General features: G+C 37.3%; 2 protein-coding genes and 1 long non-coding RNA gene across 7 annotated transcripts; 2 read left to right on the plus strand and 1 right to left on the minus strand.

Annotated features, from left to right (window-relative positions):
• The first annotated feature begins 15,742 nt into the window (after nt 1–15,742).
• On the plus strand, nt 15,743–33,276 carry LOC120314115. Its single transcript, XR_005558343.1, has 3 exons — nt 15,743–16,620; nt 31,525–31,569; nt 32,532–33,276. It is a non-coding gene; the product is annotated as an uncharacterized LOC120314115 (long non-coding RNA).
• Nucleotides 33,277–35,409: 2,133 nt separating this feature from the next.
• Nucleotides 35,410–57,933, minus strand: LOC120314114 (APAF1 interacting protein). 4 transcript variants are annotated; one of them, XM_039356873.1, is made up of 8 exons: nt 57,783–57,933; nt 49,492–49,592; nt 45,950–45,998; nt 42,824–42,941; nt 41,047–41,182; nt 38,339–38,380; nt 37,313–37,480; nt 35,410–36,626 (listed from the first exon to the last, which is right to left on the minus strand). In XM_039356873.1, exons 1-8 carry the CDS (start codon nt 57,840–57,842, stop codon nt 36,527–36,529), a joined length of 774 nt encoding a protein of 257 aa, XP_039212807.1. In that variant the 5' UTR covers nt 57,843–57,933; the 3' UTR covers nt 35,410–36,526. The 4 variants fall into 4 exon arrangements, with proteins under 4 accessions (XP_039212807.1, XP_039212806.1, XP_039212809.1 ...); XM_039356872.1 differs by having other exon boundaries at nt 45,950–46,022; XM_039356875.1 differs by lacking the exon at nt 38,339–38,380 and having other exon boundaries at nt 45,950–46,022.
• Nucleotides 57,934–58,981: 1,048 nt separating this feature from the next.
• PDHX (pyruvate dehydrogenase complex component X) lies at nt 58,982–103,637 on the plus strand. Of its 2 annotated transcripts, none has more exons than XM_039356877.1 (11): nt 58,982–59,161; nt 64,539–64,622; nt 67,612–67,712; nt 71,752–71,954; nt 73,477–73,575; nt 79,800–79,983; nt 80,401–80,548; nt 85,736–85,794; nt 87,681–87,839; nt 98,940–99,004; nt 102,339–103,637. In XM_039356877.1, the coding sequence occupies exons 1-11, from the start codon at nt 59,020–59,022 to the stop codon at nt 102,601–102,603; spliced, it is 1,509 nt and encodes a 502-aa protein (XP_039212811.1). In that variant the 5' UTR covers nt 58,982–59,019; the 3' UTR covers nt 102,604–103,637. The 2 variants fall into 2 exon arrangements, with proteins under 2 accessions (XP_039212811.1, XP_039212812.1); XM_039356878.1 differs by having other exon boundaries at nt 102,372–103,637.
• The last annotated feature ends 39,015 nt before the right edge of the window (nt 103,638–142,652 follow it).

Here is a 142,652-nt window from a genome sequence, read left to right on the forward strand (position 1 = left end):
CTGCTATTGCTATTAATTTTGATTTTCCCATCTTTTAATGTGGGAAACCCAAACCCCCAACTCATGTATAAAAGAAGAAAGGTCAAATTTATGAAAGCCTTTAGGGCAGTGGTTCTCAACCTTTTTAATGCCGTGACCCCCAACCAGTCGTAAGTCGAGGACTACTCAACCGGTCGTAAGTCGAGGACTATTCAACTGGTGCAGCACCGTTTGCAGAATGGGACTTTTGATGGGCTCAGCAGGGCAGAGACAGCCTGGACAATTCCTATTGGCTTTTGAAAGCCAATAGAATTAGACTCTATTCAAGAGAGTCTATTCTATTGGCTTTCAAAAGCCAATAGAATAAAAGGGAGTGGCACAGCTAAGGAAAAGGGGAAAAAAATGGCGGACTGCGTTGTTTGGCGACCCCCGTGAAATGGTCGTTCGACCCCAAATGGGGTCCCGACCCACAGGTTGAGAACCACTGCTTTAGGGACAAGAAAAAAATAAAAGAAGAACCCATAGGTTTTGTTTCTGTATATTCCTATTCCTAAAATTTTAGGAGTTTTAAGGTTAAGCTTCAGATAGTTTTGGTTTTGTCACATTTTTAGATTCTTAAGAACTTTGATTTTCAGTGTAGAAAAATATAAAATGCATAGACAGTGCAGAAATAGTTTTCATTTTAATTAAAAAAATAATATTTTGGGGTAACAGATTCTGATTTAGATAAGAGTTGATTTTGATTTAGAATGATATTGGCATGTTATTGTCTGTTATTTGGTGAGCTCCATTCATTATTTGTGAGGGTTGAATTTAAATCTTTAACCTTCCTTATCCAAGTTGTTCCATCTCTCTGCTACTTCTCTTTAGTCTCCAATATGTTTAAAGTTTGCAATTCACATTGAAAATCATTGCATGCATTTTGAATATGCAGTTCTAACAACAGTAAGAATAATGAATAAATGGGAGCTGCACATTTTTCGTTTCAGTACTAAGCCTTTTCCCTTTACAGCTGAAGCATAATTACATTGATATGAAGATTGATTTGTCTAAGCCTCTCTAAAGTTCTTTGTAGAAAGACAAAGAATGAGAAATGGGAAAACAAGACCAAGAAATACCCTCCTTGAAAAAAAGCTGAAGTTGCAGTTTATGCATTAATAGGATTAGGTTATTCTCTGCCAAAATCTTCAACTGATCTGTAAATTGGGGCACAACTCTGGGAAGAATAACTGGGACTACAGTATCCCCTTCTCTGTTCCCTCCCTAAGTTCTTGTTTTCATTTCATATAACTATTATGATGAAATCCACAGAGAAAGGCTCTGTTAATATAAGGCTGTCAAAAAGAGACATTTCTAACAAACAGTGAAGGTGGGGACAAGCCATTCTAGAAAAAGTGTGTGTGTGGAGGGAAAACAGTGGAAAGCTAAATAGGATTAAGAGGCAAACAAGAGAAGAAGAAAACACCCTCTAGTCATTATTTTACCCTTTCACAGTTAATTTGATTTTTTTTCCCTAAGCCAATTTTATAGAAGAACCAAGATAGAATACAAAAGAAAATAAATATGGGTGGTACACACCAAAGTTCTGGAATTCACACAAAAACATTCTGTTCAAGAACATTTAACTTAAAATTTGATAAATTTATTTTAGGGCTTAATTAGAAACCCAATAATGTATGTGATATTTATTTTTGAGATGTATTTTAGTTTTTCGGTGCCCATTTGAGAAATCATAAGAAATAGGAATTAAATGCATACTCCCACACATTGATCGCTAATGGCAAACTTCCATTCTGGTACTTTTTCTGAAAAGTACACATGGCATTAATGTTTTGGGTAAGACAGAATGCTCCTATAGTTTGCTATTTTGGATCAGATATCACTGCTCGTTCATTATCATAGAGAGGAACAGCCTAACTTGTAAACTTGACATTCTCAAGGCCTTCAAAGCAGGCCGGCAATGAGATCTGGGTATACAAATATTGCATTAGGGAAACCCGGAATAAAAGAAGCAAAACTGGAAACAGAGGGACATGCCATAAACCATAGTGTTGCAGTTTCAAGGTAGCTATCAACAATGTCTACATTTAGTTACTTCAGCTAACTGTAGTATTTTTCACCAAAAGCACAAGTGTGTTCACCTTATTTGGTCCTGTCTGGAAATTTGTCCAATGTTAATGACATTTAAATTTCTAGTCTGTGATCCCAACACCTGCTACAAAAGAAGTAACAACAGAAATGGATCGGTGGTACAATGTCAAAGAACCATTGGCTATTGGAACTTTATTATTACCTGTAACTCGGCTTCTACCGCACTGGTACCTTGCTCTCCCAGGAGCTAAAGCTATAGATAGCGTATCGATGGGCTTTCAAATCTCTTTTTAACTTTTTACCAAAGGCTTCCTCTGCCACAGCGCAATTTTTATTTGCAGGGACTCTTCCATGTTGAAAAATCAGCAGTCAAATGACATAACTTTTACCTTCATGCTGCAATGCAGCTTATTCAAAGAAGAAGAGGTAAGACCAACAACTGTTTGATCAGGCCATGTCATATGACTGATTCAAAATTCTGATGTGATGAATGAAAAGAAAGATGTATAGGTGATACCAAATTCTTGGAATCCATGCATATTTATGTGAGATAATCCTCAAATCTAATCAGTCTTTGTTCTCCATTTAATGGTATCTTACAAAACAAAGCCCATGGTCCCTTCACTTAATGACAATACAGTTTGTCCTCCCAAACTAAGGGGTATCCATTTAATGATAAGCTTAATGGGGAAAATGTCTAGAATCTGAAATGATAGTGCAAATAAACTTTTCCTGCATATATGTGATCAGGGTTTGAGACTGATTAACTAAGAATTAATAGAAAGGATAAGTATAATTGTTAGGTCTATTTATTGGGAAAAGACACATTATACCCTCACTTTCTGATACGCATTGGCCTTATCAGCTCAAAATCTGAAGAAACTGATATATTTGCAAGGGTCCTGTGCGCATTGTTATGGTGCTTGGTTTAGATAAAGTGTAGCATTGTACTTGGTGTTCTTTAGCTACGTCAAACCTTGCTTCACAGCTAATATGTGGCAACGGTCCATACCACAAGTTGTGCAAGTTTCTCCTGCAAAAATATTGCTGCTTCTTAGGGATTAAGATCATTATTTCAATATGAACCCTGTGGACATAAAAGGCCAGAGGTAAAGACAATCTATTCATGACACCCTGGAGATTTAGAAATGAACACAACTATTAGTCCAATTCTCTACTGTTTTCGTTCTACTTTTTGTACTTAAAATTAAATGTCCTCCCTAAACTTGATGTAGAGAAGCAAAGAAAGGTGAATAAAAGGTTATCTTTCACCTGAGCAAAACATATCCACTATGAACACTTTCAACAAAAACAGCAAAGTTACTGAGCAACAGAAACACCTAATTCCTAATTCCTGCTAACATACACCTGAGGCAGAAGAGCTGGTAGCAGGAGAATACTTCCTGCTGGTTTGACAAAAAGGGCTCAGTACAGTGACAACATCTAGCCAACCTTGACCTCACAGTTGACCTCAAGGAATCAAACAGGGTGTATATCTGCTTAATATCTGGATGAAGGAAATTCTAGTGCTGTATCTGAATAAGACAAGTTGCAAAACATTTCAGAAGGCAGTGGGCAACTTTCCATATTGCTGCCAAGAAAATTATGGACATGTCCATGAAAGTACTAGAAGACAAACTCAGCTTAGAGGAGATTTTGACTTCATGAAAAATGTGCAGTTAATTAAATTGATACACCCAGTTAATTTTATGATCTGCATTCATCTATGTATATACATATAGCCTACTTTATTTTGCTGAGTTTATATTGAAACTGCTGCCTCCTCCCCCTCCCCCTCCTCCTCCGTCCACTCCACGCCAAATACTCTTAGTCTGGACTAAAGCCATAATATGCTGATGAAGATACCAAAAACTTTATCCCTGATCTGTACTTTTCCAAATGTTCCCCATCCAATAAAGTTCAAGGAAGAAATGGAATCAGTGCAGGTTTTTATTTCTTTTGACACTCCTGTTCAATGGAGGAAAGAATATATAATAGAAAGACAGGAAAGAGTCAAGTCTGTTTTGTGTATCATGCTTTATACATGAGCAGTTACTTTACAGAATGATATGAAAATGCCAGATGTGCACAGAATTGATCTATATTAATCTTTCCTTTGAGATCATTTATCTCTCAGCATCTATCATCCATGCCATCTATATCATTTGTTTATTATCTCTCTCTCTCTTGTCTGTCTGTCTCTATCTATCTATCTATCTATCTATCTATCTATCTATCTATCTATCTATCTATCATCTATCATCTACTTCTTGGCAATTCCAATATTTTGACTTGAAGGCAACTCCACCAAAATCACTGTAAAGCAGCGGTTTTCAACCTGTGGGTCGCGACCCCATTTGGGGCCAACGACCATTTCACGGGGGTTGCCAAACAACGCAGTCCACCATTTTTCACCCTTTTCCTTAGCTGTGCTACTCCCTCTTATTCTATTGGCTTTTGAAAGCCAATAGAATAGACTCTATTCAAGAGACTCTATTCTATTGGCATTTGAAAGCCAATAGAATCTATTGGCTTTCGAAAGCCAATAGAATAGACTCTCTTGAATAGAGTCTAATTCTATTGGCTTTCAAAAGCCAACAGGAATTGTCCAGGCTGTCTCTGCCCTGCTGAGCCCGCCAAAAGTTCCAGTCTGCAAACGGTGCTGCAAGCTGTCTGCAGCTAAGGAGAGCTTTCTGGACGTTTCCACCCCTCCCTGCTGAGCAACTACTAAATGTAAATAAAAGAGGGCCAGGGGTGGGAGGTGGCAGGCTGGCGGGTGCAGGGAGGGTTGCTGGCATGCGTGGGGCCCAGCGAGTGGCTTACCTCCCTTGGGCTGGGCCAGCTGATGGCCCAGCTGGTGGTCAGCCTGCGCCGTCGCTGCCACTTGCCAGCAACGCCTCAACCGGTGCAGGAGGCAGCACCACGCATGCGTGGCACTCTTGGGCTGAGGCGGTTGCTGGGTGACGGCCTGTGTGCATCCTCGGCCTGCCCAGCATGTGCTCCAGCCGCAGGAGAGGAGGCAGACTGTGCACGCCTCCTCCTGCCCCGCCTGCAGGGAAATATAGGTAGTCCTTGACTTACGACCACATGGTTGGGGGTCGTGGCATTAGGAACGTTGAGAACCACGGCTGTAAAGTTTACTTCAGAGTAAATAGAGATAACCTTTCATTTTCAGTCTTAATTTGCAAAAAGGGGATGCTTGCCAAAGAATTCTTTGCGGGGAATGTCAATTTTTCTTTTAAACTATCTTTATAAAGCAAAACATTTATACGGGTAACCTCTTTTGTTTCAGAAAAAAGCAGTGCAGGATGGCAGAAGAGAAAAGATTTTTTATAGAAGTTACAAAAATATTTTTTAAGAAAAACAACCTTCCCCAGTAGCACAAAGGTATGCACATGTACATGCATTCAGCCCATTGTCACATTTATTTATTTACTTATTTATTTATACATACATATATACATACATACATGATCTGTTTCAAGTTAATGACTCTGAGCAGCTAACATTGTTTAAAAATATATAATATAAAAGACATTAAAAAAAATCCAAAAGTGAAATACATAAAACAGCAGTTGGGATAAAAACAGATGCCAAAATTCTTTATTAGAGATTTGGAAAATCAGTTTTTTAAACATTTGCTTTGGTTTCCTTACACTAAGTCTATTTCTACTTTATAAATAGAAAAGTATTTACATAGAAGTCCTTACAAGAAACAGCAACTTAACAATTTTAATACCTCTTTCATTGGATCTAGTAAGTTCAAAATTATATTAATTCTATGGCTTAGAGCGGATCTCTCTGTCTTTTTCTCTGTTTTTAACCATAGAAAACCAGATGTAGTTGTAAATCTGCCTTAAATTGACTATTAAATTATGATTTTATTTATCTGGGAGTATTTTTAGAATAAAAACACTTCATGCAATTGAAAATCAAACAAGCAAATAATCATTCATCTTGTCATAAAGCAGGTTTGTAATAATCACCCATTATAATTTCTTTTAAAAAAAACATTTTGTATTCAGTTTCCTATTTCCTAACTTTTGACAACCTGGGAAACCTCTGAATAGTTATTGATCTAAGCTAATTTACGTCATACATATTCATAGTCCAACATAGAAGAGACCATCCTGAACAGCACTGGAAGATTTTTTACAACAGAATCTTTCTCAGGAGAAAACATTCACCTCATCAGAACTTGATTCGCAGAGAGATGAGGAGTGATTTGTCTGCCTGTGTGAACCAATTCCTAGCAACTCTACTTGAAGAAGCAATTTGACACCATGACTGTCTTTCCTGCCATATCCTCAGGCACTTTGGCTTTATTCCATTTTCTCATCATGAAAATCTACCTGACAAAAAAAACAACAATTATTGTCAAAAGTTTCATTTAGGAAGATCTGACAAGGGCAACACTTGGATGTTTATTTTACCAGTATGAATAGGGATAGCTGGCATTTCTACAAAAATGTAGAAAAATTATCACTTTATCTTAGAGGAACACACACACACACACACACACACACACACACACACACACACACACACGTAAATTCTTGGCTTGCTAAGGAGTTGGTGTGTGTGTTCCTTCTCCAGTTTTTTTTTTCTACTTATTTTCAGCCTGAAAACTCCCAAAGCAGTGCTGAAAAATGAAAATAAATCAACATTTTCATTTAATCCAATTAAAATGGAGCAATGAAACCTATGCAGTTGAAAATGCAGACTAAACGTTCAAAAACTCAAAAACAAACAGATAAAAAAAATTGAACTGGAATTGTCAAATGACCACCTGAATGCATGGATGAACTTTAGAGAACAGGAGTCTGGTTAATGTAAACTATATCACAATGTCTGCAACATAAATTTATTCCCAGGCAAGCTCAGTGACCCTTTGTGGTTACCCTTTCACTTATTTGATTATTATTTATCTCTCTCCCAAATCAAAGTGATTGAAGCAAGACTTTCTGTTCTATGTACTTCATCAGCACCAAGTGTACCAATGTGTGTTACCCCAAAACAATTGGTACTTTTGTTAAATGTCATTTTCCTGGCATTTGGAGAAGATTGCTTTATGCCCCTTTTTGGGGCTAGAATGAGTTCCTGCATGAATTAATCAGCTGCTTGAGGACATTGAATTATATGTGTGCATATTGAGGTTGTATACTTATAAATGATTGTATATTACACATACACATACAGAGAGAGAGGGAAAAAGAGGGAGAAAGAGAGAGAGGGAAAGTGGAAACTTCTATACAATGGTCTTTTTAGGTATGGTACAGTGAGATAACTCATAATTTCATAGGTACCACCAATTAATGAATGACTGGAGCGGTACCGTGCAAAGCATCCCTTGTCTCCCGTCAAACTCCATGTCCCACCAGATTTTATTTCATTATTTTGGGATGATGCTGATGAAGCATCTAACATAGAGCAAAGCAAAGTGCCAGTCCTCTAGCATAATTTGTATTCCTAGAGCATCTACCCACAGTGGGAACTTCTTTAATGCCGGATGGAATGGAGAGAGGCACAAATCGCTGTCTGTACCATTGCATGCTTGTCACAAGTAGGAGTGTTGAGCACAAGGTCTGAAAAGATGAAGCCGCATTTCCTCAGAACTCAGTCATGCTGGGAGAGCAGGGAGATTATGTGTGATGCCAGATTTCAAATCTTCCAACCTTTTTCCCAACCCAAGGACAATGGAAAGAGAGGACATGGCTCTCTTTTAATTTTAAAATCTTATTTAAAATGTAAACATCCAGTATTTAGCTTTATTTTAAAATTTATAGAGCTAAATACAATTTACTCACATTTCTAGAACTTTTCTCTCACAAATATTCTTAGAAAAGAATGGAAAATAGAAGCAAATTCAAATGGCAGGATGTGGCATTTAGTGGTCTTTTGGAGTGTATGAAATATGCGCTCTCTCTCTCTCTCTCTCTCTCTCTCTCTCTGTGTGTGTGTGTGTGTGTGTGTATGTGTGTGCATGTGTGCATGCCTTTGACTCCTGGCAATGGCCTAGACATGTCCCTGCAGTTTTCTTGATTAGATTTTAAAAGATTTTAAAAACCATCCAGTTAGAGCTGAAGTAGCTTCTTGGATGAGAAACGTTTTCAAAGAAAAACAAGAAAGTTCAGTTGCTGCTTAAAAAAGCACCTTTGGGACAACCATGACCTGATAATCTCCATAGACATTTAGCTATGTACTTTGGGATGAACACCCTTCGAATGGTACAGGAATATGAATAGACCTCCAGAAAAATTGCAGACTACAGAAATCATTTGCACTTCTGTTTGAGATGCAAACAATGCAGACTCATCCCCAACAGCCTATGCCTGTGTTCAACAGCGAAGGGACCCAGGGCAACCCTTCAGGAAGCACAGCTCCACAACAGAATCTTTTCAGCAGTTCCAAGAAGGCTCCACATCCGATTACACTACCCTGGGACCTTGAGGACAGAGACAACCCAACCCCCCCAAGTCACCTCAACAACTCTCTTGCCTCTTGAAAAAGCACATTTGGGACATTTTAAAAGTGGTTTGCCCTTGCCTTCTTCTTTAGCCTAGGTGAGAATGACTTGCCCAAAGTCACCCAGCTGGCTGGGGTGCCTTGGTTGGGATTAGAACTCATGATTTCCAATACCTTTACCACTACATCAACCTGTCTGTCATACCTGTCTGCAACTCTGTAAATCAAATATGCCTTTCCCCAGCTGCAGCTGCAGAGAGTAGCCATGCAACTATGGGGAAGTACACAGTTGCTTTAAGGAACTGTAAGTGTTATGTGACTGTTTAAGGGACTACACAGCCCTTGTAAAGTGTGTCCAGGAAGTTTAGCTTGAGTGGTGGGGAGTGACTTCACCAGTCTGCTTGTGAATAAACACATATTTTGTGACTATCCATGCCATAGCATGCTTCAGAGTTCCAAGTGCACCTAGTGCCCCTGAAAGATGAAATACTATTTGTCTGAAGCTTTTACTTACCTTGTCTTTCTCATTATGATGATGACTTAATTTGTAACTGTCCACTTTTGCATTAATTGATTTGCTAAGTTGCTGAATGAACCTTACAATACCTTTAAGTAGAACATAATGGATGGACCTTTAGCCAGCCTTCAAAAGCTAAAGCATAATGTGACAATTGCTTCACTAGCTCACTTTTGCCAATGTAATTCTAAGACAAAGCAAATGAGAGAGTAATTTGCCATTAATTCATCTTTTGGTCTTCAACAAAGCAGTGGGCTTTTGCTTTCCCATAATCAGTGAAATAAAGGAGACAAACAAAGGAGGATGGCAACCAGTCTTCGCTGCTTATAATCAGGCAGGAAAAAAGAATTTTCTGATCTTATCCAGTAGGGTGTGAGTTTTGGTAAGAAAGTTCCCTACCAAAATTAACTAGGTGCTTCATTCTTAATTCTGATGTTAGCCAACCAGTTACATTTGCAATTTATGCAGGCAGTTATATAAATAGAATAAATAATAAATTAATAAGTTAGCTGGCTAATGATTTAGCATGGTGCTGCGTTTCACTTATTGTATTAGTCTATTGAATGAACTAAAGTTTTGTGGTAAGTTATAATGTGGTTCATTTATTGGGGCATATCATACTGCTGCAGTTACATCTTAATAGCCTGCGTGCATTATGTTGTGTAAACAGTGTGTATATTGGCTTTCTGTCTAGTGTTCAGAAACTTTAGCTGGTATAGAATGCCACAGATTCCTGTGGCAATAAGTTGCAAGGGAGTTCCTAAGCTCTAATTGCAATGGAGCTGCTTACAAGTAATTATGAAATTGTAGTAGTTTTACTTTAATCTGAGATTCACTTCTAATGGCTAGTCTTTCTCTGATGAACACTGAGACTTTGAGGAACTGTAAGGACCCACCCCACTTTGCATCTTAAGAAGACAGAACTCTTGGAATAATTCTTCCAACAGGAATCCTTTATTAAGAAGAAGTGGTTGCAGGCGTGCTAGACAGGACTTGGGGTCCAAGCCCTCCCATTCAAGGTTTTAAGGGGTTCCCCAGTAGTCCCACCCAATCAACCCCCCTTCCAGTGATAGTTTCAGGTATCACAATTCCACCCCCTTTTTTCTTTCTTCCGTCTGGATGGAGACTTCAGATAAACTACATGAAAGGCAAATAACCTTCTTTGTTATGGTAAGGTTCTTTGGTGCTAACGCTTTGAGGTTACAATAAACACACATTCAGCATTCAGCTCCTTAGAAGTATACTGAAGGAAGTGAGGGCCATAAAGCCCCTTTGTTCTCCCCCTTCTCTCCCTCTTATGGCAGAATCCAGAGAAGGCAGAATTGGGAGTTTCTATATTTGATAATTAAAGATGAAATATAATTGGATTCTGACAGGAACATACTTTCCCAGCATAACTAATATAGATCCTACAATATGGCCACATCTCCTTATTCTGTTTTGCTTATTGCAACTTGTCAGCCACACTCATTGCTATCATTAAGAAACACAACAATTGGTTTTGAACCAGGAAGAATACTGGATGATTACATACCTATATGCATGGCCAAATATGTTACTTTCAGAGAAGTAAGGGTTTTGTTATATTATCAGAATGACTAGAAGGTCTGACTATCATAATTCATAAAACATTTTAAGACCTATAAAGATGCTAAAGTGGAAAGCTCTACTTAGTATAAAAGTTTCTCTATATATTCTACATCACAATAGATACGAAATCAACCTAAACGATCAATTTGCTCCTTAACACAAGAAAAATAGAAAATTGTACAGATTGTGAACAACCTCTAACACCAACTCTAGCTTGCTAAGGCCCCATCCTCCTGTTTAGAACAGAAAGTCTGAAGACACTTTATGTTTGTTTGAGCATGCTACTGAGGAAAGTAGGGTCTATGACAATTCGCCATGGCCAACTCGCCATGGCCAACCTGCCATGGCTAACTTGCCATGGCCAACTCACCATGGCCAACTTGCCATGGCCAACTCACCATGGCCAACTTGCCATGGCCAACCTGCCATGGCCAACTCACCATGGTCAACTCACCATGGTCAACCTCGCCATGGCTAACTTGCCATGGCCAACTCACCATGGCCAACTTGCCATAGCTAACTTGCCACAGGACAACTCACTGAGGGACAAGAGTTACACTAATATCAAAGAAACGGTGGAATAGAATTATTAAAGAAAGGATGCAAAAGGAGGGACAGAATGAAATGTGAATGGCAAAAAAATACTTTTTTTATTTAGTTTAAAATAATTCAATAGAATTGTTAAATCGTCCTGCAGCGAGTTGACATTCACATGTCATTCTGTCCTTTCTTGTCCTGTGGTGAGCTGACTGTGCTGAATTGTCCAGCAGCAAGTTGGCTGTGATGAGTTGGCTGCAGTGAGTTAGCTGTGGCAAGTTGGCCACGGTGAGTTGGCCATAGCGAATTGGTTATGGCAAGTTGTCCCATTCTGGGAAAGGTAAGATGGTTTTCTAAAACATCATTTGGCCCTGGATAACTTCACTATTCCACATAGTATTTTGTTGATGCTGGTGATGTTTTAAAACAAGATAATTTTCAATAGTATAGAGAGTTTTAAGGAGGCAGCTAGGATTGGGGTGAAAGCTGCTGAAAGCAACCAGATGCACTACAAGAGGCATGAGGAAGAGAAAGTTCTCCTGCTATAGTATTTGTGGGATGATAGAAGGCTGGGGATATCTTTGGGGGAATAAAGAGCAACTGGAAAATTGAATCTTGCAAGTAGGAATTTTAATAAGGATGAGAAAGTCTGAAAGTTACTTCTAATTGAAGGAAAAAGATTTATGTTGTTTTCACATTCAAGCCCTAGATTCATTCATTTCTCCTCTTCATGCTGGTTCTTAGTCCAATTACTTATTTCATAATGTTTCCTCATTGCTTGAAAATTTCTAAAAGGCTAACTACACTATGCTTACATAAGACTGTTGTTCACACTTGAAACTATCATAAGGGGTTCAAAAGGTTGTAGTTAAGCTAATACAAAGTTTACAATTAACAAGGATGGTGTGCAAAAAGTCAGTCCTGGAATCTCCTGGTAGACCCAAAAAGAGCTACTGAGATAAATGGTAGTAGGATATAGGTCAATAATCTGATTCTGCTATGAAAACTTCTTAGGTCACAGAGTCACAGAAGTAGGAAAGATTTTGGTGAAAAACTAGATTTTTTATGAGACAGAATATGAAGCAGGAACAAGGGATAAGGGAAATGGAAAAAATGTCAGTGGCCAAGCAAGTAGATATAAACACTCATAAAAGTATTGTTAAATCAACAAAAACACTGTAGTGAGGAAGGCCAGAATAATCATCATCAAAAGACAGAGAGAAATAAATTAAAGTTTGGTGCTTTGGGGCACATTATTATTTTTGACTCTTGGAAAGGATTGTACCAGATGGGTGGAGAATTTAATATATTTGTCAATTACATTTGACAGGCAATTATATAATCTTCCTAATCTTATGCTTGTTTGTCAGCATGTCTGGCCTATTTATTTCAAGGAACTTCATTTGCAAATACGTTTGGTAGATGGGAGTAAGGCTTGACTGACAAGCATGGTGGGAAAAGAAAAAAAGAATAACTAACTTCAATTATCTCAAATAAAAAGGCAATAGTATTTATCCTCTTAAAGTATTTTGCATTTCTGTTGAAGTAGCATCCAGGAACCAAAATCAGATATAAGGTTTATTGCACAAAGCAGCCTTTATTAATCTTCAGGCTTCCAGAAATAGACATACATTCTGGAGTTACTTTCACTCCCTCAGTTGACAAGGAAGATCAGTAGAGTGGAAGATTCTACATTCTGGTCTAAGAAGCCTTAGTTTGTATATTAAGAAGGAAGAAATTCTAGAAATATAACTGGCAGTGAGGAAACATGATCACATATCAATCAATGTAGAATAGTGTGGAGGAAGCCCATGGAAAGCCATGATTCATGATTATAAAAGGAATGTCTTGTTTGTGATGAAGATCAAAAGGGTAAGCTAAACATTTAAAAGTGTTTAATATCACGTTCAAAATAAGACTCACTATTTTTAAAATGCCATTTACTAAATATATTGAGAATATATGTCTTCAGCTGATTTTGCTTTCCAGTTAAGAAAATAATGAGCATGGGAGAAAACAAAACAAACACTGGAATAAAGTGCTTGGAATAAAGAAAGGCACAGATCCACAAATTCCTATTTGCGCTGTTCCTTGCTTGTCAAATCAGAATCGAGCTGGAAGGGACCTTGGAGGTCTTCTAGTCCATCCCCGTTAAGCAGATCCTATAGCATTTTAGACAAGTGGCTGTCCAGTCTCTTCTTAAAAACCTTGAGTCATGATGCACCCACAATGTCTGAAGGCAAGCTATTCCACTGGTTGATTGTCCTCACTGTTAGGAAGTTTCTCCTTAATTCCAGGTTGCTTCTCTCCTTGATTAGTCTCCATACATTTATACAAGTGTTTGGGGGGAAAGCGTGAAAAATTGAATATGCTATTTCTTCTGTCAATCATGCTGGAAGCAAGGAAACTACTTATGATAAACAGATCTCTCCTTTTCCAATATATGAACAATGGAAACAGGATATGGCATGCATTTGACTGTCTGTTTAGCATCTGATTTAAAATCCAATATGTAGTTCTATTTTAAAATTCATAGAGCTAATCATAGATTTAGTAATATCTAGAATAATTATTTAAATTAATGGCACTGCATTTGATTATCTCTAGATAGTAATGGGAGGCCAGCTGGTGTAGTGGTTAAAGTCACTGGAACAGAAGCTGGAAAACTACAGGTTCTAGCCCTGCCTTAGACTTAAAAGTTTAATGTCTTTGGGCTGCCAGTCATGCTTTTTCAGCTCTAAGAAGAAAGCAGTGGCAAATGACTTTTGAAAATGTTGCCAAGAAAATTGTATGGACTTGTTCATATAGTTGCCAGAAGACTTGAAAACACACACACATGCATCCGTGTAAATATTAATGAGCTGTCAGTCCTTGGAGGTAGTTCACACAAGAATCCCATAGCATGAGTACTAATGTTACTGTTATTATAGCAGAATCTAGCAAGTCTGAAATCACATCTTTCCCCGTACGCCTTTAATTTCCAGGGAACTAAGGGCAGTCCCTTCTGAGATGCTTTCTGTGCTTTCTATGGGCTGAGATCTCTGTTATCTGACCATTATTCTGGCTGTGCCTCCTCCGCCTCCTGTCTCCAAAGGTTATTGGGAGACCATTATATGAACTTACTGAGCCATCCATCTATACGTGCTCTTCTATTCATTGATTGTATGCTTCAGTTCCTAGCAGAAATCATTAGATTTTCACTCTTGCCATAGTAGGTCATTCAAGAAAGAGTTTCTTTTCTGGAAAATTATCCATGTAGCTGAGCTATATAAGTAGATAGAGTCTTCCAGGTAATGTTCAGGTAGGATGGGCATATGCCCTGTTTTCAGTTTGGGAAAGGTTTCCCTAAACCAAGGGTAGGCAACCTTGGCTCTTTTATGACTTGTGGACTTCAACTCCAGAATTCCTGAGCCAGCATGGCTTAGCTTGGAAACCTCTCCCTTTCCCCTCAGCATTGCTGGTTCAGGAATTCTGGGAATTGAAGTCCACAAGTCATAAAAGAACCAAGGTTGCCTACTCCTGCCCTAAACAATTATCAGAAGGATATTTCTAGTGCAAAAATTCATAGAAGTAGTTTATTGTTTTCTATGTACGTAAAAAGAACATTTTGTCTTGAGTAAGTGGCTTTTAAACTAATAAGCGTTTGCAATGTAGATGTTTTGTCTTTTTGTAGCTATATTATGCTAGTGATTTTTTTTAACTGCTCCCCCCAGCATCCAGAATAAAAGTTTTGCTGTTTGATTCATGAGTCCGAACAATCAAGCAATTAGATGTCAATGAACTGTACAGTTTTGATACTAAAACAGTTCCGTTTTGAATCACAATTCAAAAATTAGTACTTGATCACAGTGAAGGTCAAACTGACTTCCTGAAATTTACATAGTATGAGTCACTGTTCCCACAGTTGTGATTTCAAAGTAAGTCTGGTTTAATATATCAGGCCAAAAATGTTTCCTATTGTATATTATTTCTATTTATATTGAAATGTCAGCATCCTAGCTAATGAAACAACTTCGTTCACATTTTTTTCCTGTTAGGAAAAAAAAAATCATGAATGAAGTGATTTCTTTCTTCATTCTTTTCTTTCTTTTTTTTCTTTTAGGAAGAAAAGCTATGTGATATCAGTTCTATAAAGCTACTAAATTATCTATAATGTGTTTTGAAAAAGAACTTTGATAAATCAGTAAAGATAATGTCTTCTGAAGTGGCCAACTAGATGAAGATAAGGAAGAGGATGTATATCTTGCCTTAATTATCTGTTATTTCCTTTCATAGTCTTGGTTGTAGGATCCCCTGAGGTGAGTAGTAGCAATAATGATCAGTAATGGTGCTGAAAAAGTTATGATCTGGATGTCATAAATGCAGCAGGGTTGAAACCTAATTTCAATCTTTCTTTTGCTAGGAATGTAGGAAACCACCAACATAGACTACAAATCCTCCATAGACATAGATTACAGAAGACTACAGAAGTGGAATAAAGAGATCATTGATACTACCTGGTAGAAAGAGGGTGAATTTTGAGCAGGCTGTCCCCATTGGGTTCATTTTTCCCAGGCAGTAGAATTTGATTTACAGTCTGTGGTACAGACTTCCTTGAATTTGAAATTGCAAATGGGGGATGATATCTTGATTTTGATTGTATCTCCAGTACATTTTATATCGTAAAAGGGTGAAATCTGAGTATCCTTTTCAGCAGGGGCATAATCTAAATTTAATATGCAATGCCTGTTTATTTGTTAACAAATCAGATGAACTTTCTACGCAGAAAGTTGGCAAGTCAGAGAAACAGCTGTTCTCCTTATCACTGATTTGCTAGCTTTTTGTGCTCATGAGGATTTTCCCATGTAGGGAGTGGAAGCAATCACTTATTCCATCAGTTCAACATGATGGATAGATTCACAGACTGTTATGATTGGATACTAGACAAACCTTTTATTCTGAAAATTTCTCACTATGTCAATCACATCCTACCATGGAACTTTAGAGCAACATGGGACAATATATACAGGACTTTTTTAAAAAAAAAATCTTCATTTTAACTTGAAACTCATTTTATTCAATCTCGGATGAGATTAGACAGTAAAAGATAGTTCAGCTACAGCTTCTATGGTTTATCTTTTTTTCAAAAAGTTCCTTTGCCAAAATTAGATATAGTAAACAAAGACATACAGGATGATGAGAACAGGCTACCTCTGGGGACCTGTGTGCAATTCACCAACTGGTTGTGCCAGTTTTGAACTGAGTACATTCTGTTAGAAGCACAGCAAGAGATAGGCCACACTCCACTATCTCGTCATAATAAATGACACTTGGAGTTAATTATTACTTTGTAATTCTTTATTTAAACTTTGTACCAAAATTCATTTGCAATCTATCCTTTCATGCAGAACATGAAAAGATTTTATTGTGTGCAGTCTGGGTGTGGCAGGATCCCAGGTCAAGTAAGGAATAATTTTGTTTACATGCTTGAGTTGTTCTGTGAATATTGTACACGTTGCATGAATATTCTCTTGATTTATACAACTGATTATTTACATTAGCTTGCTTGCACAAAGATGTTTTTTTTAATGTAGCTGGATTCTCTGGGTTAGTTCTGTCCTCAAAGGATTATTTGCCCAATGCTTAAGTAATTGCACTCACTCTACCAGAGAAAGAAAATATATTTTGAAGCCCTTGTGCTTGTTCCTCACTGAATTGCAGAATACTCTCCCCAACACAAAAGAAGTCTAGGTTAAGGATGCATTATAAACTCTACATCTTTGAGTTTCCATTTTTTTCTCCTAAGTAACTCTACTTTATCAAATTTCTGCAATGGGGGAGAGAGGGACCTCATGTTGAAACAAAATAAAAGGTGAATTAGAGCATTGAAAAATGCCCAGTATCCTACTTCTGTAAATCTGCCCAATATCCTGAAGATAAGGGGTGTCAAACTGCTGGCCTGCGGGCCAGATGCCTTATGCCAAAACCGCGCCCACGCCATTGCCGGCAATAGAAAAAAAGTCATGTTATGTCACGACATGTCATGTGACATTGCGAGTTTGACACCACTGCTGAAGATGCAATCATTTCCAGCAATGGGTAGTCTTGCCACCAGGAAGCATCTGATTCTAAAGACATAGAAATTGACTTATCAATTCTAATTATTGTTGACTTTTATGAATTTAACTGATTGCCCTTCAAAGATACCAAGGTTAATGCCCTCAATACATACAGCTGCAGTAAATTTGCAAGTTGGCAGTAATGTACAGTTAAGTTTAACCTTTTGTCAACAGTACATCTTCTCCCAATGGAGTTTCTATTGTTTAGCTCAGTGATGGAGAGATAAAAATATATCTGTATTATCTGTACTTTTTCACCAGGATCCTGTCCAAGTTTTAGGGAACTTTGTACAAAGGTTCTCTTGTGGGACTTCTCTCATCTATTGGTTAACCTGGGTGATCTACTATGTAGTAACCAAGTATATTAATAAGACTTCAAGCATTGTTGGATGTCTAGGTCCTTCACATTTAAATATTCTGCAGTGCCTAGTTGTAACATCATTTTGAGGCATTAGCAAGAATTAAAATGCTAAATGGATCCAATATGGTCTAGCATTGCTTGGGTATACAGCAATAATAATAGTAGTAGTAGTAATAATAATAATAATAATAATAATAATAATAATAATATAATAGTAAAGTTGGAAGGGACCTTGGAGATCATCTAGTCCAACCCCTAATAATAATAATAATAATAATAATAATAATAATAATAATAATGGCATTGACAAATTCGCTATTAGTCAATTGCAAAAGGTGGCCTTACGAGGAACTGCTTCCATCCTGCGACGATACCTGTAATACCATCAAACTTCCATATCTGCCTATCCCAGGTCCTGGGTTAGGACTTGATAGGTAGACAAAATGCCAAATCCAGTCTGAACATCTGGCTGACTGTGCGATGATCCATAATAATAATAATAATATAAAGTTGGAAGGGACCTTGGAGGTCTTCTAGTCCAACCCCCTGCTCAGGCAACAAACCCCATATACCATTTCAGACAAATGGTTGTCCAGTCTCTTGTTAAAAACTTCCAGTGTTGACTTCCGGTTTCGGATCACAGCGCTTGCAGCTGTGCGAAGAGACTGCTCTCTTCGCCAGCTGATTCTCCGCTGCTGGTAAACCCTTAATCGAGTCGAAAAGCCGCCCTGGAGGGGCGGCTCTCATTGAGGAGGTCCTCATCATCCGAGGGAGAGTGGCAGCTTCTTCCACGGCCTGAGATTGCTCCTTTGGGCCTACAGTGGAAAGATTGGCCAGTAAAATGGCCGTTCACTTTGCCGCTGTAACCAGAAGTCAGAAGAACATCTAAGCGCAGGAACCACCGTGGCTGAGCCAGGTGAGACTTTTTTACCCTCTCTTGGCTCTCCTTTTTCTTTTGTGCCTGTAAAAAGCACTTTTGAAATTATTTCCCTGCTCTAAGAAAGCGGCGTTTGTAGTGTGGGAAAAGAAGCTTAAATGGACTGAATTAATTTAAAGTGACTTTTTTTCTATTTTTATTTTTTTCTATTCACTTTGGGGTCTTGGAAAATTTTTTTAATATTGAATCTACTATTGGACTTAGTCTACATCTGAAGAATTCTCCTTTTTTGTGTTTTTTGATTTTGTTAACGTTATTCCTGGTGTCTGGGAGGAGATCTTATATTTTACTGAGGACACCTTGTGGAAAAAGTTAAAACTGCAACTGTTTCTTTTTCTGATGGTGAGACTGACTTTGACCTTCAGATTACCATAAAAGGGAAAAGACAAAGAAACTTAACAGCTGTATTTGTGGGGGTGAATACTGATTAAATGTTCCTTGAACACAGCCTCTACTAAAAGATGCAGACTGTTTCTAATTATTTTTGAAATGGAGAAACCCTATGTTCAACTTGACTATAAACTCATACTGGAAAAACTTTATGAAGCTACTGACCAAATACGTTTGCAAATAAAAGAGTGTACTATAGCAATAAAAAACAGAAATTTTGCTTTGAATTGACAAATTGACCCCCAGACTCTATCTGAGCATTCTATAGACCAAAAAACAACAGAAGTGAAACCAACTAAGATTAAAGAAGATTCCACTTTACTTCATACGCATTCTGATGAGATCTCCAAGGAACTAAAAAGGACTGTAATTAAACCATTTACAACTCCAAAACCAACAGAAATGGATAGACAAGCTCAACTAACTGAGAACTATGGTAGCTTGGATAAGCAACTATTAACTACAAAGTTGGACATAACTGTTATTCAACAGTTTCAAAGGTGGGGACTTGACTCTTTAAAACAACAAGGTATTATTTACAAAGGAGCTAGGTCTCTAAAAAAAGAAAAGGGGATGCTTTTGTTTGACCCAAAGGATATTACAAGGCACAAAAAGTGACTTGTTCATTGATATAGAGGCGTTGCTATGGAAACCTGTCTGGCATAAAAAGAAAGACAGAATAAGATTTAAGAGTGTAACTCAAGGCTCTATATAACGGGTTTAAAAAGCTTATTAGATATGGATTGATTTATGGTTTAAGACAGTTAAATAAGATGTTAGGTTGAATAAAAATTAATTAAAGATTTGAATTTAATAAGAAGATGTTTGTCTATGTATTAACATGTTTGTTCTGGATATAGTAATTTTGGGAGGGGGTTAAAGGAGTTTGATACAGATATTGAGGGATTGATAGATTATAAAGTATAATAGAGTAGAAAGGTTTTTTTCTTTTTCTTTTTTGTTTTTGTTTTTTGTTTTCTTTCTTTTTTCTTTTTTGAACTAATATTTTTGCTATTAGAAATGATAGTTATTTTGTAATGGAAGAAAAATAAGAAAAAAGAAGAAATTATATTAATAAATGATTATTGATTATGTTAAGGAAAAAGGGAATGGAGAGACACCTGAAGTGTTAATTATGTATTTATATTAGCAATGTGGAATATAGCAACTGAAATAGTAAAGCTTAATACAGGATTTGGACTTATTTAAATGAAATGTTATTGATGATTGTTTTGATTGACTTAGTCGTATTGAAATACATTAACTTGAATATAATATAGTACTAGAGGGAATAGAGAAGGGGTTTCTAATGATTTAATCTGAACTATATGAGTATGACTTTGTTTTTAGACAATTGACTACCCTGCCACCACGTTGATTCTTAAGCACTTGTTTGTAAAATGAAAAAAACTAATAAAACTTGTCTTTAAAAAAAAGAAAAAACTTCCAGTGTTGGAGCATTCACAACTTCTGGAGGCAGGTTGTTCCACTGATTAATTGTTTTAGCTGTCAGGAAATTTCTCCTTAGTTCTAGGTTGATTGTCTCTTTGGTTAGATTTTTCTAGTTCCTTCAGGAATCTTTGGCACAATGCTGGAAATCTTGCATCTGCATAAGGATACCAAATGTTAGTGATTGCTTTACATTGGAAAAAATACATTCTCGGTATAATTTTATCATCTATTCCTCATCCCTTTCTTGATATAAATTGATCTTTCTTTTCCTAACTCAGAAGTTGCAAATATCTCTAAACCAGATAGTTAACTGTAACAGTCACTGTAGCCCTCCAGATTATCATAAAATCATAAATTTGGAAGCGATCTAAGATGTTTTACAGCCATTCCTTTGTTCAGTGAAGGATTTGCTAAAGCATTTAAACAGATTTTATCCAGCTTCTGCTTAAAGATCTTTAATGACCATACCAGAATATTGCTGGTTGATAACTCTTGATTTACTGATTAATAAAATCAGTGTTGATTGTTAGCAGCCACACAGGTACATGTTTTCCAAAATAATCTGCCTCAATCTGACTGTTTAAGATTTTTAATGGTGCAGTGATTGATATTGTAACTGAGTCTTCCAACTTTTGACTTTTTTCTATTTCCTTCCACTTTTTCCAGCGTTACGGACTAGTTGATTGTCTTTGCATCATGTGTCCAGAATATGATAGTTAGAGCCTGGTCATTTTTACCTCAAGTTAGAATTCTGTACAGACAGACAGACAGACAGATAGATGTCTTGAAGTTGATGTCCCTGGTGTACAAAAATTCACTATATTCCACCATGTCTGATCTAGGTACAATCTGTCCATTGACATCCTTTAGTATACCAATTTGAAGTTGGAACTTTCTTCAGAATATGGAACTCTTCTGAAAAAAATTCTTTGTTTTTCTGTGCCTTCAGTTCATCATAGTTGTGGTTGTAACATTACTCTCTCTTCTTTAACAAATCTCTGAAATTCTTATGTTCCTTCCTGAGATTTTTGTCTTTTTTGACTTTGGCATGCCCATATCAAGTATATTTTTTTGTATACCCCTGTGTGTTTTAGCCATGCCTCCCACTCTCACCCCCACATTGAGGTAATATTGTTCATTTTTCTATTATGTAATCCTTCTTAATATCTAACCTGAATCTGAAACCTGTAGTTTCAATCCATTGGTTATGGTCCTGCCCTCAAGGTTGTTCTCTTGTTTGTATGACAATCCTTTAGATAGCTGAAGGCTACTATCACATTTCTCTCCACTCTTCTATTTTGCAGGACAAATATACCATTCCTTTAACCATTTCTTATAGGATTTTGTTTCCAATCCTCTTACAATCCTCTAAACTCACTCCAGTTTTTGAACTACAATTTCTGGAATTCTCAGCAGCTTCAATAGTGTTCCAGTGATTGCAGATTCATAAGATTTGTAATATATTGAGGGGATGGCACAATTTTCTTTTTCTTTTTTTCATTCAATGCTACAAAAGCAGAGCCTTACTTACACTATAGATTTTCCCTGTCCAATCTTCTTGGGGATTTTTTTACTCCCTGCTCAACCAGATTTTGGAATAATGTAGAGAGAAGAAGGTAGAAAACTGATGGATGCCATTCAATTAGCAGATAACTGAATACAATTATATTCCAAGTGTTTTCTAAGAATTCAAGGCAGTATGCTTGGAATTCTGATCTCCAATTTTTCTCCACAACATCTCTCAAGGTAGTTGGGGCCTAAAGTCATCCAGTATGCTCTCATGGCTGAAGCAAAACAAGTCTAAATCTTGATTCTAATTCAGCACTTAACTCTGAAATGACTCTCCAATATATAGAGAGAAGGTGATTTAACTTGTCTGATGAGAGAAATCTTCAAAACATGTATTGATGCTGCAGGTCTAGCAACCAAGTTTTATCATCCAAGTTTGCATCACAGCTCATAAATTACAATCTGTTCATCAAGATGTTTAGATATAAAGATATAATGAAATGTATTGTTTAATTGATTTGCAATACTATAATTGCCATCCTGTCAAAGATGCTGTCAGGTATGAAAGGCCAGGCTTACACATGAAGGTTCAATTAAACTAGATTTATTGCTAAAAGCCTATGCACAGGAATCTTCTCAACTAATGATTGGAATCTGCTTAGAGTTAGATAAGGGTCAATGGTACTCCAAGGGTGTTGCATTTAGTTCTTTTGTGGCTACGTAGGGATTCTAGGCTGATTCCCCTTTTCACTCTGCCCTCAGGTTCTGCCATCTCTTCTCCTACAGATGCAGATTTCATGAACACTAAAAAAAACCCTAAATAATATACAAATCATGAATACTTTCTTAGTTGCTTTGATAAGTTAGTCATCTTGTCTGTATGTTCTATATGGCAAAACACATTATCTCCTACCTAGTTTTGCCATTCCCAATTGGAATTTCTGACAAAAACCCAGATTCACCAGGTTTCTAGAAAGTGCAAAGCTTTAATACTTTTGTCAGATGATTACTGTTCTGTTATCCCATTGATTTTAGTGAAACTAATGTACAGATATATCAATATTACATATTTAATGCCTGTACTATCTATCCACAGCAAATATTTGGCTCATCACATCTATATTGGCAGGACTAAAACAATGTTGGAAATGGAACATATGGTACAAAGGAGTGACATAATAGTATTCCACTAGGGTTAGCTGTTTTGCCTGATTTATTATTTTACTGTATGTAACAATTTAATGTCACATACCAGTTGGCAATGATTTGCAAACCAGATATTAATTAAATGTTTTAAATAAATATCCTTCCCAAAGATCAATGAAAAAATAACAGCTTTATTATCACTTCTCAAAATATTGAATGACTTTCTTTTCATCAGTTTTACTTTCCTATAGAACTCTGATAGAAACCTTATACAGTGGTGCCTTTTACTCATCATTAATTGGTTCTGGGAAGCATGATGAGTACCAAAAACAATGAGTGCTAAACAATTTTTCTCCATAAGAAATAATGTAGTGAGTCATAGGGCAACCCACACTGATAAGTTCCAGCTTGTGTGTTGAGTACCAAACAAGCAATAAGTAGTGGTACAAATTTTTTGTATCAAAATGTGTTGAGTACCAAATTTGATGAGTTTCAAAGCAATTGAGTACCAAGGAACCACTGTAGTTTATCTCACAAAAAGTACTGGGCATTTTTAAATGCAAAAAGAACAATGTGGTGTTAAAACAAAAATGCAGTTACCAAATTCACATCATAGAAAAAAGTAAAATTTCTATCAATGGAATAAAATTATGCCTTTACTTTCAGAATTATAATATTTCCCATATCCTTATGATCCTGATCATTTATTGCTGTATATGTTATCTTCTAGGAATAAAAATGATGGTTAAACTATATTAATTGACTGTACAAAATTATCTATTGTTTACACCCTCACTAGAAGGTATCGTACTTTTAGTGATCAACACCAGCTTATTCGTGCAGGTAAAACATGCATACATGCAGACTTTATGTCTTCCATATTATAGATATCATTATGTATTAAAGGGGTTGGGGTTTTTTTTGCAATCTTACACAAAACAATAACCAACTGAGATGCTCTTCAGTCATCCTATTTCTCTTCTCATTATCCAATTTGTACTGATTTAATTCTAAAGATGCACAGCCAATCTTATAATCTAACAGCACAATTGTAGGCCTGTTGACCTGACAATAAGCCTGATTGAATTCAATGGAGCTTATTTTCTGTGCATAGGAATGCAATCTAAAAGCCATTCCTTCATCATGTACATATCCTTGTATAATTTCTGGTCTCCTGAATTAGATACAGCCTATATATGCCATCTGTTTTGGTTTGACGGCTTTTTGATTGCCTTTGCAATCGTTAAGCAGGCAGTTAAATCAGGAAGAGTGTCTTACAGATTACAAATGGATTGCATTTATTTTACAGATGGATTCCCTTAACTTTAGCACAGGCTTGCAGCAGTTTTAATGTATCAGTTCCCATTTTACAAACCTCTTAGAATTTTAATATTCTAGTTCTTCTGAAAACTATATTATCTAATCTTGTAATCCTCAAATTTCATGTTCCAGCGGTGTTTCTTTCACGAGGCAACTGTACTTTCTTGTTATTCTTTGAAGAAGTTTTGCTTCTCATCCAAGAAGCTTCAACTCTGACTGGATGGTGAGGAATGGAAGGATTTATATTCTTTGTAGACAGCTGGTCATTTGCATTCTTTTAGAGAGTAATTGAGGGCGTTTGGAGGTTTATCTGTGTCCTCAAGATAAAGATAAACCTCCAAGTGGCCTCAATGCAAATGACCAGCTGTCTATAAGGACTATAAATCCTTTCATTCCCCCACCATCCAGTCAGAGCTGAAGAAGCTTCTTGGATGAGAAGTGAAATGTCTTCAAAGAATAACAAGAAAGTCCAGTTGCCTCTTGAAAAAGCACCTTTGGGACAACCTGGATCACTGACAATCTCCATAGACCTCAGATTTCATATCACCCATATTGATTGTTTCAGATAGGAGCCTTTTTTTCATTGTTTAAATTGTATACTTGCAAAATTTAAAGTTGTTGAATATATGTTTTTTTATTTGAATTCTTATTGCTGTCTTGTGCCACATGGTTCTTGTGGAGAGATCTTCTCAATCTTCTCAAGAATGTCATTACTTAGACAATTATTCCTTAGCTTCTAATTATTCATGCATAATTATAGCTATATTCCTCATGCATATATATTAGATTTTTCATCTGCCATTATTTATTATTAGTGTAAACACCCCACCTGTTTTCATTCCCACAAATGCATTTTGAATGTTTTGGTTTCTTTGTCTTTTACATCATCTGTAGAAATTGCAAAATGTAAATTCTGATTCCCCCCCTCACACACACATCAAAATGGCAAAGGTTAACTTATACTAAGCTTTGCTTGTTCTGGATTCAGTTCCCCTTTTAAGGCAATGTTTTATTTGCTGTGTGTTTTATTTTGTGAAGGCACCTTTACTTCGGTTACCTTATGGCATTTCCTGTTCCATTGCCAACAACTCCTGGGCCATTATTTCTCCACAACCTGTATCATGCTACATTCTAAAGCAGTGGTTCTCAACCTGTGGGTCGGGACCCCATTTGGGGTCGAATGACCATTTCACGCCAAACCATGCTGTCTGCCATTTTTTTCCCTTTTCCCTAGCTGTCCTACTCCCTCTTATTGGTGGCCACACCCACTTGGGGGTCACCACAACATGGGGAACTGTATTATGGGGTCATGGCATTAGAAAGGTTGAGAATCACTGTTCTAAAGGAATTGGTATTTTATTTCTCCACAACCTTTATCATGCTACATTGTAAAAGGAATGGGTATCTTACTAAGGACTCTACAGAAATAATTATAGAGGCTATTTTTTCCTACTGCTTCCTCTAGTGATCAGAATCTGCATATATTTTTATTAATGAACAGCTTCTACAAGATACTTCTATTCCAAAATCACATTTAAGTTTTGTTCTATTTCCTTGCTTTGCTATTTCTTCACTGCCCTTATCCCTCCTTTCATACACCTTTAATTTATTCTGTGTGCCAAATATTCATCATTGCTGAGATGGCTAATAAAAGCGCCTTTCTGTCTACCTTCAGTTTTGCAATCCTTCTGAAATGCACGTTAGCACCAGGTGTTACGTAACCCAGCATGGCATACCACGCATGGCCTTTTAAAAATAATGCTGGATTATGAATTAATTGTATAGCTATTGAGAAATAATACAACTTATGACTTCAGTGATCAGTAATAGCGTTTGGAATTGTATTCATTAGAAATCTGCTTATGTTGTATTATTTATGTTTTTAAAGAAGCATCACTTACAATCTGTCTGTGTACGTGCTTTCAAGTCAGTGTTGATTCCTGGCGACTGACTGGATTAGTCCGTGCAGTTTTCTTGACATGGTTTTTGAGAAGTGGTTTACCATTGTTTTCTTCCCAGAGATGAGAAAGTGTGAATGGTTCAAGGACACCCAGTTGTCTTTATGCCTAAGGCAGGACTAAAACTCATGGCCTACCAGTTTCTAGGCTGATACTTTGCCCTCTACATCAAACTGATTTTCCTATTTATCCATTTATTACATGACCTTAAAATGAAGACAATAATCTTTGGATATATTGAATAGATATACAACTTGTGCAATAGATTCTATATTCAGCTAGAGGAAAATATGTCTGAAAACTTTGGACAAATATATGAATAAGTCTACGAATACTTATATTTGAGGATTAGTTACTTCTGAGTAAAAGAACTTGGCTATATAAGATAAAATTTTAAAAAATAATTCTATAGCTGGTTGATGGAGGAAACAGATTAAATGAGTCAAAAACTAAGATGTTAAGGAACATTGTTCTCCTTTAGAAATTCTCAGTTTAAAATTAAATCCTCATATAAGATTGAAGGTGAAACATGTAGTTTGAGTAGTAAGTAGTGAGATAATTCTTAGGCCATATCAGTTCTCTTTATAGATACGAGCACAGCTATCACATTGCTACTGGGGAGCACACAACATATATGTTTATATTAAGCCTTTGCATATGATTGAGGCAAATTTTGGATTCTTGAGGCCAAATTGTACATTCATTCACACTGCTAGATCAGTTACACTTCAGAGGAAATGATACCATAGAAATGACTCCCTTGAGAAAAAAAAAACCCGTTTCTGAAATGCCACAGGTTGTTAGCCTTGTGATGGCTCATCTATGGCTAAAAATCATTTATTTCTATTGCATTTATTGAAAAATACACTTGCATGAGATTAGTTAGTTTTAAAATATGCCTAAAGCAGACAAGAGGCAGATTTGTAGATAGTAAAAATGTTTCCCAGAAGCCATGAGTAATAACTAATTTTCAATCAAATTCTGTTGAAGTAAAACTCATTCCAAGGTAAAAAAACAAAAAGGGAGTTTTTATATCCTTTGGGGGAGGGAGAAGGAGAAATCCTGCATTTGCCTTTACAGCCCTGCCTCTAAGCAATCAAAAAGCCATTGTTGATGATTAATAATATAATTAAAACCATGCATCAGGAAATGTATAATAGGAATTTAGTATTGAAATTTCATTCATTGCAATAGCACTTTTATTATAAATTCTACTCAGAGGAGAAACACTCTATAATAGGGGTATCCAACCCCCGGTCCTGGACTGGTACCAGGCTACGGCATGCTAACAACTTGGCCACACAAACAAGCAAAGGCCCATCCATGGCATGCAGGCAGCACACAAAACCACGCCCCCTCCGGTCTGCAGAAAAACCTCTCTCCACATAACCGGTCCCTGGTGCCCAAAAGGTTGGAGACCTCTGCTCTATAAGACAGTGATCTTCAACCTTTGCGGCTGGGGGGGGGGGAGGGGAACACACAGACTGGTTTCTAGGCCAGCACCTTAACTATTAGACAAAATTGATTCTCTTATATATGAAATGTAATTATCTCTTTGAGACAAATACAGATATAGCTATTCTTCAGAAATTTTCCAGGTTTGGGGTAGAGGGTTCCCCCAAGATTACAAACAGCGAACTGCAGAAAGCTACCAAGTTGAGTAGCACACTGCTTACCCCTTCCATGTCCTAATGCATCAGGCATTAGGAACAAAGAAAGGAACAATGAAATATGTCTAGTACTGGGTCAAATTGTCAGCCTGTCCAATATGCTACTATCTTTTGGAGTTGGTTACTTCAAAATCAAAGCTCAGTGTGACAGTATCATATTCAGTTTCTAAATGAGTCTATAAGGATTTATGCGAAGTCGTTAATTACTAATGTACTTTCTTCTGAGTTGTTCTTTGTTACACTCCTACTCTGGCACTCCTGTCTTTATAGACAAACTGAATAAAACACACCTAGTCATATTGTGAAATTTTATTGTTTGGTTTTTGGCTAGATCTCTCCTAGGTGTAGACTGGAATTCTTTATTTTTGTAACATGATAGGCATATCAAAAGTCAAGGTAACCTGGTGACTGATACACATAATAGAGCTTTGACCCAAGAAAATATGTCAGCGCAAATTATGGCATTTGAGATAAGTAACACCCCAAAGGATTGAATTTATACTACGTTGGCTTAATTAAAACATATCCATTGTGAAAGCAAAGTCATAATCTTCCAAGTTGTCTTTGTGGACAGTGACCTACCTGAGAATGTGATCCTATGTTATTACAATAGGTGAAAATTCTGAGAAACTGAGTAATAAAAAGCTTCCACAGAAATACATTATATGTGGGGTTTGGCAATGAAATCATTTTTCAGGTTTTCCCTTGCTCTTCCCTGATACGCTTATGCAAATCTTTAACTGGGAATTACACTTGAGTTGTTGCAATAAAATATGTGTGAGTAGCAAAAGTCTCATGATTTGTTGGAAACATGTCTTTGGCTAATAAAATAGCAATACAGTCTTGTGGCATTAGGCAGTCCTTTGCCTTCAGTGAGTTATAATAATCACTTTTTTTCATAACAATCACTCTGTTGACTTGGCTACTAAATTAGCAACAGCTAGTCATTTTGATGTGGTGGTTAAAGGTGGTTGACTAGAAGTAGGAAAATCTGAGTTCTAGTTCTCCAATAGACACAGAAACCAGGTGACTGTTTTGGGGCCAGTTTTCACCTAGTAAAGAGGTAATTGGCAGACAACTGAAAATGTTGCTAATACAACTATATTAACCTGTCAATGTGGTCACCAGGAATCCGATTGACTCAAAGGACCATAACAGCTCTTCCTTAGACAATCAAATTGCCTTCAAGAGTCCACTTGTTGATCCCTCTTCTAAAGTGTAAATTGCAGAATTGTTTTTCTGGATTCCTCTTGCAATATTGTGCAAGAGACAGATTATAGAAACTATCCTAGACAGCTTAGCTCATGATTCACCGCCATGGCACCTGCAGGCACCAACATCCATACAGAAAACAACCCTTGGTGTTTACCAGTTCTTAGAATCCCTTATTTTTTAATTGATTCTTTTAATTAAAATCAAATAGGACCCCCAACATGCAATAAAACAAAATGATCGTCCCAGACATGATTTTAAATATATATATGAAAAGGAAGGGAAGGGAAGGGAAGGGAAGGGAAGAAGGAAGATTCCCAATGCATTCCAGATTCCAAGGAAATTCATGAGGGAAGCCAGAAGGAAGTCGGAAGTTGCTCCTGCTCCTACTATTTTTTTTGCCCACCTTTGGCAATTCTGTTTCTTCTTTTGATAAAGAAATACTTCAATACCAAAACAGAAACAGAATCACCAAAGGTGGGAAAAATTGTTGGAATGAATGGAGATCAGTTAGCCTTTGAGTTCTATCAGCAATCTGGTTTGCCCAAAATTCTGCAGTTAGAGATCCTGGAATTATCATTAAAATTTCCTCTTCCTTCTCCTCTGCTCAAAGGACATAAGTTCATCATAAACGACTTTACAGTGAATCAGAATGCTCAGCATATCTAGCTCAGTATCATCCTGATTAACACCAAGATTTCAGATAGAGGCTTTATGTAGATCTAAGGATTACACTTGACTGGGACTTTAGCTGCACAAATCATGCTATCTCTGAACCTGGGTAGCCTTTTTTTTTTTTTTTTTTGTATAGTAGAATGCAAATTGCTGGCACTTTCTATCTTTCCTTTCTATATTTTCACAACATCACCATCTTAGAGCTGCTAGCAAATGATTCATTGAAATCTGAGCTTACCAGAAAACCCACATTGACAATGTGTGTACAGTACATGCTGATGCAACATATGACTTAGCCCAGCCCTATTTACTGTACAGTATTGACATGCTGATTACAAGGAAGTTAATTGAAAATATTAACTATAAAAGTTCAAAATAGAGGTTACCTCTGATAGTTTATTATTTGACATCATGTTATAAATGCTGAAAAACAAACAGTTGTCTCCAAAAAGCCATCTACCCCAACCCTTGAAATAAGGGGTAACTCTAGTTTCTGATCAAGGAACTAATGGTAGCCTGGATGAATTGTGAATTGTACTGGGTTTACATATTGTATTGTACTATGTAACATGGTTTAATTGGTTTGGTATTAAATTTATGTTTATTTTGATCACAAACTTCACTCTTCACTGAAATAGGCTTTATTTTTAATTAACTGAGTACCTTGCTGTATTCTAAAAAGCCTACATATTCAATAGAAGTAATTCATTTTATGGATTGCATTCTTGTTGAGCAGGTTTCTGAAGATTAAAAGCTTTACCCTTATATTTCAATGTCTGCTCATAAAAATTTCTCAGAAGAGAAAAACAATGAGATTATCTATAGTTCTTCCTAGTTTTCAAAGGTGCCATTCACTTACCATCTCTGTAATGGACAGAGACATAAAGACTTAATAGGGATAAATACATCTTCCTCTTATACAATGCCTCTATGTAAGATTCATCATGGCAATTAAGGTCTACCATGTTTGACTAAGTTAATTCTGATATAACTCACTACCTATTGCGTCCCACCAATAGGAAATTTTGTGTATATTCTTATAAATGTTAAATACAGTATTTTTCACAAGTAAGATCATTGTCCTAACTATAACCGTTTCTGTACTGTGGATAAGTTGTAAAATATTTATTAAAAAATAGTTTGCAGGATGAAATACTAGTTTAAAAATGGGAATATTCTCTAAATGTTTAAGGCAACACGGTGTACAAACCAGAAGATTTTGAGTTCTAGTCTTTCTTAGCCATGAAAGCCAGCTGGGTGACTTTGAGCCAGTCACTGTCTCTCAGTCCAATTCAACTCATAGGCTTGTTGTTCTGTGGAAAATAGGAGAATGAAGGAGTGGTAGATATGTTTGCTGCCTTGAGTTATTTATAAAAAATAATAAAGGTGGGATAAAAAAAGACTTTAAAAAGACTAAGGCAGTTTTTAGATTTCATAAAGAATCATGAAACAAAGAAAACATTTTATAATTTTCTCCTAACTACATGAGAATATTTTGGATTATACTGTTGTTCCCAGGGTTTCACAACTAATAAAGAAATTTAGTGTTACAAGAAATATAGGTTATATCCAAAGCTATGGGAGTTTTCCAGCTATAATTTGTGATGCTTCTTCCAGATACTTTGCTCTGGAGACCTCCTCCAGCTTATGAAGCAGATTTGGGTAAGTACTGTATGTTCTCATTCATACAATAGTTGAATGCCAAATGGAACATGGATGGGAAACATGTTAGTAGGAAGTGGAAAGAAGCCAAGGGTGTCAAAAGCTGGAATAGTATAGAATAGTAGTGGCGAACTTTTTAGAGATCGAGTGCCCAAACTGCAACCCAAAACCCACTTATATATTTCCAGGTGCCAGGTGGGCGTGGCCCACTGGGTGGGCATGGCTGTGGTGGTCATGGCAAACTGGGTGGGTGTGACCAAGGTGGTGTGGTCACCTTGATGTTGCTCATGGGGAGGGACGCCTGTGGAGGCTGGGCAGGGTTGGGGAAGATCCAGGGGATCTCTGGCAGGTGGGGCAGTGGGCAGGAGGCTCGTCCTGCGGGGTGAGGCAAGGCGAGGCAGGGCGGGGACAGCTGCTGCCTGACACCATCGGCCCCCATACACAGAAGCCAGCGAGCACATGGGGGCCAACAGTGTCCGTCAGCAGCCACAGCCTGCTAGTCCCTCGACTGGCACACTCTGGGGCTCCGCAGGCCGCCATCAGCAGTTGAGAGAAGCCGCCTCTGAGCTGGACGGCCGGCTGACAGCTGAGGAAGTGATGCAGTGGGTTGTGCCTGGGAAAAGGAGAGCATGCGAGGCCAGGAGGGATGGGACGGAGGGAGGGAAACCAGCCATTCTGGGACGCATCTGGCCACGTGCAACATCAGTTAGCAGGCGGCTGGTTGATGAGGGATGGTTGCCATCTCTGGGGCATGGTGCATGTGCCCACAGAGAGGGCTCTGAATGCCGCCTCTGGCACGCGTGCCATAGGTTTGCCACCACTGGTATAGAACAAAAATCATTTTGATCAACTGTAAATTTTCTACAACTTGTTACATTAGTTCATTACATTAACTATATCAAAGGTTTGGCTTTAGCTGTGAATGACTAAAAATTTCTTGTGCTTTTTCTTTCCAACTGCAGTTACATAACACTTGAGAAATGATCCTAAAGGAGCTATACATTCAAGGAAAATGAAAATATTTAGATTATTACATATTATGTGACATTACTTTTTCCCCAATTGGGATATTCTATTTCACTGACTGGCCATGCACCATCAAGATGGTGTTGACTCTTAGCAATATAGATTTTCTCCCAGATGACCTGTCCTTAACCTGGTTTTCCAAGTCTTTCACTGCTGTTAAGTGAACCCATGCACCAGATTTGCGCTATTATGGAGCAATCTGAAATCAAACTATTGACAATAGACTTGTATTCTACAATTGGAAGGTAACCTATACCTTTAATACATCAGCAGCTTCAGTGTGGAAAGATTCATGGAAGATGCCACCAGAAGCCATCACTTTAGAGAAATGTCAGTATGGAATATAGCTGTTTTGGCTGCTGTAGCATTTTCCACTATTAAAACTAGGTTGCCATAAATATCAGCATTAGGATTCATAATGGAAAAGAACAGTCATGTTCCTCCAGCTTCTCAAGTATATTTACTTGAACATTATGTAACAGAACACTGGACCTGATAGACCTTTGCCTTGATAAAGTACTGTAGTTCTATTATGACCAGAAGCTATAATGTTCCAATTTGATCTTTCAAAAGGAGCTTAAAGAGCTAGAACAGTGGTGGCGAACCTATGGCACGGGTGCCAGAGGCGGCACTCAGAGCCCTCTCTGTGGACACGTGTGCCGTCACCCCAGTCCTTGGCCTTCAGCTGGGTTTTATAAAACCTTTTCACTTTAGACCTCTGATGCTGTGTGCAAAAAAAAAAAAAAAAAAAAAAAAGTTCAATCAGTCAATTTCAACTATTCGCGGGAAAAAAAGATCTTGCAAAGTTGGGATTGATTGAACTTTTTAGTCCCACCCAGTCTGCCGTTACCACTACAGCCACGCTCACCCAATGGGCCACACTCTTCCAATTGGCCACACCCAGCCAATGGGCCACACCCACCCAGCACCCGATGATGCATAAGTGGGTTTTGGTTACAGTTTGGGCACTCGGTCTCTAAAAGGTTCACCATCACTGAGCTAGAACATTTTGTGATTCCCTTCTGTTCCAAAGTTAAAATCAAATGTTAAGTTTTGAAGTGGAAATCGTCTTTCAGTGGAGGGAAGCCTTTGTGTTGGAGTCATATTTCATGTAGAATATAAAAAGGAGATATTTTCATATTTCTGCTATCACTTTGCCTTTGGAAACCAAGAGCCAGTTTAGAGACTAAGTTTGTGCCACACATCTGGAAGATCCTCAAAGAGATGCCTCTCATAGCTCATGTTAGGAATGCTTCACAAAGATATTTCAGCCTCAATTCTACCGACTCCTTTAACTATCAAAAATTTCAAAGCAAATTTCTAGTTTCCAAAGAATCAGGATATCCTGTCCTTCCATTAAACTTATGAAATTGTTTTGTTCTAGAGGAAACCTTTTCCCTCCCTACTTTAGGTGAACTAAACTTCATCTCACCATGGCTTATATCACCTTTCATGCTGTTCACCAAAAAAATTATTTCTATGGCTCACTGTGGCTGCAGCAGAAAAGGGGAATAACTGGAAATTGTCTGCCTTTTGATATTAGCAGCAATGCCTACTTGATAAAAAAAAAAACATTGTGCAAGCAAATTGGCAGCACTTGATTTCCATTCATAGATTGCCATTGTGATCTACAGTATTGCTATGGTATACAAATACAATACTATTGTAGAAAACACTAGGATTTCAGCTAGATATACTAAAAGCTTTATTATTCTTACCAAAATATTTTTTATGTGCAGTAAATATGTGCACATATGCATATTCTGTCTGCGTGTATACGTGTCATAAAATAAAATCTGACACTGGAATTCGAAGAGGCCAGAGAATTCAACCTCTTCCTTAATGCAGGAATCCAAGTTAAATAACTTCAAGAGAATATATCAAAGAAAGGGAGCCTACCACATCTCTAGATAATTGGTCGCCTTGTTGATCTGCTTTTCCTAACAGAAATATCCCCCCCCAACAGTCAGTCAGAATCTGCCTTTCTGTAACTTAAATCCATTAGTCCATATTGTGCGCTGTGGAATGTGAAAAAACAGGACCTGACTTTCTACTCTAACATCCTTTCAGGTATTTGGAGAGTGTGAAGATATTTCCCTGTAGCACTTTTTGTAGGCTAAACATACTCAGCTCTTTTAAATCCTCTTCATGGAATTTAATTTCTAGTCCCCTGATCACTTTTAAATTTTCCTAAATCCACTTTCTCTGACTCTTTCAAATTCAGTGTCGAGAGCTGGACAACACTACTTGGGGTGGGGTCTGCTCAAAGCAGAATTAAGATGGCATGATTACTCCCTTGAAGTGTCATTAACTTCCATTCATGTATCCTGAAATGACATATGCCTATTTTGTAGACAATCCACCCTGTTAACTCATAGTAGTTTCCAATCAATTACTTTTCCAAACTGCCATTACGAAACCAGCGATAACCCTATTCTGTATCTGTGCACATGATCTTTATTTTTCACGGTATGGTAAAATCTGAACATTGCTCTATTGGAGGCTTCATGCAGCTTTCCCTGTACTTCCTTTTTAGTGATTATGGAACTGTGTTGAAGTTAATGTCAGTAACTAAAGTCAACATAAAATCATCTCTGTGTATCAAATGTTCCTACAATTGGAACGTACAGTTCTCTTTTCAGCATTACTTGTTTTTATTTCTGTAAGAGATTGTGTATGTAATTGACAAATAAATATTTAGTTAATACTAGGCTGCGTTTGCATAAAGTGTCATCAGGGCCAAAGAAGTCTTCTGTTCTTTCTATTGCACATAGTGTTATGTATTTTAATGGCAGGGATAAGTGGCTCGTATCATTTTGCATTTAAATAGTATTTTAATATTTGTCTGGAGGTCATTTTAATAAATAATTTTGATATCATTTCATCTATGGCAAAATTCAACTCTTTTGTTACTAGTCATCTTCACAAACGTCTGCCTTTCAAACTTTGTGCCTGGCATCCATCTCATCCCCACAGAGCAAGTAACGTTGAAGTGCAAATTACAGCAATATATTCCCATTTTACTTCTTGTTATGACATATGTAACTTTTATAATGTTATTAAATAGATTGGCACCTTCTAAAACAGTGGTTCTCAACCTTTTTAATGCCGCAACCCCCAATCGGTCGTAAGTCGAGGACTACTCAACTGGTGCATTACTGTTTGCAGAATGGGACTTTTGGCGGGCTCAGCAGGGCAGAGACAGCCTGGACAATTCCTATTGGCTTTTGAAAGCCAATAGAATTAGACTCTATTTGGCGACCCCCATGAAATGGTCGTTCGACCCCAAATAGGGTCCCGACCCACAGGTTAAGGACCACTGTTCTAAAACATTTTGATAAAATAAACACACCATTCATTTCTGCATATTATTTTTTTTCCAGGCAGCTTTCATTATTTTTCAAATACCTAAAATTTTGGACTGATTTCTGCGTTGACATGTATTTTGAATTATCCAAAGAAAACAGCACGTAGGAGAAATCTGCTCACTTTCTTAAAGTGTCATTTTTCAAAAGTAAAAGCTAATGTATTATTTTGGCATACTTCTATTCAGGGTAGTCTTTCAAAACATATATGAAATAGTTTTGAATATTTCGCCTGCTGGATATCATGATGTGTTTCTTCTGTAAAAAAAGAAAAAGAAAAAAAGAAATCCTGAATTTAAAAGTTATAAGGCCACCATGTTTTAATGATATATTGTTAAACGCTAGAATATGAATTACAGAGAAGATCCTAAAACAAAAAATTATTACATAACTTGAGAGGTAAAGGAGAATTGTATAATTCAATATTTACAACGAGGAATAGAAATTAAGGTGGGTATTCTTCACACTCTTAATAAACAATGTTGGATGGTTAGTGTTTAATAATCAGACACGTCCTAGAAATCCAATAATACTGTACTGAAAGGTAGTTTTTAGGGAAAAAGTTACTAAACAATTCCATTTTCTCCGCTGGGAATTACAGAAGGATCAATTCCATGTTGTTTCATTTGTACTGCAATGTCAAAAAGGTAGTCGTAACATTCACACCTGAAGAATATATAAAGGGAAAAATAAATAAAGGTGGTGTGTAAATATAAATCAACTAATTTACTATTACAGCAGAAATAAAACTAAATGAAAGTTTTCACAATGTACAATACTACATTCACAGAAAATGAAAACAATTCTGAATTTAAGATTGATACAGACCGGGGGGAAAAAAACCACCATGTCTATCTCAAATACCCTACTCTCAACTAAACTAAGACAACCTTTCCCCTGTAAAATAACGTACCTGAGGGGGGAAAAAAACCCCTAACATTTTGTTAAGGTGAATATAATATTATCTTGGTAATAATAACAATTTAAAAATATTTCTCACTATGGAGGAATTCTGAGGTACCAGAATATTATGTAAATATGTTTACATAATTGGTAAACATATATACTATATATCACCATTCAAAAATCTTTTTAAAACTTTGCTGTTGTTATACTAATAGAAGCGCTGCAAGTATTTATAAAACAACTGTAAACATAGAATGGTATAGTAGAGAATATTTTTACACTTGGTAATTGGAATAATTCCCAATTTTCAAACAGAAAAACAGAAAAATCAGGTGAAATAGAAGCAAACACAATCTAGCTATACTTAAATCTTAAGAAACTGTATTAACAAGTTCTGGAAGAGATAGGCCCACCAATATATTCGTTTATTTCCTCGTTCTACTCACATTGTCTTGGCTTTTTCCCAAGTTTCACCCCAAACATAAACACCATGACGCCTGACCAGCACGGCACAAGTGTCCGGATATGTGTTCATTGCATGTGCCATTCTCTCCTTCAAGTCCTTCTCTTCAGGTGTATTCTCAACAATAGGGACTACTAACATGTCATCATATCTGAAAAAAATGAGGTTGCATTGACATGAATAACATGGTCCTATATCACTTTAGCCTCTCAAGCCTAGTTATCATTGCATTGCTTGTTCAATTTGTTTAAAACATTTATGTCCATGTTTTCTCTTTAAAGAAGAGGGAGTCAAGCTATTCTCTAAAGCACCTGAGGGCAGGACAAGAAGCAACAGATGGAAACTAATCAAGGAGAGAAGCAACCTAGAAGTAAGAAGAAATGTCCTGACAGTAAAACAATTAATCTGTGGAACAACCTGCCTCCAGAAGTTGTGAATGCTCCAACACTGGAAGTTTTTAAAAAGTTATTGGACAACCATTTGTCTGAAATGGTATAGGGTTTCTTGCCTGAGCAAGGGATTGGACTAGGACCTCCAAGGTCCCTTCTAACTCTCCTATTCTATTCTATTCTATTCTATTCTATTCTATTCTATTCTATTCTGTTCTGTTCTGTTCTGTTCTGTTCTGTTCTGTTCTGTTCTGCTCTGCTCTGTTCTGTTCTATATCCAATGTGGCCAACAATTAAAGCAAGCAATAACATCCCCTCCATTTTAAAACTAAGAATCTATGAAAGCATTACAACAAAGATAACTGCTGTACCATGCTATCATAAAAAAAACATAATCAAATATACAACTGCCTATTTAATTCTGACAAAGGAAGTAAATGAGCAAAAATGTAATAAGCATTACAGCTTGTTCACAATGAGAATCTTTAAAGACTTATTTTAAAACATTGTTTTCTCACCTATTTCAAGATGTTGATCACCGCATAGGGGAAAAGTAATTGGGAACATACATTCAGTGGGCACAATCCAAACAAGGGTTAAGATAACAGTGACAAAATTACCTAGAAAGAAATCTGATTGAACTCAGCGGTGTTTGCTTGGATCTTGATTGAAAAAAAAAACCAGATTATACCATCAGTGGTTTCAAAGATATTGACAGTCTAATTTTGACTGGATAATGCCAACTATAAGATGATGTGTAATTTATCTTAGATATAACAATGAAAGATATTACACTTTTCTTACCAACAGTTGATTGTATTCTTGTTTTCAAAAAGTAGCAAAATGTACTGAATCACTTGTTACTATTTGTTACTACTTATATTTACCCAAAACGAAGATGAGCTTAAATGTAAAAAGTAAAAGTCTTCTTTTACATTGTACAAGATACAACATACACAGCTCTACCAATTCAGGAAAAATATCAGGCAGAGATGGGATATAGGAAGGAAATTAAAGTAAATATATAAGAGCAGGCTGTTTTCGGGAAGTGGTAGAAAGCAATTTGTGCTAGTTTCAGCAAACCCATCCATGTTTACACTGCATTCAACTCTTCAACTTCAGACTGAATAGCTCTTATTCTTAGAAACGTATTTGCAGACCATGGCTTTACTGGGAATAGATCTCTTTAATATGGTTTATTCCATGTGATAGTTGGAGGATATCCTTGGGGCCTGGAGAAAACTAGTTTGGGGATGGCTTCTTTCTTTGCGAAATAAAGAAACATATCAACAGAAATTTGTCCTGGGTTGCAAAGCAAATGAAGGTTAGTACATGTTTACTTGGTAGTAAGCTGTACTGAGTTCAGTGGCTCTTCCTAGGTAGATACGCTTAGTCCTATTCAACTGTTATGAAATCTGGCAATAGCTTAATTATGTTTAAGGAATGCAAATAAATATTCTAGCCCTGATCTCTTCTTATTACCTTCCCTGTGGAAAGGCTGAACATCAGTAATGGCATATTTATCTGGTTGCTATCTGAATGACTGTGGATTATGATCTTTAAACATCTTAACCCAAGCCTGGTATTCTGCTAAACAGAAATAACAGTAGCAACTGTTTCATACTTCTGCCTCTGTTCCAGTCTTCTGCTTTATTTGTGCCATCTCCTTGCCTTCAACAGTGTTGACCAGTATCCAGAATAATTTAGTCACTTTATCTATACCTGGGGCTCTAAAAGCCTAGTATTATTATCCATTAGGCAAGCAGCAGAGAGAACATTGATCAAAAGTCAGATTCCTATTATAAAATTACATATCTATCTGCATATTGCTAAAAAACAATTCCATATTTTCCTACTAACTTTGGAGTCCTGAATTAAGAGCACCCTCTGTAAACTTGGTAGCTAGTTTTTAAGTAGAAATAATAATGATGATACATGTTTACAGCATTACCCAATTGGTAGTTGTTACAACACATCTCCAGTTTCATGGAGGACATGTGGAAACATCTCCTCTCATACTGCTGTATTCTTCAGGGTGTCTACAATTCTATGTTCCAAACTTAAGCTTTCTAGATAAAACGTTAGCATATCTCAGTATAAGAGAAGCTGCAGCATTTTTTATTTATTGTCATGATATATTATCGTACAATCAAATAAGTATGGTGTATATAGGTAGTAGTCTGCCAATTTGAATTAAATTGGGGTGAACAGTGCCAGGATAATCTCACCTTATTATTCATTGTGCAAATTCCAGTGAGTAATTTGCTGAATCTTGTTCATAGCTGAGATTTTTAGAATATTATGTTGATAATATCAATCCACTAAAATGTCTAAGCCATTTTTACTTAGGGACTTGAGATAAGTTTCACTGAAGTCAGACACTTGTTTTCTCTCTCAAATTCATCATGCAAAAATGCAGATTCATTACTGGAATTGTTAGGTGGCATAATCTTCACAAAATTAAAACTTGCTTTATAATGAATAGTTAAAGCATAACAGTGACTGTTAGACTAAATAATATTTTATAATGGGTGACATTGCTAGGTAGTTTAACCTTCCTGCTGATAAAATATTTTCCCCTTCTCATTTTATTCTTCATACCTTCTCCAATTTTCCAAAGAACTAAGTGATTACCCATTTTTTTTATGAAACACAAAATAAAGGAGATTTGTTGTCATCTTAAAAGTTATTTCTTTTGTTGACTGGCTATTCCAACAGAGGGGGGGGGATGGGATTTTGAGCCTAAAGTATTGTAAATATAAACAGTTCTTCTATCTATCAAGATAAATTTACAAAGAACAGGAGAACAAGCTTGTCTTAACGTTTCTGGAAAAGGTTTCTGGGTATTCACATAATTGGGAGTACATGATTGCAATGGATTTATTTTAGATCAGAGGTCCCCAAACTTTTGGGCACCAGGGACCAGTTCTGTGGAGAGAGATTTTTCTAGGGATCAGAGGGTGCGTGATTTTGTGTGTTGCCTACATTTCACAGATGGAGCTTTGCTTGTTTGTGCGGACCAGTTGTTGGCATGCTGCAGCCCGGTATTGGTCGACAGACCGGAGATTGGGGACCTGTTTTAGATTCTGGGGGTTTGGAATAAAAGTTGAACACAAAAATTATAGAAGTTTTTCTAGCACATCAAAGACTAGCAATTATCGCAGAAGCTTTGGTGGGTCATAGATCCCTTTATCCAATGCATAATGTGATAATGTCTTTAAGGATTCTATTGTTTTATTTCAAAAGACAAAAACTGACTTGAAAAAAAAACTGCATGTATGAGGGAGTACTCAATATCACTCCAATGTTATTTATTAATGTAAATTACCTGAAATATCCCCCTGTAGTACATTTCTTGATTCCTTTTATCATCTCCTGATGAGTGATTTTAAACTCTTTTCCTGGATACAAAAGTGTGGCCATTACAGCAGCTTTGGAATGAGTATGAATCACTGCTCCGGCTCCTAAAACAATATTTTTTAAAGACGATATGATTCAAAAATTCAGTATTTGTTCTCAAATTTGGCACATTTTATGTACTTTGATTCACAAATGGCTTATATATAAACCCACCTCAACTTGAGACCTACCAAAACATCTGTAATACAGTAAGGACTGTAATACTGACTGCACATTATGGAAGTTACTGATCTCAATGCATCTTTACAGAATGCAAGACAGTACTTATTGTCAGATCTATTCAAATCATGATTATTCAAGGAAAGTATGTCTGCATCACTAGTGCCTATCGTAATAGTCTTAAACAAATTTCTTCCCAAACACTTTTAACACTGGGTTGCTGCCACCAACAGACTAGACGTAGAATTGTTTCAATATTCATAATTTCCTGTCTTTATAACTTGGATGTCTGAGAATATAGGGATGGATGTAATTTTCTCTTATTATAATTCTCTATAATTTATCTCGGTGTGGGAAAATTGGAAGACTCACTGACTTCTCACAGATGACATCTTTAAAAAATCCAAATCTCCTTCTATTTGGATTTTTTAATTTAGCCTCATGCTCTATTTCAGGAAGGGTATTTTATTCAAGCCCATCCTCTATTCCAGGGTAAACATTTAAAACCTACCTATTCTGAATATAAGGCATGAATTACAAGAAGCATAGGAAGACTTTTCTTTGCACATCTTTCCAACTTTCATTTTCCTCCTGTTTCTTTTTTACTCCAATTAACAGGGAGACTTATAGATCAGCTGCTAACTTACAAAGCATACACATTAATTGGTTATTTTTAAAATTTATTACATCAGACAAAAGTAATGACTACAATAAAAATTCCATTGGAACTGTAAACATGCTACTCATAAAATAGAGCTATTGTCAATGAATTTGCTGTAGTTTTGCAATCTGTTCCAATTACTGGGATCTGTCAAGGATGCTCAGGCCTATAGGCTAGACTGGGAGGTTAAAATAAAACCCTCAGGAACGAACTGCATCCTTCAATTATATAAACTGGCTTAAGGCTCTTTCTCTACATCAGCTCAATAATTCTAAAAAAAATGAATAGAAGGGGACCAAATTTGGTCTGGAGTGAGAAAGTGGTAGAAGAAAATAGAGTTAAAAAATGGGGTGAATCAACCTGGAGGTTGTAGAGGGAAACAAAAATCCAGAAAAAAAACAAAACACCTGCTGTGGGAGAGGCCAATGACTCAGAGTATTGCCAATTTCTGGGGTCCCCTCCCTCCTGGCCATGTTTGCTATTATTAAAGGATTGCAAATAATTCCAGAAGCCACACTTCATGCCTTTTCCTACTTTTTCTTTTTTGGAAAAAAGAAGAAGAAGAAGAAAGGATTGTACTGTAATATATCTCCACCCAGGACTTGGCTGAGGATGAATGAAAGATCCTTTTAACCTAGGTTGTTTTGTTTCTACCCAATTTGTTATTCCTGTCATCGTTATCCTTCTTTTGTTTCCCAGTTTTCATTGTCTTGTTTTTCAGGTTTGCAATCATTTGTAATCATCCAGAATTGCTGGGAGTCGGGTGGCTTCTAAATCATCATAATCATCCACCTTCCAGTCACATTGCAGACAAAAATCACTATATTATCAATGGCAGTGACCTCCAAGGATATTTAGGCCCTACCTCTCATGATATAAGCATTCATGAACAGAGGTGTACATTGGCTCTTCTTGAGTTTCTTGTAGGACGGAGGGCCACTGATGTCTTTTTCTTCGATATCACACACAAACATGTCTTCAGGCTATAATGAAAGAACAGCCAGCTGGGATAATCGTCCCTTTTCAATAACAACAACAAAAATACTTCAGAAAAAATTGACAAATCGTGGAAATCTAATTTGGGGCAATGTTATTTCAAACTGAGAAACTACTAGAACAAAGGCATGTTGATACAATCGATTCAATTTACTGGGATTCTGAGTACATGTACCTTAGTGAGGCAGCCAAGCACCTATGCAAGAACACACTATATTACAGACAGTCCAAAAATATCCTCTGCAGGATCAAGCTCAATAGAAACTGGTTTTTCTACTGTGCAGGAGAAGCTGGCTATAAGCAGCACTCACTGGCTAATGCTTGTGCTGTCAGAACCTCTGCTCTTCCTATATCTGCAGTGTTTTACAGGTCTTTAAAAATGTATTTTCCCTTCAAAGGCAAAATGAAGTGAAACCCTTCTGAACAGAGAACCTAGCAAGACATCTAATCATGTTATTTTTGTACACTGTATGACGTTTTATGGTTTTAAAACTATTCTTGCACATAGTATAATGTTTTATGGTTTTAGAAGCTTTGATAACACTTGGAAGATTGCTTCTCCCCACTTCAATGCAATACAGATGCAACACTGATACACCTCACAGTATAACGGGAAGTGGCACTGACGTCACTAAGATTACATTTAAGTAAGAGAGCTGATTGTAAATTTAATTATTCTACTTTATACCCAACGCACTTGCTTGATTTTAATGGGCTGACGTTATTAAGCACTAGTATTTGCAACCATCACAGCCTTGGTGATCAGTTTTCAAACATTTCTCCTTGAAAAGATTAAACAAACAAATGAAAACTGAGACTGCAATTATCCACAATCCATCTTCTAAATCTGGCACATTCAAATGAATAAACAAACACAGCTCTATTTAAACATGCACAATGTAATCAAATCCATTTAATTCAGTGGAACTTACACCCAAATAAATTGGGATAATATTCTAGTCTTAAATCAGAAAATGTGCATTAATATTGATGAAGATTAATGCAATCTTAGAGGCCGTAAGTTAGTTCTAACTATTAATGCTGCTTTTTATAATAGTATCATAAAATGTGTGAAATATAACTTTTCAAATTTGCAAAGCATTTAATTTAAATTCCAGTGATTCATTGCAGTATAATGCTTTAAAGCAGGGGTGTCAAACTGCCAGCCCGTGGGCTGGACGCATCATCCGGAAGCCGCACCCACCCCATTGCCGGCAATGGCAAAACCGTCCCGATACGTTGCGCGACGTCACGTGACATCGCAAGTTTGACATGTCTGCTTTAAAGTGTTTCTCATTCAGGACTAGTATTTTTCATTGTTTAAAAAATGCTGGCAGCATTAATCTAGAATTATAAAAGGGAAACCTTTTTTCACTTACCTTCTGAATTGAGAGGAAGCGTTTGTCGATAGTAAACACTTTGATTTTCCTCAAAGCCAAAAACTAAAATAAATAATCTATATTTGCTCTTGCCCACATATGGAGGGAAGTTGGAAACTGCTACCCTGGATGTGATCCTTTTGTCATACCTTGAAAACAAGTTCCCTATGAAGAAGTCACTTTAGTGGAGGAGCAAGGAGTAGGAGAGAAAGCTCTTCCCCCTTTGTGTTGCCTGCTACTCTCCCCTGCCCAGATACTACTTGGCGGAAGGAGAAGCAGAGGAATGGTAGAATATGTTCTTCACTCTTATTGACTAGCTGAGTTGTTGCCCCAATAAGGACTAGCAGTGGTCCTCTCCAGCAACCCAGAGGTCATGGCAGAAGTCATGGACAGAAGAAGCCAGGGATCTCCACTTGGGGTGGATGGGCAGGAGAGAGGTAGACATACATCCCTATGGATGAATGGAGCAGGAGGGTATGAGAATGGGCCAGCTGGAGTTGTGCAGGTACCCAACCTGCCTTAGATTTCTCCCCATGCAAATGTTTACACAGAGGAGCTCTTATAGCATTGCTACTGGAAAACACTCCTTCCTTACTAGATCCTTTTGATTCATCTTCAACCAGTCCTAATGGAAGGCTGATGCAGAGATGGAGGTTCTTGTGTTATTGTTACCCCCGATAACCTAAGAGCAGGGCATCTGTAGAGAGCCAAGAGAATCCTTTGAAGGACAGGAGGAAGAGCCGTTATCAAGGCAATTGTTAGATAAAAGGGGCCTGAGCCCAGGTCAAGAAAAGAAAGAAAGTAAATGTCTCAAGTGAGCCCCTCCCTAGTTTACTGGAAGATAAAGGGAAGGAGAAGGAAGCACATTCAGACTTGCAAGATTATGTTTCTATTGATCTACAGTACAAATAGAAGTGACCTTCGGTATACGGCATTGGTTTTTCTAGTCTGGTCTACCTCGAAAAAATGACATCATCTAAGCCAGGGGTAGTCAACCTTGGCTCTTTTATGACTCGTGGACTTCAACTCCCAGAATTCCTGAGCCAGCTAATTCTGGGAATTGAAGTCCACGAGTCATAAAAGAGCCAAGATTGACTACCCCTGATCTAAGCCAATCCATACATTTCTTCACTGGTAATTCCTAAATAATTATAATTATAAAGGCACACTTAACTAGTCTCTGATTTTTTCATATAGGAATATAAAATAATAGAGATATAAGAATGCGACTTCCTTTTATGACTTCTAAAAAGCTTCCTGCCATATCCTGTCAAAGTGATTGTCTTTTGACCATCTTATAGGAAGGGACTTCCTTCTACTTATTAATAAAATGTCCAAATTAGATGGTATGCAAAAAGAAAAGATTACTATAGCATACTTCACTTTTGCTGCCCCTCTCATTCATAATGCCTCCTAGAATTTGACCATAAAATCTCACACAGTCCAGAGGAAACAAATAACAAAAATGAAAATTATTTTTTAAAACACATGCGGTAACAATCCCATATGTGTTCCTCTAGAAAAAACTCAGGAAGACTTTCTCATGAATAAGTATGGATGGGTTGTGGATTTATTTTCAAGGCTACAATCCAGATAAAAATACTACTCATATTTACCTGTATTCTTTCTTTTTGGACACCAGACGGAGCAATATATATTCCATTGCTGGCCGGGAAAGAAAAATCAGAACTGTAATTGTAGGCAAAAGGCAACAGGAAAACAAAACTTCATTTACAGACATAACAGAATATACCACAGTTCATTTAGTGACTGTTCAAAGTTACAGCGGCATTGGAGAAAGTGACTCGTGACCATATTTCACACAACCATTTCAGCATCCCCATGTCACATGATCAAAATTCAGATGCTTGGAAACTGACTCATATTTATGACAGTTGTGGTGTCCCAGAATCATGACAAGCAAAGTCAATGGGGAAGCCGGATTCACTTAATAACTGTGTCACTAATGTAATACCTGCAGTGATTCAGTTAACAACTGTGGCAAGAAAGGTCGTAAAATGGGGCAACAATCATTTAACAAATGCCTCACCTAACAACAGAAATTTTGGGCTCAATTGTGGTCATAAGTTGAGAACTACCTATACAATACTTGCTTCTGCTACTACATTTTGGCAACTGTACTTAACAAACTATCACAGGTTTGGCTAATTCGAGAACAGTCAGCATTAATGCAATGAAGCTACATGTATAATTCCTGACATTTTGTCTCACCAGTACAATCAATGCGATTATATAGAACAAGCTTCATAAATATTTGTCACTTTAAACTGCATCAATGAAAAATACATGCGGTTATTGTAGAGGCACAAATCAACTTAATTAAAAGAAGCTACACGGTCCTGCAAACAAAGCTTCCTGGCTAGTAATTACGGCTAAAAGGAAAAAATATTTCACACATCTCTATATAAAATCTGTGGGACAGGATAAAATGAACTCGTTTAAGAACTACTATTTTAATCATCATTACTTCTGGAACCATGCAGAACAGGGACACCTAGTGGTTAATTAGTCAGGTAAAACCAGATTTTCTACTATTTGAAGGCAAAGTTAGCATTATTTTTACATCAGAAAGAAGTGGCAGAGATTCTATCTTCATGAGCCAGATCTCATTGGATCACTAATCTGTAAAATATTTGCAGACAGCAAAAGAAGCCTGCAGGACAGCTATTGGGAATGTTAAGAAATTAACCATTTGTTTGTTAATGCTAACACATTCTCCAAGTGACTCATGGCAATATGCTTGTTCTAACACAGGCATGTCAAACTGCCGGCCCACGGGCTGGACGCGTCATCCTAAAATCGCGCCCACCCCATTGCCGGCAATGGAGAAAAAGCTCCGAGACGTCGTGTGACGTCACGTGACGGCATGAGTTTGACATGCCTGTTCTAACCCATTACATTTTTTGGGCTTTGGTATGTATAACATCTGGATGTAATGGCAGATCACAGTTGATGGAAAAATGAAAAAGTATTTCTCTTCCTTGGACAAAAAATGATTTTATAATTTTCCTACCAGACAGTTTATAAAAACAGTTTCATCAGATATATATGAGCAACCGATACAAACAGAACTATAATAATACTGAACACCTTTTAAAACCCCTTATAACTAGAAAGGACAATATGTGGTATTCTAAGATATAAACCTGCATATGCACAAAAATATTACTTTCCATCTACTGTTTGAAATTATTGAGAAAAATAAATCCATGAATATATTATGTAACTAAATTTTTTTTACTCTGAAGTGGAACATGTAAATAGCTATTTTTGCTCAGCAAAAAACATCTTGAAAATAGTAAAAACATTTCTATTAGGAATACTTTTAAGAGCTGTGGTGGCGCTGAGGTTAGAATGTAGTATTGCAGGCTAATTCTGCCAATTGCCAGCAGTTCAATTCTCACCGGCTCAAAGTTGACTTAGCCTTTATTCCTTCTGAGGTCGATAAAATGAGGACCCAAATTGTTGGGGGGCAATATGCTGACTCTGTAAACCACTTAGGGCTGTAAGGCACTAAGAAGCGGTATATAAATCTAAATGCTATCGCTAACACCCAAAATCTAACAATTAAGTTATCTGAAAAGTTTTTTTGTACAAAATTGATAATGATAGCCAGTAAGGCTTTCCCTAAGTCTTGTGCTTCTACATTTTCAACCTTAGTGGTCTGGACCCACTATTAGATTTAAAGAGTGCTTGATAAAATCCTGATTGGAATCTGGGGATACAGGAACATCAGTAGCGGAAAACTGTGGGTTCTTCCCTGCTTTTTCTGATACATTCTAGCTCCTAGCCCTCAAAAGTCGGCAAGGCCACTCCTCAGAGAGGATCATGACATCAAAGGGACAGAAGATCTTTACTATCATTTGAAGCAGAGTTCAGTATTCACTTAATTAACAAAACATTATTTTTCTATGACTTTTTCATTAAAAAAAATCCATGATGAGGTTAGGTTTGAGTATGTGAATCAAAGATCTGGGGTAAAAAGAGACACGACAGGGTTTATATCCCCTGTGTTTTTACCTAAGGATTCTCTTTCAGTATATGAATAAACATTTCTTTTATCATGAACCAATAAATCTTTCTTGTTCCTAAGATTGAGATTGAAAACATGTTGGAATAAACAGGTTAGAACAATTTCATCTGAAGGAACAGAACTTGCAATTAGGAAGTTATTTTATATAGACAGACTACATGATTTTCCTTTCATTACCACTACGTGGAGCTAATAACCCACAAATTAAAGTACTGAAACGGTTTCTTTCAACTAGAAATGATTTCCTGGAAATTTCCAAGCTACCAGTAAAGCAGTTTCAGATTGATAACATTTGGGAGAGTATACCTGTATACAGATTAAACAAAATGTGTATACAATCATACAGTTTAATCAGCAAGAATGGAATTTGAATTTTTAAAAGACGTTATGGCATTATGCCTGAGATTTTTTTTCCCCATTTTGGGAGAGATTTCCAAACTTCCATTATGTTGGGGAAAAAGGGGATCTCCTATTTCATCAGATTGAATGACTGGGCTTATCTAATTAGACAATCCACGCGCTGTTGGATCAAAATTTCAGAAATATTTTCTCACCTAAACAGAGAAAAAAGAATGAGAATAGGTGGGCAAAAAAGCAGTAGGAATAGGAATGACTTCCAACTTCTTGCCAACTTCCCTATTGAATATTTTATTTTATGTTATGTTATTATTTATAAAAATTTATCACAGAGAAACTTCTTCTCAGAATTTCCTTCTGGGAATCTGGCAAGGGGTATTTAGTATTTTAGTATTTAGTATTTTAGTATTTAGTATTTTAAAAAATACTAAAGAGATGTCCCTACTCAGAATTGTCTATTCTGTGTTCTATGGTCAATCAATAGATTTGTGAGTTATGCTAAAAGAATTTGAATTATTTAAACATCACAAGTACTGTAAAATCTTTATCATATTCCACAACATTTTTGAGTTATTAAACTGTATGTAGTTTTCTCCTACATCAGGAGATAAATAATATCTACTTAGTTTTGAGTTGCCTGAAGAGAGTCATGCACCTTAATATGTGTCATGTTTTATTTTTCAAAAACTATCATTTGTCAAAATTGGCATGAGTTAAAACAATTTTAAAACTTCTCATATTATTTACCCATGTTTCATGCTGATTCCACCACCAGTTCCTGTAACCCATCCTAAATGATAAAATTGCCGACAAAGCTCTGGAATCAAATTCCTTGGGTGCACATTTTCCTACAGGAGAAACAAAAAATATCTGGTCATTTAATATATTTTTTTAAAATACGTCTGCAGTGGTTAGTTGATTATTTGGATTAAAGATATGCATTACAGTATTTATATATCCTGTAGAAAATCTACGAGCACCCCCAGAATCATGTAATTGAAATGAGCAGCTATATAAATAAAATAAATTAACAAATGGTTATTGGGAGACAACACTGACTCTACAAAGTATATTTGCCCTGTAAAGTAGATCATATTAAGAATCCACTGTTATAATATAGATCAATTACTACTTTTATTATAAATCTATAGTAACAGAAACTTGCAAATTTGAATGTCCCTCTTCTCTCCCTCCCTTTATCTTTGGGAGAACTAGGTCTTCTCCGGGAAGTTTACTCAAATTACATTCCTATAACTCTTTCACGTGTCTCTCAGCATCATCTCTTTTTCTCTTTACAGATAGCGATAATGGCATGAATTACTCTAGCTAGATCCTCCTACACGCTAAGTTTGCAACTTAATGCACCAACTAAAACTGGTTATAGGTCTCTCTGATTTGGTTTCTACCTGCTATTCCAGGCGATGCCAGGAATCCAGGAGGACCTCCAAATTGTGAGCCTGTTCTCTGATGGCTACTGCTTACTCCGCAAACAACAACTCTACTGATGACTGAGAACCTTAACGAATCTACAATAGCTCATACTTACTAGGATGCAATTTCAGAGTATTCTCTTGTATCCAGACCCTGACAGCTTCCAAGGCTCCAGGAAAAGACATTGACAATATCTTCCTCATAACTCACATAGCAATTTACAATTGGGTATCATCCACGTATTGGTGACATGGCAACTGAAACTGTGGGATGACCTCTCCCAGCAGCTTTATCTAGATCAGTGTTTCTCAACCTTGACAATTTTAAGGCATGTGGACTTCAACTCCCAGAATTCCACAGCCAGCAATGCTGGCTGTGGAATTCTGGGAGTTGAAGTCCACATGCCTTAAAATTGTCAAGGTTGAGAAACACTGATCTAGATGCTAATGGTATTAAAAGCCGCTGAGAGGTCCAGTAAGACCAGGGTGCACTGTCTCCTTCGGGTCTTGACAAGTTATTTGGGAGAGGTTTTGAATATACTTTCTTAAGATGCAAACAGATGTCTCGCTTTAAATATTTCATTATGATTGGATAGCCATAAATTTTCTTAGAAAAGAAACACTTCCTTTTTCAGATTAAAAAAACAAATTACGTTTCTCAAACTCATTTCATTTGTTTGAGTAAAACTGTCAGCATATACCTTAAAATGGCTTTTAAATGGAGTTTTCCCTAAAATTATCACTAACATCTGCAGTTTGACACCTTTCACTTACAACATTTCAACAGATAAAAAATTAACAATCCCAGAACAATTAATGCGAAAGGACATTGACAGAATGTAGCTTTGTACAAGCTCTTCATCACTAATATGGATCTTTTATTTCTATAGTTATAGAAATAAATGTGCTTTGTAATTGTTCATATTGCTATATATAATCTAGCCTTTATACATGTACTGTTGCAAAATATTAAACCTACTTCCATAAGCTGAAAGGTTTTTCTCATTCAGTATCTTTCAAGATAAGCTGCAGCTTATGTTACATTTGGAAGTAATGCCAGACATTTGTGAAAGGATTCACCAAGGATTTATAAAATTTCTATTAAGCCATGGGGCTAAAACACATTGCGAAAAAACATTCCCAACTTTCTTTAACTGCATTTCTAAGAAAGGTTAGATATTTATTGTGTTTCCTATTAAATTAAAATAAAGGGCTGCGAACTATATCTTTTTTAAAAAGAATGCAGGTAAATCTGAGTTGTAGTTCATGAACTTCTCTTGTAGACTCTTTTTTTCCCCCATTCAATTCTGATTAATTATTGGAAACTGCTTGGAAAAGACCCTATACTTTTCTTGGCAAGGGTTTGTCATTGCCACTTTCTTAAGCCTGAAAGTGATTGGTCCAAGATTACTCAAATGGTTTTGCGATTAAGGTGGGACTTCAGCTCACAATCTTCCAGTTTCTAGTCTGATGCCTTAATCACTATACCAAATTGACTCACATATTCTTTCTAATCTCACACTAAATAGTGGGTGTCTTGTGTATGAAAGATAGCTTTCTCGAGATAAGTTGAATTCTCTCCTAAATTATAAAAGAATCTTGGATCAAACATGTTATCAATACATAATTCCCTGAGATAGATTTATGTAAGTAATACAATGCTTTCTGGAATATTTATGCAATATCTTTTTTTTAATTATGTTGCTTTCCATAGTCTCACTAATATTCAAACAATTTATGTCTCTGACAAGATACATTTTACGGTCTTTCCTGTGTGTACATTTCTCTAATATAGTATCACCAGATTTCCCAGATTCAAAGTTAAGAGTGAAGAATGCAAGCTGTTTTCTATTAAATTGTTTATTAATTTTTCCCCAGAATTCTCTCCCCCCCCGACTAGTAATCAAATGTTTTTTCTTGGAGATTTTTAATAGCTCATTCACAAAAATTAAACTGTACAAGTGGAGTTACTCCTCTGGGAACACCAACAAATGTTATCCCAAGTAGCAAGTAGCCAATACTTATTCCACTTTAAATATATATATTAGATGTTTTCTTATCTTTAAAGCTGCACTTGTGTGATAGTGAGTTCATATAAAAATCTTCCCAAAAGTGTTAAGCACAGCTAACAGCCACTAAACTTGGCCATCTTTAATTTAGTGTTCCATGAATATTGAGCATATGTTCTCATTTTTCCTCTACACTGGCTATTACTTTTTCATTCACGTGAAACTAATAATTTGCTAACATAGTTGGATTGACCTTTGCTACAACAGTTTTCTCCTTGTGCAGCAAATTATAGAAAGTCCTAACCAGGTCAATCTGATCAAAGCTTGCAATTCTAGTTTAGATGTAAATTGACAGATTATACTTCAGACCAATAGCAAACTATGTTTTCGCACAAAAAGGAGGGAACTGAGAGTTATATTCTCCTGATTTCCATGTCACATAATTTAAATTAAATTTATATGCCACCAATCTCACTCTATAAAGTGACTGTATATGAGGATTGTGAAGAATTCTTTTTTACAAATTGATAATTCCTGCTAAGCAAGTCTTGTAAAACAAGAAAAACCAAATTGAGAAAGGTTTTTCTATACCTTGTTTAGTGCAAAGGGCAAACCAAGGACTCTCCATTGGAGTAATTTATAGACTTGAAAATCAGGAATAAAACAAGTTTTCCTTCTCCGGCCTCAGACTTGCTTCATTATAATGCCACAAAGTTGAGATTTGTTTTGATTTCTTGGTTTTATTGAATAAACTTCAAACCAGAAGTTTTAAAACAAAATGGCTATGTTTACAGGTATTTCTGCCATTATTTTATAAACCAGAGTTTGTTGAGTAAAGCAACATTGACTAGTTTCATACAAATCAAACAAGAGAAGCACAGAATGGTTTAGTATGACACACATATACCAGTCAAACCTGGGCACTATTAAGATTGTTGAATTCCATGTCACAGGACTCTTCTCCTTCTCCACAAGCATAGATGTGAAATTTGGGAGTAAAAATGGTCAAACTGGAAAAGATTGAGTGGGCCTCATGTAAGAACCTAGACAATTATTGAATTTGGCATGGGGATGGCTACAGTGGGTCAGAGAGAAGATATGAAATTAATATAGGCAGAGTTGAGATTTTCTGTTGTCAACCCCTTCCCCCATTGCTTTGGTAGGTCCTTTTTTAAAAAAAAACCTGTGTTAATTTTATTTTAGAACTTATACTGCAGTTTGGTGTACTCCCTATCTTAACATGTGGCATCATCTGGACAATCTTATCTGGCTTGGAAACTAAACGGAGTTAGACATGATTAGTACTTTAATAGGAGACAAGGAATATCTGGGCTATAAGTTAGAGTGGAAACTTGAAAAATATCCTGAAGAAGGCAATGGCTACCAAGAAAACTGCATGGCTGGGTCTTTGAAATGATCAGAAGTGATCAGAAGTTGACCTCATATATATATATATATATATATATATATATATATATATATATTGTCAACTACATGCTAGTTTTTGGTCATAGATTTATATCCGGCTTTTCATTAACGACCTCAAGGTAGCAGACAAGGTGCTCTTTCTTCTTATTTTTCCCCCGATTACTACAGTCCTACAAGGTAGTTGGAAGATGAGCCCCTCAGGTCGAAAGGTGTCCAATATGCTACTGGGGAAGAGCAGAGGGCCAGTACTAGTAGCGCCAGAAAGAATGAAGCGACTGGGCCAAAGCCGAAAGGACGCTCAGCTGTGGATATATCTGGTGGTGAAAGAAAAGTCCGATGCTGTAAAGATTTTTTCTCCATAGGAACCTGGAATGTAAGATCCATGAATCAAGGCAAGCTCGACGTAGTCAAAAAAGAGATGACAAGACTGAACATCGACATCTTAGGAATCAGCGAACTAAAATGGACAGGAATGGGTGAATTTAACTCAGATGACCATCAGGTATACTACTGGGGCAAGAATCCCTCAGAAGAAATGGAGTAGCCTTCATAGTCAATAAAAGAATAGGAAAAGCAATACTGGGATACAATCCCCAAAATGACAGAATGATCTCAATTCGAATCCAAGGCAAACCATTCAATATCACAGTAGTCCAAATCTATGCCCCAACCACTGGTGCTGAAGAGGATGAAATTGACCGGTTCTATGAAGGCCTACAGCACCTTATAGAATTAACACCAAAAAATGATGTCCTTATCATCATGGGGGATTGGAATGCTAAGGTAGGAAGCCAGAAGATAACCGGAATAACAGGCAAGTTTGGCCTTGGAGTACAAAATGAATCAGGGCACAGGTTGATAGAATTTTGTCAAGAGAATACGATGGTTATAACAAACACTCTTTTCCAACATCCCAAGAGACGACTCTACACATAGACATCACCAGACGGTCAACATAGAAATCAGATTGACTATGTGTTCTGCAGCCAAAGATGGAGAAGCTCTATATAGTCAGTAAAAACAAGACCAGGAGCTGACTGTGGCTAAGATCATGAGCTTCTCGTTGCAAAATTAAGGCTTAAATTAAAAAAAAGTAGGGAAAAGCACTAGGCCACTCAGGTATGAACTAAATCATATTCCTAATGAATATACAGTAGAGGTGACAAATAGATTTAAGGAATTAGATCTGATAGACAGAGTGCATGAAGAACTATGGATGGAAGTTCGCAACATTGTACAAGAGGTAGCAACTAAAACCATCCCAAAGAAAAAGAAATGCAAGAAAGCAAAATGGCTGTCTGAGGAAGCTTTGCAAATAGCTGAGGAAAGAAGGGAAGCGAAAGGCAAAGGAGAAAGAGAAAGATACACCCAATTGAATGCAGAATTCCAGAGAATAGCTAGAAGAGATAACAATGCCTTCATAAATGAACAGTGCAAAGAAATAGAAGAAAACAACAGAATAGGGAGGACCAGAGATCTCTTCAAGAAAATTGGAGATATGAAAGGAATGTTTCATGCAAAGATGGGCATGATAAAGGACCAAAATGGCAGGGACCTAACAGAGGCAGAAGAGATTAAGAAGAGATGGCAAAACTACACAGAAGAACTATACAACAATGAGCTTAACGTCCCAGATAACCACAATGAGATGGTCACTGACCTCGAACCAGACATCCTAGAATGTGACGTGAAATGGGCCTTAGAAAATCTGAGCAACAACAAAGCTAGTGGAGGTGACAGTATTCCAGCTGAGCTATTCAAAATCTTAAAAGACGATGCAGTAAAAGTGCTACACTCAATTTGCCAGCAAATTTGGAAAACTCAACAGTGGCCACAGGATTGGAAAAGGTCAGTTTACATTCCAATTCCAAAGAAAGGCAATGCCAAAGAATGTTCAAACTATCACACCATTGCACTCATTTCACATGCTAGTAAAGTTATGCTTAAAATCCTACAAGGCTAGACTCCAGCAGTATGTGGATCGAGAACTACCAGAAGTACAGGCAGGATTTCGAAGAGGCAGAGGAACTAGAGATCAAATTGCCAACATACGCTGGATCATGGAGAAAGCTAGGGAGTTCCAGAAAAACATCTACTTCTGCTTCATTGACTATGCAAAAGCCTTTGATTGTGTGGATCACAACAAATTGTGGCAAGTTCTTAAAGAGATGGGAGTACCAGACCATCTCATTTGTTTCTTGAGAAACTTATATGCGGGTCAAGAAGCAACAGTGAGAACTGGACACGGAACCACTGATTGGTTAAAAATTGGAAAAGGAGTCCGGCAAGGCTGTATACTGTCGCCCTGCCTATTTAACTTATATGCAGAGCACATCATGAGAAAGGCCGGGCTAGATGAATCAAAAATTGGAATTAAGATTGCCGGGAGAAATATCAACAACCTAAGATATGCAGATGATACCACTCTAATGGCAGAAAGTGAAGAGGAACTAAAGAGCCTCTTGATGCGGGTGAAGAAGGAGAGTGCAAAAGTTGGCTTGAAACTCAACATTAAGAAAACCAAAATCATGGCATCCGGCCCTCTCAATTCCTGGCAAATAGATGGGGAAGAAATGGAGGTAGTGACAGATTTTATTTTTCTGGGCTCCAAGATCACCTCAGATGGGGACTGCAGCCAAGAAATTAAAAGACGCTTGCTCCTGGGGAGGAAAGCTATGGCAAATCTAGACAGCATACTAAAAAGCAGAGACATCACCCTGCCAACAAAAGTGCGTATAGTCCAGGCCATGGTTTTCCCAGTTGCAATGTATGGCTGTGAAAGTTGGACCATAAGAAAGGCTGAGCGCAAAGAATTGAGGCCTTTGAACTATGGTGCTGGAGAAGACTCCTGCGAGTCCCTTGGACTGCAAGGCGTTCAAACCGGTCAGTCCTAGAAGAGATCAACCCCGACTGCTCTTTAGAAGGCCAGATCCTGAAGTTGAAACTCAAATACTTTGGCCACCTAATGAGAAGGAAGGACTCACTGGAGAAGGGCCTAATGCTGGGAAAGATTGAGGGCAATAGAAGAAGGGGACGACAGAGAATGAGATGGCTGGATGGAGTCACTGAAGCAGTAGGTGAGAACTTAAATGGACTCCAGAAGATGGTGGTGGACAGGAGGACCTGGAGGAGCGTTGTCCATGGGGTCGCGGTGGGTCGGATGCGACTTCGCAGTTAACAACAACAACAAGGTAGTTTGGTCTGAAAAACAATGATTGGGAAAGTATCATCTACAGTACATGCTCAAAAGTGGAATGGTTTGACACTAAGCACAATGGAGTAATGGTTGATGAAAAAGTTTGTAGGGTTGGTAAAATTAATTTCTTTCCTTGGAGAAAAAACAACATTTACATTTATGATTGACTGGAAACCAATTATAGACTTTTTGCAAGAAACTAGAAAAAAAGTGTACTTTGATTTGTGGACGTGATTAGGAAAAAACTGGATAATAGAAAAAGTGAGCTTTTTTCCCTTTGTAATTATACAATAAGAGTTAATTTTGTAAATGTAATCTTGCTGCAGAAGAAATTGAAAGATTTTTCTCAGGCTCAACCTCTGATCTTTTATACTTTTTTAGTTTGTGTTAATTTTTATGTGCTTTGTAAATATTTTTAATAAAATTTATTTTTTTAAAAAGGAAAATGGTGAGATCAAACTTTGCACTTGGTGGAATACTATTGGGCTCATGATTAACATCAGAGATCCCATGACTCTACTCTATCTGCTGCATTAATCTTACCTAATAGTAAATCCAAAAATTGGATGTCACATCAGAAAAGTCAACTCTATAGTCCATTCTCACTTCAGTACGGTATCCAAGCACCAATGTGGCATCTTCCTATAGTTACTAACAAAGTGCATTAATTCTTCCTGACACATTAAATTTAAATAAATGTATCTAGAGGCAGAAACTCAACCAGCAAAAAATGCTTCCCTGTTAGGTTTTTGGCTTTTAACTGATACTATTTCTACTATAAATAAAGGGAAGCTTTTTTGTAGCAATGTCGAATTTTTATTATGTGCCATAAAGTCAATTCTCAAACTCGACCTGGACACCCAAGCGAGCAATGACACATGCTCACAACCTTAGGTTACAAGCGCGTTCTTTCTCTCACTCGCCTTTTGTGGGTGACAACTGAATCGGGTGATTCTGCTGAGCGCACCCCGTTACCTTTGCTTCCTCGAAGCCGTTCTTGTACGGAGAAGCGCAGTCCCCAAAGGGCTCCGTCATAGCGCTACAACCACTAGAATCTTCTTAGGGCCGGAACTGCTCCTTTCGGAGAAAGACACGGGCCCTTCCGACTCCGGCGCGGGGAGGAGCCTCCTCGCGTATCTCGAAAAGTCGCGGCGCAAAGAGCAATGCAGGTTCGGGAGTACGAGCCTTTGGTTGAGGGTTCATGGATTTGATGCGTTGCACCGTTACCTACTGTGTCAATGAAAAAGGGCGCACGGCCAAGAAGAGACGCACAGTTGCAAACATGACTCCAAATGCTGTGATGCAAAGATAACTTTTTTTAGCACCCATGCCTAGCCCATGACTGTGCCTTAATTTTCCAGGTCCCTCTTTGATTTGGTTAGATTGTGAGGGGATGGATGAGGTTTTTACAACCGGATTACATGCTAGGTAACGAGCTATTCTAGTCAGAGAGCTATCCAGCTATCTGACTAGAATAATAATAGTCTATTTTATAAGTGGCTGGGTCGCTTGTGTTTTCCTCCTGAACATATCAAGTGATCTTTCCTTTTATTTATTTCAAAACTGTTTTTCTTCCTTTCCTCCGACCAAAGCCATGTTAAAACTAAGATTACTGGTGTCAGACTCTGCATTAAACACGGGTAAATTACCATTCTCTTTATCTAGTAGTGTGTTCTGAATAACCAAATGGACTTTTAAAGGAAATTTTATTCTGCAACAAGTGTTTAGATCGAACCTATCAGACAAGTAACATTTGAAGTTCTTCATGATTTCCTTCAGTGTTTGCTATTCTGTTGATATGCAATATAGAAATCAATATAAGAGATGCTATTATATACAGTTTTATTTTACTGGGAGGAGGTGAACTGTGGCCCGATGCACATACAAAAGAAATTGGTTGAGGTTGTGCTCATATCTCATATTTTAAAAAACTCTTGAAATATAAAAGATGTACTGAAAGAAATCGACTAAAGCCAGAATGTTTCTTCCTCATTTTTTCATAGCAATCACCGTAAACAAATGGAATCGGCTTTCTGTTTAAGGCAAATTGCGCTTTAAAAGTACAAATTACTTCGGAGAGCGGGAGGCTGGTGTACGGCTATCGAGTTGGTGAGCGAATTCAGGCAGAAAAGACACCTTGCTGTGGTGGGAATACTTTTTTCAGGCAATGCCATAGACAGCCTGGCCTCGGAAGGGGAGGGAAAGGGGGAAGATGGCAGCCTCCTTGTGGCTGATCCACCGCTGCAGAGGGACGATCAATCGCTTGCTGGGCAGGAATTTAATACGAGCCCCCCTCGGTACCTTGTCCCAGGCGGTGGGCTGCAAATTCCTACACACGACCCCGGAAACCTTGGGTGAGTGCCTGACTGTTCCCAGGGAAATTGCTCTTTTAATCATTTGTTGTTAAACCTGGGGTTCGGCTTGGTAAACCGGTGAAAACAGCAGGGATGGGGCTGTGCTTCTATGGGGTAGCGGTTTCAAGAAAATAGCAAGAATAGGACGCTGGGCCAAATAGCCAGGATGTGGAGCTGAAAGCTGAATTAGTATTGATTTGGTTCTGTGGTATAGAGAAGGATCTTGCGAGTGGCTGAGGCGGCTGAATGACCTTTAGGCTTTCTGTTAATGTAGATCTATTTCTTTCCGTCTCTGGAAGGTTTCTTTTCAGAATTAACGAAGTAATTTCAGAAATTGGCTTCCTAATATAATATAGGCCAGAGAGAGGGGAGGAGAACTACTTATATTAGAGTTAAATCAGGGATCCCAAAAGTGGGCCGACTGTCTTTTGTGAAATGAAATGTCTAAGTGTATTTTACATTTTCATCTATTCTAGAATATATTTTCAAAGAGTTAATTGTGTAGGTTGTATGTGACTTACGACTATTTTTCACACTTACAACCATTGCAGCTTCCCCAGTCACATGATCGAAATTCAGACACTTGGTAACTGATTCACATTTATGATGGTTGCAGTGTCCTGCGGGTTGTATAATCACTTTTTGCAACCTTCTGACAAACAAATTTAATTTAACAACTGCAGTGATTAAGTTAACAAATGTGGCAAGAGAGATCGTAAAATGGGGAAAAAATCACTTAACAAATGTCTCACTTAACAGAAATTTTGGGGTCCATTGTAGTGGTAAGTCAAGGACAACCTGTATTTATAGTAGTCATATTTCATACTTTCAGTACTCTTCATGCATATATCTTAGATTTAATAAGAACACAATATTGTATATTGTTGATTCATATTTAGAATATTTGTATTCCTCAGTCTAAAAAGATAAAGTGGCAGATAATTAACAGGAAGTATATCTGATTATGATTCAGGTTTATTTCCAGATACATTCTAAAGTGAGGATTTAATAGTCTTACATATGTGAGCCAATCTCTCTGTGTATGCAAATATATTTAATTAGTATATCACTTTTTAATAAATTCACATACAGATTTTGTTTTAAAGTGAACCATAGGTAATCTTCAACATACAATCACGTATTTAACAACCATTCAGTTACAACAACTTTGAAAATGACTTGCAGCCATTATAAAACATCATCCTCCATCACTATGGTCATATGATGGCTTTTGGGGTAGTTGGCAGCTGGCTCACATTATAAAACATCATCCTCCATCACTGTGGTCATATGATGGCTTTTGGGGTAATTGGCAGCTGGCTCACATTTGGGGTAGTTGGCAGCTGGCTCACAGTTACCAAGTGCCTTGGTAAATGTGATTGCCATTTATAATCTTTGCCACTTTCCCCAGAAAGTCAGTGAGGAAGCTTGCAGGGAAAGTTGAAGCAGAGGAAATGGGGAGCTACAGATTTTAATCAGTATTGAGTCTTTCATTGATGATAGTCTAAGCCAGTGTTTCCCAAACTTGACAATTTTAAGACATGAGGACTTCAACTCCCAGAATTCCACAGCCAGCAACGCTGGCTGTGGAATTCTGGGAGTTGAAGTCCTCATGCCTTAAAATTGTCAAGTTTGGGAAACACTGGTCTAAGCCATGGGTCTTCAAACTTGGCCCTTTTATGACTTGTGGACTTCAACTCCCAGAATTCCTCAGCCAGGCATGCTGGCTGAGGAATTCTGGGAGTTGAAGTCCAAAATCATAAAAGGGCCAAGTTTGAAGACCTCTAGTCTAAGCAGTTAAGCATTAAATAAAGGATCAATATAAACATCTAAATTACCTGCCCTAATTTGGTTCCAAGGAAAAATGTGTTGTTTTGCAATTATCAGATTTTGCTCCTTAAAATTCCTGGAATGATAGTGTATAGTGTGCATAAAGGCTAAAATAGATGTATCCAACCAACGGTCCAGGACAACTAATAATGCAGTCCCACAAGATTATAAACTTTTAACATTGTTATATTATGTATATTAATATATATTATATTAACGTGTGTACACACACAGACACACACACACACACACACATATGATAAAGTAGATCACAACCTACTACTTGATAAGATAGAAAAATGTGGGGTAGACAGAATCACCACCAGATGGATCCATAGCTGGCTGATCGGCCGTACTCAGCGAGTGGTCCTCAATGGAATTGCATCTATATGGAGGGAAGTGTATAGTGGGGTGCCCCAGGGCTCTGTTCTGGGCCCAGTACTCTTCAACATCTTCATCAACGATTTGGATGAAGGGATAGATGGGGAACTCATCAAATTTGCAGACGACACCAAGCTGGCAGGAATAGCCAACACTCCAGAAGACAGGCTTAAGATACAGAAGGATCTGGACAGACTTGAACACTGGGCACTAACTAACAAAATGAAATTCAATGGTGAAAAAAGCAAGGATCTACATTTAGGCAAGAAAAACCAAATGCACAAGTACAGCATAGGTGGCACCATGCTCAATAGTAGTAACTGTGAGAGGGACCTCGGAGTCCTAGTAGACAATCACCTAAATATGAGCCAGCAGTGTGCTGCAGCTGCCAAAAAGGCCAACACAGTGCTAGGCTGCATTAACAGAGGGATAGAATCAAGATCACGTGAAGTATTAATACCACTCTTCAATGCCTTGGTAAGGCCACACTTGGAATACTGCATCCAGTTTTGGTCACCACGATGTAAAGAAGATGTTGAGACTCTAGAACAGCGGTTCTCAACCTATGGGTCGCGACCCCATTTGGGGTCGATCGACCATTTCTCGGGGGTCGCCAAACAAGGCGATCCGCCATTTCTCCCCCTCAGGGGACGCCGCCGCGCATGCGCGCCGCGCACGGGGGGGTGGCGCCACGCATGCACGCCACGCCGCGCATGCACAGCACGTTTGTGTGACGGGGTCGCCGTCACACAAACGTTGAGAAGCACTGCTCTAGAAAGAGTACAGAGAAGAGCAACAAAGATGATTAGGGGACTGGAGGCTAAAACATATAAGGAACGGTTGCTAGAATTGGGTATGTCTAGTTTAACGAAGAAAAGGACAAGGGGGGACATGATAGCAGTATTCCAATATCTCAGGGGCTGCCATAAAGAAGAGGGAATTAAGCTATTTTCCAAAGCACCTGAAGGCAGGACAAGAAGCAACGGGTGGAAACTAATCAAGGAGAGAAGCAACCTAGAACTAAGGAGAAAGTTCCTGACAGTGAGAACAATTAATCAGTGGAACAGCCTGCCTCCAGAATCAGTAAATGCTCTAACACTGGAAGTTTTTAAGAAGAGACTGGACAGCCATTTGTCCGAAATGGTGTAGGATTTCCTGCCTGAGCAGGGGGTTGGACTAGATGACCTCCAAGGTCCCTTCCAACTTTACTACTATTACTATATATATATATATGTATGTATGTATGTATGTATGTATGTATGTGTATGTATATGTATGTATATGCATATGTATATGTATATATGTCTGTCTGTCTGTCTTTGGTTATTTGGGTTTTCTCCCGCGTATATATACACACACTCACACATACATTACATGTATATATTATATATTTTATTCCCTCTTCAATCAGTGGGGCCGAGGCAAGCCAAAAGGTTGAACACCCCAGGGCTAAAGTGTCATTGAATTGCTGAATCTAGCTTGTCAATCATGCAGCATTCTTGGCAGCATTGCATTTTTCTGAAATGTTTTTAGTGTTCTTTAGTCTGCTGTTATGGAGTTCCTCAATGGTCTCTTTTTTCAAGCTTTAACAAGTCTGACTCTGACAGCTATATCTCTGTTATGATAGATTAAGGGAAGGTGAACTGTAATGTACCGTTCTGATATCACTTCAAGTAAAAGATTGCCTTTAAATCAAAGCCCATGCCTCAAAAATGTAAGGAACTCTTTTAAAGAATAAAGTATTCAGATTGCAGTAGGCTGTGAAAAATTCCATGCAGGTCGATGAATATATTTGAGAACAATGATTTACATGGTTGCAAAAGAAGAGATATTTCTTCTTCAAACCTGCCCTTTCCCTGTCAATCTATGAGGCAGAAGTGGGCTTTTTGTGGTGGGCATTCTAGGTGAGGAGGAGTTGTTTTCTGATCCTCTTCTGCTGGCATAGAATTGCAAGCTAATAATTTGGGAATTTCGGGGGAGGGATGTAGGTAAATCATTTAAATCTCTTATAATATCTGTAAATAAAACCCTTGGCAGGTAAGTAACTCTCTGTAGATGCTGTCCACTTACAGTCTGATTATCCATCTAAAATGAGATCACATGTCACAATATGGTCTGCTTTTGCAACATCGTGTCAAACTACCTTTCTTGCTTAATCCACACCTATAATTTCTTTGCTATTTGTAACACTACTAAATAATGTCACCGGTCAGTTATAAGTAGTCCTTGACGTATGATTGATTGCTTAGTGACCATTTGAAATTTTGAGGCTCTCCCTGGGTACTTATGACCCAGATTCAAGTTTTGATGGCCATTCCCCTGCCCCAGCGAGAACATTACCGCACTTTGGGTGCCCAGCAACTGGTCCACATTTATGGTCATTTGCAGCATCCCATGATTAAATGATTGCATTTTACGATGCAGAAAAGATCGTAATATTGAGTCGGTCACTTGGGTCACCTAATTTACAATCATCGTGACTTAACAATGGTGATGGCCAGGCTCCATTACAGTCGTAACACAAGGACTACTAACTTTTTCTTTGTAGATTGGTATAATTTGGATTTGTTATGCATTGCGTAAGCCTAATGTGGGCTCAATATACAGATAGTGTAATACAAGATTACACTAAAAACTAATGTCCTCCAAACTCCCCAGTTAGACCATCAACAGGGTTCTTGGAAACACCAAAGACAGACTTTCCTTTTTCATGTCAGATATGATGTCGTTAAAAGTAGTTTTTGAACACTGTTGGGATAGATTTTGTTTTTTCAGAATTTAGCTTTGTATTTCTGTACTCCACTTTTTAATTCATTCCACCTAATCTGCCTTTTCTATTGTCAATGAGTAGCTACTAAGTTAAGGATATGATATGATATGCTTATGGCACAACTTTTTTCACAGCCCATAGTTACCATTCCTTTACTTAAGATTGTCCTCATAGGAGCTCTTTGTAGAACCACTACACCATGAATTACATTTAGCACACATGGTTCTGGAATTTGGTACAGCTTGTGGAAGCATCGCTTCTCTAGTTGTTTTTAATAGTGGCTGATAAAAGTTGTTTGCATAAATTTACAGATTAGGATTTACTGTGTTGGCTCTTCTCATGAAACTGAAACAAGATGATGATGATGATGGTGATACTTTTTTCCCATCCTCCCAGGTATCCCTGCTATTAAAATAATTATGCCTGCTTTATCACCTACAATGGAAGAAGGAAATATAGTGAAATGGCTGAAAAAAGAAGGTGAGTATGAGCTATTAAAATACTGTCTTGAATATTGAAATATTTTATCTTTTACAATATAATCTTCTCCTGATTCTTTTTTCCATAAAAATATATTATTATAATGCTGCTACATTAGGCTTGATATTTGTTGTGGATTTAGCATGCATAATTTTATCAGTTTTACAGAGTATTGAAGATGTCATTAATCCATATATTTCATAAATTTGCTCTGTCCATTATAGTTTTGCTTGGATGTATGGATTAAACAATGTATGATTATTGTATAAATGATGGTAATTAAATTATGTAAGAGAAACTTATTAATCAATTTTCTATTTATATATACACAGTTTTCTAAGTAAAATTTGAAAAGTATTTATGGTTGCTGATGTAACTAAAATCTCATGGTGTAAGGCAGTGGTTCTCAACCTTTTTAATACCGCGACCCCCAACCGGTCGTAAGTCAAGGACTACTCAACCGGTCATAAGTCGAGGACTACTCAGCTGGTGCAGCACCGTTTGCAGAATGGGACTTTTGGCAGGCTCAGCAGGGCAGAGACAGCCTGGACAATTCTTATTGGCTTTTGAAAGCCAATAGAATTAGACTCTATTCAAGAGAGTCTATTCTATTGGCTTTCAAAAGCCAATAGAATGAAAGGGAGTAGTACAGCTAAGGACAAGGGGAAAAAAAATGGCGGACTGCGTTGTTTGGCGACCCCCGTGAAATGGTCGTTCGACCCCAAATGGGGTCCCGACCCACAGGTTGAGAACCACTGCTGTAAGGGTTTGATTATAGCAAATAGAACAAATTGCATTTGAATTTATTGAATAGATAAGTAGCTCACTTCTTTGTCCTCCTTTTCCTTTTTTTCCCCTTCAGATTTATTAAAGACACTTTTAAATGAAATATCTGCGGAGGTCTAATAATGATTTTGAAACATTGCCAGTGGCTGTTGTTTACAATTGCCATTTCAAAGGAACATGATCTACCTACATCATTATTCTTTCCATATTCCCTGTATTTTGTTTTTACATAAATATAGCAGAGGGAGTAGAAGTCAGAATTGTACATGTCATTTCAATGACTTGGCTGTTAAAATTCTTAACATAATTGTGCAATCTTTAAGCTTTGATGTGGAAAATTATGAGAAATTAAATTTAGGGCTTAGGCAGGTCAGTTTGCTTTCTTTCAGTATGACAATTAAATGACCTTTTCCTTTTTTAATAAAATCATCATTGTACACAATGTCAGTCAAATGACAAAGAATCAAACCTTTGTTACTTCAGTTTTCTAGAGAGGAAGTACTGAATATATTACAGAACCATTCAGGAACCTATCCAGTTTAATTCATTTTAAATGGAAGGTGTCTAGCCAACTTTCAGTTGACCAAGAATTCTGGATCGATTAACTCATTAATATATAGAAATCCAAAGGTGTATGTTATTGAATTTAGGAGAAAATGCATTTTAAAGATATTTTATATAGAAATTCATCTTTTTTAACTTCAGAAATTAAATACATATTTCTAATAGGATTTTTCTTCCCTTTAGGAGCTTCCAAAGCAATGTCAAATTACTGCTTCAATTTGTTTTGTGTGAGTGTATGAAAAAAAAGGGAGAAGTGGGACAGTACTGTACTACTTATTTAGAGAGATTTTTAATACTAAAATATCAGATTGCATGAAATTTCTGTTTGCAAGTTCATTGTAATTTATTACTTAGAATAATTTTGCTTATTCTTAACTACCTGGCATCCTTTATTGACACAAGGCAGTAATCCCTGTCTTAAAATTTCAGTCCTTTTTTTCTCTTGGATAAATTTGGTTTCCTTCTCTTCTTGGGAACATTGCTTTATAGTTGCCCAGTTAGTACTTTTTCCTTTTAATCCTGGGTATTGCTATGTAAACTTTCTTTGACTCAGGCTCTCATCCTTCATTTCTGTTGCTGATTTATATAATTCCCATAATTCCTAGTTAGTCTTTTATGAGCCCTGGTGGCTCAGTGGTTAGAATGCTACTTCTGCTGATTGCCAGCTGCCAGCAGTTCAGCAGTTCAATTCTTACCAGCTCAAGGTTGACTCAGCCTTCCATTCTTCCGAGGTTGGTAAAATGAGGACCCAGATTGTTGGGGGCAATAGGCTGACTCTGTAAACCACTTAGAGAAAGCTGTAAAATACTGTGAAGTAGTATATAAATCTTAAGTGCTATTGCTATTGCTATTGCAGTCTTAACATGTGTGGAAAGAAATACATTGAAGAAGGGCTTGTGCAAATCAATTAATCTCTTGTTATTCTTTCTATACTGAATTAGATTTGAAAACAATTCTAATACAGCTGGTTGTATATCAGCCAGTGGCTAATATCACTTTTCCTTCTCTCACTATGTTTTACATATGGGCACAAACAATAAAAGTAAGGACGCCATATTAATTTCATTCTTAATTTACCTTATTGATACAGTTCTAACTTGACCAGACATTAATTTTAGCTTTTGAACCTATTCTTTGTCCTTGTTCCTCATATGGCAACTTGGTATTTGACTTTCTTCTCTTCTAGGACAAGCTACGTGGTGAACTTGTTCATGAATAAAGCTGTAACTGGCAATTACCAATGTTGGAGATATCTAGATTTTGAACATTTAGTACACAAAGATGTTGTACATTCTTGCTAGAATCAGGAAGTTATAGTAATAGAATTGTATTTAGTTTAAAAATAATAATAAGTACCGGTAATAGGGATATGATAATACTTACAATGCTCACTATACGATCATATCCTTTGTAAATGTCCAATTATTATGTATTTGTACTGAAATGCACTTTCTTTATCTAAAAACAAATTATTTTGTATCTGTTCACTACAGTTTTTAACAAAACTCATTGTTTTTTTAAATTAATTGATTTTACTTTTAAATTAAAAACTATAATTTAGTTTATAAACTTAATATAAACTATGAATTAAAACTTATGAAATTTGTTGAAAAGATTGAATTTTATTTTCATTTTATAGGAGAAGTGGTGAACGTTGGAGATGCCCTATGTGAAATTGAAACAGATAAAGCAGTGGTTACCTTGGAATCAAGTGATGATGGCATATTAGCTAAAATAATGGTAGGAGTAATTTAAATATTATAAATTATGGCCCTTAGAATATTATGACCTTTAGAATATAAATTAGGTTTCACTAGATTTATTTATTTATTAGATTATTTATTAGATTTATTAGATTTATTTTTCCTGTTTTTTAGTATTTTATTAGAATTCCTTGACCTGGTACTCCAGGTTAGGATACAACTCCCAGAATTTTAAATCACAATGACTGAAAATTATTTTTATTGCAATTTCTACAAATAGGAACGATGCTAAATTGATGGGGCACATAAATAAATGTGTTTGGTTGGTGTTACGTTACCTTTTGTGAAACTACTGAATTATTAGTATTCACTTGAATGAATGTTTCAGTCTTTCATGACTTTTATTTGTTTGTTTGTTTATTAAAATTGATATGGGTACCAACTCACTCTCAGTGACTCCAGGTGGCTTACAAAAATAAAAGCTCAATAATTTTTCTTACTATCTTCTTTTATATGACATCAAAAATTGCTTTATGAATATTTGCTATTTTAAAACCATAATTGGCAGAATTAAAAAAAAATACTATATTGAAATACCGTATATGCCGGCGTATTAGGCAACCCGGCGTATAAGACGACCCCCGTCTTTATAGCCGGGCCGCATTCCTAGAACATCGTCTTATACGCTGGAAACTACCAGTATTTCCGGCGTATAAGATGACTCGGCGTATAAGACGATCCCCGTCTTTGGCGCTGATTTCAGCGCTCGCGGAAGTCGTCTTATACGCCGGCATTTACGGTAGGTTTACAGATTTCTGCAACAGTGATGCAACTACAGTCCCACAAATCTGCTCAGCTGGACTCCTAGAACACTAGAAAGCATCTTTCTTTGCTTTCAAGTTATGTTTATTAAATTTTTATTGATGATCAATTCATTTTAGGATGACTTATTCTAAAATGTGGATATAAGGAATCATAAAAAGCATAAATCACACGGTTAGAAATCTAAACTAGGAACTGGGTAAGCTGTGAAGAAATCAAAAACATTATCCTAAGAATGGGAATGTGAATAAAGCCATTTTGAATTGAAAATATTGTCCGTGGAAAATTGTCAAATCAATAAGGAAATAAACTTTTAATGTGGACGAACATGATTGCAGTTAGCAGGCATATATTATTTGGCTAGTATATATTATTTAGTCTGTGGGAGTACTACCAAATCAGTACGGATGTATAGCAATTTACAAAACAACTAGTTTAGTCCTTCTCTTCTACAATACATTGAAAAATATTGTTTGCTGTTGACTTGCTAACAATAGATTTTCATTGAAATGTAACATTTTTGAAATGTTAACTTTTTTATTAGCTTAAACATAAAATATATGTTGGTAAAACCGTTTATTATTATTCATATGACTATATAGGCTTGTTTTGGTTTCAGAAAATGATTGCTAGGTGAATCTGACAAATACCTGCTTTTGAAATCATGTGATGATACAATATTGCCTAACACCATGTTTTGGTTTGAGAGAATATGTTGCACGTTACATAACTCTTAGGTTGAGTAAATATCTTTTTGCAATGCCAATATGATGAGTAGTTGTAAATAGTAGAAACTCAAATATTTGTAAATTAAAAATACTGCCAATGAAGGAGATAATGACAGAAAAGATCACTAACCATTGAAAGCCTTGTGCAAAAGCACTTTTGTCAGCATATCTTGTACAAAGTTTTTATTGTATACACTATTTATGTCCATGTTAAAATCCTATTATAGCAATATCATACTGTTCATGATATGAAACATGCAGTAGAAACTTTCTGTTGAACTATGCTTTGCAAATGAGTATCAAAGACAGCTTGATATATGAATGGATTATAAAATACCTTTCTGGGCAGTTAAGAAGAAATCAAGCAAGAAAATTCCTGTCTGGAGTTTAAGATAATGGGGCTGCATCTAAGATGATGGGACCTATCTTTCACAATATAAGATTCACAGTGTTGGCAATTTCTTGTGGAACCATAATGATTGGATTCTGTCAGTCCTCCAGAGATGCACCATCAGTGCAGTCAAGACCTTCATCTTCTGTAGAACATCAATGAACCCATTTCCTGCATAAATCTTATTAGAACAATTGAGACACTTAAGAAGCCAAAATCAGTAAATATTTCTTAATAAATGAAAAAAGTATAGATCATATGGAAAATAAGGTCTTTTGTTGGCATTCATTTGATTTTAATGGATTAGTTAATGTAGCTTCATCACAATTAATTTTAGACCTTTTTCTTGAAAGATCTTTTATTCTACTTTTTTGTAACTTCATTTTTTTTTTAGAAACAGCATATGTTTAATATAGTAGTGAGCTTGCAACTTCCCCAATTTTAATAGCGTGCAGCAGAGTCTACAGAAAGAGTACAAGATGGGGCAAGTGATAAAATATGGGTTGTTTGGGGTATTGTACTGGTAGGTGGCAACATAATGAAACTAAAAGGGTGAAGCTTGTACTGTGACATCATAGCAGAGGCCTCACCACTTTGGGTAGCTGTAGACTCCTATCACACCCTTCATCCAATAGTTAAACATTTTAATGTGGTTAGTTTCTCAAATCCATTTATTCTACCTTAATGGCATATGGTAAGTCCCAATATTTTTAGTTGATTTGAGCACACATTTCATTGAAACAATAATATGTTAACGATTTTTAGAATGGGCCAGTGATTTTTTCCCCCTGGAAATCAAGGAAAAATCGGTATATTTAATTTTAACTATCTTATCTGTTGTATCTTCCTGTTTAGTTTCAGATAGCCAAATGTAAACATTTCTTACTATATTTACAAATTCTTTCTAGTGAAGATCATTAACAGTATTTGAAAAATGAAGTATACCATCCATTTCACTTAAAATCAAAGGAACCTCTCAAAACTTTTATTAATGACTCAGCTTTGAAATTCTTTATGTTTCAAATGAAACATAGAAAAGAAGAAACAAAACTGAATGGTAATGAGAGGAACTGATAACTGGACAAGGAGGAAAAGGAGCAAAAGGAAGTCACCCAGGTGCCAACAAGGACTAAATTTACTAGGCAATCTCTCTGAAGCAGTAACTAATATTGAAGCTAGTCTTGAAAGACATTTACAGAGGTCTGCAACTAGTTGTAGTTCCTGTTCCTTAGCTGTCAATTTTCTATTTAATAGCAGATGTAAGGATCCCCCAAAACCTCAATCACATACAGTTACTATGAAGGACTCTTTTTTTTAATCAAGTAAATATAATATAAGGTATACTGTGTGACTAGCATAAAATTGTTAGTATCTGACAAATGAAGGCAAATATACATGTCCCAGGATAATACTGCGGTCAGTCACTGGGACCAGAGGTTTTATCTTCTGAGCTTGTGCTGGAGCCCTTCTTCAGGGAACTTCTCTCTAACAGAGTGTGTGCTGTTCTGTGTATGGTATTTATACCGCCTGTTGTAAGTGGCTTTTTAGATGTTCATTGGGGTGTGTTGATGGGTGGCTTTTAAGTCATTAGCTGTCATTTGTGCTGCCCAGCCCTTGCCTTCTAAGTACTTGATAGGCTGGTGATAAATCAGCACTCCTGTTGACTGACAAGAGGCCTATTTCCCAGACTTCAATCACTTCCCTGGCTGTTTTTGTGCCTGCTCGTCCAACAATCTTAGTCATTGCAAAGTTGAATGTGTGTCCTTGTTCATTGCAGCGTGAAGCTACCAATGAGTTCGGGTCTCTTCATCTGATTGCTCGCTTGTGTTCTTGCAATCTAGTGGTTAATTAATCCAATGACTTAAAAGCCACCCTTCAATACACCCCAATCTAACATCTAAAAAGCCACTTACAACAGGCACTATAAAATGGGCTCCAGCAAGAGTCCCACAGCTTAGAAGGCAAAATCCCTGGTCTCAATGACCGACCCAGATTGGATCCTGTTAGTATATTAGTTTATTTGTATGTTTGCAGACTGGGATTGATTTAATTTTTAAAATTGGTTGTTCACTAAATAATGCAAAAAGCATATTAACTTCATAAGTCTGCAGTATTATTCTGTGTTTCTATTTCAGAAAGAAGAGGGGAGTAAAAATGTGCGCTTAGGTGTACTAATTGGTTTGCTAGTAGAAGAAGGACAAGACTGGAAACAAGTTGATATACCAAGTGATGCACCTTCCGAGTCTGTGACATCATCAGCATCAACAGCCTCTTCCCCAACTCTTTCTGCTACCCTCCCATTAGTGCATAAAATAGAAGAGCACCCTGGAAAAGTACAGTAAGTCTTTGCGTACCTCATGGACTGATCTATTTCAGTACATATTTCTATTGAGTCCTCTATAGAATTTTGTATTTTTCGTGTGAGAAACTAGATTGTTGCTGATTCATAAAAAATTATATCTTAATATCCTATTCTAAAAGTTGCAGAATAATCAGAAAATAAGCAGAGTTTATATTTTAGCTTATCTTCTCACAACAATTTGTACTTTGTACTCTATTAATAGAGTTTACTGAATTCCCAACAATTCTAATTTCAGTCCATTTATTCTTAGTAATACTACTGGTAGCAGTGCTATAGTAGTTACTAGAGCTCTAAAAATGATACTTCTCTGTGCACTATCAATGGTATAGAAATAGGAAATGAAATAAGTAGAAGGACAAGCCTTTACATCAGTACATTTTTGGATGGAAAACCTTATTTATTTACAGTGTTTATAGAAGAAACTAACCGCCAAAACAACCAATACATCAGTAATCAATTTGATGTATCCATACAAATCCATACAATCAACAAAACAACAATAAAATATTCCAGCAGTTCAAGTCCAACCCCTAATGTCAGTATTATTATTGTGTGTTAGTTATCAAAGGACTCATAAAATGTTTAGTCATGACTGCCATACAAAATTCAGCAAAATTTATCATTTTCATCTCCAGAGGTGAGGTGTTCCATATCAGGGACATAGATGCAATAAATCTTTTCTTATAAAATTTACTGTTGATGTATTGGTTGTCTTAACATTTCAATGAATATAAGAATAGAAATTTTTAAAAAAAAAACTAAATAGACCAGGCTGTGGACAAGGTATCTTAAAACATGACTAAAAGAAGTACCTGATATTTTATCTTGCACACTTCTGATCCACATTGCTTAATTCTTTCTTAATTTTAACTCATAGGATGTCTCTAATATATCCCAATATGATATTTTTCATTTGATTAAAACTGTTAATAGGTTTCAGCTTTTGGCTATAGTCGTATCTTTTTTTTTAAGTTGTCATATAACATTATAATTTATTAAAAGGCAAAATGGATGGAGTATTTTTTTTTTCATTTATAGGTAATTCCTTTTGTATCTGTAAAGAAGGGAAGCCATTAATATTTGGGGCAAACTGTTATCAGTTCAGGAATCACCACTTTAAAAGCAAATATAACATACTTGCAACAAAGCAGTATTTCTTTCAAGATGGGTTAAACTGTGTCCTATTGTTCTGGGAATTATCATGTTCACTAGAGTTAATTGAATTATATACCAACACATCTGGAAAGTTTGTGTCTGCAAAGTATTCTTAAATATGGTTGTTGTTGGCTGTTGCTTCCATAGATAAATTATTTTTAATTTTTAGAGATTATTGTGTAGGATTTCAGTATCATTTTAATAATCAGATAGAATTGTTTTGACATTTAAATTTTAGAATAAACTATCAAAATATGAACTGTATGGTATATATATTTATTTAATAAATGATGTGTTACTTTTTTATATGTCCTCTTGATACAGTTGAACCATTGCCTTTTAGGTTTCGCTTAAGTCCCGCTGCCCGTAATATTTTGGAGACACATGGAGTTGATGCAAGTCATTGCACACCCTCAGGACCTCGAGGAATTTTCACAAAAGAGTATGCGAAATGTGAACGTTTTCTTTACGTATCAAATTCTATAAATTATGTTCCTTCTATTTTTGTAAGAATCAACAATATCAGTTGGCATCTTACTTTCCTAGCAAATGGAACTTTGTATCAGTTGTAGTAAGTCAAAAACAGAAAGGGGTATGGGGATGAAGGAATTAGTTTGTCAGTTAAAACTGTGACGGTGGTGGTGTAGAAGTGCCATGAGAGTATTTTAAGTTACATACTGAGTAAAAACATATGGTGAATCACACAGGTACAGAAATAATAGAATTTAGGTGGAAAAGTAAGGGGGAGAAAGAGAAAGGATGAACCAGCGTTTTTCAAACTTGACAGCTTTAAGGTGTAAGACTTAAACAGTTTACAGAGCAAATACTGCACCATGCCAAAATTAAGTTTAATATTGGCTTGGCAGCATTGAGGGAAATTAGAAGATCATTAAAGAGATGCATGAATGAGTTCAAGTGGACTGTTGCGATGTATTTGGAAGAGGAACAGTTATCACCAGGGACAAGCAGGCATCTTCCCATACAGTCGCCAAAGGTTAGGCCTGAGTCACTGATACCAGACTAAAGTCATATAGAATAAAGAAATTACGCAAACATTTAAAGCAGCTGATTTTTGTTAGAAAATGGATACTTCAAGATTGAGCCATACAGACAACTCTTTCACAAGCACCATAAGGTTTTCTTCCATCCAGCTCTTCACTGGCTGTCACAATTGTGAAAATGCTATGCTCTGAAAGGAATTAAATCAGTTACAGCAGTGGTTTCTGATTCTATTTATAGAATGGCGGGGCCATTTACACAATCAAGCAATCCTATCAGGGTTGCATTGCCTCTATTTGCACTGAAATTAATGATGGAGCTTGTATGGAGCTGTGTATCATACAGACTCCTTGGTAATAAAAGATTTTAGAGCTTACGCAAGAATCCTTATTCAGCATTTTCTAAATCAGTTATAGTAGTTGAAATTATTATGCTTAGATTTATGAGTGATAGTTTCATAACTATGGGCTTTTTATTTCTTTTAATAAATGATCTGTCTTTCATAACAGGGCACTTAAATATTGCTAACTTCTCAGAGATAATGGGAAGCTATCTGCTAAGACAGTGCCGATACTAAAATGGCATAGTAGATTTTTGAATTATAATGAATAAATACAACCTCTATTTTGTTCCTGTTGTGACCCAATTTAGACAGAAGAGTAAGCTGAATACGTAATACCTCACATGTAACAGTAACTAATTATCAGGAATCTTAGTAATTGTAAAAATGTAAATGTAATTTATAATACATAATTAGTTCATGGCAGATGGGAACTCTTGGTCACTGAAATACAGTAATTAATTTTCCCTAATAGCCATGGACTTGTAACACCGGTTTTGTACAAGAACAAAAGTTAATGGTTTTCACCCTTAGACATGCCTTTAACATTCATTCACCTTATGAGCAGAAGGCTGGCTGGAACCTATGTATTTTCTAGTTAAGATAAGAGCAAGTTATATTTTCATTACATTACCTGATAATGGAGGTATCGTATGGCAAATAATTCTCCCCTTCACCCTCAATTGTTTATTATAGCCAATAATGCTAATTAAAATAAAACAATAAGCAATGGACTAGTTGATGTTGTAGATTCCCCCCCCTCCCAGTCTGAGAACTGCAGGTGGCAGCAAAGCACAATTTTTAGCAAAACTTTTATTACAGTAAAAGGCATACTACAGTGAATGGCTAGATACTTGTGCTGAATCTCACAAATTACAATTTTTCATAGAAATATTTATATTTCCTATAGAGCACATATTTCAAGAAATCTGTGATATTTGATTATATACATTTGTCAGTTCTAGTGTTTTGTTTTGGGGGAGATATCTCTGCTGTAAAATAGTGTTTTAAAAAGCCCCCTAGAAGCAAAATTGGTAATAGGTTTGCATTTATTTTGTTCATCATAGTGAACCTTACCTATCCCACCAATGCCCTGAGAGCACAAATTCATACTTAATTGAAGTCATTGGCAAAACTCTCAATGATTTTTAATAGTCCAATTGTGTTACAGTAATTGCTAGCTAAAGTCCTAGACATCACAAAAAGACTCATTCATAATAGATAGATTAGCTATGTGCTACCAAATCAATGTTGACTCTTAGTTACTACATAGAGCTTTTCCTAGATGATCTGTCACCAACCTGATCCTTCAGGTCTTCCAGTGGTTCATCCTTCAGCTCTGTAATTGAATCTGTCTATCTATCTTGCAGCTAGTTGTCCTGTTTCTCTCCACCTTTCCCATCATAATAAAAAAATGTGTATTATACTTTGTATAATGTGCCCAAAGTTTGATTCAAGCTTGTTATTTATACTTAAGTGAGAACTCTGGATTGATTTGTTCTATAATCCATTTTTTGTTTGTTGACTATCCATGGTATTCTGAGGAACCATCTTTTAAAATCATGAATATTCCTTCTAGCCTTCTCCTTCAAAGTACAACTCTCAGTTCCATAGAGTATCAAAGGAGAAAGTATTGCCCACAATATTGGTATTTGTAGGTATCTTGACATTTAAATATCTTTCCTAAGGCTTTCAGTGCTGTCCTACCAAATGCCAGTCTGAGGTCTATTTCTTGATTGCTGGTTCCTTACCATTGAAAGTTAATCCTACAAGGCAGAAACTATCCACTAGTTAAATTTATTTATTTATATTTCCTATTTCCAAATATATTTTTGATTAAAGGGTTGTCATTAGCTTGGTTCTCTTTATATCTAATCCTTCTTCCATTTTTTTCCCTGTGATCTTTGACTTTCCATTACTAAAGCTTACAAATAATTTGTATTTTCTGCTGACAGAGTAGATTCATAAAATAGCACAAGTTAATGTTTCTTCCTCCAATTTAAAACCACACTCATCTCCTTGCAATTATCCACTCTAAATATGCATTCTACAAGTAGTTTGAATAAATAAGAAAATAACATAAAGCCTTAAGCTTCCTCTTTGCTGATCTGGAGCCAGACTCTTTTTTTTTTTTTATGTTCTGTCCAGATTGGAGCTTCCTGACCTATATATAGGCTTTGCTGAAGTTGTTCATAAAAAGCAGTTGTATATAATCTACAAAAATCATAAATGAAGCAATTGCATTTTATGGGGGACTGGGTTTTACAAGAAGATATATGTGTAATATTTGATAATTTAAAGATCTCTGTAAGTAATAAATTACTTTTTAAAACTATTCTTACTACTTTTTCATCTTTTTTGAATGTATTAAGTATTCTGCAGTACTATGAAAAAATAATAGTGTTTTGCAGATTAAAAATTTGGATGAAAATGTCAACTTTCAAATCTTGTATAAATTAAAACAAATAACAAAGAAGTTGATGGTATAAACTTTCTAAAAGATACTTAAATTGCTCATTATTTCTGATTATCTCTGAACATAATAGTAATTACTTTTTCAGTTAAGAAAATTGTTTTCCATGAAATGTTACTGCTTTATTAAATGAGCAATTAAAATAGCAATTATTCCATAATATGGATGTTCTTTGAGTTCTTTTTCTTTTATATATAGTTTAAAACAAATATATCAGGCACACATGCTTGCATTACCAGTGATGTCTAAGTGTAGTGTAATTTAAAAAAGCTTTATTTACCATTTTTTGTTAAACATATTTCAAAATAATGCATGTAGTTAGAAGAACATAATTAAACAAATAGGGTAGACATGACAAAATAGTGGAGTTGTTTATCACTGTTTTGGAGTCAGTGCGACAGATGTATTTAGGGTGGCTGGACTGAGAGCTCAAATCTACACTCAGCAGTGGAATTTTAAAAGGATGACTTCACACCAATATTTTTTTTCAGCCAATTTCAGGCTGAGAAACATAGGACGGCTTGGTGGATATACAGAGCTGAGTTCCTACAGCAGGAGTCTTCAAACTTGGCTCTTTTACGACTTGTAGACTTCAACTCCCAGAATTCCTCAGCCAGCATGACCATTGATATCTCATTTAATTGGCTTTTCCAATGGCTGCTAAAAGGCATATTTTCCATGAAACTGTGATGTCATTAAAGCTAGCAGTCATCACCACATCTGTGGATGAATGTCTTCTGCATATTCATTAGTAGTCACAAGTTCAAAATAAGGGTTAACTAAGAAAACAATGTAATTTCTTAATTATTATTATCACAGTTAAGAAAACAGAATCCAAAGTCAGGAAGGGGGTGGGGGGGCGAGATTGTTTCTTCTCCTGCTATGAGTGAAAGTGCCATGGCTGAATACTTAACTAGCATTAGTCATTGTTAGGTAGATTCTGATGTTTGCTTAAAGCAGGGGTTCTCAACCTTGGCAACTTTAAGACTTGTGGACTTCAACTCCCAGAATTCCTCAGCCAGCAAAGCTGGCTGAGGAATTCTGGGAGTTGAAGTCCACAAGTCTTAAAGTTGCCAAGGTTGAGAACCCCTGGCTTAAAGCATACAGTAGCTGATAAGGCACTTCACTCTAAGAGAGGATGGGAGAACCTGATTTCTGAAGAAATCAGCAAAGCATCTCCAAAGCATTTTCAACACTGGAAAGCAGTAAATTGCTTTTATTGTTTCCAATGTGCTTAAATAAATTGGTGTAATGGTATGAAAAGATATAATCCATTAGATCAAAGAGAGGGAGAAGAAATGAAGACACATATCTTGGCAGACTAGATGTGAATGAATGAACCTTTAACAAAGAAAAGCTCATTTCTGCATAGAGCAGCTTTCTGTTTTTTATATAGCTGTGTTGAAAATGCAAGACAGCGAATGCAGAAGAATAAATTAACGATAATCTCCAAAGTGAAACAAAAATTAAAGTGACTGGAAAAAAAATATTCCTCATCTCTTTTCTTTCCTTCTTTCTTAGCAGAAATGTTGTTGTAAACTGAGATTTTGCTCAGTGGGTTCCACATTTGAAGTGTTTGTAGAGGAATTGACTATTATGCCAGAGTATTAGATTGGTTATAGATAGATGGTTATAGATAACCTTTATTGTCATTTTTTTTTCCTGTGGGCACAATGGCACACATTAAAAATGAAATTTAGTTGCTTCCTCTCAACTTACTTTGATCTCTTCTTTTTCCTCCTCATGATTAGCTGAGTGGCAGAAGGGAGATTACAATACTGTCAGTGCTGCCTTTCCCCAAATTATTGATGGCCGTTGTTGCACTCAAACCAAATACTTAAACATTAAGAGTTTGACCTGTGTCCATTACCAAAGTCAGAATTTGGAAGCAAGTGGGAAGCATACAACAGCTCCCTTTTTCAGTAGTTTTAGGAATTTCACCAACCCCATCCCACACATTTCTGTGGCAGAAGTAGATAGAGAAATGATAAGACTTCCTGCCAGCATTCCTGCCTTACTTTGTGGCAATACAGACTTCCAAATGCATCAATCAAATTATTGAATATCCAGTTCTAGAAACTAGAACAGGATTTTCATATCAATGCTAATAAATACAAAGTTCACCCTCATTATACCTTAGTGTAGAGTTCTGGCTTTGCAAACTAACAGGAGGGGAAGAAAGGATGGTTCCATGCAAGTGACCAACAAGGGCATGCAGCTCCATTTGCGCCAGCAGCAGACACACGCACCCATCGCTCATGCAAATGAAGCGCACGTGCTCACTCGCTGCTCGTGCAAGTGGGGATGAATGTGCTCACCGCTGCTTCCACGGCCTGGTTCCAAATGCTTGCTTCTGGGACTGCCTGTCTTCCATAGTATCTGCCTAACCAATTTGATACGCAAGAATTGGCACAATCCAGGTTCACTCAATTATTACAATTTGTTATTAATACAATTTGTCCGGGACCCCAGAAGAATGCCTGTTCTAGTAGTGCCTGCTGTCTCTGGAACAGACAGGAACAAAGATCCTTTTGAGATGGCCCACACTCTGCTGCTGTTTTAGAAGAGCTACGAAGACCTGGGTCTTCACCTCAGTGAGGGAGAATGAGACCCTTGTTTTGTTCCCTCCAGTCTGTCAGTCTTGCCCTCTTTTATTGTGTTATTTAATTTCTTTGATTTTTGTGCTTTGTTATTGTTGTTCAATCGCTAAGTTGTGTCTGACTTCTCATGACCCCATGGACCATAACACTGTAGGCCTTTGTGCTTTGCAGCGAATTATTTTATAGATCTAATTGTACTTCATTAGAATTGAAATGGGTCTTAAACCTTTCCACGTGTGTCCTTGAATTGACAGGGATGCCCTCAAGCTTATAGAACAGAAGCTGAAGCAAAAGCCTGCAGAAGCAAAATCCGTCGTTTCTTCACTTCCCCTACACCAAGCTGGAATGCCTTTATCTGCACCATCAGCGAGCATGCCCATTAGTGCTTCACGTCCTCCAGTTGCCCCTGTCTCTGTTCCTGGCCGGCTAGCATCCATGGTATTAACTTTCTCAGATTTATAGATAGGCTAACATCACCGCATCACATTATATAAAAATAAATGATAAGAGTTATACCAGTAGGGTTTTAGAATTCAATTTAAGAGTTTTATTTAGTCATGCAACTTAAGGACACACCAATCTGTTATGATTCTGGGTGGACTTCAGTGAGAATTGTAATGAATATTTATACATGCCTTGTAGTTTATATGCCCATGTAGATTAGAATATTCATTTTGATTTAAGAAAGCTATAATTGGCAACATAGTTATTTAGAAAACATTATATATTAAAACTCAGCTTTTCCACCACTAAATGTTATGGTTTAAAGGATGTCTTTTATTGTCATGGATCCTGTTTCATTGAAATCATCTTTCTTCCTTTAATTCAATATGTAAAATGTGTTTGTATTGCAAGTGCCCGTTCACTGAAATCCCTGCTAGCGACACAAGAAGAGTTATTGCTAAGAAACTAACAGAATCAAAGACCACTGTACCTCATGCATATGCATCGGCTAATTGTGACCTTGGTGCTATACTAAATCTAAGGCAAGAGCTGGCAAAAGGTAAAACTCTTTCCTATTTTTTAAAACCATCTATTAAATTCTGATCTGTCTACTCAGCTATGTTGCATTTACCGCAGGGGCTACTTGAGCTTTTCTGAAAAGAAACAAAACGCCTGTCAAAATTCTGCCTTTGATCTTATATGGAGATGAGTATTTTTGTTTGCATGAGTGACATCTCTTGCAATTCAACATTTAGCATGGATATTTGTTAATTAGTTTTGATGACAACTGTCCTGTTGTCACATGCAGAGGATTTCTATTTATTATTATTATTTTTTTTGCTTAAGAGTTAAGCAATTGTACACCTACCCACAAAAAGAATCTGCAAATTCCACTATAAACCTATTCACTTGAATGGTTTTATATTTTGAATGAAGCATTTCAAGGTTACCACTTAATTAGCAGCCTTAGGAAGTGCAGAGGGCAAATTCTTTCATTAGTATTCTAAACAGGTACGATTATTTAAATGATGATGTTTTTCACTTCAGCCAGCCCTGGTGAGTTTTATGTTTGTTTTTTTGAATACTTTTTTTACTCAGTAACACTGTAAGTGATACTGGGGGTGGGGAAGACAGAATTCCAGCTTTTAATTTGCCAACAAGATATTTCTGTTGCTGCTTATTGCTTTGCATAGAGTTTGAATACTGTATGTGTGCCATATTTTTTTCTTAATTCTGGTAAGCTATACTCATTACAGCAGTTAGAAAGGGAAGGAAGGAAGGAAGGAAGGAAGGAAGGAAGGAAGGAAGGAAGGAAGGAAGGAAGGAAGGAAGGAAAAGATTCAGTATTAATTGTTGGCTATATTTTTCTAGAATTTAGCTTTTTTCTTAAACTTGTATGGAAAGGTTCATGTATAATGAACAGTCACTGTTCTAGGTCAGAGGTCCCCAATCTTTTGGACACCAGGGACTGGTTCCGTGGAAACAGGTTTTTCCGCGGACTGGAGAGTGTGGTTTTGTGTGCTGCCTGCATCCCACGGATGGGGCTTTGCTTATTTATGCGGACCGGTCTTTGGCATGCCACGTATATTTATTTTTTAAAATATATTTTTCTTTGTATTAGTGATATGATATTGTGTTCTAAAATAAAAAAATTCCCTTAGTTTCAAAAGTATTTTACCATAATAATGTGACATTTTAAAAAGAGTGTTTATTTAAACCTACTTTCTTATATTGGATTAATTAACAACAAAAGCAGAATAAAAACAGTATTAACAATGTAATATAATAATGCAAAAGAAAAATAGAAGGCTAAGCAATTAAGTTGCAAAGAGAACATTCAGAATGTTTTGCTATATTGCTCAAAAATTCCCTTGCCTCTTTCAACCAATCTAAATAAACATTTCAAATGTTAATATTATAGTGTTGTATAATTCTTTTATCCAGCCTCTATGGCCCAAATATTAACTGCACATCTTTGATACTTTTCAAGCACTGGGGAAAAGCCAAGGAGAATATATGCCTCTTTAATGCACAGATGTCGTCCAAAGTTATATTCACAACTGAATTGATTTTAATCCAAAATATGACAGTCATGGGATAGTCCAAACCCTACTAGTTAATATTCCAACTCATGAGTTTCATCGTAGCAAGGCAGTTACTATGTTATTTATTATTCTCTGAGGTTTGAAGAATATTTTTATTGTTGTAATGACCTTATTTAAGATCGCAGTGAATTGAATATCATATTATTTAAAGCAACCTTCCACTTGTTTCAGTGGAAAGGAAATTCACCTCATTTTATGAAATGAACTGTGGCTCACAAAAGTGCCTTTTAATAAAAAATTTCTTTGTTGTACTGCCAGACTCCCCCTTATAGGTTTGCACTGGTAACTAGTAAATTGCTTAGGGTCAGTTTGGAGTCAAGTGGGACTGAAATCAAATCAAATAATTCATTCATCAATTTCCTATTAAAAGAAAGGCTGTTGGCTTAGGAGCCGTGATTGATTCTTCCATAACTTCCATCCATTATGGAATTTCCAGAAGCAGCAATAACAACTGGACCTCATAGACTGTATAACAAAGGCTTGAGCTGAATATTGTGCCAAGAAGCACTCAAAAGGAAAACTGTTTTATTTTTTTCATTCTGCAAAAGTTGTTTAAAGACCCAGCTAATCTAATAATCTAAAATAATAGTACTATGAAAGGCCCAGTTTACCCAAAAGATGGATTTGCCTGCATTTTCAAAACTGGGAAAATCCCATAATATAATATTTTAGTGGTTATTAAGGCTAGGCTGTTTCTTAGGATTTCACTATCGTCAAATAATTATTTTGCTAAGCTCGAAGAATAGGTGAAGACCTACGGTAAGTTCTTGATTCCATTTAGTGACCAAAGCTGGAGTGTAACTGCCTGCTGATAAGCCTGAAAGTGTGAGAAGTTAAAGCTACTTTCTATACTTGTCCATAAAGCGTAACATATTATCTGCATGTGGTAGAATATAATTCTTCGATTCTTTTATAGTTTCTCTTTTCAGTTTTTCAAACAGTAACAAGCAAAAGAGAAAACAAAAAAAAAATCTGAACAAAACTAAGCATATCAACTATTTATCAAGTATTAATATATGAAACTTTCAAATTAAAAAAAAAGCTAGTGTTAAGATAAGATCAACTTTATTGTCATTAATTGGGTGTCAGTTCCACTTTGGTTGGTGTGCCTTATCTGTTTGTTGTATATAGTTTGGATCATGTGCTTGACGGGGTGGTAGATTATATCCAGATCCATTGATCTGTTAAAGAGACCGTTAATGTTTGAAATCACTAAAAAGTTGATTGGTCATCGGAGACCTTCAGTCACCACCCAACTCCTGCGTTCAAAACTTACGCAGACTACAAATACAGTCAGGCAGTTCCTCTTCTGAATTTTGCACCGAAGAAGGCTCAATGGGACATGGGGTCAAATATCTGCAAAAAAAAAAAAACCCTGATCAATATATTGCCATTGATCTCCCAAAGCCCAAAGAATCCAACCAACAAGATATGTACTGTTTTAATTGAATGGACGAATTTCTGGTATTTAAAACAGAAATAACATTCACCCAGTCCTGTAAAGTACTGATTTATTTGAACCCAACCGTTATACTGAATTGTTGACTTTGTTCATTCAGATTCAGACCCCTTATATTTGTGGTTGCAGCATCATTTTAGATCAGTGGTTCTCAACCTTTCTAATGCCGCGACCCCATAATACAGTTCCCCATGTTGTGGTGACCCCCAACCACATACATCACCGGGTGCCAGGGGTGTGGCCAAAGAAAAGGGGGGGGAAATGGCGGACAGCCTTGTTTGGCGACCCCCGTGAAATGGTCGTTCGACCCCAAATGAGGTCCCGACCCACAGGTTGAGAACCACTGTTTTAGATGATCAGAGTTGCTATAGTGAAGAAGTATGTTAACAAGAAAAGAATGCTACATGCTGTAAAATGTACGTAATATAGAAAAATGGATCAGAGATTGATCTCTTTCAGCTGAAGAAATAAGAAGAAATTTATTACTTCTCAAAATTTAGAACTACAGAGAATCAGTGTGTATCATCAAGCTAACTATTAACTGAGAAGGAATGGTTTTATGATAGTTAAATCTTTTAGACTTTGCAGCTTGCAGTAAAGTTCCGCTCTGTTACCGTAAGCCTGATTTTAGGATAGTCGATGACTTTATGTCATTTAAATAGCAGTAGCCTCAAAGCATCACAAACTTGAGATGTCACCTATTTATGACTGAACAGATATAAAACAGTCATTTTGATTCACCCACTTCATGCATGACAGGATTTATAGTGCCTCTTTTGGAGCTTATTTTAAGATTTAAAAATAGATTTGGAAATAATAGTAGATTGATGCATGAAAGTTACAAATTATAAAAAATTATAATGCACAGTTTTCATTCACTGATTACTTGCTTTGCTTCTCTTATTAAAATTATGAATTATAACAATAATTTATGAATGAGTATGTGAATTATATCCTAATGTTACTAAAATAACTTCAGCTTCATTATACAGATCTGTACACAATGTAGTTCTATTAATTTCTGTTCAATTAAGTGTAATTATTATGATGTTCTAATCTTCTGTGCTCACAAAATTGTGTTTGCACATCAGCTGTGTTTTAGTACTAACATTAAAAGGGATTTTATGTTCTATTTTGGTTGAATACTTTGGTTCCATTATATTTTGTTCAAATTCATTTTATTTCATTTATATTCTGCCATGTTCTATGAACATGTGAAAAACAATAAAAACAACAAGAAGTATCAGTTTGTTATATTTTTAAAAAATAACACACAACACACACATATGTATGTATACATGTATGCATATAGATTTTCATTTTTTTTATTTCATCTTTACAGGAGTGATACTCAAAACAAACATGAGTTTAAACCAGGGTTGCTTGCATGAAAACATGTTAAGATTGATTCTTGGAGGCGTGACATGTTATTAACCATGGCATGAAAAAAACATTATTTGAAATGAAATCGATAATCTATCAATTCCACAAAAATGTACATTGACATTAATGTGATTTTGCATTTAATAGACATTTTGGGAAGATTAGATCCCCTTGTCTTGGATAATCTATTAATTCAAGGTTTTATTTTATGTTATTTAATTCTGTAATGAAATTTTCTATGGTATGCTTGGACAATCTCATAGAGATTGCTTGATCCTTGCATGGGAAAATACCAGGTATTAAGTAAAGTTTTTTTTTTTTAAAAAAAAAAAAAACCACTGAAGCAGGTAATGACAGACTTTTTCTGCATTGTTCATAGGTGTAGGATATAGACAGGCTGGCCTTATTAGAGGGAATTACAAGGCAATGAACAGATAAGTAGGCTTAAACCCTTATAAAGGTACAGATTTACAAAACCGTGTAAGGTATATTCGGATTTGCAAAACTCTGTTACTATAGTCATTCTGATAAAAGTAATTTTAGGCCTTCATGGTGTCTGTTTCCTGATCCAGTCTACCATGCAGAGCTGCATTAGCAAAGTTCATGAAATCATGATGAGTGGGGCTCAGCCCCAAAGGAAACTTGTATTACAGCACAAATAAATTCTGAATTTCAGATTTGTGGTACTATGAAAATGCTGTGAAGATAAATAATTGTAGTGTTTTAACCATATGATGTCCATGTTTAGAATTCTACTTTTTCTTATTAAACTTTGCCTTATAACTTCTCTTTCACACAGATGATGTTAAAGTATCTATAAATGACTTTATTATCAAGGCAACTGCAGTTACCCTGAAAGTAAGTAACCAGTCCTGCAAAATATACACACCTGGTTCCTTTTACCTTAACAATTTCTTAAACCTATATTTTTCTGGGATTGTGTTCCAGACAGATACGGTGAATGCTTCCAAACCAAATACAAAGCATCTTTAAACAATTCCTGCTTTGGAGAAAAGTTGCAAAAAATATGTTAAGCAAATACATCTATAAGGTTTTTGTGTGTGTGTGTGCATTTACCATTACATTAGGTTTGAAACCTCCTGTTTTCAACAATCTTTTATAAAATATCATGAGATTCAAGATTATTGTAATTCCTCTTATTAAATATTATGGATCTTGGACACTAATATTGGCAATAGCTGGCACCATGTTTCTTTTCTACAATATCCTTCAAGTATTGGCAAATTTAAGCTAAATATATTTTCCATTTTATTGTTTTCCAACTATTGTACCATATAATATATAGCTATACAGCTTTATAGTCTCTGAGTTAGTGAATATGGTTTGTACTGATAAGGGATCTCTAACTCCTTAGAGAAAGAAACAAATATTCCTTCCAAAACTTCATTTTAATTTTAGTTAATATTCTAGGATTTCCAAGCCATTACATATATATTGGTATTTAGTATATATGTTTGATATTCATGTATATCTAAGTTCAGGTCAAGCTGTAATGTGTTTAGTTTGCCTTTATGGAGAAAATAGGCAAAATCCTTAAATAAAATATAATATAAGTATAATAAAGATACTTAAATATAAGTATAATAAAGAAAACCTAATACTGATTTTCCACTAATTCCTTCGATTGCTATTTTTTTCTAACCCATCATTCACATTGAGTCTAATAGTATATTTTAGAATTCCTTAATCCATAAGGATTTTTCACTAGTGTGCCATTTGTGTTGAATTTAATCTTTTATGTGGATAGTAGAAAATACTATTTATAAGTGGTAAGATACAAGATATAATCATAAGATAAGATATAATGTTTCAGCTTCAAACGTTGGAGGACTTTTCAAACAGTTTTTTGGGGGTTTGCTTGCTTTTTCCACTCAGCTACTCATAGACTGTGAAAATCAATTCTGAATATTGTGGGAGACTTCTACGCCACATACATTATGTGGTGTGAAAAATTGCAGCTGAAAACAGAAATTGGCAGTGACAGTTTGTCAGTGCATACATTGGTGTGATTATGGCCTGTGTGGTTCTCATTGAATCAGTATGGGCTAATGCTTGTTAGAAGAATACTACAAATCGAATTGAAGAGTCAAATATGCTATCTTTAAAATTAGCTGTCTACTTCTAGTAAAAGCTCAGAATATTAAAGGGGAAAACCTTTAAAAAAACCAACTGAATTTTAAAATGTTAAGAGTTGACTTCTGAAATTAAGGATTCAAATTAGACAATCTAATTGGTTCTCCTTTCAATATCGTTATGTGACTCCCCCCACTTCTTTTTATTTTTTATTTTTTAGCTTTTTTCCTCTTCTGATTTAAATGGGAACAGAAATTCTATAAATATTCTGTTATGTTTTGGGGCAGAATGTCACAGTTCTTTACTAGCAAGGAACAAAATGAGAATTGCCCTCCAACAAGTTTGAATTCTGTTAATAATGTAACCCAGAAACTGGGTTTCATGTGGTGGCCTGCAGCTATAAATTGCCCGTGACTATAATTTGCATTCATCTTTTGTGACAAAATTGATATACACTAATAGGATAAGTCTATTTTTAGAGTCATTTGGCCTTTTTTTGCTATTATTAACTTGATCTTGCTTAAGGCAAATCATTTCCCATTTGCTATTGCTTCTATCGCCACAATTTTAAAAGGCTTTTTAAAATTTCACAATTGGTTTCACTGCTATTTTTTAACATCTGTGCCTCCTTCTGTTTCTATTTCTTCCAGCAAATGCCAGATGTGAACGTGACCTGGAATGGAGAAGCCCCCCAGCAATTGCAATCTATAGACATTTCTATAGTTACGGCAACAGACCAAGGTTTCATTACACCTATCATAAAGGATGCTGCATCCAAAGGAATTCAGGAAATTGCTGCTTCTGCAGAGGTGTGTCTTCAAATACCCAGGTCTCTTTTAGACCAAAAATTGAATTATATGTCCCTGGGAAAACATCAGCTGTTTCTTTGATTATGTCTTTTTGGCTGGCCATAAGGCACAAGATAGAGAACAAGATTGATTTACAAAGATCACAAACCTTGAATAGAAGGCAAGAACCACTGTATAGTGTTGTGGCACAGTAACCTGTCATCTCTTTTATGATTCAGGAGGCACTGATCCAGTGCATTTTAGTAAATGGATATTAGACACCATTAGTAGCCCAATCATCTATAAACCTGTCCACTTCTTTTTAAAAACCATTTAAACCTCTCTCCCTTTTGTTATCTGTGCCATCCATTTCAATATTTTTTCTTTGCATTACCTAGACATCCTATATTTTTAGATATTAGCATAATAAGTTCATTAGCACTATATTTAAGCTTACTAAGATTAATGTTCTGAATATAGGTATGAATATTCCTTTTAATACTGTGTGAATAAATATAGATTATGTCAGTAACACTGTCTGCTAATTAATGTACATTTCTAGGGTAGGCATAATATGCTTTGGCAGAGTAGACCACTTAAGTATAAACAAATGGTCTATTCTAAGAATAGAGTAGTATACATTTATGTTAACATACTGTAGTTTTCATCAAAGCCTGAAAAGAATATTTATCAGTTTATACATCTTTAAATTTGGCAATGGTTTATCAAGCCCCAGGTATCTTACTTGAAAGTTCAGAAGCTATTTTATGAGAAACAGATTTCTAATACTGTAATTAATGAAATTCCCAGTTATAAAAAATCTGTTTCATATCCTCAGCTATATGAACTGTTCAAACCCTTCAAAAATCCTGAAAAGACGAATTTAAAGAAGCCCTTTAGTTGAAGCTGCGTAGCTGTGAACTCTATGAAACATTCTGGAAGAAGTTATCCAAGCTTAAGATGGCAATTTTCCACTGATGGAATGTGCCCATCAGTTTTTAAAAAATAAGTGTCTCAAGTTTGAATTAGGAGATTTTCCTAAAACTTATAATCAAGGAATATAACCTAGGAAAACTGGGCTTTGTTTTTTTTTTTTCAAAGCACCCATTTGGGGTTTTTCTAGGTTGAAGAGCATGTGTAATATTATGGAATTAAAAATTATAGTGGATACTCTTTGAAAGCATATTTTGTGGGATTTGGGGAAACTTCTGTAAACTTCTGGATTCCACAAAAGAACTTTGAAGACTTAGTAATTTCCTTCTTTTGAAATGAAACATTGTGAATTGTGGCATTGCATCTTCATACCTCTAATTTCATGAGGCAAAGGTGATGAGACTTAATTTGTTTATGACAGATGATCTTCAGTCTTTCTTGAGATAAACATCGAAGCATCATGGCTCCACAAAGCATCTACCTCTTTTGTAACTTCTTTTTTTAAAAAAAAAATATATTTTATTGGTTTTTTAATTTTTAAGAAAAAGTACTCAGGACACACCATGGTGTTTGGGTAATCAGACATTCAAAAGTAAAAACATAAATAAACAACTTAGTACATTCACTGTTTCCTCTCTATTTCCCTCAAATAACATTTAAAATATTCCATTTCTAAATTAAATTTCTATTACTACTAAACCTGTTTTAAAACTTTTATCAGTTTACAATTACCAAAATCAAATTTAACTTTAAATCAACAATTATCAATTCAGGTATCCCTTCCAGATGTATTCTAGTTCTTAATTTCTCTCATCCCTCCTCTTATCACCGATCTCATTTATTTCTCATTCCACTACACAATAGCTATCTTAGTTAAAAAATAATGTTAAACCTTAATTTACTTCAATTAATTACACAAACTTCAAATTCCATCCAATTGATTATCATACCTTATCACATCTATGTTATTGTACAAAAAGATCATCTAACTAATTTAAAACACTCCATTAATTATTAAAACCATCCCAATCTAAAAAATCAACATTTTTTCAATTCCAATACATAATTTTCATCAAAATAAATCTACTATTCCAAAAAGTATTCTTAAATCTATTTAAAATATATGTTCTAAAAATCACCCTTGTGTGTATATATGTGTGTGTGTGTGTGTGTGTGTGTGTAGCCAGTAGATCTATTTTTGTTGCTTGCAGTAGCCTTTTAAATGATAAAAATCCCATCCTCTGCATTAGACATCTATTTCTCTCCTCCTTGAAGCGTCATTGCTTTGTAGTTTGAAATCTCAGTCTTTGCTTCTTCTGTTCCTCTAAGTTGCAGATGGAAGGTTTATAAAATAGAATAAGTTCCTCTTTTATCTCTGTTGATTCCTCTTCTAGAATGTTTTGATTTATACCATAGTCAGATGTAGCCTGAACATCCATTTGAACGTTTGAAGTGAAATTTCTGGATCTTAGTTCCGTAAACTTTTTCATTGTAGCACATACTTCTGCAGTAGCCTCATAGATCTTTTCCAATATAAGTGTACAGTTTAATTGTGACTGAGGTTTCTCCATTTTGATAGTGATTAAAAAAAGTCTCTTTTTTCTTTTTTGTGGAAGCTATATTTGATATAATTTAGGCAATATCCACCCCCACAGTTCCCACAGCTACCCAGCTTATCTTTTTTCTTCAAAAGTATTTTGAAGGTCAGCCATCTTCAAGCCAAGTAACCAGAAGTTGCAGTATTAAATTTTTGCCACTACATGTCCTCAGTAAATTAAAAAGGGTCTTTTCCAAACACCATTTCCCTTTTTCTATCTTTTAAAATATAATGTGGAGAGCTTCCGGTACGAGGCGACGGCGATGGCGGCTATCTTTTAGCCGTCCAGCTGGGGAAGTGTCAGAGCCGCGGAGCACAGTGCGCATCAGCTGGCCCGCGGCTCGGAATTCCCTTCCCGGGCAAAGGGAAGGGACAGAGAACGCAGGAATAGAGGTAGAACCCCTAAACCCCCTCTGGATTTATTTCTAGAGGGGGTGAAAGGAGTGTTCCCTCGGAGCTCCTGCTGATCTCCGCCTCCCAGCTGTTTTTGCTTCCTAGGAAGCAAAAGAAACCGCCGCTTCTATCTCCGTGTTTATAGTATTTTGGTGAGTAATTTTTAAACGGACGGAGCAGTTTAAAGGATTTTTGTTATATACTTTAGGTGTTTATTTTTTTTATTATTTGATTTTTACTATTTTTCCTCCTTTTCTTTGTTATATTAGTGAAAGGATTTAAGATGGCGTTTTGAAAGTGTCGGAGTTTTTTTTTCCTTTCCCTTTTGTTTTACTTTCCCTTTTTAAGGACTGGCTTTTGCTTTTGCTTTTGGCTTAGAATTTTTTCTTTTGAATTGTTTGCTCTTTTATCTTTTATTCTTTGGATTTTCTCTGGATTTTCAAGGACTATAGTTTGTCTCTTTTTAAATTCTTTTTCTTTTTCTTTCCTCCTCCCTTCTTGTGTGGAGGGGAAAGGGAAGTGAGAACTGCGCTTTTTAAAATGGCTTCAAAGAGACAGCAGCCTGCTTCAATACCTAAGGTTGTTTCTTCTCCTATAACTTCCACTGCACAATTACAACAACAATCTAAACATGTACCACCGGCTCAGCCACCACCCTCCCCCCCTCTGCCTGGACTTTCAGCACAAGAGGTCAGAGGCATAATGGGAGAGATTGTAGTTCAAATGAGAGAGGAAATGAAGCAATTTGCCTCACAGATTAAATCAGAAATTAAATCTGATCTTAAAGAAGAGATAACGGGGATAAAGACTAAATTGCAAGAAAATAATAATGATTTACGACAAGATATACTTGCAGCAGTTTCAGGCTTGGCTACTGTGGTGGTTAAGCTCGATGCAAGGCTTGAGGAAGTGGAAAACAAAGTTGATTCCTTTGATGATAAAATTCAAGATGTGGAAAGGAAGGTGGAGTCCTCACAAGAAGATATTTTGATGTTTCAGTACAGACAGATGGAGTATGCCCTGAGGATTAGAGGCCTCAAGGAAGATATGAATCAAGATTTGGTGGAGGTGGTCCTTACTGATCTGGCAGTGGCCTTGGATATGGATAAAGGAGAATTACATAGAGAAGTGGAAAAAATTTATAGACTTAACTCCTGGATTGCTAAGCAGAAGAATTTGCCTAGAGATGTGGTGATTTATTTTACAAAGAAGTCCCTGCGGAATGAGATTATACAAGCCTTTTACAACAAAAGATTTCAGATTGCTGCCCAAGATGTTATCATTCTAAAGGAAATCCCATCCAAAATTTTAAGAAGCAGGAAAGACTTCGCTTTTTTAACCAATGAGCTCAAAGCTAGATTGATGCCATTTAGATGGGAAATTCCGATGGGTATTGTTTTGAGCCATGCGGGGACACGCTACAGATTGAATACAGTTGACAAAGCTAGAGAGTTTTATACTTCGGTCCTGGGTGCAGGCTCAACTCCATCTGGTCAGAAATCTCCGAGTGGCAAGGAAGTCGAGCAGCAATCTGAGGCATTAGGTTTGGTTTCCGCTGGGATGATACAAGCTGAAAGGCAACGCCAGATGGAGGTTAAAGAGCAGAGGATGACTCGTGCAGCTTATAAGCGTAAAGAGAAGGAGCAACGTAAAAAAGAGCCTAAAGAGAATTCTTCTGGAAGTGCATCATCGCCGGTGGGAGGAGCAAGACCCAAGAGTTATGCAACACATGCAGCTCTTTCAGATCTTGATGGTGTCTTCTCCAGGCTGCGTGCCAAGGGAGATGGCAAAGTTTTTGACCTGGAATGTTAATGGATTGAATTCTCCTCAGAAACGGAAAAAAATCTTTTATTATTTGAAGCAACATACCAATGATGTTATTTGCTTACAGGAAACTCATATTTTACTTAAAGATCAGAAATATTTAGTCAATGCTCGTTTGGGATCTCATTTTATATCTTCTGCTCCTGGGAAGAAAGGGGGAGTTGTTATATATGTTAAACAAAACCTACCAGCTTGTCTGGTAGAATCAGATCCCCAGGGGAGATATGTGATGATTGAACTTGGTATATATGGTAAGAAAGTACTTATAGTGGGACTTTATGCTCCAAATCAACAACAGGAACAATTTTATAAGCAGTTACATCAAAAAATAACATTGCTTGACTATAGATCAGTGGTATTAATGGGTGATTGGAATGGTGTCTTAGATATACAAAGGGACAAGAAAGGTTCCTCTCCTTTTCTTAAACAAGCAAGGTTACCTAAAGCTTTTTTTGATATGAAGGAAGACTGGGAATTAAGGGATTATTGGCGGGAATGTAATCAAGAGGAGAGAGATTTCACTTTTTTTTCTGATAGACACCAATCTTTTTCAAGAATTGACTTTTTTTTGATTACTACGGATTTGTATAATAAAGTAAAGAATGTAAAGATTTTTCCTAGATCACTGACGGATCATAGCCCAGTTTGGATGGAGCTGACTCAAGAGAAAGAGGAAAGGAGATCCTGGAGAGTTAATGAAAATTTGTTCAGACAAGAGAAGAATGTTCAAAAGTTAAAGGAGTGTTTAAAGGACTATTTTGCTTTGAACATGTATAAGGGGACTTCAATGTCAATGGTATGGGATGCAGGTAAAGCATTTATGCGTGGTGTTTTGATAAAAATGAATAATTGTCATAAGCGGAAGCAGATGCAGAAACGTAGAGAACTTGAAGATGAAATTAAATCAAAAGAAATGGCCTTGAGTTTAAATCCTTCTGATGAAAGTATTAAAGAATCTGTAAAGTTACTAAGGTCACAATTTAATATGTTGATAGCAGATCAAGCGGCAACCAATTTATTGTTTATGAAACAAAATACATTTTGTAATGCTAATAAGCCTGGGAGATGGTTGGCTTATCAATTAAGAAAGAAACAGAGACAGAGAATAATAGAGAAAATAAATTACAAGGGTAAATTAGTTTCTCAGAAGGAATTGATTAAAAAATCTTTTTTGGATTATTATCAAAAGTTATACAAATCTACTAATGTGCAACTGCTAGATATAAATAAATATCTAGCTGAGGCAAGTTTTCCTAAACTGACTGAGGATCAGAAACATGAAATTAATGGTTTAATTACTAAGGAGGAAATTGCCTCAGCAATTCAACAATTGAAACTAGGGAAAGCACCGGGTACGGATGGGTTAACAGCTGTTTATTATAAAGCTTTAATGGAGGAGATGATCCAACCATTAAATGATCTTTTTAATGGTATCTTACAGGGTTTAGAGATTCCTCCTTCATGGCGTAGTGCTTTTATATCATTGATTCCAAAGGAGGATCAAGATCTTACTTTACCAAAAAATTATAGGCCTATATCTCTTTTAAATGTGGATTATAAGATATTTGTAAAAATTTTGGTAAATAGGCTTATGAGGGTGGCGCATCATCTTGTGCATAAAGATCAATCAGGGTTTATAACAGGAAGGTATATGAAAAATAATGTTAGACAAATTATTAATCTATTAGAATATTTAGACAAGAACAACCAAGTTCCTGCAGGGCTCATATTTTTAGATGCTGAAAAAGCATTTGATCAATTGAATTGGCATTTTATGCTAAGAGTAATGGAAGAAATGAATTTTGGCGAAAAGATATTACAAGCTCTTACGGTAATATATCAAAAACAAATGGCACAACTTATTGTTAATGGAGGTTTGTCGGAGGTTTTTACAATAGAGAAAGGTACTAGACAGGGGTGTCCTTTATCGCCATTGTTGTTTGTTTTAACACTGGAAATATTATTGATCAAAATTCGAGAGTCTCAGGAAATTAAAGGAATAGAAGTTAACAAAAAAGAATATAAGTTGAGAGCTTTTGCGGATGACTTGGTTGTTACTTTGTCGCAACCTGATTATTCTGCAGTAAACTTATTACAGTTGATTCATCATTATGGTTTGGTTTCGGGTTTCAAGATTAATGTAAATAAGACTAAAATCTTACCTAAAAATATGTCTAGTCAGGAGAAGCAGATTTTGGCTAACTTGACGGGTTTTGAGATTGTTAATAAGGTAAAATATTTGGGGGTGATGTTGTCTGTTTCTAATGTAAAATTATTTAAAAATAATTATGAAAGGTTGTGGGTCAGGGTACAGAAGGACTTGAAGAATTGGGAGAAGTTGCAATTATCCCTCATGGGAAGAATTGCAGTGATAAAAATGAATATTCTACCCAAGTTTCTTTTTTTGTTTCAAATGTTACCGATTTTGAAAAATGAGATTAATTTAAGTGAGTGGCAGAAGGGTCTTAATAAATTTATTTGGGCAGGGAAAAAGCCAAGGGTTAAGTTTAAAATTATGCAAGACTTCCGTGAGAGGGGTGGACTTAAGGTACCAAATTTGAAATTATATTACGATGCGGTGGTCTTAACACTAATCAGTGATTGGGTAAATTTGACAAATCCTGAGATACTTCATTTAGAGGGATGGGATTTACTTTATGGGTGGCATGCCTATTTAATATTTAATAAAAAAATGGACTGGGTCTTTAAATCTCATATTTTAAGAATTTCTTTACTTAGGATTTGGAGAAAATATTATAAAAGTGATTTTAAAGTTCCATTATGGGCTATACCTTGGCATGCGATAGAAGGAATAAAAAGAGGAGTAAAAATGGACATGGTGTCTTATAGTCAGTTACTTAGATGGGATGGGCAAAACTGGCAGTTAAGAATACGGGAAGATTTAGCGCAAGAAAATATTATTTATTCTTGGTTTCAATATAGGCAACTAGTAGATAAATGGAAGGTGGATTGTAAATTGGGTTTTCTTAGAGAAGATGGAAATCTTATTAAGCAAGTCAAGGATCAAAGACAAACCCATATCAAGAGAATTTATGGGGTATTAGTTGAAATGGACTCAGAAACGGAATTAATTAAAGATTGTATGATTAGATGGGCGCAGAATTTTGGTGTCCCAGTCTCATTGGACATTTGGGAAACCATTTGGGTGAGAAATGTCAAATTTACACAAGCACAGAACCTTAGGGAGAATTTTTATAAAATGTTTTATAGATGGCACCTTGATCCACAAAAAATGTCTCTTATGTACCCTGACGTGCAACCCAAATGTTGGAGATGTGGTTATAAGGATGCTTCCTATTATCATATTTGGTGGTCATGCAGAGAGATAAAAGCATTTTGGATCAAAATATGGTGGAATATCCAGAGAATTTTTAGAAGGAGGGTAAAATTTACTCCGCAATTATTTTTGTTAGGTATTGTTACAGATTGTGATACAAAGGAGGTTGTATTGATGTTAAATTTGATTACAGCCGCTAGGCTGTTAGTAGGACAATATTGGAAGAAGGAATCTTTGCCTACATTGCAGGAATGGTTTCTTAAAGTAGCTTATCTGGCGGAAATGGCAAAGATTTCGGCTTTCTTAAAGCAACAAACGCAAGAGAAGTTCCTTGCTGTTTGGGACAAATGGATAAAATTTATACAATTTAGATTGGGTATACAAAAATATCACATAGCTTTTTTATAAGTTTTATTTTTATATATATATATATAGATATTTTTATATATATATATATAAATATAAATTTTTTAATTTAATTTTTTATTTTTATTTCTTAATTTTTAATTAAGCCTATATTCTGCTCTGGGAAGCTCAGGGGGGGGAAGGGAGGGTTTTTGTGAGGGGTGGGGGATGGGTTTTTTTTTATTTTTTTATATATATGTAATGTTTAGTTTCTTTTTTGTATATGTTGTCTTTTGTTTTGTATTGTTTTTGTTTTTTTGTAAAATTTATAAAACTTTCAATAAAAAAAAAAAATATAATGTGAAAAAGAAATAATCTTCCAGCATAGGATGATAGTACAGTTCTTAAAAAGAGAGGAGAAGAAAAAAAATATTTTTTCTGTACCCCAAAAAATATAAAAGTAAGCATAGTCTTTAGAATTTTGTTCTATTTTTATAGAATGCCTTTCTTCCCCAAGAATGTAGACGCTGCCTTTTCAAGCCAGGGAAATAATTCCAACAAGGCTCTTTCAGGTACCAAAAACAAAATAGAATAGAGAGTGTAGCAAACAAAAATCTCATCTGGATTCACCACGGGGGTTCTTACAGCTTAGATGTTCTTTGACTTGCGGTTTGAAGCAGCAGGGTGATCAGCCATTTTACTGGCCGATCTTCTTCTCTGTCGGCCCTCAGAGATAGCTCGGACAGCTAAGGGAGCCGCCACTCCTCAGCAGCTGAGCAGAGCCTCCTCGACAGAAGTCGCACCCTCCAGGGCGACTTTGACCCGCATAAGGGTCTGCCAGCGGAGGGAAAGCTAGCCGATGAGGAGACGAGTCTCTCTGTGCTACTAGAGACGCCGTGAACCGGAACCGGAAGTCGTCTTTTGTAACTTCTGAATGGCTTGCAGAGAAGGGGTTGAGAAGAGATCAATATTTGTCATGCTACCTTTGCAGAAACTGCAAAGAGAAACTTACTTAGTCTGCTTCCCACATAGACCTTCAAAGCAAAATATGTTTTTTTTATCAAATTAAAAAACACTGCTCCAAGAAAACCAGATTATTATATAATGTATGATAACAGTACAATTTTATATCAGAAGCAAGGTAAAATACATTTTAGTTGCTTGTGCTCAGTTGATTAGAACTTTCTTTGAATACAAATTCATTGCTGTGCTATTAAATATGTTCTTCAGAAGACACATTTTAAGAAATTGGCAAAAATGTAATTTAGTTTACCATTAATTCACATATACAACTTCTGTATTTTGAACAGAATGCAGTGCTTTGTTCAAAATATCCCAGAAATCAAAACTTGTTTTATCACATGATTGATTGATCCTTTTACTTTAATTGATATTCGAAAATAATTACACAGCGCATAATTTTTTCTTCTCTCTGCTGTGGCACTAAGTTGGTCTTGGAACAGACCCAGTAAAAGAGGACCAGTGCAATTTGGATAAAATTGTAAGTTCACAATAATGCCCATATCACAAACATTAGGATTAATGTTTCTTCAAGTATGGCCCTGGGTTCCCTGGGGATCTCCTAAGACCCTTCCAGAGGTCCCCAAATTCAAAATAATTTGCCAGCCTATGTTGAAAACTACTACAATGATAAAATTCCATCAAACAATCGTAAGACGTAGTGCTGCAGCGAATGTAGTAAAAATTTTAATATAGCAAACATTGATGAATATAACTCATACATACAAAAGCTCTTTAGCAGCCCTCCATATTTTTTTAAAGTGGGAAAGGGTCCTGAGAGAAAAAAGTTCAAGAAACACTTATTTATTTATTTATTTATTTATTTATGAGACTTATATACCGCTTTAAGTGCAAGCACTCTCTAAGCAGTGTACACCAGTAAGCAATGTATATATATATTTACATTGCCCCCAACAATCTGGGTCCTCATTTTACCTACCTCGGAAGGATGGGAGGCGGAGTCAACCTTGAGCCGGTGAGATTTGAACCGCTGACCTGCTGAACACAGTCAGCTAAAGTGCCTGCAGTACTGCACTCTAACTGCTGCGCCACCTTGTCTAGATAATTCTTAATTGCCATTCATTTTTAAGCATTCAAAAAGCAATTCTATTGTTTAATTCTAAAGTACCTAAATATGGAATATAACGTTACAACATGTCATGATTTTTCATGACTTTTATTGCCTCCTGGGAGAAATGAATTAACACTGAATTATTCTCACCTGTCTGTTCTGAAGCCTGCTGCGAGGCTTACATTTTTCTATGACATTTGGTCTGATTTCTGTTGACATCTGGTGGGATTTCCTGTTAATATAAAAATGTTAATTTATAGGTTTGGTTTTGAATTTCTAGATCCTGTGAACAAAACAATGATGGATTTTGGATAACTACAAGTGCTCTCCATAAGGCAACATATGTGGAATTTTAAAAAGCAATTTAAGAAGTCTCCATGAGATTTCTCCATCTCTCTGTTTTACTCACAGTTGTTGTTTTTTTTTCCATATGTGAAACCTGGTCCCAGACTATCCAAATTTATGACTTCTTCAAACTACCTCTCATAGATTGCAGCAACTGTCTGAAACCATTCAGAGGTTTCTCATAAAATTAGCAACCCAATCAAATATGCCTATATATTCATTACATAAAAGCATGTACTTTGTTGAAAGTCATAATTATTTAAAATAATTTATATTTGGATCTTATTTTCGTAGGCTTTAGCAAAAAAAGCAAGAGATGGGAAGTTACTTCCAGAAGAATACCAAGGAGGATCTTTGAGGTAATTTAAATATATTTCAGAACAGAATGGCAGGGGCTTTCTTTTTTTGGGGGGGGGGGAGACATGTTTGAGATAATCTTTGTAAATGTCTTTAAGTCTTATGTTTTATAATCCAACCTCCATTATGAGGTCTGTGAACAGAACAATGAATGTGAACAGAACAATGAATATAACTGCTGTATTCTCTTCTGTTTTTCCTGCTTTATTTTGAGGCTATGATTATGATTATTATAATTTGCCTTATTATTTCACTTTATATATGAATTATATATATATATAAAGTTGGTTCTTGAATTTAACTTTCAATGGACATTTCAGCAATTTTAATAATGCACTCCTTACTAGCACTCCTTATTAGCACTGATGATGTTACCTAGAGTAATGAAACATCTACAAGAAAAAAAAAAACAAGCTCAGAAAGTACCAAGGACCCCATATGTTAATAATGTTCTATCTAGATATATTATGAAATCATAATATTTGCTATTTTATAAAACTTGGAATCTGTTACTGTATTTGGAGTATAGCATTGGATTTATTAGGATAATTACATTCATGAAAATGATTCACTAATAGTAAGTGAGCAAGTCAAAACACTTTTAAGGCTGATAGAAGACTAGTAAATAAAAAAATATAACTCATTTTTCAGCACAAAAGCTTCATACAAAAAATACTCCTGTTAGGTCATTATGAAGAAAAATTGTGACATATAGTAGATTTACAGTGTTTAATGTTAAACTAGAAAGAAGCGAAAAGATTTGGAATTTTGATTTATCAGTCCCATGAATCTGAAATAACACCGTGTAGAACTAGAATAACTTGGACGAATGACATTTATGCTAGATTACTGAATTAGAAACAGGTTAGCTTCAAACTGGAGATATTTTGAGTAAATTTAATGAATTTAATTAACCCTTAATATTCCAGTGCCCATATTCAGTTGAAGTAGTAAAGGGAAATATATTGCTACGTATCTAATATTGCATTGAATGGAAAACTGCATCCAGCCCACACTTTCATTACCTCTCATGCTTGGTAGATTTGTTGAGCAGACATCTATCCTGTTTGCCCTTCAACTGTATTTTCTTAAATAAGATAGTAGCTCCAAACTTTAAAATGACCCAGGAGAAACAGGAAGCAAAGCAAAGCACAGCTTTGAAGTACAAGGAAAGTAACAAACCCCTCTTTTGTCAGCATCAGTCACATCTTACCTTTGCTAAAGAGATAAATTGTGTTGGACTATTAAAGTGAAATAAGGTGCACGTGGGAGTTTTCTTCCCTTTAGAAAGGAAGGCAGCCTTTTCTAATGGCATCTGATTTCTTTTCCAAGCTGACTCAAAATCAGAAATTAGTGTGAGTATAGTGTTAAGAAGAAAAATGTTCCTCTAACGGAGATCTTCTGTGTATAGGGGCTTTTAGGGAAATGCTGTTTTGTTCCATATCTTCAAATGCTCTATATCTTGGTAGCAGGAATCTTGCATATTTGGAAAAATGTCAAAAGAAATATCAGTATTTTATTAGAGTTGCCGTGTTCAGGTTATAGAAGAGAAGATGAACTTTACATGGCAAGGGGAAGATCATAAAACAGATGTGCAGAATGCTTACATAAAAATAATAAAACATATTTCATTGGTTCACTTTATTTTAATGCCAATACCATTTTACTAGATTTCCTAGTATTGATTTTGCTACAGTGGAAGAAGCAAGAAGGGTGCTTCCAATCACCTTGAAATCCTCCTGATGGATATTTTTCCTCACTCATTAGACACCAGTTTTGTAAAACCACAATATGACATTATATCCTTATAAATAAACGCATTATTTTTGCTCAAGCTGCAAAGGAACAGTATAAAGCAGTGTTAAACTCCCATGCCAGAGTTTAAATCAGATGCATTCAAAGTAACTTACAGTTTTAAATCAGTTCAAAATTGGTGACCTATATATCACCTGTGCATTTCAAAATCTTTAAGGGAATGTGTGGGAGTTGATTGCTTTGCTTGCATTCTGGTATTAGTACTCATGGGTTACTTTTTCAAGTGAATATTTTGTATTGAGTCATTTGATCAGTAGTTCCTAATCTACTGTGTGGAAGCATGTTTAGGATTTAGGCATAGTTAATTGCAAAACATCTATTTCCTAGAAGATATGCTAGTGAGTGTTTGCCATTATCATTTCAGGATGCTTTCTACCACCTCGGCTTATCTAAGCTGCAGTCACCATTTTATTTTCCAAGAAAGACTGTTTTTATGTGGCCCTGGGATATTGTTGAAAATAAACTGTTGTTTTCTGTTTAAGTATAGCCAGTTGCCATATTTTCAAAATAATCTCTAAAAATCAGTAGAGCACCTGTGGACCCATTGATGTTCATGGGTCTCCTATTGAGCAGCCAAAAAAAATAGGTGTGAATGGGTAAGCCTTTGCTAATAAAGATTTGGCACTTAACAGCTTTAATCTGTTCATCGTCAGCCAAATGTGTCTCTTGTAGCGTTATAACATCTATTGTTTTATCTATCGCCAGTCTGCTTAGTTACTCACATTTATTTCTATTTAAGCCTTCTATCTTTAGTTGCAAAATATGGATCTGGAGTCCAATATCTTTTGTCACTGAGTCCTTAAAAGAACTGCTATAATCTCATTGCAACTACCATAATTTTGGACCATGTGTGATGCAATATCCAGTTTGGTCGCTATGTGTATAGACTTTTTAACTGCTCTGTTAAGACAGAACGTTGCCTAGGGTATACCATTGTGGAAGTAGTCAACACTTCATACCCCTGGGATGATCTCATTGCAGCCACACCAGAAGCAGTTAGGTGGTTAGTTTCTTTTGATATCAAATTATAACATCTATGCCATTGCAATTCTATGCTCCATATTATGGTGATCTTCTTATGATTTTATCTTAATTTAATATTTTATCTCTATATTGTGCACAGTCTCTCTCTCTCTCTCTCTCTCTCTCTCTCTCTCTCTCTGTGTGTGTGTGTGTGTGTGTGTGTGTATGTGTGTATGTATGTTTGTATGTTGATGCTTTATTTAAACTAAAATCATTGTATATCAATGATTGCATGACTTCTGTAAATGCCATATGCTAAATAACTTAACTTAACAGCTATGCTAATGACCCAATAGCTGTGTTCCATTACATGGAATTTTGAACCAGTTCTTACCCTTACTCTCATGTTGATGAAGAGTGAGACTACTTGACTGTACTGTTCAAAACCAGATTCAAAATCACAACATATTTATTTCTACCTATCTGTACTAAACAGTTTCTGAGTTATTTTTCCAGAGTCTCTTATTTTTTTGTTTCTCATCCCTTTTCCAACAAAAGCATCTCAGATCTTGGAATGTTTGGTATCAACAGTTTCATTGGTCTTGTAATGCCTCCTCAAGCCTGCATCTTAGCTGTGGGAGGATCTCGGACAGAACTCACTGTTGTGGAGGATGAAGATGGGAATGAAAAGCTTCAACAACACCAGCTCCTAACAATAACTCTGTCAAGTGATGGTCGAGTGATCGATGATGAACTAGCTTCTAAATTTTTACACACGCTCAAGGCAAACTTGGAGAATCCGGTGCGTCTTGCTTTGTGTTAAAAGATCAAGATTTCATTCTGTGTTTGGCAAAATATTTAAACTGAAATCCAAAAGAAGATAAAAGGCAACTAGGCACAGAAGCTAGGAAAATATGTATAGTGTGACATGAACAACTTAGACTGCTTATTTATTTAAATAAACTTTAAAAGATGTTTAATGATTTCTATCTCTTGGCTTTTATATGTTGAAGTACTGTTATGCATGTTACATCTACAAAACAGGTTCAGAGTAAGTTTAGAGTGTATTCTAATATAAATGGGTGTTGCCTATATACCACGTAGAACCCTTGGGTAAGATTGAATAGATGTATAAAAATACTAAAAGGAAAGAAGACCACTTTTCCTTCAAGCTAAACTTTTATCTAGACTGAATACAAACTGTCTTTTAAGTCTAACCAGACTGAGATGGCAAAATGTAATTGGTCTGAGTCATCAGTGTTACTGTTTAATTAAAAGAAGCAATTAGAATAGGATTCAGCTATAAGAATCCAGCTATATGAAAAAAAATCTCTACCTACTAAATACAGTGATTCTAATAATGATAAATAATTATGAGAAGAAAACAATTACATAACAATATTAGTCATTAGACTTAAAGTATATTCTACACTGTATTCCTGTTAAACACGTTTTCCGCCTACAGTTCATGGTGATATGTCTTGTTGTGAGCTTTTGAAAACAATGGTTTCAGAATAAAATCTGAACGTAGATGTTTGCAGCGGAACTGGTGGCATTGGATTTTCCTCTTGGCAATGCTTCCAGTTTGTCCAAATTTCATGGGCCCATTCTTTTCAGGTCTATATATAGGAGGTATAACTTTCAGGCTAAAGGAATTGCTGCTGCTTGTATATAAATCTGATTTTATCTGTATGTTTTCAAGTGCAAAAGTAACATAATTGTAAGAGTGCCAATTAGCATGTATAATCCTTAATCCATCTTTTGACTGTATTTGGATATTTAAATATAAGTGATTATTATTATGTTTTGTTTGAATACACAGAATTAAATTTCAGCTAGTCAGTTCAGTATGGAAAATACTTTTGTTGTCCAAATGTCAGAATGTTCACTTGTGTCCATATTTCAAAAGGTGTATTTATTCTTGATATTCAAGGCATTGCAAATGCAATTTAATTAAACTATGACTTCTAACTCTCACCCCACCTTCAATCCAGTATGAAGTATCTACCACTCAACTTCTGTATCTGCTGAATTTGGAATTAAGACCCATTGACCTTAATGGGATTCTCTTCTGGATAAGTATATATAAGATTGCTTTGCTGTTCCCAACTGCTAAATTTACTGAAACAATTTCCTCATAAATCTTTTCAGTGAATAGCCATGAGGGGTTTTTAGCTTTATAATTACATAGTTACTAATGAAGTATAATATGTTCTTGCACATTCACTGCTAAATTTAAACCACGCTTTAATTGAAGTAGCTTCATCTTGGCTACCTAACTACATTGAGATAATATAGGACATTCTGCCTTAAAACTGTACTCTTGTTAAAATTCATCTTGGCAAGAGTTCTGATTCATGGTAGAATAAAGAATGTTCACATTACAATAGTTTTTATGGGCTTAATTAGTTGGCACTCTACAGTTACCTCTAGGAGCATACAGTGCTGCTAGCAAGATTTCATCTAGCGTAGTTATGATTCAAAGATAGGCTCCCAAAGGAGAGAGAATCATCCCTATTTGGGAGAAAAATTATCAAGCTTAATATAACTGTTTAGTAAAATAGCTTTGCTTTGCCTCAGTTAAAAATTTTTAATGTTTTAAAAATTATTTATAACATTTATTTTTAATAGATGTATCCTCTTTTTATTGTTTGTTCTGTAAAAGCATAATAACTGGGCATATGCAAAATTTCTTTGTGACCAAGGCAAATCCTTTGAACAATCAAGTTAAAACTCTGCTTACTAGTTGATACAGCGTTCAGCAATGATGGCGAACCTTTTTGAGACCGAGTGCCCAAACTGCAACTCAAAACCCACTTATGTATCATCGGGTGCCGGATGGATGTGGCCCATTGGGTGGGCATGGCTATGGTGGTAACAGCAGACTGGATGGGACTAAAAAATTCAATCAATTCCAACTTTCAAGATCTTTTTTTTCCCGCGAGAAGTTGAAATTGGTTGATTGGTTGAACCTTTTTTTTTTTTTTTTTTTTTGCACACGGCGGCGGAGGCCTAAAGCGAAAAGGTTTTATAAAATCCAGCTGAAGGCCTAGGACTGAGGCGACAACACGCGTGCCCACAGAGAGGGCTCTGCATGCCACCTGTGGCACACGTGCCATAGGTTCGCCACCACGGGCCTACAGCCTCAGCCTATACAGATTTGTCCTGACTGTAAAGCTAACAAACTACTTTTAGAAATACAATTTATGCAATAGACATGCGTATACATATCTTCTCTTTACTAGCCCATTTATAGGAATGTTGGGAATTTCAGATATATCTTTGACGTCTTTCTTTTTACATGAAATAATTGCCTGGCTTATAAAATGTACCTAAGATATATTGTGGTTAGATTGAATGTGTTATTAATACTAGGTGCATGGGCAAGATTGCAATCAAGTGAGAGAGCTGCAGTTTGCAATCAGATCTTCCTCAAGGACCATCAGCACTCTTGTGACTTCTCCTTTAGATTATTTGGATTAATGGCTAGTATAGTTGAGCAGCCATCAAAAGAACAATGAAGCATACTGGAATTTTGTAAAACTCTGTGGTTCATGGGCTTTCTTTATTCCTGACCCAAAAGGGAGTGAGCAGGAGAAGGATTAGCCTACCCATTTGCAGTTGCTTACATTTCAAATATCCTATATTATTTAAAACCAAATGGGAAAGAAACCCTGAAGCTTATCTGAACTATAGTCCGGTTGTAAGCCACATATTGCATGGAAAATACCTTTGGTTTGCTATTGAATTGGGGTCAGTTCTTAGCAACCACATAGATTTTTCTCCAGTGTATGTGTTTCACTTTGAAAGCGGGCAACTAAATTTCATTTTTTATGTATGCCGTTGTGTCCACAGTAAAAACATGACAATAAAGGTTATCTTATCTTGTTTTCAGGTCTTCCTAACGATACAATGAAGGTTACAACATCACCTGTATCGTGTTATTTACTTAATAGAAGAATTTGTTTTATGTCATTTTATTTGAAAAATCTCAAGTTTGCAATACGATAAAAATAGGCACAAAGAAGATAAATGATTTTAAAAACAGCTATATACATTTAATTACAGTTGAAATACTTTTTCCTTGGTCTTAAAAGCAGTGTCGTGTTTATGAACTAATTACTTGTCTAGATGGACATAATGCATAGAAGCTAAGAGGTGCTTGCTTTGCTTTGCTATTGTGTTACAGGCTTACGATATGATATGTCCTATTTCCAGAAGTAAAATTTGTTTTTCCTCCATTTGACCAGTGATCAGAAGAAACATGGATTCCTATTTTGTGTTACTCTTTTCTTGACCTTTACAGCTTGGAATGCAAGTTACTCTTATTTTACAATGGCCTGTGGTTAAGCCAGTTGTCTCCCTTGAAAGTATTTGAAGTTTGGAGACAAGAAACATTATGAATATAGTACTGAAAGATAGAGCAGAAGAGTGTGACTTATGCCACTAATATCTGATTGAACGGATTTGATATATTTCTATGGAGGTACAGATTTTTCATCTATTTAAGTATTTTACTAAAGGTGGTTGGTTGCAAGCAAAGTAAAGCTGTTGTCTGCCAATTTAAAGACTTCTTTTTCCCTTTTAATAGTATTTTCTTTGGCTCCGCATTATGGATCGTTATCCACCCCTTCCATGATTTATTTTTTTGGTAGGTGGGATAAAATTACATACCTTACAAATAATAGCCAATTTGGTTTGTGTGTTCATGCCCATGTGTGTGCATATACCACATAAACTAGCCTTTGTTGTTGCTGTAGTAGATTGCAAGCACCAGATATTCTTAAAGAGTCAGGAAGGTATTTGGGGGTAATTGTTTGGCTTGTATGACAGGAAAAATCCCCTTGCAAGTAAAATGGATAAACTGAAAACGGTACCATTTCAAATCTGGTAGCTATGTAAGTTTATAAGTAAAAATATGAACTTCAGGAGAAAAGGTATTTGTTTTTGTCTTCTATTCTTCGACACTTTTTGTCATCCATAGGTCATCTTATTTCTCTATGTGGGCATTTTCCTGAAACCTGCTTATTAATGCTTTTCTTGAAAGATTCATATTCATGGTTTCTGCCTTCAGGGCAATTGATTTAGTTTCCTTTTATTCATTCTCCGGTCCTGTTTAACCAGACAGTAGTTTCTTCATTCTTCCATTATCTTTCCTTTTCAGTAGAGAATGAATCAGTACAGTCATTATTGTGTCTGCTTCCAGTCATGGACTCATCTGGTTTTATAGACTCAGTTGCTAGTCATTCTCTGTTTATTTTACCAAGAGCCAGGATCTTACAACATAGTGCTGGGGTTTCTCTCTTATCATCCAGCTCTTGGGAAAATTGATAAGGAGTGCCTACTGTGATAATAATTTAAAAGTCTCTCACAGCCTTATTACAATTAAAATCTTTCTCATTTCTGTTCCCTATTTTGTTACTCTGTTTTGAATATAATTTAACACAGAATTTCCAGTTATTTTTTTAAACTTAGAAACAGCCTTTTCTGTGTAATTGAATATACTTCACCAATACAAGCAAAAAAAAAAAAAAAGATGTTTGAAAATAGCAGGTCGATAGTTGAAAACATTCCTAGAAATACTGTGCAGGGTCAAAATCAAGATACCGTATTTTTCTGTGTATAAGACGCACCCTTGTATAAGACACTCTGACATGCGAGTTTCAAGCTTACAGCAAAAAAAGTCAGCACTGCGAGCAACCGTCTCCCAGCGCTCTAAATACACGCCTCCTGGCTGGCCCTACCCCCCACCCACCTAACCAGCATCCAGCACGATGAGCATGCATAGTCAGTTCACAGCAGCAGCTTTCTGACTCTGGTAAACAAACCGGCGTGAGCACCGGCATGACAGCAAGGTAAGGGAAACAAAGGCAGGTTTTAAACTCCCTGTCGTTTCTCTGCACCAATCAGCTGTTCGGCGTAGTGCCAAACAGGTGAGCTGGCAAATCTGAAAGTTCGGCTGGCCGCTATTGAGCAGAACGGCCTCACAGCTGCGTTCCACAGGGTCCCCGGCCAGCATACAGGTACGAGGGAGGGAAAGGGCTGTTGCTGCCATCCATGTTGCTGGTCCCATTCACTGCGTCTGGACACCGCCATCCGACGATCTTGCCCCCTCTCCCCTCCTGTTAGTGGCAAGCCCACAGGGGCTTGACACCTGCACCAAGCAGCATGGCAGCGGCATGTAAAGAACCCACACAGACATGCCCTGGGCTGCAGAGGTTACCATTATTTTTTCGTGTATAAGACGCTGCACTTGCATAAGACGCACTTGATTTTTGAACGGTGTTTGCAGGAAAAAATAGCGTCTTATACATGGAAAAATATGGTAAATTATCATTCTTCACTATTGTAGGTTAATCAGACTACCTAGAAATTGGACACCATATTTTAAGAAGGATATAGACAAATGAGAGCAAGTGCCAGAAGAAACAACCAAGATCATAGTGGACCTGGAAGGTACAACTTAGGAGAATTGGTTAATATTACTGAATATGTTTAGCTTTGAAAAGAGAACATTTTTGGAAAGCATGATGATTGTTCCCGAGACTCTGAAGGGCTGATTTATCTGTTTCCTGGGCCGAGAGGAGAAAGAAGAAAGAAAATTATTTAGCATGAATTGCACTGCAACGTATTGTTAGAAATGGGTATCTATGATAACCCTCAACAAAGAGCTCACAAGATGGCCATACTTGATGATACCACAGTTGAGTTTTCTGAGTGAAAGATTATCACATGGCCTCAAGCTTTAGATATTTCTTTGCAATTCAAATTCCATACAATATTACAGTTAAAAAGTAGAAATGTTTCTGTATGCATCTACATAGACCTAATGAAATAACCTATAATTGTTAACAATCAGTACACAATCTCATTTGGTAACTGTTTCTTGATCGTTGCCTTCAAGCAAAGTCTCTCAAGTTACGCAAGTACAAGGAGCAGTGGGAGAGAGCCCACCAAAGATGCGTGCAAAAGCTCGGATATGTTAGAGCTGTGTGGAGATTAGCCTGGGCATGTATGTAGCACCTGTAGGGAGCTGTTTGGAGCAGCTGTAGCAACTAATGTGCAATCCTGGGAAAAGTTGGTTTTCTTTGAGCTGTTTCCAAGAGGTGCCATTTGCATATCCCCATGGCCTTCCAATCTGAATCTCTGCCCACAGGGCTCTACTGCCATTTTATTAACAAGGCGCTGTCTATGGCAAATGTGGGAGTGGCAGGGTTATGGCTGGTTATAGCTGCTTGGGTGAACTGATATGGGTTTGCTCACACTGAGCTGGCTCCTCTGGTAGAAGGAGGCTGTGGAGCAAGAGTGATGGAACTAATTTGGAAGGTGCCCGGTGGGAGAAATGAAGTCAGAAGGTTATCTTCCATTGCAGTTTCATAAGAAGCTTGAGCTGCAAGTATGGGCTGGCATTATGTCGAAACCAAGCAACAAGTTTGATTGGTCAGACTTACTCAAAAAAATTGGCATCCAAACAAATCAAGGGAGTGGGAGGTAGCCTCAGCATGAGAAGAACTAATTAGCAAAGATTTAAATAAGGTCCTGCTCCCAATTAACAAGAATTTCCATGTCTCATAACCACACCCCTGTCTGCACAGCCCTAATGTATGCCTAGTCTTTCACTGTGATATGTCATGTTTTGTTTCAGTAATGGAGAGACTAACCCTGATCCTTTGAAAATGGAATCTCTTCATTTCAGTCTAACAAAACATTGACGTTTTCTAATAGATCAAGGGTCTTCAAACTTGGCCTTTTAGGACTTGTGGACTTCAACTCCCAGAATTCCTCAGCCAGGCACTCCCTGGCTGAGGAATTCTGGGAGTTGAAGTCCACAAGTCCTAAAAGGGCCAGGTTTGAAGACCCCTGTAATAGATGCAGAATGATTTATACAAGAAAACATGATGGTAATGTGAAAGGCTCCCGAGGTATTAGGGCTAGCATCTATTTTAAACAGGTTGTTGATCATATTGTTGAACAATTTCTATAGTTTAAAAATGTCCTGCTTTCCTTAAGAGCATGAGAAATAAGACTAGAATAAGAACTATTTGTATTTCATGTTGATGATTTGCAAGCAGTGTAGTTTATACGAAACCAAACAAGTAAAATGAAGCTACTCTCCTGGCATTTGGAGTTGTGTTTTTCATATTCATTCAAGAATTTACCATTCTGTTCTCCCTGTTTTGGCCAGGCTTAAATGACAATTAACAATGTGATTTCTTGTGTTAACTAGGGAAATTTTCTCCATAATGGTTTTATTGTTTCAGGGAGGCCAGTAGGTTTTGATGCAACCAGGTAATCATAAACTCCTATATTTCAGCTTCATTTACATTTATTGTAACCTTGAAAATGGTTATGAGTTGCAGACATATTTGCAGTTCCAACAATATATCAACAGAAATTGTATTACTGAATAATGGAAAGTCTTTTCTGAAAAACAGAAATGAAAGAAGGTGTATTTTAAATTTGAAAGTCTAATTTTTGAATGTTCCATATTCTTTCTAATCATGCCAAATTCTAGCATATGGTGCTCATGAACAAAAGGTGCATGCATATATTTTATTCCCATTTTGGTGATTGCAAGAGCTATTCAGAAAAAGCATCATGTGATTGCAACTAATACAATAGTATTAGTAATTAGTATTAGTAACAGTAATACAACTGATACAACAGTAGTGGGCCTTATTCATGATGACAATGAGGGTGCTTACCACAAGGAGGTTGAGGGTTTGATGAACTGGTGTAAGGAAAATAGCCTAGTTTTAAATACTGGAAAAACCAAAGAGATCATTGTCGATTTCAGAAAAGGCAGGCACAGCCACACTTCTCTGTGCATTAATGATTCACCTGTGGATATGGTTACCAATATCAAATTCCTGGGTGTGCAGTTAACAAGTAGACTGGCTTGGTCGCCCACCAGCGAGACACTGGTGAAGCGGGCACAGCAGCACCTGCATTTTCTGCGTTGCATGAGAAAAGCACATCTTCCTTCCCCTATCCTTACCTCTTTCTACAGAGGGACGATCGAGAGCATCTTGTCATCCAGCATCACAGTCTGGTTTAGAAGCATCACTGCTTCAGACAGGAAGGCAGTGCAGAGAGTGGTGAGGATGGCTGAAAAGATTATTGGCAGTTCCTTCCTTCCCATCCAAGACATAGCATAGAAGTGTTGCTTGAGCAGGGTCCATAAGATTGTGTGGGACACTACACATCCTCTTCATGACTGTTTTCCTTGTTACCTTCTGGGAGGCTCTGTAGTATCTGAAGCTGAACATCCAGATTTCAGTCACAGCTTTGTTCCATACAGTATTAAGCTTGTGAACTCTAAGGCTTCCTCCTTCCATTATGTATTCAAGATGGACAATGATTAATATGTATATGTTACTTATAAGTAAGGCTGTAGGTCTATTCCAGTGGTTCTCAATCTGTGGGTCGGGACCCCATTTGGGGTCGAACGACCATTTCATGGGGGTCGCCAAACAAGGCTGTCTGCCATTTTCTCCCCCTTTTCTTTGGCCACGCCCCTGGCACCCGGTGATGTATAAGTGGTTGGGGGTCACCACAACATGGGGAACTGTATTATGGGGTTGTGGCATTAGAAAGGTTGAGAACCACTGGTCTATACATATGTTGTATATAGTATGTCTTAAATGTGTGTTATGTATGTGTATACTTTGAGAGCAAGCAACTAAATTTCATTTTTAATGTGTGCCATTGTGCCCACAGGAAAAAAAATGATAATAAAGGCTATCTAATCTAATCTAATAAATAAGATAATTAGCCCAGTCAGTATTTCCCAGACTCTCAAAGAGAAAAGCACCTCAGCAGTATTGAAGGCAGTTTCTTTTAAAACCTGCTGTTGAACAGAACATTTTTTGTTGACTGATTCTAAATTATTGAATTTAATGTCCAGCAAACACTGAAGTTATACATTGCAATATTCTAATAACATGATTAGTGTAGGGTATCAGTTTAAATGGCTGTTATGTTTCATTAAAATATCTACTGCTTAAACCTTTACCCAGTTTTGCAAAATGCCAAATTCTCAGCATAATGATGTACAGTATATTAATAACTTCAAATTTTAAAAAAGAAAGAGGTTCCATTTGCTATTGTTATTAGATTAAACTCTATGTACAATTAAAGACCAAAATATATATTCCACTGCAACATCTGAACAACGGCAAAACTGATAATATACTGAGCAACAAGGTATTAATTTTGCATGACAGACAGGAGTGGCAACATAGCACTAGATCTGTCTAGAAATGTCTATCTCCTCTGGGATTAGAGAAAAAGAATCTTCTGAATGTCTAAAAATAAGAGTAGTGAAGATCGGGAAGTTATATAATATGGAGAGCAAAGATATATTAGTAGATATATAACCACTGGGTGGTGGCGCAGTGGTTAAAATGCAGTACAGCAAATTACTTCTGCTGACTGCCGGCTGACTGCAGTTTGGCAGTTCAATTCAGCTGGTTTATTTATTTATTTATTTATTTATTTATGAGACTTATATACCGCTTTAAGCGCAAGCACTCTCTAAGCGGTGTACACCAGTAAGCAATGTATGTGTGTGTATATATATATATATATATATATATATATATATATATATATATATACATACATACATTGCCCCCAACAATCTGGGTCCTCATTTTACCTACGCCGGAAGGATGGAAGGCTGAGTCAACCTGGAGCCGGTGAGATTTGAACCACTGACCTGCTGAACACAGTCAGCTAAAGTGACCTGCAGTACTGCACTCTAACTGCTGCGCCACCTCGGCTCACCTTGGTTCAAGATTGACTCAGCCTTCCATTCTTCCTAAGTTGGTAAAATGAGGATCCACATTGTTAGGGGAAATAATAAGAGCCGAGGTGGCGCAGCAGTTAGAGTGCAATACTGCAGGCCACTTTAGCTGACTGTGTTCAGCAGGTCAGCGGTTCAAATCTCACCGGCTCAAGGTTGACTCAGCCTTCCATCCTTCCGAGGTAGGTAAAATGAGGACCCAGATTGTTGGGGGAAATGTAAATATATATATACATTGCTTACTGGTGTACACCGCTTAGAGAGTGCTTGCACTTAAAGCGGTATATAAGTCTCATAAATAAATAAATAAATATGCTGAGTCTGTAAAACTGTTTATAAAACCCTGTGAATATACTGTAAGTCTAAGTGCTATTGCTATTTTAAGACCATAGAATCAGAAATTCCAATGTTATGCAAGCTAGTTGGTGAGTTTCATCCAATTTTATCACCTTTTTTGCCAGGTTTGTGTCAATGATCCATGGGACACTATATTCTTTGAGAACTCCCTCCTATATTTATTCATCTTTTGATTCAGTGGACACTTTGTAAATGTGGAAACAGACATTCAATAGTAAAATGAGGGTACGTAATAGCAATTTACAGAAATGCTCCAAATAAAGTATCTTTATTATAAACCCATAATTTGCATCTTCCAACAAACTTTCATTACTTTAAACTCTTAGAAGCTTTCTAATTTCCAAGGTATATAATAATAAGCATCAAAAAAATCCAAAGAAATCCTCAGGCATCAGGAGATTTCAACACAGCGCTATCTTCAATAGATCTGAACTTCGTAAATTAATTTTATGGAAATTAGATTAGTATGGCTTGCAATCCTTCAGATTAGTTTCTAAAAAGGTGTTTTTGAATCCCCGGTGGCATGTATGTAGCACCTGTCTGCAACTCTTTCAAGCAGCCATGTCATTTCCAGAGATCATACAGCAACTGCAGAAGGGAGATGTGCAATCCTGAAAAAAGATGCAGCTGCTTTAAAGAGTTGCAGAGAGCTGCTACATTCATGCTCTGGTATGCTGTACAGAAGCTGTCTTAATTATTTCTTCAGCATGATGCACAAGCCTATTGATTAAGTAACAATTGCAGAACCATTAACAGGCAAAATAGAATTAGACCAGCAGAGGGCAATCTGAGCAACCAAATTATTTTTTGTGGATTTTGTTTTGTTTTGTTTTGTTCTTTGACTATTTCAGTGCAACTTTGATCTTCTTTGTTTCCTACTGAATAGATTTTTCTGGGTAGGGATTTTAGATACATATATTTCAACTATTCATAGTTGGTTGCTGGATGCCTGCCATCAAAAACAATATTAATAAACATCCTTTTTCTAGACTATTTGAATAATAACAATCCATCAACTCCCTAAAATATGTCCTCTCTATATAACTATCTGCATTCTTGAAATCATAATCAAGCCTCTTTCAAGATAAACTGAGTTCCTGTTGGCTTCATGAGGACGTTCAGCCAAGACAGCACAGATACTGCCAACTCCTGACACAATACATCAATCAAAATTGAAGTCTCCATTGAGTCAAGCTCAGTTCTCTATCACTTCATTAGCATATCCATGTAGTTTTTCTTGGCAAGACTGAAGAAGTGCTATGCAATTACTTGTTCTGAGTGTGCCTTTCACTTCAAGTCTAACCAGTGATTCCCCAAAGCTCCTAACTAGTCCCCATGTTGCTGAGCTTCCAAGCAAAACAAAAAGCTCTTCCCTACAGTCTGTTAAAACATCATTGACCAAACCTTGAGCCGAAATAAAATATATTGGTATCAAATGTGAGGTCTCCAGTATGGTCAGTTTCTACCCTGCTTGTTTTGCCACAGTATGTATAGGCAGAAGATTTGTGGAATTAAAAAAAATAACAAATGCACACATAAAAGAGCTTGTTAAGGAAAGCATGGCAAAAGTTCAACTTGAAGTGAAAAGTATAATATAGAGAGGAAATATCCACAGACAATAAAACAAGATATAGCCACCTTTATAAAGGCAGATAAATAACAGATTATCATACCACTTCAGTAGCTATGAACTCGCATCCTAGTCAAAGGAGCCCCAGGTATCCTCCAGATTGTTCTAAGTCATGGGTGTCAAATTCAATCGCATCACCTGACGTATCGTGACTTTTTTGCCTTTGTGGAGCTGAGGTGGGTGTGGTCTGCACGTGACGCATCTGGCCTATGGGCCGCCAGTTTGACACCCCTGTTCTAAGTGATGTATAATACAGTATCTTTCCTGGGTGTGTCTACACTGAGGCTCATCTCTTAGGAATCATTTTTAAAAAAATCAATAATTGCTTCTGCTGTTCTGATAAATTATCTTCCCAATCACTGTGATACATGCTGTGGAGAGATAAAGAAACATGGCTGTCCACGACAATCTATTAGACCACATCAAGTGATTCTGAGATCATGCTATCTGATATCATGTTCTAAAATCAAAGGACGTTAAGATTCCAATTAATCTATTCGTTACTGCTAGGCAGTAAAAAGGAAAATCCAGGCTCATTGAAAAATGCATTCCTCTACATACTTGCTCTTCTTCCATAATTTCACTACTATTATCACATGCATGATGCTCAGTTACTGTGTGTGGCACATCTTAAGTAAAGGAATCAATGGATTCTCCAATTTTGGTGCATTGAAGTGCCACCTACCAGTTAGTGAAACGATCTGCTGATTAACTAACACTGCCCCAGTAGTCAAAGCAGAAATAGGTGCTATCCTAACAATTATAATGTGGAAAGGGATTTAGTTAAGGAAAGTGATTGCTGGATTCCTCTGGCTTTTTTCCCTCTCCCACTGAATATCACCTGCTGGCAGGAAAAGCCAATTCCTCTGCTTTAGAGTGAGTGGAGCTGAGCTGTTTGATCAGTGGGTTCAGCTATTTGTTAAGCTGTCTGACCAATAAGGGCCAGAAGTGGAAGCCAATTCAGCTTCCTGATCAAGCGGCTTTTTGAAATATCCTATCCCTAAACTCATACTATGTATGACCACAACTGAGTCAATATATCCCAGTTAAAGGTTAATTTGGATTAGGCAACAGATCTTTCTTTTACCTGCCAGACTTCCAAACCAATGTCTTTGATTCTGTTGCTAAGCAAGACAGTTGTTAAGTGAATTTTGCCCTATTTCATGACCTTTCTTGTCACAGTTGTTAACTGTATCACTGCAGTTATTCAGTTAGTAACACAGTTAAGTGAATCTGGCTTCACTTTGTCACCACATTGACTTTGCTTGACAGAAAGTCGTGAAAGATGATCACATGACCCCAGGACACTGCAACTGACATAAATGTAAACTAGTTGTCAAGGCATTTGAACTTTGATCAGGTGAGCATGGGGTGCTGCAAAAGTCGTAAGTGTGAAAATAGTGAAAAGTCACTTTTTTAAGTGCCATTGTAACTTCAAATTGTCACTAAACAAAATGGTTGTAAGTCAAGGACTACCTGTATTCTAAAAAACCCTCCAGCTTGGCTGATAGATTGCTAGTACAAGAAAAGACATGGAGTCAAAGCAGGAGCTTTTGTTGTCTGCTATGTTCCAGTACATTCCTTCTCCCAACCTAGCAATCAGTTTGCAGTCCTTGAAGAGGTGGTGAGCGAGGAGAAGGAGGTAAATCCAAGAATTGACTGACACAGGGGAAGGGACTGTGCACTGCATCAGGAGAACTTTCCTTTTCTTCACCACACAGCACCTTCATAATGCCTGCCTGTTCTTCATTCTGTTCACGAAATCAATGTTCTTTAGAGGAGCTGATTCCACTTTCAAAGACATTGATTTAGAAATCTGACAGGTAAAAGAAAGATCTGTTGCCTAATCCAAATTAACCTTTAACTGGGATACATTGACATGAAAATCTACAGGAGGTCCATCAGACTTTCCTTCATACATAAAACCATCTTACTTTCATTACTTTTTCCTGAATGTTCTGAAAACTGTCTGTAGGATATATTTTTCCCAGTGTTGATATGTCTACAAAAAGACCTTTATCTGGTGACTTGCTAATTCATTTTGCGGAAATGATATCACTGAATAGCAATCTTAACTTTGCACGTAAGAAGAATATTTTGATTATTAAGTAAGGAAGTCTATCTGAAGTAGCTTTTCAACTGTAAAAAAATTAGCCCTACAAATTATGACTCAGGGAAAAATGAACTCTGTGATGCGCCCATTTTTTTACATGGTTGACTAAAAATCACATCCCTGTTCCTTCCCCTTTGATTCCACCCTGAGCTCTGATTCACCTTTTCCAATTTATTGTTAATGTACACTTCAAATCCATCTAATTGGTTGTGGCTAACCAAATTATTTTAATTGTACAGAAAGCAAGTTCAGTCCCTTCTTTAGTGCACTTAATACATATTACCACAGTAAAAGAAAACTCTTAAGAGACAGAGACTACAGATATAAACTACTGAGAAGAAAGAAAGAAAAATTATATTGTGTGATAGACTTAAAACATCTTGCAAATGGCTTAAAACAGATTTGCTCCTCCAGTTACACTCTTCAGTATATCAAGACAATTCAGTTGAATAAAGTAAAGCTGTTAAAAGTGTTTCTCAACCTTGACAATTTTAAGGCATGTGGACTTCAACTCCCAGAATTCCACAGCCAGCAATGCCTTAAAATTGTCAAGGTTGAGAAACACTGTTAAAGGAAGGAAAGAAGTATGAAATATTGGAATTTAGAAGGCAAATGAAACCTTGATTGCAAAGTGGCCTTACTACATATGTTGCTCTTATTTCGTTATTTAGATATTTAATAGTAAAAAAAAAATTGTAGGGCCATGCAGCAAAGAAGCTAAGAACAAAAGAAGCACATAGTGCACCATATCATACATAAATTATAGTAATTACAAAATGATTCAACATTGAGCAGGAAATAGGACAAAAGAGAGATGATGTCTCCTTTGTGACTTAATTCATGTATAGTTAACTGTATGAGGAATGTTTCTGGTGATGCTAAAGTGTATTCATACAGTAGATATGCAGCAAATGTTGGACTGAATGATGCAATCAAGGAAAATAAACCTGGAAATTATGTTATTAAAGGAGTGTCTGTCTCTCGTAACATTTGCCCAACTGATTCTATCCTGTAGGGTTGGCATACCCCAGGTTCTTTTGATTAAACCATGTCAACTCTTAGGACTTCAGAAATCTACTTTCTCTGTAGCAGTACCTAGCCCCTGGAACAAGGTCCCCTTCCCCATAAATTTAAATGGCTCTCATTCTGCTGTTGATAAGAATTGCCATGAAGACTTGATCCTTCACCCAGGTCTTTGGTGAGAGAGAGCAAGACTCCTTGCTTCATTGCTCTTGCCATCTTTTAATTTTTTTATGTTTTATTGATGTTATTTTTTATTTTTGTTGTAAGCCACCCAGAGTAATTGAAAGTTAGATGACATAGAAGTTTAATAAATTATTTCATTGCTATTCTGATTATACAAAGGTCAGGGTAGTTGAATCTAATGGAGAATGGAATGAATACTGTACTGTACTGCAAGTTAGTATGGAGAGCCACAAAGACGTCACTAGAAGGTGACAATTTGAAAAAAACATGTTTTAAGTTCAGGAAACTAAGAAAATTGTAGGAAAACAAACTGAGCTGACTTTCTAGGAAATAAGAAGGAGGGAAGGGAAAACACAGACATTTCCAAATGTTGTTATTATAGCTTAAACCCATAAAGTAAAGTTACCATTATTTTATCCTGCCCTTTTTCAATGTATAATTGAAGGAGGTGAATATACTTAATACTGAAGTCTTAACCACTAGATTAAATGGCTCCCGTGTTCTAGCATTTTTGTCTCTTTCCTGACTTGGACCAGTTCAAAGGGCTGATAGTTATACATAAATGGTGAAAACTAAAACAGGTAGATAAATTTGTGTATCTTAGTCAATTATTTACAAAGGGTTAGAAAATGGATGAAGAAATGTGCAAATATGCAAAAATTGTTGATAACACATGATCCATTACAAAGAATGGATGTTAAATGAAAGAAGTAAAATGGCTATGTAAAAGAGTGGAAGGAAGGATGATTTGTAAGGCTAGAAAGATGTGGAGAGGGAATTATGACATCAGCTATAGCTATGTTCTTTTTCTTTCTTGTAATTGTATCCTATTTTATTGTTATCATCTCTGGCTTAATGTTTCTTATCTCTTCTCCGTGCTTTCCATAACACTTCTTAGTCTGAAAGGGAATACCGGAATGGATACTACTGTATATTCTTATCTGAGGAGAACTTCAACTACATCTGCACTAGGTACAAACCTATTTTGATAGAAGAGAATGTAGAGGAGTTGGAGGCACATTGGGTCATACTCGTTAGGGAAGACAAGAAATTTCTGGATGTGGCAGAGGACTTTCTCTACAAAGGACAGGAAGGAAGAGACCACCATAAAGAAAGCAGGTGTCCCAGACAATGAGAACCTTGAGCAGTCCCTGTCATTGAAGCTGTGCAAGCTCCCCCTGGATGGTGACTTGCAGACTTCTGGAGAAGAGTTTTGATCCAGCATTCTGGAAATGCAAAAGGAGATGCTCAGACTTCCACAGAGGGAAGGAACTTGCCATCAGCCCTGAAGAGGAAAAAGTGTGTGTTGGAAATGAATGACTCACTGCTGAGAGGAATGGAGATGGCAGTTTGCAGATCAGGCAAGGAAAGTGGGTTGCCTCCCAGCTTCCAAGATCCAAGACATGATAGACAGAGTGAATAATCAAACTCACTAACCTCTATCTCATTCTCCTTCTTCATGTTGGAATGAATGATGCTGCTAGAAAGAGCTTGAATAGTTTACCAGGAAAGCACAAGGAGTGAGGCAAGAAGCAAAAAGGTTTTGAGCACAGGTAATGTTTTCGATCAAATTTCCAACTGAAGGACATGGCCTGAGGGTGAAATGGAGGATTTTGGAGGTCCAAGGGATGATGCCATCAAGAAAACAGATTATATTCTAGATTTCAAGACTTCAGTAGGAGAAAAACTAAGAAGTTTTCCATGGATGGAAATCCTACAGGAAAAAAAAATGTTCAAGAGACTGAAAAATCTGAAAAATGAGATAATTAAAGCCCAAACATATCAGGAAGAGAAAAATGAGATACTTAATGAACCAAACATGCTATTGCATATAGAGCTCTCTGATAAGCTTAGAAACAATAGCAATAGTAATAGCACTTAGACTTATATATCACCCATAGTGCTTTACAGCACTCTCTGAGTGGTTTTCAGTGTCAGCATATTGCCCCAACAAACTGGATTCTCATTTTACTGACTTCAGAAGGATGAAAGACTGAGTCAACCTCAAGCCCATTAAGACTGAAATCCAAACTTGGGCAGAGTTAGCTTACGATACTGCATTCTAACCACTTAGCCAAACAAAAAGGAAAGAAGGGCACATAAAAATCAGAATATCATACAATAATCCAAATCTGTAGGGATGGGTTAGGAATCAGGTCAGGATATGGTCAAGAATCAAGAATCAGCTCAGAATAGAGTAACAAATGTAAAAAAATAATAATGAAAGAGGGAGAAAGAGAGAGAGAGAGAGAGAGAGAGAGAGAGAGAGAGAGAGAGAGAGAGAGAGAGAGAGAGAGTTGGTAATGGGCAAGGAGGCTGAACTGGTTAATTCTAGTACTGAATTTGTCTTCTATAAAAAGGAAAAAGTGGGTTCAACTTTCCAGAAACAAGATCACAGAGGGTGGCTGAGCCTGGAATTTTTCAAAGGGAGATCCAACTCAAAATAAGGATGAATTTACTGATGATGAGAGTTTTTAAGTACTGTAATGGAGCAGCCTGTCTCTTAGAGTCATGGATGCTCCATCATTGGATATTTTCCAAGCAAACAGGGCACTGCCATTGGCAGTTTTCAAGAAAAATTAAAAGTCCTTCGTATGGGGTGGATTGATTTCTGTCCTGACAGGGTTGAACCAAAGGACCTCCTCACCCTATTCTCTGATATGTATACAGTATTTGCAATTTTATTTGTTTGGTGTTTTTCCAGTCTAGTTTACTGTATTTTTTTTCCTTTGCATTTTTGAGATTTAATTACTCATGCTCACTGGGTGTGTGAGCCAGCGCAGACTGCCTGACATGTGGAAATTTTCCACTCCAACATATTTTCTTGTATCAACAGAGACAGAACAGAAGGTTTCCAAAATAGAGAAAAGACAAATGGGATAATAACATTGATGCGGATCTATTCTACAAAGAGATACTTTACAGAAATAAATGAGAACAAAAGTAGAATGCTCAGCAGAGCTGTGAAAGTAAAAGACAATGCTGATTAGGGGTAGAGAGCTTTGAAAATCCTACATATGCAGATTGAATTCTTTGATTTAAAAGAAAGAATTAAAGGAACACGCATGTTGCTTTATAGACACTTGCTCCTGGGGAGGAAAGCTATGGCAAATCTAGACAGCATACTAAAAAGCAGAGACATCACCCTGCCAACAAAAGTGCGTATAGTCAAGGCCATGGTTTTCCCAGTTGCAATGTATGGCTGTGAAAGTTGGACCATAAGAAAGGCTGAGCATCAAAGAATTGAGGCCTTTGAACTATGGTGCTGGAGAAGACTCATGCGAGTCCCTTGGACTGCAAGGCGTTCAAACCGGTCAGTCCTAGAAGAGATCAACCCCGACTGCTCTTTAGAAGGCCAGATCCTGAAGTTGAAACTCAAATACTTTGGCCACCTAATGAGAAGGAAGGACTCACTGGAGAAGGGCCTAATGCTGGGAAAGATTGAGGGCAATAGAAGAAGGGGACGACAGAGAATGAGATGGCTGGATGGAGTCACTGAGGCAGTAGGTGTGAACTTAAATGGACTCCAGAAGATGGTAGAGGACAGGAAGACCTGGAGGAACGTTGTCCATGGGGTCGTGCTGGGTCGGACACGACTTCGCAATTAACAACAACAAAAGAAGAAATTTTTGATAAGAGTGGCTGAATAGGTAGCAATATTTGTATTATATGGACAGGCAGTAATAAATATTCAAAGAAAACAGGCTTTATAGAAATTATGTAAAAATATCTGTGCTCTGTGATACTGGGAAGAACCAAAAAGGGAACAGCAAGTGAAATTTGAGGATATTTTTTTTTTAGAAGAAATTCAGTTTCTAAACTTTAGCAATAGAAGAATGGGACGACAGAGAATGAGGTGGCTGGACGGAGTCATTGAAGCAATAGGTGTGAGCTTAAATGGACTCCAGAAGATAGTAGAGGACAGGAAGGCCTGCAGGAACATTATCCATGGAGTCGCAATGGGTCAGACACGATTTCGAACTAACAACAACAACAATAAGTATGCAATAGAATTATTATAGCTTAATATAACAGAGCAGGTTAAACAGCAGGAGTTGGAATTTAATACCACATAACCAATTCCTTACTTTCAATTTTCTACTTTAAAATTTATCTAGACTGATCATTTTTAAAGATTGCACCTAATTCTCCCATCCAGTAATTTTAGTTCTTTGGAATTTACAGTATCCAGTTTTCCAAGCAATATGGAGCTCCTTGTAAACTTTTCTAAAAACCAGGTAGCTATTTATTTATTTATTTGATTTTATCCCAATTTTTATTACTTTATAAGTAACTTAAGGTGTGAAACATACATAAAATTCTTTGTTCTTCCTATTTTCCCCAAAACAGCAAAGCGGTGAGGTGAGCTATTACATTTCCTGGATTGCTAGTTTGTGGGGCATGATTGGGTACAACATTCTAAAGTGGAGAACTTATGAAATTGTCCATAATTTATTCTTGTTACAATTTTGCACCTTGATGCTTTTTATGATGTAATATATAGGTGAGAAAATTCTCTATACTAAAATATATTGTTTACTGCAGAGGTCCCTAACCTTTTGAGCACCAAGGACCACTTCCATGGAGAGAGGCTTTTCTGCGGACTGGAGGGGGCATGGTTTCATGTACTGCCTGCATCCCACAGATGCGGCTTTGCTTGTTTGAGTGGACCGGTTTCTGGCATGCCACGGACCAGGGCTAGTCCACGGACCTGGTGTTGGGGACCCCTGGTTTACTGAATCAAGCACAATCTGTCCAAAATCAAGCATGTCTTAAATGCTGCTTCCTTTACTAGTCTGAATTCTATATGTTTCAGAGATTGTATGATGCATGAATACTTAACTATTTTCGCTCACTAAAATAGCTTTACAAGATATCTCCATTGTTTATGTTGAGTCCGTGGCGGGAAACAGACACGAGAAGCAGCTGGAGTTCTCAGTTTCTTTTATTCAGCGTTCAGCTTACAGGAAGATGGCTTCAGCCTCGCCCAAACGCCTCGCAGCCTCTTATATAGGCAACTCCCGGGTAAATGGGTTACTTTTCCCGCTCCAGCACCCACGCATGCGCACGGCGCTGGCGACAGCCTGTCTGGTCCCGGGCAGCTTTGCACCTGCCCGGGACTGCCTGCAAACGCCCGAGCCGTTTGCAAGGCTCGGGACATAACACCCCTTTCCCCCGGGCTAAAACTACTACCAACATACAACATTTATTTTATACGACAATTTGCTCCCCAGTGCTCCCACTGTTTACTGGCTTTTGCCTTGCCAGCAATGTTATGTAATCTTCTAGGTACTTAGGAGATTTCTTTGCTCTCTGTGACCTTCTTAGCTCTGGGTTACTGGCATAAGTCCCCTGACTGGAGGGAGGCGTGAGCCTGTTCTCTCTATTGTGCCCTGGTGTCTTCCAAGGACTGTGCCCCGATGCCTGGCCTGCTTGCTTGCCCACCGGGCTCGTCAGGCCAGGGCTTCTGTTGCTTTGTGACCTGGTTGTCCTACCTAGCTGTAGACCCTCAGGCCCCTTGAAGTGATAGCCACTGCTGGGCGTCTCTGTAGAACCTCCTAGGTCAGTCCAAGTCCTGTCAGGAGGCTGTCCATTCCCTGAACCCCATTCTGTGCTCGGGCTCGTGTGGGTTTCTGTACTTTCCCAAAACTCAGGTGTTCCCTGATTTGTGCTAGGGGTGTTGTAGTCGGGACTTGGCTCCTCGACTAGCTCTGTGTATGTTTGACCCCCTGTAGGATTTGGGGTAAGGTCAGGCCAACCTTGGGAATTGTGTGCCAGCTCTCTTGCGGGGAATGATTTGTTGGGATGCCCCCGGGTATCCTCCGTTACTGGAGTGCTGTGTGATGTGTGTGGAAAGTGAGTATGCCCCCGGGGTGACTCCCTGGCTGGAGTAGGCGTGAGTGCCTGTTGTGTGGGTAAGCTCCATGACTTCCTTTTCGGAGCAATTGCGGAATCTGGGATGGGCCGTTTGTGGCTCCCTCAGTGGAGATGGGCAGTAGCTCTTGCCCTTCCCTTTGCTCCAAAGGGTCCCCCTCCCCCCCTGGAAAAGACCCAGGAGTCTCATCAGAAAAGTCCCGCCTAGAGCGAGTTGGTCGATGTGCCGACGCAGGACACGACCGTTGTCCAGGGCTACCTCGTAGGAGAGAGGACCTGTGACCCTGGAAACGAAGCGGGGACCCATGTATGACCAGGCCCGTAATTGCGAGCCCAAACCGGGGCACCCACAAGTAGTTGTCTAGGTGCCCTAGGATGTGAGGTAGATTAAGGCAGTCTGTCCGGATGCAACCGGTCAAGTCTAGTAGTAAGTTGGCGCCCCCAACGAAGTTCAGCTGGACTTCTCCCTGTAGAAGTGGACGGTGTGGTGCGATAAGAAAGGAGAAAGTCAGCCAACCTGTGATGCCAGTCCCCGTAGGTGAGTCTCTTCAAGGCGTCCTTTGCGATGCGCACCATGCGTTCAGCCATACCGTTGGTGGACGGGTGAAAAGGCGCAGACGTGGCATGACGAATCAGGTTTGCCTGTAAGAAAGCTTGGAATTCGGAGGAGGTGAATTGAGGGCCGTTGTCGGACACAATGACATCTGGCAGCCCGTGTGCAGCAAAAATCCCCTCAGTACCTGAATAGTCTTTGCAGTGGTGGTGGATGAGACAGGCACAACCTCAAGCCATTTTGAATGGCTGTCAACAAGGACCAAGAAGAACTGGCCCTGAAAGGGCCCAGCGTAGTCAATGTGCACCCTAGACCATGGGGACTGTGTTTCCTCCCATCTATGCACAGGAGCTTGGGGCATCTCTGGGCGAGATCGTTGCACAGGTGGCATGCGTGTACCTTAGCCTCAATATCTTTATCTAAAGCAGGCCACCAAAATGTGGCTTGCGTGCAAGACCTTCATACAACATGCCAGTAATACCCTCGGGAGGGATTCTAAAGACCCTAGTCCTCATTGAGGTGGGAAATGCAACTCTGTTTCCTCAAGTCCCCAAAAGCAGACACCTGATAAAGACAGTTCGTTCCTTTTGACCAGAACTCTGAATACTCAGGACTAAGGCATGCTCAGGCCACCGACCAGGAACCAGACGGACACGTGAAAGTGTGTGTTCTGTACCTGTTTCAGCGGCAACATCCCTGGCACTAAGAGGGAGCTCGGGCAAGGCTTGGATTGATAGAATGTTGACAGCTGGCGCAGGGTCAGCTTCTACTACTGGCAGAGGCAATCTACTGAGGCCATCAGCATGGCCCATTTCTTTTCCAGGCTTGTGGATTAATGAAAAATCATATGCAGACAAAAAAATAGACCACCTAAGCATTCTAGGGGAAATGATGTGGGGAGTCTGCTTACGTGTGGTAAACAGTCCCAGCAGAGGCTTATGGTCAGTGAAGACCGTGAAATGCCTGCCATATAGAAAATCGTGGAATTTTTTAATTCCAGCAACAACAGCCAGAGCCTCCCTGTCTATCTGAGCGTAGTTGCGCTCGGCAGAATACAGTGTTCTGGAGTAGTATGCAATAGGAACCTGAGTTCCATCAGACCTGAGGTGACTCAGGACAGCTCCAACCCCGTAGGGGGACGCATCACAAGCGATGCACATAGGAAGAGACTCGTTGAAATGTGCAAGAACACTGTTAGAAGTGAGCAAGGCCTTGACTTCTTTAAAGCAAGCCTCATGTGCTTGTGACCACAGCCACACAGCATGTTTGTCTAGTAGCCTGTGAAGAGGCTCAGCTACACTAGCTTTATGTCGAAGAAAAGAATTGTAGAAATTCAGGAGGCCTAAGAAGGCCTGAAGTTTGGCCTTGGACTTTGGCCTGGTTGCTTCTAAAATAGCAGTTAGTTTGGATTCAGCAGGATGAATCCCAGCAGCATCAATTTTGAATCCCAAAAATTCAGTAGAAGGCACCCCAATCTTGCATTTGTCTTTTCTGAGCTTGAGGCCTGATTTCCTGAATCTTAACAGGACAGCCCTAAGCCTTTCAGCTAGAATGTGTGTGGAGTCTCCTGCAATCAAGACATCGTCAAAGTAGGGGCAGACCCCTGGTATACCTCGTAGTGTGTTTTCCATAACGCTTTGGAAAATCCCCGGAGCGACATTCACTCCAAACTGTAGCCTTTTTACTTTAAAGGCTCCCCTGTGGGTCACAATGGTCTGAGCTATGGCAGCATCATCATCAACAGGCAGCTGTTGATATGCTTGAGCTAGGTCAAGCTTTGCAAAAACGCGCCCCCCCTTGAGGGAGGCCAGAATATGACTGACCACAGGAACAGGATAGGCATGTTGCTGCAATGCCTTATTGAGTGTGCATTTGTAATCAGCACAAATGCGAATGTCCCCATTTGCCTTTAGAGGCGTGACAATGGGGGTCTCCCACGGGCTGGAATCAACAGGTTCTAGGATTCCCTGTTGGATTAGTTTGTCTAGTTCAGTGTCAATCTTACTTTTTAAAGCAAAAGGGACCCTTCTTGCTTTAATCCTAATGGGAGTGACAGTGGGGTCTAGCTTTAAGGACACAGGTGGTCCTTTGAATGTGCCCAGCTGGGGGCTGAAAACATCTGCAAATTCTTTGCAGACTTCCTGTAGGTCGAGTGTTTGTAAGCTGTTGAGTCCTGTGACGTGTATCCCCAGGGCCTCAAACCAATCGAGTCCTATGAGACTCGTTCGTTCACCCCCTACTACTAATAAGTCTAGTGGAACTTCAAAACTCTTGTATTGCACGTTAAGGGTGGCCTCCCCCTTAACACACACTCTTGAGTTCTGAAAATCTGTTAATACAATATCAGAAGGCCTTAACTTGGCCTTAGACCCACTACTGGAACAAATCTTCCTAAATGTATGCAATGAAATGATGGACAGGGCAGACCCTGTGTCTAGTTCCATAGATAATGGAACCCCTTGTAGCTTCACGTTGAGTGACAGCTTTTTCTTCATGGGCTTGTGTGTGCCTGTTCTACAGATGCTTCTTCGCGAAGCGCAAAACCCTACCCTATTCTGGCTGGGGAATCTGGTACCTTTCAGGCGTTCTTCTTGGGGTTGTGCCTTTCGTCGGCTCAGACACACAGCTGCAATATGCCCTTGTTTGCCGCATGCCCGACAGGTAGCGGAGCGGAACTTGCAGTCGGTTCTCCTGTGGCGACCTCCACAGCCGATGCACTTGAGCAGAGCCGAAGAGCTTCCCTTCTGGTTCTCTTCCTTCGCGGGGTGTAGACGGTCGACTTCCTCGTCCGGATCCTCCTCGGAGTTTCGTCGGACGTCTTCCTGGTGCACGGACGCACCCTCTGCACTGTTTCTGATCGGCCGCATGTTTTTGATGGCGCCGCCTGCTGCTTCTTCTGCGGTGACTTCCCTTAAGGCGTCTTGGAAGGATAATTCTTCCTTGGCAAAAAGTCTCTGTTGTAGCTCTCGATGCCTTAGCCCGCACACGAATCGGTCCCTCAGTCGTTCCTCGAGGTCCTTGAACTCGCAGGGCTTGGCGGCCTTCCGTAGCGCGGCGATGTATTCCTTGGCTGTTTCACCGGACCGTTGATCCCTCTGCTCGAAGGTGTGGCGCCATGAGATAACGGACACCTGGGGTGGAAGTGCTCTTTCAGCAGCTTCTTCAGGTCTGCGTAGCTTACAGACTCTACTGGAACAGGTGCTACAAGATTTTCTGCGATTTCGAAGGCGTCTTGGCCGCAAACGCAAAGCAGGGTGGCGGCCTTCAAGCTATCTTCCCTCACTTGGTTTGCCTTGAAGTAGTTCTCCATTCTGGATACGTAGGACTCCCCACCGCTCTGGATGTGAGACGTCGAATTCCGAAAGCCTTCCGATTTTCGCCATCTTCGGATCTTCAGGAGACGGGTCTATCAGCCAGCCTACCCCCGAATGCGCACCGGATTGGCGGGTAGCTGCCGAGTCGACGTGCCGTTCCTCTTCCGCCGCTCAGGACTCCTTGGGTAAGCTTACACTTCTTCCTTTCCAGGTAGTGCAAGGCATCCCATCCTCGTCGCCAGTGTTGCGTCCTTGGCGGGAAAACAGACACGAGAAGCAGCTGGAGTTCTCAGTTTCTTTTATTCAGCGTTCAGCTTACAGGAAGATGGCTTCAGCCTCGCCCAAACGCCTCGCAGCCTCTTATATAGGCAACTCCCGGGTAAATGGGTTACTTTTCCCGCGCCAGCACCCGCGCATGCGCACGGCGCTGGCGACAGCCTGTCTGGTCCCGGGCAGCTTTGCACCTGCCCGGGACTGCCTGCAAACGCCCGAGCCGTTTGCAAAGGCTCGGGACATAACACCTAGTGTCCTCAAAAAGTTCTTCAATATATTTCTTCCATCTTTTTAGTTTTTCGTCCTCATCTAAGATAATTTTTCTCTCTTTGTCAACTAAGTTGTTGGTTTTCTTTTTGTAGAGGCCTGATGCTTCTTTCACTTTTTTGTATAAATTGAAATTATCATGCATACATTCTGTCTCTTCTATTTCCTTGCATCTCTTTGCAAGCAACTTTTCTTTTGCCAGTCGAATTTTTCTTCTAATTATTTTCTGCAATTCATTGTATTTTTCTTTGTTTTTATTTTTATAAGATCTTCTTTTATTCACGAGATGAAGAATTTCCTCCGTCATCCACTGTTGTTTCTTATGGTATCCCTCTCTCTGTTTTGAATTTGTTACTCTACTATTGCATTTTTAAATTTATTCCAGTTCACTTCTACATCTTCATCTTTCAGGTTGTTGGTTTCTCTTAAATGACTTTCTAGTTCTTCTTTTATCTTACCTCCATGTTTAATGATGAAGTCTCTGTCAATTCTTGGTTTAGCAGGATTCAGGTTTTTCATCCTTTTTAGTTTCAGCTGGACTTCGGCAAGTAGTAGATTATGATCGGATGGTACATCTGCACTTGGGTATGTCTTTACTGATTTTACAGAGTTTCTAAATCTTTTATTTATTGTAAAATAGTAAATTTGGTTCCTTACTATGTTATTTCGTGTATCTGCTGGTGATCTCTAAGTGTAGAGGTGTCTTTTTGGCAACTTGAAAAAAGTATTCATCACACATTGCCTATATTCCTTACAGAAGTCTACAAATCTGTTACCTCTACAATTTCTGGTTCCTAAGCCAAAGTTTCCAACTACAGGAGCATCACTTCCTTCTCCCACTTTTGCATTGAAGTCCCCCATGAGTATTGTGATATCATTACTTTTTAGGGTTTTCAGTACACTACTTATATTTTCATAGAACTTCTCTAAATCCTCCTCATCACTGTCAGCTGTGGGAGCATAAACTTGTATAACATTCGTATTTATTTGGATCATCATCACTCTATTGGATGCATTTATTATATTATATTGATGCATTTATTTACAAGATTGTTTATGATTATAGCTACTCTATTTCAATGGTGTTTGCTTTTCTCATGAGAGTAGTAGATAGTATAATTTCCTATTCTACACATTCCATTTTCAGGCCAGAGCATTTCACTCACTCCCAATATAGAGATATTGTATTTGGACATTTCTTGGATAATGTTCATATAGGCTTCTCAGATTCCACGTACCAATTTGTAATTTTAGGTTTATCATGCTTCTAGCAGGCCGGGAGATTCTTAGCACCCCTGCCCCATTTAAGGGGCACCCATACTTGGGGCCATTGTTAGGTTTTGCCACCATTAATATGATTTTCCTGGGAAATATATAGTGTAGTAGTCTTCCCTTTGCTTTCTATACCACTGTGCACATGCTGTTCAAGTGGCTGCCATCACACCGTGTGCTGTTCTTCTGAAGCCGTTCCAACCAATATGATCTCTGCCTTCAGTTGATACTGAGGAGCCAGCCAGGCCTGTTGGTCCTATGGCTTGTTCAACCATGGTTTACTGGATGACAATAGTCTGAGATTCCCCAAGCAGACACACGAAAAGCGTGGTGACATCATACCGCTGAACGTCCCTGCCTTTTGTTTGCACATGGAAGGTGTGGCCTGGATTGAAAGAGGCTGCTGCTGCCCTCTTCGCTGAATGGTCAAAGAAAAGTTGTATATGGAGTATATGGAGTATGAAATATTGAGCAGCAGAAGATTAAGTTGTGACTGTTTGAGTGCTTTCCTAGCAATGGAGTTTTGGCTGTATACATACATAACAGAACAACAGAGTTGGAAAGGACCTTGGAGGTCTTTTAATCTAACCCCCTGTTCAAGCAGGAGATCCTATACCATTCTGGACAAATGCCTGTCCAATGTTATCTTAAAAACCTCCAGTGATTAATTGTTTTCATTGTCAAGAAATTTCTCCTTAGTTCTAGGTTGTTTCTCTCCTTGATTAATTCCCATCCATTGTTTCTTGTCCTGCCTTCTGGTGCTTTGGAAAATAGGTTGTCCCCCCCTCTTCTTTGTGGCAGCCCCTCAGATATTTGAACATGGCTATCATGTCACTTCTAGTCCTTCTTTTCACTAGACTAGACATAATTGATTCCTTCATATGTTTTAGCCTCCAGCTCCCTAATCATCTTCGTTCATACAGATCATTTTCATGAACCTCTGAAGCAGCCTTATTTGAGACATCCAGTGGGCATGGCTGCCTAATGCATTGAAGAAGGTGGTTTGTGAAGCACCCTACTGAATGCTTTGCAAAGCTGCATTCCAGGTTTTGGAATGGGAATTGGACTGCCCAAACTCCTTCTCCCTGGTCATTCTACTGCAACTGCAATGCGCTCTACATGGGGCTACCCTTGAAAAGTATTCGGAGACTACAGTTGGTCCAGAATGCAGCCGTGCGAGTGATAGTGGGTGCTCCTCGATACACCCACGTTACACCTATCCTCCGTGAGCTGCACTGGTTGCCTATTGGTTTCCGGGTCCAATTCAAGGTGTTGGTCATTACCTTTAAAGCCCTATATGGCTCAGGGCCAGGCTATTTGCGAGACCGCCTACTACCTCATAGTTCCCTACGTCCGGTTAGATCCCACAGGCTGGGCCTCCTTCAGGCCCCGTCGGCCAAGCAGTGCCATTTGGCGGGGCCGCGGAGGAGGGCCTTCTCTGTGATGGCACCCACGCTTTGGAACCAGCTCCCCCTGGAGATTAGGACCGCTCCCACCCTGTTGGTCTTCCGTAAGCTACTTAAGACCTGGCTTTTCCGGCAGGCCTGGGGTTTATAAAACCTGACCCCTGGATGATTGTCTTTGTACTGTTGTTCTGTTATGTTTTATGTGTTTTTTATTGTTAGCTGCCCAGAGTCCTTCGGGAGTGGGGCGGCTTATAAATTTTAAAAAATAAATAAAAAATAAATAAAATTCTCTCTGGATATTTGGAAGCTAACATCCCACCATCTGAAAGCACTGAGGGTGTCTAATCCTGCTCTAAACAGTTACTTCTTTGTGGAATTAGGTGGATGATTAACAAGGCACAGAGTCTCTATGTAGGACAAGATTCAAACGGTTGTAGAAACAAGACAAAATAGATTTTTCCAAGCTGTCTAAACTGCTCAGACAAATACATCCAAAAGCTTCATATAAAAATGTATATATTAGCCAACTAAAATCGGGATAGGGTAAAATAAAAAAGTGGTTGATGTCAAGACCCTGTCTATCCCAGATTACAGCATTACATGCAATCACAGCGTACCTTCAAAGATACAAATTTGTTGCTAATATAAAGAATAGTGTTAGGTTCCAACCAGAGTGTTTCCAAGTTGATGCTATTGGTTTTTTTTTTTTAAAAAAAATAGGTCTTTCTTAGAAATAAGACATTAGGTAACAGAAAGAACATTCATTACCTTCTGTGTGAATGAAGGTAATTTTGTTCAGTGAAAATTCATTTTTTTTCTACATAAGCATTGTTTCCAATAGTTCTTTGGACTTGTCCTTCTCCATGAAATATGTTCTTGACTAAGATCTAAACAATTGGCTACAGTGTAGCCTGTGCATGTAGGCATCTGAATAGCAACTGAATCATGATTGGACTAAAGAGGTTAACTCTGAAGCCAGGGCAGTGGGGTGGGGATGGGAAGAGGAAAATCAGTTACTACTCTCAAATGTATGCATTGTAGTTTTAGGTTTTTTTTTTTTCAAAACATCCCTCTGCTTACCTGCCCTATCCAAGTTGCAAGTTTGGATAACTTCTCTAAGTAGCCTCTGGAATGATGGTAAGCTAAATAAAGGCATTTCGTTTTTTAACTCTAACTTGTTTTTGAATGCAGCTGCTTGTTACTACCAGAAACAACACTTCATAAAATTCTCCCAGCAGCACAGACAAGATATTTTTCAACACTTCTCATCAGAGATTTTCACTGAAGCCACTTCTCGGGTTTAGAGGTTAGGCTGTTTTATGTAGTACCGATAAAGGAGAATATTTGCAATTCCGGGTTGAAATGAGGGGTCCTTGGTGCTTTCTGAGCTTGGTTGTTTTCTTGCAGATGTTTCATTATCCAAGTTGGATAACATCATCGGCGCTAGTGAGGAGTGAGGTTTGCTCTAAGTTTATGTGCTAGTGCACGGGTATCAAACTCACCACGTCATGTGACGTGTCACGATGTATCGAGAGGTTTTTCGCATTGCCAGAGCTAGGGTGGGCGCGGCCTCCGCATGATGCAATCAGCCCGCAGGCCGGCAGTTTGACACTCCTATTCTAGTGGCTTGCCCTGCCAGTGTTGGTGGGGGATGATCTTGGGGGTTCTTTGGTTGTGCTGTTTTTCTGTTAGTTTGTTTGGTGCTTCCTTGATTGGGGGTATTGTTTTCTTCTTGATTATTGGTCTGATGTTAACCTTGGTGTTAATCTATGCTCATCTGGGTTTTGACTGTTTTATCTAGTGGCATGGCACACAATGTTATGAAGAATAACTATTACAGAAACCATATTTCGTGCCACACAAAGACCTACCCCTGCTTGAAGACCTCCTTGATTTGTACAGCTGTCCAGTTTGTGCCCAGTTTATAGAGAAAGTATACCTAGGGCAGGAAAGTGCTTATTTTCAGATTTGCATCTGTGAACTTAAAATATGTAAATGTTTTCCTATCTTTATTGTCTTTTTCAGTAATGCAGAAGTGAGCACAGTGTTGGATAGTGGTGGAATTCAAATATGTGAACAACCGGTTCTCTGTGTGGATGCTGCTTCTGGAAGTCCATTCTGGGCCCGGGCAACAAAAAATTAGCTACCAGTTCTGCTGAAGTGGTGCAAACTGGCTGAATCCTACCACTGGTGTTGGGGCAACTTCTTGGTTTTTCAGCCATGTGCTTAGTCCCCATATACATCTGAGCTAGTGGCAGAGATTGCAAAAATCCAATATTGCAGCACGTGAATAAATCATGATCAGTTCTCTCAATTGTCTACATTATAGCTGTAATAAAACCACTAATTTCAGAAACAGCTGCTACAGAGGAGTCAATTGCTTTGTTTTAATTAGGAATCCATATGCAACATTTTTTATCAGTCCTGCAGACACTGCCTGATGGCAATTTACATTGGCATGTTATGTAACCATTCATCTCTCTCCTCCCCACCTTCCAATATAAAAAGTTTCAGGAACAGTGGATGGAAACAGCCAAATCAAGTGAACACCTATTTCTTAGAAGATGTTACTACACCACATCACTAGAGCAAAGAATGTATGTGCTTGAAAATGGCCGTCAGGTTTTTTTTTTTAATAAAAATTTGTCTGGGTAGTTTTATGTTAAGATTGTGGAATTATGAAATAATGAATTAATTTGCACATTGCTCTAAAACTGCAATGGATTCTTACCATATTTCCAAGATTATATGGATTGCTTAATGGAACTTACCATAGAAAAATTACTTCTCATGATCAAAAATAACTTTGGAGAATATTCTATCAGCTTTGTTCAGTTATTATAAAATGAAATTTAGTAGTACAGTGTAAGATTAGATTTATTCAATCTAGCAGTTGTAATAACTCCTGGGCAACCAATATGGCACCTATGGGCACCAGGATACCCTATCCCCCCCCAAATTTTTTAAGTGACCTTTAGTTTTTGGAAACAACAAACAATCAGGTTGCAAAGCACCAGCCCCAGACATGATTGCTATTAATGGCAATATCTCTGGGGTATCACATATGCTCCAGGGAGATTTGGAATAATAAGATATGTCTATTTATATATTTGTATATCAGACTTAGCAAGATGATGCATCCTTGCAATCTAGCACTCTCTTTTGAAGTATGTTCACTTGAGAGAAAGGGGGAGGAAAGGGTAGCCAGCATCTTGCAAGATGGCAAGGCTGTGGGAGAGAAGCTTCACTATTTTTCCATTCTGGTTAAATGTAAAAAATGTGTTTTGTGCTTAGTCCAAAAATCAGCAAAGTTAAAAAGCTTAATTTAAACTGTTGACCACTTTTGTGCAACATAAAATAACATGGATATACTGTAAGATAGAAATAAAATTAAAAATACAATAAATAAATGTAATTAGCAAAGGTATAACTTTTTAAATAGACTGTTATAAATTGAAATAATACACAGGGTGTTATTGGTTAACAATTATTATCACTAAGCATCAAGTCAAGCTTAATCAAATCAAACCAATTCTAGTGAGATGCTGCCAAACCTTGCTTAGTGTTAAATAAAAGATGGTGACATTATTAGAGAGTAAATTCCTCTTGTTAGCTAAACATCAGGATAAAAAGAGCCAGTACACCTGGATAGTGTATTGCAAACATAGTTTAGCAGGTAATTACTCACTGCCCACTGAGGTGTCATTCTGTATGCTTTCAAAATTCCAGATGTGCCCACTGGTCCAAAAATATTGGGAATCTTGTAATAGCTAGTAGATGGTCTTGTGGAAAATGAAAGGACTCTTACGAATTCCACAGGGTTTTAGCAGAGAGATTTATTGCGCAGGTTCAGAAGCAATAGCAACCAGCAATTCTAAACCCCGAGGGCGGGTTCAGACTTCAGTTTTATACATTCCTTTTCTCAGGAACAAAGGAATACACATTGAAATACACATTGTAATACATTAGGTTCATTTCTCACGGGTATACAATGGAGAGTTTGCTACATACATTGTATCCAAGTGCAATGTGCGTTAGGTTAGTCACATACTACTAACACAGCATTATTCCAGTAATTATGCAGACACATCATTATTCTAGTGATTGTTCATTATTCCACATTAATGGGGTGATTAGAAATCTGTTCATTTGCAGAAAAAGTATGTCCCTTTCCTGTTTTTCTTTTCACTTAGAATACTTCTGCTCTTCAGCCAAAGCTACTTGTCTCCTGTGCTGCTCTAATCAATTTCAGAAATTCCCAATCTAGACTACAGTAGGTTGGCAATGGGGCTGGCCTGGTGACATGGCCGCTATTTGGTTCCTCCCTTTCTTCTTCCCTTTGTTCTGTTCTGTTCTGTGTGTTCTGTTCTTACCCTTCCTAGCCATTCAGGGAAGACAAACCTTGCTGACTGACTCCTATGTTGACAGGTCTACCAATGGCTGCCTTTTCCATTTAAAGAATATTTCCTTCTCGTCCTCATTCTTTTCCTTTTCTGGATGTCTGCATACATGAATGTTATCATAGCTCCCTTCCACATTATCTCATTTGATATTAATATAGGTCTTTCCTTCCTTCCTTCCTTCCTTCCTTCCTTCCTTCCTTCCTTCCTTCCTTCCTTCCTTCCTTCCTTCCTTCCTTCCTTCTTCCCTCCCTCCCTCCATCAAAATAATGATAATAATCAGACAATGGGGAACAGCCTGTTTTTCTGCTCCTACCTTCCTTATATAGGTCCACAGAAGGACCTACTAGAAAAAAGTGACAGGTTACCTACACAGAAATAAGAAAACATAACTCTTACATTGAAACCTAAAGATTGTCAATGTTTCTAAAAAGGAAAAGGACAGGAAGCCTTGCAATACTGCTCAGAAGGTCTTAAAGTGGCTCTCATAAAAATCAGTAATTTTGAATCAAAACTGAAATACAAAGCTGGAGCAGTGCATTGGCAATGATTTGAGACTAGAAAAAGGAACAATGTTCTTTCTTGCAGTCAGGTAGTGATGAATAGCCTATACTTGTGAAGGGCTAAGAAGAAAGTGCTAATCTGCATTCAGAAATGCCACTATGATAAATTGGTTATCACAGTAGTGTAATCCGATTTAGATTTAAAAATGCAGGATGGTTTGATGCCCAGAAAAGTGAGATCGTATCTGGGTCAGTGTTTTCATTTTTTTCCTTTACAGGTAAATACCTTGTCTTTTTAATAATGAGATTGATACTTAGCTATACTTAGCTATTCATCCAAATCAAAGATACATATTATTTATTAGATTTATATCTAATGATCCAGGAAATAGATCATTATATATCATTTTATATCTAATGATCTATTTCAAAGTGATGTATAGATCACTCCCACTTACAGTGATTCCCACAACAATAAGTAATTGGCTCAAAGTCACCCAGTGAACTTCTGTGCTGATAAAGGCACTTGAACTAAAGCCTTCCAGGTCTTGATGTCAATCACTACATCATATTGGTTCTGCAGTGTTTTATTCCATTAAATATGGAGCACAGTTCGGACTCAGACCTAATCCTAAAATTGGTTCCCTTTCTGTTTATACAGCTGGACTGATGGGAGTGAGTTGTGTGTGATCACTCTTTGTAATATAATTGGAATACTATTTATAATAAATTGGAATACTGCATCCAAATGAACAGTGCATCCATTTAGTGACAAAATTAGCGGACTAGAAAAATGCTGTGGATATAATTTATTTGGACTCCAGTAAGGCATTTGATAAAGTAGACCACAGCCTACTACTTAATAAGATAGAAAAATGTGGGTTAGACAGCATCACCACAAGATGAATTTGTAACTGGCTGACCAACTACACTCAACGTGTAATCCTTAATAGAATTGCATCTACATGGAGGGATGTATGCAGTGGTGTACCCCAAGGCTCTGACTTAGGCCCACTACTCTTCAATATCTTCATCAATGATTTAGGTAAAAGAAATAGATGGGGAACTCATCAAATTTTCAGATGACACCAACCTGGCAATAATAGCCAATACTCCGGATGATAGGCTCAAGATACAGAAGGATCTCAACAGATTTGAACACTGGGCGCTATCTAACAAAGTGAAATTCAATGGTGAAAAAAGTAAGGTTCTACACTTAGACAAGAAAAACCAAATGCACAGGTATAGTATAGGTCAGGGGTATCAAACTGCCGGCCCATGGGCCGGCTGCATCATACAGAGACCGTGCCCACCCGAGCTTTGGCAATGCAAAAAACATCGCGATATGTCATGAGACATCACATGACGTGGCGAGTTTGACATGTATGGTATGGGTGGTATCTGGCTCAATAGTAGTAACTGCGAGAGGGATCTTGGAGTCCTAGTGGATAATCACTTAAATACAAGCCAGGCATGTGCTGCAGCTACCAAAAAAGCCAATGCAGTCCTAAGCTGCATTAAGAGAGGGATAGAATCAAGATCACGTGAAGGTTAATATCACTTTATAATACCTTAGTAAGATCACACTTGAAATATTGCATCCAGTTCTGGTCATCACATGACTCTATAAAGAGTGCAGAGAAGAGCAACATACATGATTAGGGGCTGGAGGCTAAAACATATGAAGAACGGTTGCAGGAACTGGGTATGTCTAGTTTAATAAAAAGAAGGACTAGAGGTGACATGATAGTACAAAGAAGAGGAGGTCAACCTATTCTCCAAAGCGCCTAAAGGCGGGATAAGAATCAATGAACAGAAAATAATCAAGGAGATAACCAATCTAGAACTAAGGACAAATTTCCTGACACTTAGAACAATTAATCAGTGGAACACTTGCCTCCAGAAGCTGTGGGTTCTCCAACAATTTTTAAGAAGAGATTGGACAACCATTTGTCTAAAATGGTATAGGGTTTCCTGCCTGAGCAGGGGGTTGGACTGGAAGTAGGAAGTCCCTTCCTACTGTATTATTTTGTTATTCTGGTCCTGATTTTTTTTTTCTCAGAAGCTGTCATTGTAAAGTTTTAGAATTTAATTAAGATCAAGATTATCTGCAGCTTTGCATAAGCTCAAGGGTCTTATTCTCTCTTTACTATTGCAGAGAATCATAGATGGATGAGAATGCTATTTCTGCTTTTAACAGCATATTTGCTGCACCACTGCACACACAGAGCTACCTCCCTATCCTCATATCTTTCAATCTGAGGAAGTGTTTGTGAAATTAATTCAGCCCAGCTATAGAAGCAAAAGCTGAGATTAACTACTCTGAGTCATTCAGATCAGAAGCAGAAAACATGAAGAACCAAAAAAGCTCTTATCATTGCTGACAGTAGTAAGTAAGCATTTCCGATTAGTTGTTTATATTGCATACTTTCTTTAACAAAGCAGATGTGTGAAACTGAAAAGACATATAACCAGATGTGCACAGTCATATTGATTTACATACATGTAATTAACTAGAAGTTGATCAATAGGGTGTAAAGATAAAGGCAACTATACAAGCAGCAAATTCTTAGCTTTCATATTCTGCTCTGGCACCCGTTATCAGTCAGCCAAATGCAGATGGCAATTGAGGCCTTACAAGAATCACTGAAGAGCTTTGAGTTCTGCACTCAGTTATTTTCATGGGCAATCCTTGTGATGAAGCTTGCCTCATCCTCTAGAACAGAGTTGTGCAATATTTTCTGCCATGACTTATGAGTGGAATGCTGAGGGATATACAATCCAAAACAGTAGTGAGAGGGAACAGGAGAGCATTTCCATTTAACATTTAAATTAAACAAAATAAAATAGTTAATACATTCATCTTTCTGGGAGCAGGTAGCTGACCTTCAATACTGCAATGCTGCTTTATTGGCTAGAAAAATCTGTAGGCTGGATTGGGAAGAAGAAAAAAAAAAGAAAAGGAAAAAAAAAACCAGTGATAAACCACTTCTGCACTATTGCAGAGGAAACTGTATGGACATGAAGTTGCTAAAAGTCAAGCTAATTCAGAGGACTCTTGCATCTTTGAAGCTAGTATGATTATCTCTAGTCAAATGTTTACCCATTTTCTCTTTTGTCATAGTTCAGGGATGTCAAACTCGCCATGTCATGTGACATGCTTTTTTCCCATTGCCGGAGTTGGAGTTTCGGCATGACACATCCGGCCTGCGGGCCAGCAGTTTGACACCCCTGTCATAGTTAAAAGTACTTTTGGAAGTCCTTGGGAGTTGCAGCCTAGACATTGCAGGAGTATATGTGTCTTGGGGTGTTATTTACCTGTTTTCTGGATTATGGTATTCATAAGAAGAAGCCTGTTGGCTTGGTAACATTGTATTGGCTCCAGAAATATAGCTGTGTTTGTTTACTAAACACACTCAAAACAACAGAGGTGGCATTTCAAAGATCAACCACTATATTATCACCTAAGATTTCATGATTCACAGTCCAGCTCATTGGATGCTTAGACACACATACCCATGAACTATATAATCTATGGACATGATACATAAGTAATTCTCCGTATTTTTGATTTCTCCTTTTACTAACTCCCCCAAATTTTCTTTTCCCTCTTAGCACAATGGCTAGATATATAATTCTATGCCAGCAAAGATTATCTGCACTAGATGAAGTCATTTATAAAAGCTTAGGAACTAATCGACTTACTAGATGCAACAACAAATCTTCATTGGTATGTAACTGTTTGCCTAGATAGGAGTAAATTATTTTTGCCTGCTGTACTTGCCTCTTCTTGGTGAATTCTCTTCTGTCAATAATTTTTATGGGGAGGGGAGTACAAGAACCTGCCTCCTAAATGTGAAGGCTTCTTGTTCAAATCTGACCTTAGGGAAATTCTGTTTTTATTCAGTGGCTAATGTTTGAATGTCTTCTAGCTCTGGTTTATTTAAAAATGTAGAGCTCATTATGCTTAGTCCACACACCTTAACCCCCAGTTTCAGTTTGATTGTCTCAAACAACTGCTGTAATTTCCCTGTATAGAAAGTCCATGCTACTCAGTGGAGCCAAAAAAGCCCTCACTGTTACACTCAGAAAGACTTAAGCTTTGCAGATGAAAGCACAATAAAATGTTTGCCAATTAGCTCTACATACAACAGCTAGAAATCCTACTTACAACAGTCAGGTCTCTATTTGAAGGTTTTTCTATCCAAGTCTGGTGGTTTAAAGATGAGGAGCTGTAAGTAGGACGTATGAGCAAAAAGAGGTCTTGAAATTGCCCAGCAACAGATTTGAACAACTTGAACACTATCCAAGCAGTTCGTCAGATCTTCTGATTCAGTCTTCCCTCCACAAGAGATTTGTTGCATTTCTATTAAATTCTATTTAATAGAATTTAAATTTAAATTCTATAGAAATTTAAATTTCTATTCTATTCTATTCTATTCTATTCTATTCTATTCTATTCTATTCTATTCTATTCTATTCTATTCTATTCTGAACCTCATGTATTTCTCATGATCTGCCAAACTCTATTAGCAGGTCTTTTCCATTGCTATGTCCTTCTGATTAATGTATTTCAGCAAATGTGTAAGCTATTTATCCCTCCTGGTTTAACTGGCTTTAAAAAAAAATCAGACTTAAAATTCCAAGAAATATATAGCTGTGCAAATTTACATGTAAGTTGTTTTAGTTTTCACCATCTAGGGGGAAAAACATGTTCTTTTAGTAACCATTGAATATATATCCTTGAAAGCAGCATCTCATTTTTCAAATTTTGCCTCCATTGAAACAGATTGCTCTGTTTGAAGTAAGAGAGATTGAGAGATTGGCATGAACACCACTGATATTTACAAAGATTTTTTTTTAAAAAATACTTGAATATTCTGTAAATTTTTGGGAGGAAAGAAATATGATGCAGAACCAGGAGATATCCATGATGGTTAGATTAGTCATAGATAATGATCTCCAAATCTGGACTCAGTACTTTTTATATTTCTACCTTTGCTCTGGCAATCACACTTTCCTGATTCAGGGCAATAACTATTTTACCTTTACTGGCATTTCAGGCATTCTGGGAAATTAAAATGACAGGTTTGCATCCATCTGCCAATGCCATCAAGGAGCTGCATGTCAGAAGAGCTGTCAACGTAGCAGAGTCAGTCAATTAAAAGGCTAAGGCTTCCTCAGCCCTGTGCTGGCCCTGCTGAGCTATCCTACTCTGTGTGAATAGCACAGCTGATTGAGAATTAGATCTGCAATCTCTGCATCTACATTCTGTCTAAAAGCACTGACATTTTAAAAGTGTTTACTGCCAAAATGTCAGCTTCTTATTTTACAAGTACCATGCACCCTATTTAGAGGAACTGAAGAGAAGCTTCCCTCTTCTCTCTATTTCAAATCACCCATTCCTCAACAGCATCTGCCTGTATTACCATACAGTTGTGTATTTGCAGGATTTTTAAATACTCGACTCAGAATATTCCAGTCTCAGAATATGCTAAGAGTAGATCTGTTACTCTGAATTCCCCCATTTTTAAATGCTTGTCCAAGTTTTATTCCAGTTGGTTATGAAATGCTTGGCGGAGGTGTTTTGCTTCCTGAAACAAGAACAAGATGGTGTCATCTACGTTCCATGAAGTAATTGGGTTTGTAGTTGGATGTGTTTCTTCTATGGGAAACAGATTCTCCATCATAGTTGGGGATGTTGAACAGACTCTCATGGAGTAGGTTCAGGGTAAGCTTTGTAGCTACAGTACCATTCCCCAGGAATGAAAAATTGCCAGGAAGCTCTGAACATTACTGCTGTCTTTCCACTGGGGCAGATCTACAGTAGACATATTTCATAACAAAGTGATCTTTAATGGCCTTACTGTCCTATGTTGCAGCTAGTGGGTTCCAAGGAAAGGACAGAGTATGATTAATTATCCTGCATTTTCCTTTTTTATTTCTTTCCTTTGGTGTTTTCTAGTTATTGCTGGTCAACAAAAATCAGTGCAGTTAACAATGCACTTAAAATCTGTGCTGTCAAGTGGGGGGGGGGAAGAGAAGGAGAATATAAAATGGATTGTTAGCAAAAAGGAGGAACCTCTTTTTGTTGGATTTGTAAATAAAAATTAAAGGTATCTGTAAAAAATATATTGTATGGAGATTTGTGTATGTATACATGGACATATAAACAGGTCATAAACGTTTGATTAATGAGTTGGTCAATGTTTGATTACATGAATTGATCAATGTTTCATTACATGAATTGATCAATGTTTGAAAAGGGGAATAGAGATTCTAAATATTTTTCAGTTTGATAGATGAATAAATTATAGGAGCTATAGTAAACAGTAAAGATGTTGTATAATTTTTTGAGTTGTTTGAGAGAACTTTCATTAATCTCTTTCAAGCCCACATTATGGAGTTCCTGGATCATGTGCACATTGTTCAGTCACAATTTTTAATCGACAAAACCAAATGGCTTATCCTTTGGACTGAACATTTCCCTAAAATTTGTGATGCAGCACTTAGTCCCTAACCCCTGGGCCATAGCCCACTACCAGACTGTGGCCCATTCAGAACCGGGCCGCAGAAGCAGTGAGAGAGCACATGCACTACTCCATTTGTGTAAAAGGCATATGTGTGTGCTTGTCTGTTGTGCAAATGGAGCTGCGTGTGCACGCACTTGCCCGCCACTCATGCAGAACCATCCCTTCTCTTCCCCACCAATCTGCAAAGCCGGAAAGCTTAGAGACCTCTGCTTTAATAAAAATACATGCATCAAATTTAATGGAGGTGTAGTATATTCATTTCAGGACATTTTTAATGGCTAGTTAGGATCACCTGACACTAGTGATTTGAACCTCTTATGAAGGATATCTTAGGAAGTTATGAGGGTCGTAATTATAAGTCCTA

The sequence above is a fragment of the Crotalus tigris genome, unplaced genomic scaffold (genome assembly GCF_016545835.1).
Source record: "Crotalus tigris isolate CLP2741 ecotype Arizona unplaced genomic scaffold, ASM1654583v1 scf7180000018831.1652172, whole genome shotgun sequence".
NCBI lineage: Eukaryota > Metazoa > Chordata > Lepidosauria > Squamata > Viperidae > Crotalus > Crotalus tigris.

Coding starts and splice junctions, on each gene's coding strand:
- LOC120314114 (XM_039356872.1), bottom strand. CDS start 57,842: ATGACGGAGCCCTTTGGGGACTGCGCTTCTCCGTACAAGAACGGCTTC. Junction 37,481..38,338: donor TCAATCAGATTTCTTTCTAG/GTAATTTTGTCA, acceptor CATTTTTTTCAG/ATATGATGACATGTTAGTAG. Junction 36,627..37,312: donor TGGGAAAAAGCCAAGACAAT/GTGAGTAGAACG, acceptor TATATTCTTCAG/GTGTGAATGTTACGACTACC.
- PDHX (XM_039356877.1), top strand. CDS start 59,020: ATGGCAGCCTCCTTGTGGCTGATCCACCGCTGCAGAGGGACGATCAAT. Junction 71,955..73,476: donor GAGCACCCTGGAAAAGTACA/GTAAGTCTTTGC, acceptor ATTGCCTTTTAG/GTTTCGCTTAAGTCCCGCTG. Junction 85,795..87,680: donor CAACTGCAGTTACCCTGAAA/GTAAGTAACCAG, acceptor TATTTCTTCCAG/CAAATGCCAGATGTGAACGT.